This window comes from Xenopus laevis, chromosome 4L (genome assembly GCF_017654675.1).
Source record: "Xenopus laevis strain J_2021 chromosome 4L, Xenopus_laevis_v10.1, whole genome shotgun sequence".
NCBI classification, from domain to species: Eukaryota; Metazoa; Chordata; class Amphibia; order Anura; family Pipidae; genus Xenopus; species Xenopus laevis.
Genome location: NC_054377.1, coordinates 92,229,501 through 92,351,396, shown reverse-complemented (window position 1 = coordinate 92,351,396; position 121,896 = coordinate 92,229,501). Strand labels below are relative to the sequence as shown.

Sequence of the window (121,896 nt, the reverse complement as noted above, 5' to 3'; positions counted from 1 at the left end):
AGAACACCACATTGTGTTGTGTAATAGGGTATAATGTGGTTAGGGATGCCCCGAAACCAGGATTCAGCCTTTTTCAGCAGGATTCGGATTCGTCCGAATCCTTCTGCCCAGCCGAACCGAACCCGAATCCTAATTTGCGAGGGAAATTGCGTGACTTTTTGTCACAAAACAAGGAAGTAAAATGTTTTTTCCCATTCCCACCCCTAATTAGCATATGCAAATTAGGGTTCAGGTTCGGTATTCGGCCGAAACTTTTGTGAAGGATTCGGTGGTTTGGCCAAATCCAAAATAGTGGTTTCGGTGCATCCCTAAATGTGGTGGCAGTAAAATGCGTGTAAAGGCATTAGTAACTGCCTTAGATCATTCCCCCATCTTGCACAAGAAAAAAAGAATGGATCTGAAACAGCTGAAGATGGAAATGAACACATACATGATTTTAACAAATAAATAACAAATAGGAAACAAGTGAAATTAGTTGTGTTTTATTAAATGTTAATAAGCTTAATAACTGTATTGTCACCATGAAACCTGTATGCTATCAGTGCCAAAAAAAAACAAAAACTCTAGGGGTTGAATAAAAGTAAGTCAGTACAACAGGCCCAGGGCAAGTATTCAGGTAGTGCCACAAGTAGTTCTGGCTTTACAGGTCTCATTTCTAGCCACTGGATGCAAAATTAGTCCAATCACTGTAACTCCATCTATTTGTATGACAATTGGTGAGTCGATTAGAAAAAAAGGAAGGAACACTTTCCTTAAGAAGCCTTTCCGTAAGAGTTCACCAAACCTTTTCATTGGAAGACAGACTGTGTGCCAATATACACGGCCAAAGCCGACATGTGTACAAATTCAGGGACACAAAGGTGCCCAATGGGATATACATGTTCAAACAAGAATTTTAGGGCACACTTCATATGCAAAGGCAGAAATAAAAACAGCCTGTCCTATAATGAAAGGGTTGTAGAAAACATTTTTCGGTGCTGGTAAAAACACCAGATGCCATTGATTCACAAGAAGTCATTGCCAGAATGAAGTTGGAGGGAATGACTTCGAAGCTCTATACTGCTCACTTCTGTGGGATGATTTACAGCTTGGCTTTCACTGGTTGCAACTGCAAGCTCTGCAACTTCATGGCCATTCCCATGTTTCCAGCTATCTTCAGCTTGCCCTGAAAGAAGGCCTGAAAGACAGGAACCAGCTCAGTAAAATATTATTATTCTTTACTTATATAATGCTAACATGTTTTGCAGAACTTTATAGAGATTATACATCATTCACATCCATACACAACCATGGTTGTTTCTAAAAAGCAATCCTTCATTGTTTTTCCCCCACAAAAAATGCATTATAAAAAACATGCATTTATGATCAATAGAGGATATACTGAAGATCTGAACTGGTTGTGCCCTTTTAAAACAGTGTATAACCCATTGTTTGGCACTTAGGGGGTTATTTATCAAAGGTCAAATTTAAGAGTAATGTGAATTTTTTTTGAACTGGATTAAATTTGATTTTATTTGCAATTCGAATGGTATGTTATTTATGAAAAAAATAATTTCTAAAATTCGATAGAATAATCCCAACCCGAAAACTCGAATCAAATTCTAATAGTTTTTCTCTCGAAAAAAACCCAAAAACTCGGCTTCTGTGCGTCAATTTTTTTGACAAGAGACAATTTTTTTTAATCCCATTGGAGTCTATATGCGTCATTTTCAAAGTATGTTTTTCTTTAGGCCAAAAAAGCACTTTAAATCTTACAGTGCACTGCTGGTAATTACGCCTCTATTATATACATATACATATACATATACATATATATATATATATATATATATGTCTCATTTGGCAGGAAGGGGTTTCCGGCATAGCACCTGGCACCACAAAATGGTGTTTGTTCATTGGTTTTGTGCTCTCCACTTCTGGGTTTTAACGGAAAAGTTTAAACCAACAAATAAAATCCTCTGCAGGTATGATAACTCACTGTCTGAGGGTTCATTTTCCCAGTCATCAGTGCCAGCAAGTCTGCATCTGCCATGGTGATGGTACAATCTGCCTTCTTATCTGTAATACAAAAAGTGCGAAATAATTAAAAAGATGGCCATGCACAAACATTTTTGCCAGGTTTCTCCAAATCATTATGAACATTATCTTGTAAACATTCGGCCTTCAAGCCATGATCAGATCAGATGGGGCTTCAAGCAGAGCCAATGACTACAGACTGCAGCTCCAGCTGGGATTCTCTGTCAAGCTCAAATGATATATCTTAACAAGCCTTGCTCTGATATTGATTGGGCATGTGATATTTTTTAAATACATATAAAAAGAGAACTAGCCTAATGTATGCGACAACATATATCAAGTGCCACTTCTGCCTATTATCTTTTAACTGAAAAGAAGAGAAATAATTTGTATTATTTGGATTAAAGAAGACTGTAATCTGCAATATTCTCATGGAAATCTATGACAGAAATCCCATGCTTTTATAAAATAGTTTGGCTACAGGCTAGAGCCACAGATGCAATCTTCATCTTGCCCTTTTTTAACCAGTTATTTTCTGTATTAATTCACACACTTACACTGAATTTACAGTGCAGCTGTAGCTACTCTATACTTTCCTTGACTTTGAAGTGTTGCTTCATCTTTAAAGTAAGATGTAAAAGAACTTCATTCAACCCCTATCAATATATTTGGGACATTAAAGGAATAGTTCAGTGTGAAAATAAAAACTGTGTAAATAGATAGGCTGTGCAAAATAAAAAATGTTTCTAATATAGTAAGTTAGCCAAAAATGTAATGTATAAAGGCTGGAGTGACTGGATATGTAACATAATAGCCAGAACACTACTTCCTGCTTTTCAGCTCTATAACTCTGAGTTAGTCAGCGACTTGAAGGGGGGCCACATGGTACATTTCTGTTCAGTGAGTTTGTAATTGATCCTCAGCATTCAGCTCAGATTCAAAAGCAACAGATATGACCCATTTGCCCCCCCCTCTCAAGTCTCTGATTGGTTACTGCCTGGTAACCATGGTAACCAGTGTAAACCAAGAGAGCTGAAAAGTAGTGTTCTGACTGACTTGTTATACATCAAATCACTCCAGCCTTTATACATTACATTTTTGCCTAACTAACCATATTAGATACATTTTTTATTTTGCACAGCCTATCTATTTACCCAGTTTTTATTTTTACACTGAACAATTCCTTTAAGAAACTGCTTGCTGAATAATGCTTTTTGACCAATATGTAGTAATGTCCATGACAGATTTAGTGCTAAGGATTTTTTTGTCATTTAATCATCCTCTGCTTTATAATTCAGAAAGTTTTAGGATGAGCACAACTTTCTCTTTTGCCATTAGTTTGTACAAAAGCGTTTGGCAGCTTCCTGTTGTAGCTCCCATATTCAAAGCTCCTGCCATAAATTCCCCATGGTTACAAATTTTAAAAAAAAAATACTAGAATTCTTAATAAATCAGAAGAAAATGAGTATAAGACAGTCTAGGCAAAGGATGGATATGAAATCTTAAGCATTTTGCAATGTATGGACAAACAATGCCTGCTTTGTTTAAATGGGAGAGTATTTTGCAAAAGTCTTAAATGTCCTTAAAGTATACCACTTGTACAACATGAGTAAATAGTTTGTAAAGTCTTTTGGGCAGGACCCAGTTTATCTTTTGTAATGGTAACTGTATGTAGGTTTACCTGTATGTTTATAAAATGCCAACATATTCCAAATTACATTAAATACATGATAACAATAATATGGTTTATTCAGAAAACTTTTGGTCTATAGTTTAATTCATGAAAAAAAATCTTTTTTGTTAATTCTTGTGTTGAACAGGGCAAACATGGAAACTGGAGCTATTCAGTGTTTGATCCTTGCAAAGTTAGATAAGGGCCAGTACCAGTATACAACCCCATGCTTCACCCCTTTATTTTGTTGTGATTATCTGTTTTATTATGTTGGGTGATTATCTGTTCACTGGGAATCTAATTATTTACCTTGCACAGATTTTTATGTTATTAAAATAGGCAAAAATATGTTCAGCACAAGTCTTACTCATTTAACCCATATTGAACAAGGGGGGGGGGGCATACCGCTCCTTTTAAAATATCATCACATCTCTTTTTTTGTCTAGAAAATCATTGTACTGGCTTCTGATATAGCCCCTAGCAAACACTTACCAGAGTTGACATCAACACTCCCTTTTCCATTTTTAACATCAACTACCCAGGTTGCTTCCTTTCCACCAGGACCATCTTTTACTTTGAAAGCAAAGATCCCTCCAATCTTTTTAACAAGTTGTTCCCCTCCCTGCAGAGTGAATTGAGGAAAAATGATTATTGTACATAAATATATTTTTAAAATACTAATTGATGTAATGTAAACAGGTACATATCAAACAATATACAGCTACTACAGCAGGCAACACTATGGCTATATAGACAGAGGTGCTAGAAGAAAATGAACTATGAACAGCTTTTGACCTAAAACGCTTATCTGGATAGTTCACTGATTAGAAGGTTGATCTTTGTTCTACCTGTATATTTGAAAGGCAGTGGGCACATTACTGCTAACCCTTGCACTGCTGCATTCAGTTTCCAGTGTTGCACTGCCAAAATGGGCACAGGGTTCAGTTACGCATTGCTGTATGTTTGCTAAATTCTCATATCATTCTAAGGATAGAAGGCATTTTACACTGTATAAATGAAGAGGCAGAGCAGACAAAAATATTACTATTCCTCTACTATCCCCATTCTTCATTCCACCCACCCTTTGTTCGTTTTTGTTGCACTGCAACAAAGAAATATATTGTAAACCAAGACGTTACTAGAAAGTGGTTTCTTTATTGAATCTATTATTTGCCTTTTAAAAAAAAAAACAATAACATTTCAAATTAAAAAAAACAAAACAAAAAATAGATTAGAAAAAAATATATAAATAGGAAAAGTGACCTCTGCAAGCTTCTGCTCAATCTCTTTGAACACAAATTGCGCTTTGAATCCATCTGAAGCACTAGTTGCAACCATGCGAATCCCAGAAGATCTGAGGAAATAAATGTAGATTATTACTAGAAAACCGTTTGAGTCCAGTGCTATTTTAATTTTTAAACAGATACATGAAGGTCAAACTCAACTCTTTAATTACAAATTACACATGATTTAACACAAAAGTCACAACTAAACTAAATTGGATGATAAAGTACACTACGGACCCATGTAGCTCTTGTTGAACTAAAACCCCAAATACTTAACAGCCTTTGTGATGAATTGAAGAGAAAGTATGATATAAAGCTTGGAAAGCAGCACATTGGGCACCCCAACACTTGCCTATGGTAGTCATTCATGAATATATCAGAGGAGCACAATATTCTTTTGACAGATCTGCCACCACAAGCAAGCTGCTGTAGCTGACCCAGCTACAGGCAAAATATTCATCTTTAAGGGTGTATGGCATCTGAAAACATAGCTGCTGAAGTGGCAGTTATCTACTTATTTAAGCAGTTCTCCAAATGTTGCTGCATTCAGGCCCGGATTTGTGGAAAGGCCACCAAGGCCCAGGCCTAGGGCGGCAGGATTTTAGGGGGGCGGCATGCTGCCCAACCACATCCACATTGGTTCAAAAACACTGGGGATGCGCTGGAGATACCATCCCCATTGCTTCAGTCCAGATGATGAAAATTTGCACGAATAAAGAGGAGGGGACAGGGCGACGAATGGCAGTGGGCCTAGGGGAGCCTACTATGTAAATCCGGCCCTGGCTGCATTTGACACTACACATTAAACCTTTCATTTTTCAATGTTTTGTGCCTGTACATAACTAACATAAAACACAAAATTAAGTACAACACTTTCACTATTCACATAAGAAAAAATCTACATCTAAAAACAAGTGTATGGATGATTATGTCAACACACACATGCTTAACATTATAAACCTACATGCTCACATATACACTTCAGAGGACAAAAATAACAAAACTGCACACTTTGCATCTGGGAACAGACATAAAAGAAATACATGATTTACTGGTCTAAGGCCTCAGGTATCCCTTACCATACTATTAATACTATAATGTATATAATATAATATACACAAATACATTCATAAAGCTATTTAAAAAAAAATCACCCACACAAAATACATTCATAAAAACACACTTAAAAAAGTAAACACTGTATATCGGAGTACAAATATGAGGAAAGCAGTCACAATAACCAGTCACAGGCCTGTGAAATAGGCAGTAACACTTACTTGTTTGCAGAATCTGGAAAGCCCATCTTATATATAGAGACTACTACTGCTCCCCCAAGGCCAATATTGTGCTGCAGTGCAATGTTGGCCCCCGGAACCTGTCTTCGGCCTGCCTGACCTCTGAGCTGCCAGCAGAGTTCTGCACACTGAGCTAGACCTGGGAAGTGAGAGAGAGGAGATTAAGCACACAATTTCCGGCTCTTCATCACACTCTGCCTTCTAAACAGGAGAACTGCAGCCTTAACAGTTAACCCTTACTGCCTACTAAACAAGAAAGGGAATCCTATGTGGTTCTAAAGCAGGAGATTTATGTTGCACACAGCAATTCTACAGAAAGGATTAACTGCAGCGTAATACCAAGCAGCGCCTCATGCTGTAAAGGGGGGGGGGGTGGAATACAAAAGAGCTAAGCAGGAAGAGATCATGTTTCCACATACTTAACTCCTCGCTGACTACAAGCTGAGAGAACAATGAATGACCAACGGCTTCAAAAAAGGCTTTCAAAACAGATACATTAATAATTGGTAATTTATGTAGATTTAAAGGAACTGTTCGGTGTAAAAATGAAACTGGATAGATGGGCTGTGCAAAATAAAAAAAAAATTCAATATAGCTAGCTAAAATGTATATCTATGCATGTATAAATTTATGTATACATACAGTAACCCCCCCCCACACACAAAAAAGTTATAAAATTTTGCAACAACTGCAGCGACACTAAATATGTAGCCACTACTATGGAGTTATATTTTTAAAAGAGTTCTTATTAAAGTAGTACTTATGAGAGGAATTATTGTCTGGTCACTACAGTTTTTTTATATACTAAATAGGGCCTTTGTTTGTTAGCATTTATTTCTGACTTTTATTTCTGATAGTAAATGCTCACTGTATCTGATGTGTGTCAAAGGACATAAACAGATCTGTGTGAAGTTCAAGGCAGTGGGTGTAAAGTCTCCCTGGCTGTACCAGGAACTCTTTCCTATGCTTGAGTAATAAACAACTGATAAAAGCAAAGCCTGTTACTTGCTTTAACCTGAGGAATTCTCCATGATACATTGCAACTAAACCATGAAGAGCAGCAATATACTTGAAGAGTCAGAAACACAGATAGATTATACATGTTGTAGGGCAGTTTAACAATTCATTAAATTTATATTATATACTGGATGGATGACTGGGAAGCCTAGATGCAAGCCATACAAGGTAATTTAAAGTCTTATATTGTATAAAAAGATACAAACTTATGTTACCATAAAATATAATGCTGTAGTACAAACATCTTTTTAACATCATGGAACAAAAAGCTGACCAAGTGCTATTGCACTGCAGAGACTAGATACAACTTTGCCAAGTAACTGGCATTGCGGAGACAAACACTAACAAAGTGCACTTTAATAAGCGACAAGCAGCTGTCATTGGTTTAAACTTTTACTGAAATAATTGTAATAGCTAACGTAACATTTTTCCACAGCAGTTTAAATGGGGCTACAACACCTTCAACTACATTTTCCTTTGATTAGGGATGCACCGAATCCAGGATTTGGGCTTTCAGCAGGATTCGGCCGAATCCTTCTGCCTGGCAGAACCGAATCCTAATTTGCATATGAAAATTAGGGATGGGGAGGGAAATCGTGTGATTTTCTGTCACAAAACAAGGAAGTAAAAAAGGTTTTCCCACCCCTAATTTGCATATGCAAATTAGGATTTGGTTCAGTTTTCAGCCAAATCTTTAGCTAAGGATTCAGGGGTTCGGGCAAATCGAAAATAGTGGATTCGGTGCATCCCTATTATGGATCCATTAGTTTTGTCATAATATGATCTCATATAACAATGATTTATATTTTAAATCGATGTTTAAAAAGATAGAAAAATGACTGGTTCTTGTTTTTCACCACTGACCTGTTGCTCCCAGTGGGTGCCCTTTAGATATCAAGCCACCACTGGGGTTGATAACCCAGCGGCCTCCATAGGTATTATCTCCTCTGTCAATGAGATCTCCAGCTCCTCCTGCAGGGCAGTTACCAAGATTTAGATGGCAGTTATTCAGAAAACGTAAGTTTAAAAGAGGTAGGCTGTGATGGTATTTTTTTAATAAAGGATAAAGAAGGACAGTATTTTGGGAACATTTATATGTATAGCTCACATCTGAATGAATAGGACAGTTGGCCATACATGCCTGCCTTTTTATAACCCCACCATATTCAAGTACCTGGGGGGCAAAGACTCAATGCCTCATATGTGATAAGCTCATTAGCAGAGAAGCAGTCATGCAGTTCAATCACATCGACGTCTTCTGGCTTCACACCAGCTTTTGCATAGCATTTTTCAGCAGCAGCCTTGGTCATGTCGTATCCAACCTGCAACATGTGAAAGAATTGACCAAATGGGAAGGGCCACAACCACCGTGCAGATGTTTACAACAAGCCAAGAGACTGAAAAGTCTGAATGAATATGATGCTATTGATCCTAGGACTTACTGGTCTAAAAGAAACAAATGGAGAACACAACTTCTTAGAAGTAGTACTACAAGTCTTCTATTTATATAGCTCAGACATGTTACACGGTCTTTTAGAGATGGCTCTATTCACATCAGTCCTTGCTCCAGTGGAGCTAATAAGCTCAACTCCCTCATATGTACATACACCACAGTCAATTGTAGCATGTTCAGTAGACAACCAAGTAAACTGCAAAGCAGTAATGTTAGCCACTTTGCTTCCTGTAGTAAGTGTAAAACGTTTTATAAGTGCGAAATTCTATAATGGACATGATAAGTTGATTTCTAATATTAACAAATATATTGAAATCATTTGTAAAACAAATGTTGATGCATTGCCACTGTTATCGAAAAATGTCCTCACCATCTTAATACAGCTGTTCTCCTGAAATGTACTGACAGTGTCCGTCACCATCTCTTGTGCAAGGATTTGAACTGCTTTGCCTTCTAGCCCATGTCTGTGTACAAAGTCCTCACTTACAATCACAGCTGCAGCTGCTCCATCTGAAGTTGGGCTGTAGATAAGAGTAAAACAATATAGGGTTTTTAATAGTCTGATGGCTTGATAGAAAATGTTAATTCTGTTTATAAATGCATTTGAACCATTCTTCAATGGTATATAGCTAATGACATTACTGGTTGCTAGGTAAGCAAGAGTAACATGTTTATTGCATGTACTAACTAGCGTTTTCTGTGGCAATTATAACATACAATGTTTTATAGTTTCGACAACATGTGCTTTATAGGTAAAAAGAAAAAAAATGGCATCCATGTGCTGGAAAAAGATTAGGTTACAGAGAGACTTAATGATTTAAGCTGGCCATACACAGGTCAATCTATGATGCTGTCTTCACCTTTCACTGAGACAGGTCAGCTCACTGATACATTCTTCTCATAACATGCCTGCATACCCCACATTATAATCTGATTGTTGTCCCAGACACAAGAGCAGATCAGACCTAGGCCCAGCACGAGTGGCTACGTGATCACTCATTTTAGCCTATGTCCAGCTTTTTGTAAGAAAAGAGTGTATTTCAAGTATCACTCTGTACCAGCACTGAAGGATGGTTAGGAACTCATAAATTTTCCTTGACTTCATCACTTCATCTAAGCTGTATTCATCCCGGAACTGTGACAGCCTGCAAGGAGAAGACAGAAAAGTTAAGATTAATATAAAAGAGAAGCTTTGAGTCAGATATTTTGATCCAAATGCCTCGTATATCACAGCTCTTAATCAACTTTCTAAACAGACAGTAAAGTATCAATGTACAGGTACCTGTGTGCACAAGAACATCTGTTCTCTTCATTTATACCTATAAATTCATTTATACCTATAAATTGCAGCCACCATATTGATGCAGACATGTATTTTGAAAAACAATTAAGAAAGCTTGATATATATTAGACCATTAACAGTTATTAGCTAAGACAAGCAATGTGAGAACACATGACTATAAAAGCAAATATGCAGAAAATTGTCAGTTCACGTTTTGTGTCACTGTCTGTCCATTCATGGAAAAATAGTTTCAAATAAAATGGGTCTTATGTAAATTTAATTTCTTTCTGGTAGCAGCCCACCACAAACTAGCAACAGTGGGAAGCAAAGTTTACTGTAGGAGTGAGGCTGAGGAGGGAGGACTACAATACAGCAGACAATGGTCCAGGCCTTCCTGCCCCCCAGGCCCAGGGCCGGACTGGCAATTTGTGAGTTCTGGTAAATGCCAGAGGGACGTAAATAAGTTGCCATAGACAGTCACTATTTATTAGGCTGGTGGGAGGCTGTTTGGGCCCCGGTGTACCTGAAATGCCAAGGTCTATGTTGATTTTCAGTCCAGAACTGCCCAGTTTGTACTTTTGAGTCACATACATATATGCTGTGACTATTTAGCAGTCGAGGCTGTTATGCCACACTACAGTCAGAAGTGATGTACTAGTTGCTGGATTTGCATTATGTAGTTTTTATAACCATATAGGCATTTGAGGACCACCTAAAGTTGGCATAGATTGTAAATACTGCCCTGGCTACCCCTGCTCAAGGAAAGCTCTCTATTTCACCTTACTTCAGTTAACATATCAGGTGATCATGGCCATTGTGATGCTTCAAGATGCATTCCCAGTCCAACCATGTTGCTTTAAGAAGGAATTATTATAAAATACACCCAAATGTAGTTAAAGATATGTGTGCTTCCTCTACCTAACATTTTTCTACTGCAAACAAGTCAACCATGCTGTTTATTAGCAGTGCATTTCAAATTGCTGATTCATACTAACCCGGGAAACTATTGCCTGAGGTAAGGATATTACCTCACCCCAAGACCTAAACACTCCCTCATGTACAGTATGTTTGTGAATCGTGTACAACTTTGTGCCATGAGTATTGTATGCTTTTAATTTAACCTGGATGGCTGTAGGCTGGACATTACAGTTAATCCCTTATACAACAATTTATCTTAATGACAAGACACACTTTAAGTCACCCCCCCCCCATCTCACACTTACGGGTTGTTTACAGAATGCTTGTGATTCTTCCAAGCAATCTTGGCAAAATGTTCTTTTTTTGTACCTGTTTGTAGACCAAAGAATATAAACATAATGAAATCAGACGTACTGTTATTCTTACTGCAACACTATCACCAACATTTCAATTTCATTTTCATACACTTCTAAAATTAGTGCTGGGGAGTATTCTGTTTTGAAATATAATAAGAGCCCCCATTTTATGTTTTTTAGGGGACTAGAAAAAAAAATGATGTAAAATCCAGGGGATATAAAATGGAGGTTTCACTGTATTTGCACTTTTAATAATGTATATATTTTTTAAAACCACAATGGAGTTGTTGTGTTACCATGCTTTGCTTTTTTATCTTTCAGTAGATGATTGGTTATAATTACCATACTTCTCCATGTGTTCTAGCCCTGCTCCTCCAAACATCTGAGGGGCCATAGGAGCTGCCGCCAGTCCATACTTGTTTATCAGCACCTCAACATGCTTGTCCATAGGGTTGACCCGGTCTGTAAACTAAAGCAGCAACAAATTACTTTCTATTCCTCAAAATAAAAGTGGTGTATTAAGTAATAAGCACCCAGAAGAGATGGAAATATCTGTGCCTAACTTCTTTAAGAAGTATCCCTTCAATTAAACTGAAGGGATACTTTACTAAAAAGCATCATTCATTCATCTGTTCTTCTGGAACAAAGCTAATTTATTTCATGCTGGGTGGGTGTAGAAGCATGCAGGCAAAAAGAACAAATGCATAATGTTGCTCTGAGCATTAGCTGGGCAAATAGCGTTAGCTGGGTGATTGGTCTTTCATATTTGGTGTGTGCTATTTTCCCTAAATCAATTTTGTACATCCTGTTCTCTGCATACGGAATCCTGTAATCAGTGGCATAATGAGAGTGCACCGGGACTCCCTACGCCAAAGAAACCTTCAGAAGCACCAGCACACATAGCTGCCCCTGCCAGCAACACCCCCTCTTAAAGAAGAGTGGTGGGGAGGGGGATTTTAATGCTACAGAGGAAGCCAACCCCAAGTACAGGCCCCCCCTGACTACAAGGTCACTTCCTCTATAGTTATGCGACTGCCTTTAGTTACTTCTTTAGTAGGGCAGCTGATTTTTCCAGGGTGTGCAAAGTACAGTTACCTAATCGTACAGAAAACATTTTACTAGACCTCTGCTCATCATCTCTGACAATCATAACCGACCTTTGATTGCAGAGAGCCTCGTTCCATCTTCTCAAATCCAAGAGCAAGGACACAATCTGCCAGCCCTGTATAAAAGGAAAATAGAGTTCAAAACTAGAGTACAGTATACAATATATAAAATAATTGAAAATAGAGGTGTTTTAAGGATAATCATAGCTGAGCAGACATCATTACAGTTATAGAATAACTATCCGTAAACAAATCACTTTGATCTACTTAGAAACACTGCTCTTACCTCCCTGCACCAACTGCCTAGCCATGAAAAGAGCTGTAGACCCAGTGGAGCAGTTGTTGTTGACATTGATGATAGGGATCCCTGTGAGTCCCAGACTATGATAGATTGCCCGTTGCCCACATGTTGAATCACCTGCATTACAAAGCAGATAAAAGGTTTAGATAACAGACAAAAATGGAGATCGACAAAGGAGCTGCAAACATAGAGGTAAAAATTCTCTCACTTCCAAGGCCTCCAGAAAAATATAGTTCTCGAGATCCACACTTGGTCAGTATAAGGATTCCCAAGTAAATAACCTACCATAAACATAACCAACACATGCTTGCTCCACAGATGAATATGGAATTCCTGCATCAGCCAGAGCTTGCTGTCCTGTAAGGGAAGAAAAAAAAAATAAAAAAAGATAATAATAGGTTGTTAATAAGACTAATCCCCATTGGTAAGCATGTTCTTGCATATGTATTATTTATGCCAAAATTAAAGAATGCACGCAATCATTATTTCAATAAACACCGACTTCGCACAAAACAAGATAATTACTAGGGAGTGAACTCTCACAGCATATCCTCTTAATGACTCGTTAGCCATTGCACTTAAGTAGATATTTATTAATTAAAGGAAACTTAAGGAGATTAACAATGGAGTAGGGCAGAATTGCAGCACATCATGTTTTGGAGTTCTGTACCAGCCCAAGGCTAGCACAGTGATTTAGCAGTGAAGATATGTGCCTCAAGTAACTCCAGTATGATGTCCCCATCTTCTTTTGTGCGGATTCACTGCACATGTTCTGTGCTGCTGTCAGTTACGGAGCTTAGGGACCGACTCACAACATACAGTGTATATATAAATAAAACGGTTAGCTCCTGTGACAATTTTGAAGGCTTGGATCAATACTGTGAGAGATGCGAAACCTGTAGGCTGGTGAATTAAACTTAGTACCTGTATATAAAATACAATAGTTTTAGCCATGTTTGTTTTTAGGATTTAATATTCCTTTAAAAGCTAACCGAAGAGAAGCTCTGATGCCTTTTTTAAATAAGGCGATTATTCTTGAACTATCAAGTTAATTTATTTTGAAAATGCATTAAAAACAAAAAAAAATAGAAAGCATTGTAAAGTAAGTATATATGGCAAACGGACAAAACAATTATTTTAGAATGGTGAACTACCCCTTTAAGGTTTCCTCTCCCATTTAACAAGGGAAGGTCTAATGTGACTAGGCAGCTTGCTAAGAACATCACAAAGAGAGGCTGTTGTGTATAAGGCTATAGCCACACAGGGGCCAAATCCATAGCCTCCTCCCTCTTTCGCATTGAATCGGCTTGGTCCAACAGACTCTGTGGGTTTCAGCAAAGAACTGCAAGACTCTGCTATTTGACCAGAAATCAGCCAGCGGATTTCGGCCCCTGTGTGGCCCTAGCGGAGAATCCGCTTCTCTTCCGCTCCTGCTCTGTCTGCATCCAGAAGCATTATTTCTGCTCGGGTGCAGGTAGAAGCCACTGATTTCAGCTCCAAAACAAAAAAAATTGTATTTTGGCTGAAATCTGCCCACAGTTAGAAAGACAAGGGGAGCAGGAGGGCTTTCATATGGATCGTCTGGCCCTAGCTTAAACATTCATGACACTTATCAGTTTCCTATTGAAAACTGGGGAAGAACCACCTTACCTATATACTAACATCTTTTGGCACTACTTGGCCAGACTAGCTAAAAGTATATGTTTTGCTGTGTATGTAGGATTGGTCAAAACACTCCTATCTCCATTCCTACTCTTCAACCACACACTTCTGCTTACTTTCCAGCATGTATAAACCAGGGCCAGAACCAGAAGGTAGAAGACAATCTGAATATCCAGGGACAGTGAGGGCTGGGAGAAGCTCTAGGCTGGGGTAAACTTGGAAAACATTCTGGGCCTAGGAATCATCCTTGCAGTTTTCATGAACCAAGAACAGCAAAGAGATAGAGGGCCTAAGAGTACAAGGAAAAGTAAAAATTGACAATAGTAGGGGAGAGCAGTAAAATAAAAGGGTTTTTATGTTTTTTATTGAAAACTTTACAACAAAATATGAACATAATTTAAAACTAACATTACAATAACACTGTATTACACTCATACAGAACCCCCCAGTCCACTGGCCAAATATCCTGATAGATAGCATGACAGTAGGACAAAGTCAGTCTCAGTCTCCTGCATTCAAACCAAATGCAAGCAAAATAAAGGTGGCAAATGTGTGTTCTGCAATCAAGGTACTGGAATGTGAAGCTTGGTCAGCTCACTTACAATAAAAGGGAAAGGGAGAAATGGAGATCAAGAGATCTTGAAACAGAAAACAAAGACACAATTACTGTTTTATTGTTTTTCTCTCACCTGCTTCCTTGGCCATATCAGGATAATCCAGCTCATCACGAGGCTTCATAAACTACAGAAATATACATGAATTTACACACTGAATACAGTCATTTGCTACATTTTACTCCCTCCTGTGACCCCACAGTGAACAACCTTTTTTTGATGAATTAAAATGCAGCACATATCCATCCATTACCTGGCCACTTACACAAATGATACTTTATTCAAACTATTATACTCATGTGCACATGGGTACCTTTTCTAATTTTACCGTCAGCCTGTCCTTCAGGATGAGTTTTGACCAAGAGAAATGTCTCCAGGTTCATGCTGGCAGCTATACTCAAGTATATGTGTAAAGCTGGCCATAGACGCAAAGATCTGTACGATTTTTGGAACGTGTGTGGAGAGTACCGACAAATTTCTGTCGGCTGCCGATAATATATCTGCATGTATTGCCGATCGTACGATTTTCAGTGGGAGACTGTCACCAGCTTTGTCTATCGTACGATTGCTGTCAGGGGCAGAACATCAGCTGATCTGTTCTTTAACTACTTTATTTGGTCGGCATGGTAAGACTTTGATCGGAATGGCTAGTTGCAGGTTGGGAGATGGGAAAGTCTGATTGTACATTGATTTGTACAATCGGATCTTTGCGTCTGTGGCCAGCTTAATATAGATAAGTGGCTGAAGGACAGCAGAACCTAACAAAGTGGGGAGATGCAGCATGAGCCACTTTAGTACAAACTATACTCCCAGGTACTGTATGTTTTATATACATCAGTGTCTGAGATAGGGAGCCTAACACAGGGGAGAGATCTGTAGTATGACCCAGTAGGTATGTGTTATATAAATCAGTGCCTGAGACAGGGGAGAATAATGAAAAGATGAAGCATAACACAGCCAGTAGTAGACATTCATAGTTATGTGATGTACAGCTCAGTTCCTGGCAGACATAAGAATCCCAGGCAGCAGTAGCTAGGTGGATTTTGCCGGGTAGGTAGGTGAGATGAGGTAGCAGGAGTCAGAACCCACAGTGCAATAGTCGTGCAGGTCTGGCAGGTGCCGGGCACCATTAATGAGGGAGTCAGACCGAGTAAAAGAAGGCGATTTGGAGAAGCAGCAAGAGGCAGAAAAGGAGATAGGACAAGACAGCTTAAAAGAGGGATAGTATGGGTGCATTGACATATGACAAGAGCTGCAGCCTACCTCCATGCCCAGACAGACACCCAAGACCCCCTGATAAGGGAATGTAAATAAAAGGCTTACAACAAAAAGCTCACATATGATACATTAGCGCACTAAACTACACGAACCTTGGTCATCCCAACCCCCACCACATAGACGTTCCTCCCAGCTGGAGCCATGTTCCACAGCAGCAGGTATCTCCCAACACTGGCACCTTCCGACCTCTGCCACTTTCTTATGTGACACGGGGCTCCGCCTGCTCCTCGCTTAAGGCGGCGATAACATGACGCGAATTCAGTAACCTTGAGCCGGAACGAGCGCCGCCTTAAAAGGAGGCGTGGCCAAAAAGGAAAGAATATTTTGCGGTTTCACTGCGGCCTATGTGAACTACGCGCAAATGTGAAGCAACGAGTTACTTTACCGGGCAATTGGCCAATGACATGGATTTCCCCTGACGATGTCCTAAAATGCTTTCCGTAGGCCAAATCTGCCTACAGTCCTTTGTCTAAGTTGCCCGTCCTTCTTCCCATAACTTTACTCAAACAAAACCTACAGTGGCCGCTAGGGGCGCAATCGGGTCTAAAATAAAGTATGGGGAGTCTAGTTAAGCTGCTTGTGAGAGTGCAGAGGTCTGTGCCCGGAGCAGTGTGGGCTGTGAGGAGGCTCAGCTCGGAAGCCGGAGGCAAAGAAGTAAATGCTACCCGACTACATGGAAGCAATGAGGGTGAGTGTATTAGCAACACACGTCATTGGCTCTCATTGTACACTGTGACTTTCATGCATGATACAGTAACAACCCGGCTTCCGTATTTTCTTTAACGAGCTGTGTGTTTCTTGTCAATACACTTTCATCCCACTTGCTACGTGTGGCATGCTGGGATTTCTAACCCTATAACAACATGTTTTCAAGTCCTGCTAGAAATGTATATATTGTGGGGGCGGAGCCAACGCTCGATGCGACAGGAGGCTAACTAAAGAGCTCCGTGCAGGGGAACTTTCATAAAGCAGGTTTGAGAGCCACTAGCTGCCATACAAAGCCGGTGAACTACCGATATCTACCCGCTGATCATGGGGAAACTCCGGAAGAAACCGTCACCGCAAAAAATGACGGCATTCTACCCCAAATCGGGACCGCAGCTGGAAGCTGGCCTGTCCTCCCAAGATGGCGGCGGCTATGGGGACAGCAGCCCCACGCGCACGGATGACGAGGCAAGTACAATAGTACAAACACAGATGAGCGCTAGTTCCCCACAAACCATAACGCTCCCCATTCTTAAAAGCCTACTTACCACGCTCCGCACTGACCTCCAGGCAGACTTGAGAGGGGCGATTGCAGAGCTCCACAGGGAGGTCCAACAAATAGGTGACCGCACTAATCACCTAGAAAACAAAATGGCAGAGCTAGTGAGCTCACACAATGAACTTATAGACTCAAACACAGCATTAGAATCAGAGCTGCACCATATAAGTGACAAAATGGCGGACATAGAGGACAGGCATAGGAGAAATAATATAAGGCTGCGAGGGATCTCTGAACAAGTAAAAATGGAGGAACTACATCAGTATCTTCATGATATGCTCCAAGAAATCTTCCCTGAAGAAAACACTGACCTCCTCCTCATTGACAGAGCCCATAGATTGCCAAAAAACAGAAATGCCCCTCCCGACACTCCCAGGGAGGTGATACTGAGAATGCATTTCTTCCATATTAAAGAACTTACGCTAAAGGCATTCCGGGACAAGCAAGCAATTCCCGAAAAATACTCCATGCTACAATGCTACCCTGACCTCTCGGCACATACTATGAAGAGGCGTAAAGACTTTAATGTCACAACAGCAGCCCTGAGAGAAGCTGGGATCCCATACAGATGGCTGTTCCCAGTTAAGCTCAGAATTTTCTACAAGGACACACCTTATGTCCTGCATACCCCGCAACAGGGTATACAGCTACTGAAGCAGTGGCAACTATTGCCCCAACAAGACCTGCCACAGCGAACAGCCTCTAAACCAGCCAAAATACCGCAAGAATGGCTAGTGAACAAGCCCAGCCACCGCAGGGCCACCAACAGGCACATGTTACAAACCGACTACGATTCGGAGACTAACGCTAATACCTGAAATGTACCTGCAAGTCTCACCCAGTGAGTCTGATAAACAGTCAAGCTAAACTCTTCAAACCTGACTGCAACAACACCAACCGTCAATCAATCCCCCCTGACGAACACTCTTATGGAAAGTACTACCCCCCCACCCATGGCTTCTGATGTGGAGATACCCAACATTATAAACTATACCTTCCCACCGAGTAAAGCCACCCTAGGCAATGCCACATGCTGCATTGCTGTAAATATGTTGATCTGTTCAAATGTTTTGAATTGGATGTTTATAACTCTACCTTTTCTCTCTATCTTTCACACCTCTTCTCTCCCCACCACCGTTCCCCCTCTCCCAAACAAGGTGCCAACTGCTGCTGCTTTGTCCACACCGATGCACTGCAAGGGAACAAGCAACAGATCGCAAAGGAGGACAGCCCTATCACAGCGACCGCCAATCTCTCACGAGTCACGAACTGTAAGTAATACAAAACAGCACCACACCCCCTGCAACTCACAATGGCAGTCTCAATAACAACTGTAAATGTTAATGGGCTTAATAGCCCGAACAAAAGGTCCCAATTACTGACTTGGGCCAAACAGGAGAAAATTACAATCCTCTGCCTGCAGGAAACACATCTTAAAGCAGGACACCCCACTAAACTTGAGTGCAAACAGTACCCACTACAAATATTTGCAAGCAGCAACACAAAAAAAAGGGGAGTTGCTATCTGGTTCCACTCCACAATTTCCCCTCGGATAATAAAACAACAAACTGATCCACAGGGCAGATATGCTATAGCTGTAATAGAAATGCAAGGCCGTACCTACACCATTGCCTCAGTTTATGCACCAACGGCGAAACAATCCTCCTTCTATCGCACCTTTTTTAGAACCTTAAACAAACTCAAACAAGGCAACATTATTGTAACAGGAGACTTTAATGTACCACTGTCGCAAGATTGGGACACCAGAGCAGAGAAAATTCAAAAACCTAGACAAGAGACCCTCACCCACGCAACTAATCTGAAAAACCTTCTAAATTATCACAACCTATTTGATGCCTGGAGAGCTTACCACCCCGCAGAAAGGGATTTCACCCATTATTCACATCCCCATGCAAAATACTCCAGAATAGACTACGTGTTTACGGATAAAGACTCTCTCCAACACATTACGCAGACACAGATTGGAGTAATAACTTGGTCTGACCATGCACCAGTCACCATCAATTACAAGATAAACAACACTGCCTTACCCTCCACATACTGGAGGCTTAACGAATCTTTGCTCCTCAATAATGAAGTCATCCAGCAATGTACCCAAATGTTGCAAGAATACTTCACTCTCAACGCCACTAATGACATCTCAGAAACCACTCTTTGGTGTGCACACAAACCAGTAATTCGGGGATGCCTAATAAAATATGGATCCAGGATCAAAAGACTAAGGGAAAAAAACCGACGAGAACTGCTCCAGCAACTGCTTGACTTGGAAACGCGTAACAAAATTCAACCTAATAAACAAATAACTAAAACGATCAGAGAAACTAGAAATAAACTGCACGAACTGGACCTAATCAAACGTAACTATCAATTGCAACGACTAAAACTATCCCACTACACGAAAGGAAACAAGGCATCCAAGCTACTAGCTAACACCCTAAAAAGGAAACAACAGAACCACACTATAGACCACATACTGGATAGAAACAACAATAAAATAACTAACCCTAAAGATATAGCAGATAAATTTGCAGAATTCTATGCATCCCTGTACAATCTAGCACGAGACAAAGACACCCCGCAACCATCTCAGCAAAGTATCAATGCATTCTTAACAAAAGCAAGGCTTCCACAAATAACTCCAGAACAATTGCATTTACTAAACTCACCCATTATTGCACAAGAAATACAAGAAGCAATAAACACCACCCCATCAGGTAAAGCACCAGGACCAGACGGACTCACAACTGCCTACTACAAACGGTTTCAGGCAATGCTGGTCCCTCAACTAACCCGACTATTTAACCATATCCACAGCCAAGGTACACTGCCAGAAGAAATGCTGACGGCTACCATATCTACCATTCCCAAACCAGGCAAGCCTACAAATCAATGTGCCAACTTCCGACCGATCTCACTACTCAACGGTGACACAAAGTTATATGCAAAGGTGTTCGCAAACCGGCTAAAAGTCATACTACCACACATAATACATAATGATCAGTCGGGCTTCACGTCAGGACGCCAAGGTACAGACAATACCAGGAAAATCCTATCCCTCATAGAAAAAGTCACACACCAAAAGACACCAACCCTGCTATTAGCGTTAGATGCAGAAAAAGCCTTTGACAGGGTACATTGGTTGTATATGGAAAAAACACTTCAAGCATTCGGTTTTCAAGGACATATTCTCCACGCGATACTAGCATTGTACTCAAAACCGTCAGCCCAAGTCAACAATATGGGATTTCTATCGCAACGCTTCTATATCACAAATGGAACGAGACAGGGCTGCCCATTATCCCAACTGATCTTCAACCTGATTTTGGAACCTCTAGCCAAAACAATTAGAGACTTACCAGACATCACAGGAATTGTTATTGGAAAAGTGGAGTACAAACTAGCATTATTTGCAGATGACATCTTGCTAACGCTCACAGACCCAGAAAAATCACTTCGACACTTGACTCAAATCCTATCAATTTACAGCCAAGTCTCTTACTACAAACTAAATATAACCAAAACACAAGCTTTAGCGCTGAATGTCCCTAAACACGTAAAGGAACTACTACGAGAAACTTACCCTTTCCAATGGCGGAAAGACACAATTACCTACTTGGGAACGGAACTAGGCAACTCAATAGCAAAAACCTACACCAACAACTTTCCAAAAACCCTGAGAGAAATTCAAGTACAGTTGGACAAGTGGAAGCCACTATACCTGTCTTGGATGGGTCGCATAGCCGCAGTTAAAATGATGTCACTGCCCAAACTACTATACCTCTTCCGAACCCTCCCGATAGAAATCCCCAAATCTTTCCTCCAACAGGCCCAAAGAACACTAGACACATTTATATGGGGGGGAAAGAGACCGAGAATCAAACGATGCCTAATGCAACTCAGACAACAAGAAGGAGGTTTCGGAGTTCCAAGTATAGAATACTATTATAAGGCGTCAATACTGGAACAACTCACACTTTGGAACCTCCCACCAAACCACAAACAGTGGCTAGAAATTGAACAACAACAACTATACCCGTATACACTTCAGCAATTAGTATGGACCAAAACAATGCCGCAAATCACAAAATCCAACACCCTATACCATACAACAAAAACAGCCCTGAAGATATGGAACCAAGTTAAAACCAATAGTCATATCCATGCATTTCCAGCGAGAAACTCTCCCATCAGGATTTTGGAAACCGAAATTGAAGACCTCTCCTTAAAAAATTGGGAAGCATCAGGAATTACAACACTATCCCATCTTCTCGCCAATGATATTTTAAAATCATTTTCAGATCTGCAGCTGGAATTTAATTTGCCCAAACAAGACTTCTACAAATACCTGCAATTAAGACACTACCTAAATCCATATATAAGTAGCCTATCGAGACCACAAACGCGCTTTGAGCAACTGTGCTTCCTCAGAGCAGGTAAAAAGAAGGCCCTATCCAATGTCTACAAACTGATTCTACCAGACTTAAGTGAAACAAAACCACTGCACATCCAACATTGGGAAAGGAACCTCCATTTCGAACTCACAATGACACAATGGACCAGCTTAACGACTATAGCTTCTAAATACACCAAGTGTACCAACCATATAGAGAACAACAAGAAAATAATCTACAGATGGTACAAAACACCATCGGTACTCTGCAAAATGTTCCCAAACGTATCTGACAGATGTTGGCGCTGTAACACAGCCAAAGGCGATATGCTGCACATCTGGTGGTCATGTCACGTATTAAAACCCTTTTGGCACGAAGTAAATCGGCTACTATCGGAAATCTTCGACACAACAATACACTTACAACCAGAAATGGCATTGCTGAATCATGGACTGGACAACATAGCACAACCAAGCAGAAAACTATTCTTCCACATACTAACAGCAGCTTGACTATTGATACCGCGACATTGGAAATCCACTGAAATTCCAAACAAGACACATCTAATTAATCTTATTGACTCCAATCTTGTATACGAAAGATTCGCTGCGACAACCTCTAAACAAGTGTTAACAGACCAACTTACCCACGAACTATGGAAACAATGGAAACTGAAATCTCACATCTGACATAACTTGGATAACGAAGACCCTCCAAAATAACTCAAAATCAGCATAGAGTAATAATCCTCAGCAGTTGCATATCCCTCCATACAGATGACAATCTACGGTACCCTTCCTTCCTCCCCTCCTCCCCCCCCTTTCTCCTTCCCCCCCATTCACTACTCACCTTCTGAGACTCACCACTCCTCTTTTTCTTTCTTCTTTCTCTCTCTTGATTATTTTCTGCAAAACAATAAAAATTGTCAAATTGAAAAAAAAGAAATGTATATATTGTAGAATTGTATATTTAATGTGTATTTAAATGTGCACTTTACTCTGATTTTATTAAGTGTCTAAAGACAGAAGGGCAGCCACATGCAGGAGCACATTTATTTAGCCCAGAGAGATCACAACACGAGCAAGAATGAAATGTATTTCCATTGTAATACTACTCAGTCATAGTTGCCCTATCACGACTATAAACCTACATGGAAGCACTGTGCACAGCTAAAAACTGAGTTGCAAATTGCCCTGACTGCATCTGTCTGAAGAGTGCAGTTTTTTTTTTAATTCTATTGCAAAAATTATGGGCTGTTTTTTGTTTTTTTTAAAGTTTATTTTTATCAACAGTTTCAATAAACATACGTAAGTATAAGATTGTCTTACATTGATCCACATTGAATATATATAGTTACAATCTAGCACTACACGGCAGACTAAATACTTGCAGGAAACACTTCAGCATGGCCTACAACTATATGCTGTTTCATAGTTATATGTATCAGAAAGTTTGGTTTTTATGACCTCCTTCTTTTTGGTTTATAATTTGTGCCATATGATGTAAGCATTTTTTTTTTTGGAACATCACCTTTGCCCTTTATGTTACATGAGGACTGTTTTATGTTCCATGGATTTAATCATTTTTGTTTTTTAGGAATTGCAGAAATTGTCATGTCCAGACCTCATGCCCGGAACTCACTGGGAAAAGTGTTTGTCAGTGAGGTAAAGTTACCAGCAGTAATCAAGTCTGTGCCCTTAAAAACATTTATGTATGGTTCTGTTGGCTCATTAAATGATCCAGAGTAAAACCAGTAACACAGTAAAGCTGGCCATAGACTCAAAGATCCGATCATAAGAATCATCGTACAATCTGACTTTCCCATCTCCCGACCTGCCACTAACCATTCTAATCAAATAAAGTACAAAAGAAAAGATCAGCCGATGTTCTGCCCCTGACAGCAATCGTAAGAAAGTTATGTCTGACCAAAGCTAGTGACAGTCTCCCTCTGAAAATCGTACGATCGGTAATACACGCAAAGATATTATTGGCAGCCGACAGAAATCTTTTAACCTGTCCAATTGACCAAAAATTTGTCCACCGGACAAAAAATGTTGGGACTCCACACACAGTCCGAAATTCGAGGATTCATACGACCAGATCTTTGCATTTATGGCCAGCTTAACAGTAACACATTTCACCCCATTGGAAACACCTGAAACAATATAACTTTGAAAAAGTTCCTTGAAGTGAACTTTTAGTATGTTACAGAATGGCCCGTTATTCATCTTCTGCCTCTTTCTAGCTTTCAAATGGGGATCAGTGGCCCAAGCAGCCAAAAAACTATGCTTTTCGATGCTATAGTGTTATTACTTATCTTTATATTCAGTCTCTCCTATTCATATTCCAGTCTTGCATGCAAACCTTTGGTTGGCTGCTAGGGTCATTTGACACATTTCCAAACTGGAGAGTTGCTGAACAAAAAGCTGCATCATTTAAAAACCACAACATACCGGTAATAAAAAATGAAGACCAACTGCAAATTGTCTCAGTATAAAAACTGTATACATTATGCTAAAAGTTAATTTAAAGTTGATAAGATCAGCAAATGAGCAGATCTCTGGGTATAAATTTTGCACTTGGGCCCACCATAATGTAGTTACACCTCTGTAGAAACCCTTCTACAATTTCTGTATGCACACACCTTCAATTAGTCCTTAAGATCGATGGCAAGGCCATTTCCCCACCTGCCCAGTAATTTGGGGTTTCAATCTCCTTTAATATTTACTTGGCTGATAGAGCAGATCAGTATAATTTTAAATTAATCTCCCCTTCTGCCTCTGGGCCAATTGATTAAATAACTTAAAATGTAGTCATGAGGATTGCTCAGACAAAACCTTGAATGGTATGCCTTTAACAGTGTAGTGCCTCACAGGAGATTAGGAATTAGATGACGAACATGCTATAACCTCTGTTGTCAGTAATTGAATATGCCTCTATATGCTAAACTTAATTTTTACTTATCTGTATGCCATCTATATCCTTGTGTTATACATATATAGAACATTTATTGTATCCCTAATTTGCGTTTATTCTAGTTCTTTGATACTGTTGACAGTCTTCGCCATGACTCCAGTGTCCGTGTAGTGGTTGTTAAAAGTAGCACACGTGGCATATTCTGTGCTGGTAAGTGACAAAGGAGGGATCTAGCCCCACATGCCCAATTCTTTAGGCATTCTAACCATCATCCTAGAGGACACATCACATGTAGAATAGAACCATTTCCATTCAGTTGCTTGGCTCGTGAGGTGCTAGAGATAGAATGCGTATTCTTTACCCATCTGTTAATCTAGCAGCTCAAGTAAAATGTCCTATTTTATGAGGCGGTCAGGGCCTAGCAGCTCAAATAGGTTTGAGTCAGGACCACGGAGGAAGCTGGGTGCAGACTTGACAGGAAACAGTCCAATTTGTGATACACAAGGGGTTAATCTAAACATGTCGGTATTCAGGCAAGAAGTCAGGGCAGGCAGGGATCAGTGTAGTCAGGAGTCAAAGCAGGAAACAGTCATATAACAATTATAGAAAACAGGAACTCTCAGTGGAAGAATCTATATTTGGGCAATGAACTTGAGTCTCTAGCATCTTTTTATTTAAAACTTTCGCACAAAACCGCAGTGCAATGACATCATGTGTCGGCACAACATTGTGACGTTACAGGAATGGGTCCCGTCATCTTGGATTTGCCGCCAGAGCTCTCACTCTGGCAGCGACTATTTATCAAAGGTGCCCTTTAAATTCATAGAAATACTTTGAATTTTTTGGTGTTACTGATTCTTTGATTTTGCCTTAAATACTTTGTTAATTATTACTTTGGAAAAAAAGTGAATCATTCTTAGAACGTACAAAGTAACATGCAGAATGTTATTTATTGAACAAATAAAGCTAGAGTCCAGCTCAGGAAAGTTATACCTTTATACACAGTATTTCAGGGTTATTTGCTTTGGTTTTTGTGTTGATCAGTTTGTGATTTCTTTACAGTATATCTTTTATAAATAAAAATGCAAGCTTTTTATATGCCAATGTAAGAGTAGCCGATTTTGACTATGGAAACTGGAGATATACAGAAGAACATTCACCAACCAACAACAAAGTTGTAACTTTCATGTTCATCTTCCAAATACTTTTTTTAAGTTAAGTAGTTTTGCAAAAATAACTTTTTCAGTTGGTTTACACACACACACACACACACACACACACACACACACACACACACACACACACACACACACACGCACAAACTGTATGCAAAGACAGAACATCAGAACATATCAGAAACTGCATTATTTTTCAAAACTTGTTATCTTGCGTCTTTGTTCAGATATGATGTAGCAGCCAAGTAGGGGGAAGTTAAATAGACACAAAACCCAGCTTTTACTTCACACATGGTGATTGTCCAGTCAGAGTCTAGTAGCTCCACTGCTTCTCTCTGTTTGTTCTTACCAACAGGAGCTGATTTGAAGGAGAGGGCAGAGATGGACAATGCGGAAGCCTCACTCTTTGTGCAGCAGCTAAGAAAACTTATGAGTGAGATTGGTGAGTGATGTGGGCTAAATTGAGTACATATTGAATTCAGGTCTTATTCATTGTGTACATTAAACATAGTAAGTTAGGTTGAAAAAAGACACATGTCCATTAAGTTCAACCTTTTGACTTTTTTTTTAACCTGCCTAACTGCTAATTGATCCAGAGGAAGGCTGAAAACCCCATCTGAAGCCTCTCCAATTTGGCTTAGAGGTGGAAAAATTCCTTCCTGACTCCAAAATGGCAACCGGACTAGTCCCTGGATCAACTTGTACTATGAGCTATCTTCCATAACTCTGTATTCTCTCACTTGCTAAAAAGCCATCTAACCCATTATAAAGCTATCTAATGTATCAGCCTGTACTACTGATTCAGGGAGAGAATTCCACATCTCACAGCTCTCACTGTAAAAAAACCCTCTGAATATTTAGGCGGAACCTCTTTTCTTCTAATCGGAATGGATGACCTTGTGTCAGCTGAAAAGACCTACTGGTAAAAAAAAAGCAATAGTGAGATTATTATATGATCATAGCACCCCTTAAGTGTCTTATCTCCAGTGGGAACAACCCCAATTTGGCCAGTCTTTCCTCATAGCTAAAATTTTCCATACCTTTTATCAGCTTAGTTGCCCTTCTCTGTACCCTCTTTAATACAATAATGTCCTGTTTGAACACTGGAGACCAAAACTGTACGGCATCTTCTAGATGGGGCCTTACAAGTGCTCTGTACTGTGGAAGAATGGCCCCTTCTTGCTATGAATCAATGCCTTTTAATACAGCTTAAGACCTTATTTGGCTTGATGCTGCTGACTGGCATTGATTGCTACAGCCAAGTTTATTATCTACACGGACACCAAGGTCCTTTTCCATAATGGATTTGCCTAGTGCAGTCCCATTAAGAGTATAAGTGGCTTGGATATTTTTACATCCCAGGTGCATGACTTTACATTTATCAACATTGAATCTCATTTGCCACTTAGTTGCCCAGATTGCCAGTTTGTCAAGGCCCTGTAGCAAGAATGCCACATCCTGGATGGAATTAATTGGGCTGTATATTCTTGTGTCACCTGCAAACACTGATACATTACTTAAAATACCCTTCCCTAAGTCATTAATGAACAAGTTAAACAAGCAAACCCCTAAGGGACCCCACTAAGAACATTACTCCAAGTAGAGAATGTACCATCAAAAACCAGTTAAGTTTCCTATCCATGTGCAAACGACTTAATTAAGCCCAACAGATGTTTTGGCAAAATCCACATAGATCTACTGCCCCCCCCCCCCACTGCCCAGCATCTTACTTACCTCCTCATAAAAAGCAATCAGATTTGTCTGACATGCTGCTCATAATGCCTTTTCGCTAGGAGAAAATTCTGAATGTGATCCCTTAACAAGCCTTCAAATAATTTGCCAACCACAGATGTCAAACTTACTGTCTTATAATTGCCAGGCTGAGATAGTAATCCCTTTTTAAATATTAGAATGACAATCCAATAGGTAAGACACCAGATGAAAGCGAGTCTGAGACAATCAGAAATAGGGGCCGGTCTAAAACTGAACTAAGCTCTCTTAGAACCCAGGGTTGTATGCCAGCTGGCCCTGGTGCCTTGTTTACATTCAATTTTATTAAAGCTTTATGTTCTGTATCTCTCACCAGTGGATGCTTTAGGCTTATTCTGTTATTCGTTTTCCTGAACATAAAGTTTTTAATGAATATGTTATGGCAAATTGGTGTTCTCCTCAGGCTGTTTAAGCTGGGTGCTCTACCTGGTATTTTGTACATCTCTTAGCACCTTAAAACCTGCCCCATTCCTGCATTTTTCCTTATTTGTCTTACTAGAACCAAGAGGTCTTAATTGTTAAAAACTAGATTTCAGTTAGGGGGTGACTTGCTGTTTTTTCTCTCCTGTAGAATATTTTTCTGGGTTTGCTTTCCCTCGATTCAGTGGCCCAAAAAAAGTTTAGAAAAAAGGGATTTGACTGAATGTGCCAATATATCATCTAAGGATCCATTCATGGTTCAATATTCTACTAAATGACCTGCATATCCGCATTGAGAGTTATTGCATTATTAAGTAGCATCCATATACAGTAACATAGTAAATTAGGTTGAAAAAAAGTCACACATCCATCAAGTTCAATTTTGTATGACTATAAAACCTGCCTAACTGCTAATAGATCTAGACTTTCTAGAGGATATAACAGGGATAGCGCTGAAATCTAATTGGTAAATCTCCTAAAGTAGATAACTGTACTCCATAGTAATGTATCCTTCAAGAGATGACAAGAGAAAAATAGAGTTCACTTAATCCCATTTATTTATTATGTGAAAGATAACTCGGCAGATATGAACAAAGAATTGGGCTCATTGATTGCACTTCTCACATTTTATTCAGCGGCACTTCCAATGCCCACTATTGCTGCAGTGGATGGATTTGCTCTGGGTGGTGGACTGGAATTGGCTCTTGCTTGTGATCTGAGGATAGCTGGTAAGTAATAGTCACTTTCCAAATTCAAACCTTACATTAGGGCTAATAAATCGCTAGCCAAAACTTGCTATATATATATATATAGGTCTTGGAATCTTTTGACATCTTATGATGATATCTGACAAATGTTGCTAATTTTTATGTAAAAAAAAAACTGTGGAGAAGACTAATAGATATCATATATATTACTTGCCTTACACAAGATTAGTTGGGTCCAGTCTTGCTGTTTTTGATTGAGGCACCTATATCACATGGTGCTTAATGCCATATGCAGACTGCCTTTATAGTACATGTACTTTAGCCCTTATGGGTCTACTTGTCTAAGAACAAACATAATATCTTAGCCACTAATTTCCTCACCTGCTTCCAGGCAGAGAAACAAAAGTTAATTGTGCTTGTTGTGGGGCATGGCATGAGGGCCATAGTTTACTTCTGATCTAGAGCATTGCTCTTCGGATCTTTCTAATATTTAAAATGAATATAATCAAACATTGCATGCCCATCCTTTTAATTAAATTTAGTGTCTGCTTTAAATAATTTCAGCATCTTCAGCTAAAATGGGACTGATCGAGACCACAAGAGGACTACTTCCAGGAGCAGGTATAAATCCTCCCATTCTAAAAACTTAAACAGCTTTAGAACACAATTTTAGCATGTTTTAGACCTGTTGTTGCTCTGGAGCAATAATAATCTATAATATTCCAAAATGCAATATACAGGTGAACATTATGTTTACGTTTTAAAGGAACCCTGTGATCAATAACCACCTTCCTGCAGTGGTAGAGGGGCTGCTTAGGGCATTATTATTCTTAATTAAAATACTCTGGAATTAAGGGGGACACAGGTCACCCACAATGGTGTCACCATCGTTTCTGGCCTTGTCGAGTTCTACCAGTGAGAAGTCTGCCATTTCTTTTGTTCTATTGAAAAAAAAAAAATGGAAGACCCATGCTAAAAGGGGTGGTTCGCCTTTAAGTTATCTTTTAGTATGTTATAGAATGGACAGTTCTAAGCAACCTTTCAATTGGTCTTTTTATACTTTTTGAATAATTTGCCTTCTTCTGACTTGTTCCAGCTTTCAAATGGTAGTCACTGACCCCATCTAAAAACAAATGCTCTGTACGGCTACAAATTTATTGTTATTGCTACTTTTTATTACTCATCTATTTAGGTCCTCTCCTAGTCATATTCCAGTCTCTTATTCAAATCAATGCGTGGTTGCTAGAATACCAGATTGCAACCAGATTGCTGGAACTGCAAACTGGAGAGCTGCTGAATAAAAAAAACGAAATAACTCAAATCTACAAATAATGAAAAAATTAAAACAAATTGCAAATTGTCTCAGAATATCACGCACTACATCATAATAAAAAGTGAACAACCCGTTTAAAAAGCTGTACGAGCTGCTGTTGATTTCTTTGAGAAAAATAATTTTTGATTAAAGATATTACACCTTTGGAAAATGCACAACAATAGGAGATGATAGTGGTTATTGCAGGTTTGATGATGACTAAGACAAATAATTGACCCTGATTTACTGCTGCTCAATCTGAGATAAATCAGCTCAAAGTGATATCAATATGAAATGCTGGTCAGTTATTTAGTTCACTCATTTTCATACACTGTGTTGGAATACATAGAATTTACCATGAAAGTCCCAACCCAAAACTTTAGAGGACATTGACTGCAAAGCACTGTCTCCCTATCTAAGAGATTCTTGTAACCCCTTGTTATTGATTTACTTCTGTTCTATATAACTCGATCTAAACAGGCAATCCTTTTTACTGTAGGAGGATCACAGAGACTTCCACGCCTGCTTGGAATAGGCCTTGCCAAAGAGCTTATCTTCACTGGTCGTCAGATTGATGGTACAGATGCACAGCGTATAGGGCTGGTGAATGATGCAGTGCCTCAGAACGAGGCAGGAGATGCTGCATATTTGAGAGCTTTGGAGCTGGCTCAGGAAATCCTTCCCCAGGTGAGCACTTCAGCAAGGGTTACAGACTGAGTTTATCGCTCAGTATGTATGTATTTATGTATAACTTTATTTGTAAAATGCTGTTAAGGAGCCTCAGTGCTGTGCAGTGCATAAAAGTACAATATATATCTATATATATCTATATATATATATATATATATATATATATATATCTATATATATATAGAGAGAGAGAGAGAGAGAGAGAGAGAGAGAGAGAGAGAGAGAGAGAGAGAGAGAGAGAGAGAGAGAGAGAGAGAGAGAGAGAGAGAGAGAGAGAGAGAGAGAGAGAGAGAGAGAGAGAGAGAGAGAGAGAGAGAGAGAGAGAGAGATATATAGAGAGATATAGAGAGATATATATATATATATATAGAGAGATATATATATATATATATAGAGAGATATATATATATATATATAGAGAGATATATATACATACAAGTATACACGAGGAAGACTAATCACATACTAAATATACACAGAATTCATATCAGGACAAAGAGCTTAAGTGCTATGTAGTAAGAGACATTGTGGGAAGGAGGTCTCTGTCCTTAGAGCTTACAGTGTAAGTGTCTAACTCTCTGTAAGTTAGATCTGTTGGCAGAATCACATAGCATGCAGTCAAATACACATGCCAATATATTTCTGATTAGCCTCCAGAAATACTGCCTTAATGCACAATTTTAATATATTAGTAATGTCACTTTCTAGCTACATATTCTTCAAATATGTACAGTATTTAGGAAATTAAATGGAATATCACTGATCCATTACCTAGTCCATACTCAAAATATTAGAGCACTCACCTGCTGAAGGACAGTAGATTTTAATGAGTTCCTGACTTTAGTCTCCCCTCAAAAGTAATGTTCAGTCTATGTTCTTGTCTTGAACCGTCCACTATTTCCCAATGCACCAAGAGGTAATGTTAAAAAAAGGTGAAGATGTTTCTAATGTTTTAGTAGCCAATCTTATTTTGTTACTCTGATTTGTAACAACTTGTTGTACTTTGTTAGAAGCATTCATATTATTTGTATTATGTCCTTTTAGTTGACTTTTGCTAGCATGTATATATGTAAACAGCAGTGAGTGAACACAGTAGTAGAAGCACATGACATTCACCCCTTTGTTACTGTAGAGAAAACAAAATGCTACAGAGCTGACTGGTAACCAGTCTTTATCTAATACATACAATTCTTTAACAGTTTGTTCATTAATTAGCTGATTCTATCTCTTCTATCCCTAGGCTCCAGTCGCTGTTAGAATGGCTAAGCTGGCTATGAACAGGGGCATTGAGGTAATACTTTGTTGCGGTTTCAAAAGTGTAATTCTCTTGCATCATGTAACATAATTAATTTGGGTTAAATAAAGACCAACGTTCAACCCCTCCAAATCAACCCTAGTGCACATATACACATATTTATACAGACCTATCTATACTGTTGCATATATAAACTGTATACAGTAATAACTGCAGATCACAATAGCCTGTGATATTATGGGGTAGATTTATTAAGGTCCCAATTGGAAATTCGAATTTGAATTTTCGAGTTGGATTATTAGGCAAAACTCATAAATTCAAGTTAGGAATAATTCGAGTTCGAGATTTATCATACCTGGACCCTGGGAACAATTCAAATTCGACCTTTCGCCACCTAAAACCTGCCAAGTTCATGTAGAAGTCAATGGGAGAGGTCCAGTGACCCATTTGAAGATGTTAATAGACTTCCTGACATCCACGTTTTTTTCAGAGAAAAAATTCGATTTGAATTTAGTCGAATGAGATTCGCGTTTTTGGGTTGGTAATGTACGTTCGAGTTTTAGACGTTCTAAATATACTAGAGTTGTGAGTATATTCAAATTTATTAGAGTAAAAAAAAGAATTTGAGATTCGACCTTTGATAAATGGGCCTCCCCATGTGTTTAAGAAATCATCAATTTATTTGCTTTAGTAGCCAGGGAAGGACTCTGCCTGGAATTACACAGCTTGTTATCCACAAATATCCCCAGAACCTTCTCCAATAAGGATCCCCCCACCCAATACACTACCATTTAGTGTATAACTTTTTAACATTTGTTATGTCTACCAAAATGCATAACCTTGCATTTATCAACATTGAACCTCATTTACCAGTTCACCTCCCAGTTTTCCAAATTCCATGTATTGGAAATGCCAGTAGTTTAAAGACTAAGTTCTGTACAACTAAACATAGCTTACATACAGATAAAAAATTATTGGGATTGTTTACAACTACAGAACTGTTTATTTCTATCTACACATGCTTGAAAAGCTGGTGAATGTATATGATAATGAGATTACTTTCTCTGACAGGTGGATATTGCATCTGGAATGGCCATTGAAGCAATGTGTTATGGGCAGGTATGTCACAAAACAGGTTTTCTATAATCATATAATGATGAAAAAAATTTGAAGAATTCTCCGTGTATTTTTTTTGCTAATTGTATAAGTAAAGGGAAGAAGTAAGTAGACGTTTCAATGACAATATCTATGCTATCATGAATTTTACTTTGAGTTATCTAAAAAGAATAAAAACTGTTGCATTTATGCATCTAGAAAATTAATTTGGATATTAAAATACCCAGTAAGGTGCCCTTTTGCTGGGTTTCTTGACTGAGGCCCCATCTACACTATAGAGATTGTTAAATAGAAGCAATCCAATATACCTCAGGTTGTATCCATCCACCCAGTACTCACTGCAGCCCCACCTTCTGACTTCTAGCTGTGCTTCTTACTAGACGGATTTCATGCCCCTACAGGTCATTCCCACTAAGGATCGACAGGAAGGAATGTCAGCATTTCGGGAGAAACGCCAGCCACATTACACTGGTGAATGATGCCAGGAGATTTCATGAAATCCTTTCTGCACAAAAGAAAACAAACTACAGGAACTTTGCCTTTTATATCCAGAAATCATTTAATATATGTATTGATCAAAAAAGTAAACTGCTTTATTAAAAACAAACTGATATCAGGTCTGTGTTCTGGTTAATGTGCATCAATTGTCTCTTTGCAGACTTGGCTATGCTCTGAATGCTTTACACAGTGACATCTTGTATATTGACAGATGCAAATATAAACTGCCACCAAAGCTAAAAAGTTAGGAATAATGTATTTTATGCACATTTATGCCTCTGGTACAGGTGGCAAAAATAGTAATTACAGTCTATGTTGCAGTTGAGATAAAGATGTCAAACAAGTTACCTTACATTGCACACATTCCTTACGAAGTTTTCTAATGCTGGTAAGGCATTTAAAGATTCATTACTGAATATTGTAGCTAAAGTACTTTTTTAAGATCCGACAACACCTTTATCCCATGACATTTTCAAATGCTTGGTTAAAAAGAAATACACCATGCCAAATAGAGCCCTCCTCCTCCTGTAATTGTTTTCCACAACCCACCTTGGTCACATACAGTAGCTTTTCCTGCACAGGGAAAGTAACGATATAGCATATGTATGTATCCAAAAAAGAGTTTATTCATACACACAGAACATTTATTTTGTGCATATTTTTATGTATTAATGAATGGTAGCTGCTACCTTACATGCCCTTGTTTCAGTAAAGCTGGCCATAGACGCAAAGATCCGATCGTACAAATCATCGTACGATCGGACTTCCCCATCTCCAGACCTGCCACTAACCATTCAGATCAAATAAAGTAGTAAAATAACAGATCAGCGATGTTCTGTCCCTGACAGCAATTGTACGAAAGTTATGTCCAACCAAAGCTGGTGACCGTCTCCCACTGAAAATCGTCCAATCGGCAATACATGCAGAGATATTATCGGCAGCCAACAGAAATCTTTTAACCTGTCCGATCGACCAAACGACTGATCTCCTCCGGACGAAAAATGTCGGGACTCTCCACACACGTTCCGAAAATCATATGAATCCTCGAGTCCTTAAACCAGCTTAAGTTATCAAGTGGCTAATTCTATGCAACTTTTCAGTTGGCCTTCATTTTGTCTTTTTATAGATTTTTTTTATTTAGTTTTCATAACAAAAAATAAAGAAAAACGAACATAAAGGAGTTTGGAGGTACATAAATGTCAATTCCATTTGTCGATACATTTTTAGCATTTACTGGAAATAATCCAAATAGTAATTTTTTTCATTGCAGTCGCCAAATAAAATAAAAGTTAGTACAACAGTATTTCCCACAATCATATTTTAAGAATACTTAACAACTCGTAAGTAGCATCCGATTAATTTGATGACTCCAGGGGGGTGATCAAGGATTCTGCTCTCGTGGTCGGTGAAGATTTTGGATATATTGACCTGTTTCTTGCATAATGATGTTAATAGATAGTAATTCCGTATCATACCATGCTGTGTGTCTAAATGCATAAATAGTGGTAATATGTGTAGGAAGTAAAGCCATATAACTCATCCAGATTGAGAAAAAATGTCTGTGTATTGTTCTTTATTTGTCGTAGATTACAACCAATCCATATGGAACATATGGTGAAATTTTTGTTTAACTAGTGAGAGTGGGGGTGAAGATAAAGGATGGTTTTTCTGGTCTTTTTTTTTTTAATAGTTTTTAAATTACAGTATGTGCCTTCTTCTTCTGACTCTTTAAAGCTTTCAAATGGGGGTCACTGAACCCATCTAAAAAACGAATGCTCTATAAGGCTACACATTTATTGTTACTGATACTTAGTATTATTCATATTTCTATTCAGGCCCTCTCCTATTCATATTCCAGTCTTTTGTTCAAATCAATCAATGGTTTCTAGGCCCTAGCCACCAGATTGCAGAAATTGCAAACTGGAGAGCTGCTGAATAAAAACGTAACTCAATAACCACACATAACAACAATGCAAACTGTCAGAATTAGGGATGCACCAAATCCAGGATTTGGTTCGGGATTCGGCCTTTTTCAGCAGGATTCGGATTCGGCCGAATCCTTCTGCCAAGCTGAACCAAATTTGCATATGCAAATTAGGGGCGGGGAGGGAAATCGTGTGACTTTTTGTCACAAAACAAGGAAGTACATTTTTCCCCTTCACACCCCTAATTAGCATATGCAAATTAGGGTTTGGTTCGGAATTCGGCCGAATCTTTTGCAAAGTAGTGGATTCGGTGCATCCCTACTCAGAATATCACTGCACATTATATAAACATTAAACAACCCCTTTGATATCTCTGAAACAGAAAAAGTATGTAAATTGCAAGTAGCGGTGATTCTGGCTTGAGGCGGCTCCCCCCTTGCCGGCTTACCCATTGGGTGGGTAGGCATCCGAGGCAGGAACAACTGCACTCTTTCGCACTAGTAAAGCTGAATTTCCGGTTTCAAAACCGGAAATTCGTCTCTTAAAAGTACAGGAGCGGCTCTTTGCCGCCCCTGGAAATGTATCTGGCGATGCCGCCTGAGGCGAGCACGCCTGATTGCAAGAGTGCTTTGAAAACACCCTGAGCAATTTTACATCGCTTACATTTTCTTATCCTTTAATATATCAATTTGACAGTTACAGAATGGATTTGTTGAAAAACATAAGGGGGCAATTAATTACTGCCCCTGCCACAAGTGCAAGTTGTGCAAAACCATCATGCAAGTGTATTTGGTAAATTATTTATACAGTAAGTAGAAATACACATTGCAAGCTTACTCTGCTTAATACAGAATTCAAACATATTCCCATTAGAATAGGAAATGTGTTTGAACTAGGGTTTTTAAGAAAATCAGTTTGTTTTAGGATTTAACATCTTTTACATAGAAATGATACCTTAAAGGAACAGTAACATCAAAAAATGAAAGTGTTTTACAGTAATAAAAATATAATGCAGTGTTGCCCTGCACTGGTAAAACTGGTGTGTTATCAGCAGAGAGCAGATAAACTCCGTAGAACATAATGGTGTTATCTGTTAGGGTAGGACTACACGGACAGCGTCTGCATCCAACAGTCGTGTCGCAACAAATCAATGCTGTGACTTCATCCAACAATACATTCACTTACCTTATTTCCGTTGCATGCCGAAAACATCCGTGTAGTCCTACCCTAATCCATGATATAACCTGTGCCATATAGACTTTTTTCAATTTCCACAATTGCTCCACAGCAGCTTGTTTATATAAATAATAGTTGTGTTTCTGAAGCAAACAGATCAGTTTTACCAGTGCAGGGCAACACTGCATTATATTTTCATTACTTTAAAACACTTTAATTTTTTGGTGTTACTGTCCCTTTAAGGAGCAATCTTGCGCTAGTTTTACCTTTAATAGAAGGTTATGCACAATCATTTAGCTTAGACAAAGAGCGCCATATTTTTGCTTTACTGCACATAAACTAAAGGGAGGTTCCTTTTTGCAGATGCATTAACCATAGCTTTTTGCAAAATGGTACCACCTGTTGGCTCAAAAAAGGGCTGCATGCTTCTGTCTAATTCTATGGAAAAGGCAAAGCCAATTTACATGTATTTCTGCATATAGACAGATATCATGTTCAGTAGCGTTATTCACAGATAAAACGATAAATGTGAATAAGCTCAAAGCTAGCAATTTATTTTATCTTCTGAGCTGTGCAAGTCTTAATTCACATATCAATATGGAATCACTGGGATGTGGTACATACCTAGTTAATGAACAGCACACAGGGGGTTAAGTAAGTGCTAAATTTGCTCAGGAGCAGTAACCTATAGCAACCAATCAGCAGGTAGAATTTACCAGTCACCTGTTTAAAAGCAAACATCTTATTGGTTGCTATGGTTTACTGCTCCTGGGCAAATTTAGTGCCTTTTATTACATATGAGGGAAAGTGTTGTTTCGGTATCTTTTTTTGTCTATTAATTTGTAAATAAATACTTGGTTAGTAAGTTCCTATAGAAAATGGATACTGTACATTATTCACATAAATTCAGTAATATGCTAGTAACTCCCTTACCAATTGAACAGAATGAAACAATTCTTACTCTTACAGACATTTTCAACTGTGTTCCCATAAGTTGGCTTTTGTGCATTTCACTGCATGGGGAAATCAGAAGTTCAAGTACCTTAGATTGTACTAATTGGAGGGAACATTAAACTGTGAATGTAGATAAAACTGGACATGCAGAATTGCATATGCATTCATTGAATACGAGCCCTACGTAGTGCAGTCTCCTTAGAGAAGCCAGGGGCCATACCAATGTATGGGAACAGTTACTAACCTCCATAGATAAGGACCCTTAATTGACCAGTAACAAAAAAATTGAAAAAGATTTGTTTGTACCACTGAAACACATTTAACTTTAAAAGTCGCAAAGTCTTTATTAAGAAATAACTTACCGATTCTCAGCTTGAGCTCCTCTTCAGAAGCAGCGACAGGGCGACGACCCATCCTGCGTTGCTCGATTTCTCCTCCCTGGCTATCTCCTATAGAAGGCAGGGAGGAGAAATCAAGTGCCGCACGATGGATCGATGCCCTGTCGCTGCTTCTGAAGAGGAGCTCAAGCGGAGAATCAGTAAGTTATTTCTTAATAAAGACTCTGCGAATTTAAAGTTAAATGTGTCTTGGTGTCTTTTTTTTCGTTATGTAAAAACTAATTTTTTTTAAAAAATTTTTTTATGTTACTGGTCCTTTAAAGTATGTGATTGCATTTTCAGTGACAACTGTGCCATAATGGAAAAGGGAGGCCCATTTATCAAAGTTCGCATTTCAAATTCATGTGATTTCTTTAAAATTTGAATATATTTAAGAAAAAAATTTGAATGGCTAATATTAGATCGAATGATTTCGACCCGAAAATGTGAATCGTATTTGATTCGTGTTCAATTTGTACAAAAAAACTTGATTGTCAGGAAGGCTATTAACATCTTCAAATGGCTCAATGGACCTCTGCCATTGACTTGTACATGAACTTGACAGGTTTTAAGTGGCGAATATTCTAATTAGGACGGTTTCCATAGTCGAGGTGTGATAAATCTCACATTCAAATTTAGATTCAAATTGGGGGATTAAAATTTGAATGTGTGAATTTTGAAACTCGAAATTTCGAAAACATATATACTCCTGGCTGGAAGTGAACCCAGGACCTGTGTTGCAAGGTAGTATTGCTAACAATTGCTTACCAAGGCACAAGGTTACAGGCCTTTTATACAGATCACTTGTTATTTTTATGCAGAGTGGGTAACATAGGGGTCATTAATAATGCCCCTGGTCTCAAGTGTAAGAGCACCAATGGGCGCAAGAGCTCAATTCTAAGCAATTGGTCTTCATTATTTATTTTTTATAGGTTTATAATTATTTGCCTTTTTCTTCTGACTCTTTGCAGCTTTCAAATGGGCGTCGCTGACCCCTTCTAAAAAACAAATGCTCTGTAAGGCTACATATTTATCGTTATTGCTAATTTTTATTAGTCACCTTTCTATTCAGGTCCTCTCCTATTTATATCCCAGTGTCTTATTCAGTTTGATGCATGTTTGCTCGGGTTCATTTGGACCCTAGCCACCAGATGAATAGATGAATAAAACGCTAAATAACTTAAAAACCACAAATAATAAAAAAATGAAAACCAATTGCAAATTGCCTCAGAATATCACTCTCTAAAAGTTATCTCATAGTGAACAACCCCTTTAAAGGGGAAGGAAACCTCGTCGGCGCTAACCCCCCTCCCGTGTATTGCCCCCCCTCCCTCCTCCCCCCCTGGCCTACCCCTCCCGCTGGGCAAATGCCCCTAACTTGTTACTTACCCTTCTGCGCAGGTCCAGTCCAGGGAGTTCACAGGCGACATCTTCTTCCACGTGATCTTCTTCCTCCTTTGACCGGCGTTTTGGCGCATGCGCAGTAGGAGCATTTCGCCGGTAAGGATCTACTGCGCATGCGCCAAAAGTCACGCGCATGCGCAGTAGATCGTACCGGCGAAACGATCCTACTGCGCATGCGCCGGTCAAAGCAGGAAGAAGATCGCGTGGAAGAAGATGTCGCCTGTGAACTCCCTGGACTGGACCTGCGCAGAAGGGTAAGTAACAAGTTAGGGGCATTTGCCCAGCGGGAGGGGTAGGCCAGGGGGGAGGAGGGAGGGGGGGCAATACACGGGAGGGGGGGTGGGGGGTTAGCGCCGAGGAGGTTTCCTTCCCCTTTAAGCAGTAGCACTAGTGGTGCACAGGTCGAGTTTTTCTTGACCCGCCCCTTCCCAACCCGAAGCCAGCCTGCTCCGTCCCCTCTATTTATAGACCCTCACTCGCCCCATGGTGAGAGCGTGAAAAGGGGTGGGGCAGGAGCGAGTCTATAAATTGATGAGCTCAGAAGCTGGCAGTGGTTGCGACCTGAAGATTTTTTGCAGTAGCTGCCCTGAACTCGATAGACACATGGGTACTGCGGGTTTTTGCCCGGCCTGAATAACCACATTACTATAAATCAGCCAGAACAGCCTCTGAAGAAAGGGGATCAGACCATTAACACAAGTTTAATAAAAGACAAAGGAGCAAAAGAACAATTGTACAAGTTACAGGTTAACCATAAATCTTAAAGCATTTTTTTTTAAAGAATATGGCTACAGTATAACGTTTGAATGCAAAAATATGTGCAGTATATAATAAATATAGGAGGAAATCCAATGTGTGCTTATCTATCAATGTATTGCAATGCAGTATATAGTAAATGGAGAATGCATTCTATTTTGTTCATTTAGGGAGTCCCTGCAACAATGCTTTACCTGTGGGGAAAATAACCCCATAACAAATACTCAATTGCTGGGCATTCTCCACAGTATCTACTGCCCTGGTAATGTTCGTTGTTTCCTGCAGTCTTCCCTGAGCTCCCCTTGTGTTATTGCCTTGAATATGGCGTGACCTGCACAACTATCCACTAATACAGCAAACAGGCAGATTGGTCACATACTCCTCTTCTGCTCTAGAGAAAAGTTGTGGTTACAGCGAAATAAGTTAACAATAGCCAGACAACTAGCAGGAAAAATCCTCCCCCCATGTTAGCAGAAAAAACTGCATTCAAAATTTTTTCTTTTTTTTCCCGGAAACTACACTTTATAATTGTTTTTCAATGTTATTGTTTTCAGGCACGAATAGAACAATTTTGATAATATTTCTTTATCATGCCACTAACTTTTACAAAGCATATAGGATTTTGCCATTATACTAAACTTGAGTTAAAGGTCTGATCATGTGCTAGATTTTCCCCTATGACTATTTCTATTATTTATATATACTAAAGGCAGTGTAATAGTCCTTCAGCAGCAGATAAATCCAAACATTCATTATAAACATATTCTACATAGTTACATCAAACATAATAAGCTTTGCGGTTTCATATTCTGCTAAAATTTAAAAATGCCTAAAATCAGATCTTATCTGAAAATCTATATATTTTTCTATATATTACTTTTATCCCATTCAAAAACAAAAAGTAATTGTATTTTTTTTCCTAAAATTTCTTAAAATAACACCTATATACAATATAGAGGGAGGAAATACATAGTAAATTCTGCTATAAATTGTATTCCTCTAGCAACACAGAGAACAATCTCCAGGCAGAGATGTAATTCTAATACTGCACTTAAAATAGTGTCCGACTGATGCCAATTCTCTGCTGGACACGATTGCTTTAAAATTTGTAAGTACTGGAGTAGGAACTGAAATAATATGATTTACTAAGGATCTGGCTTAGGTTATTTGCCTCACAACATCATCTTGCTTGTTAAAACCAACCTCCAACATATCTTTAGGGCCAAAACAAAAAATCCTTCAGGCAGCAGATCCCAAGCTACCATTGGTGGTACTGTAATCAAAAACAGTCGCAATTTTGTATGGTTCCATACAAGAAATGGCTGCATGAAAGCACCAGTACTTATAAACGAAAAAAACAAAATTGCCATTAAAGGGGATCTAAACTCTTGTTAAGAAAGTCTTTACTTAATAGTTACTGAACTATTCATACCACAATGCTTTAGTATATATTCTTTGTTCTAGCAATTGCAGTTGGAAGCATTAACTAGTTTTCATAATAGCAAACAAGTATGCCCTCACTACCCATGTGTGATTGCAGTGTAATTCAATAACAGTGCATTTTTAAGGATATTACTATAATACAGACATTCTTTAAGCGTTGCTCCTCAATGGCAAAATCTAGTGTACGGTTCACTGTAGAAAATCAGTCCTGGTAGTTAGAGGCTTGACACTAAGTTACATCAATATCCATAAAATCTGTATCAACTTGACATAGCCATGATTGAAATCAGAAATGTTTGTATAATAATTTGGAAATATTTCTGGTTTAAGGGACAAAGTCACCAAAGGACAAGATATACCCTCATAATTTTTTTTAAATTTATGTCTGAGCTTTGGCATAACCTAACAAAACATCCTGGGTGCCATCCAGTGTCATATGCATTGGTCATGTGATTATATGGTGGAAATGATCTAGTCCTCCAGGTGTCACAGAACTACAGCTCAAAGCATCCATTTTCTAGATGAGCTGGGAGATAGATATCACAAGTGGTATTTTTGCAACACCTTGCCCAAGTGGTAGCAAAGTCCCATGAAGACCATAACTAACTTTTTGACTAGCTAAACTTCATGAATTTAGGATTCTTTTTTTCAACAGATCGGAGTTCTGCACACACCAGTGCAAACATATTCATATGGGTAGGCTGGGAAGGTGAGTGAATGAATTTAAATAGGTATCTTCCACAGATATTGGAGCAGGGGAAAAAAAACACAAGGGACTGTGTCCAGGGTCCATTAAGTTTCATGCCGAGCAAATGCTCAAGTTCCAGTGAAAATGGTACAGTCTAAAACAAGGAAATTAGCAGCAGTGGGAATCAATTAACAAAAAATGTTGAAGTCCAGCAGAAGCAAATGGAGAGACTGTATCATCCTTATTCCAGCATTAATACGAGTTCAGTGGAAATCACATCAGTGCAAATTGCTGGGTGTACAATTACTGGAATAGTCAATAGGGTGTATTTGGGAATTCTGATCGTGCAATATTGCCCAGTCAAAATACTGCTTACTCAAATGCACATTTGTCCAGTTTTTCCAAGCATTTTCAACTTACTTTCAATTTTGTTCCTATTTTCTCCATTAAATCAGTTCAGGTTTTAAAATACATTTTCAACACAAGGAACACATAAACCACACTTGATCCTATCATTGGAAGTAGAACATCTAGGGTCTGTGTCACTTGGTAAATGGTGGTTTTGGGCAGGGAGGATTGCCATGTTTCTTTAGGTGCCTATCTAGGTTGTCCAAGATGGTAATGGTAATGCGCAGAACATCAGGATCAGCACACATGTGGTCTCTGATACGGTGCAATCTGACTAGACCCCCTTCTTCAATCAGCATACTGCAGTATCTTACAGCTGGAGAGAGAATAAAAAGTATGGGTGAGGTTTACAGTCAAATGGTACAAACATGACCATGATCATGTTTTGCCAATAAATACATCTTCCACAAAAAAAAGATATTATGGACTAAAGAATGGCTTAAACAGGCTAGTGAAATAGATACGAAAGTACGCTTCTCATTTATATCTTACAGATGCCCACATAAAAGACTGAAGTGTTATTGTGAGAACGAGACTTAAACCCAATCCCTTTTGGTCCTCTATCCCCCTGATTAGGTTCTACAGGACCAGCATACCCCTAACCAGAATACCCCTAACGGAAGGGGAGATGGAGGCCTGAAAATGGCAGAACAGGTAATACAACAGGATTTTTTTAAACGACCTTATGATTCTGCCAAAGTTGAATTTAGCACACAGCCTGATAGTAAAAGGTTTAATGTATTTTAATGCATCACAAGTATTTTGGTTAAACTATGCAAGAGGGATTACAGAGAGAAATAGTTACAAAGGGTACATGAATGAAAACAAAATAGTTTCTATTTATATACATTCTCAAACAGATTGAATATTAAAGGGGACCCGTCACCCAAAAAAAGTTTTATCACATTAGTCAAGCAAAATGAACTTTAATTACACAATTTAAATGATTTGAATCTTGTTTGCTTCAGTCTGGGAATTTATAATTATAGCAAGCAGGCAGGAGCCATTTTGTGGACATTGTTATTAAGGCAAGCCTTGCATCATCTCAGAATCTTGTTTATGCACCAGAATGGGGGACCAGATGTCCACCCCCATGCCCTGGTTACACAATTAAATGGTGAAGAGAATGGGGGAATGTGGGGAGAGCAGTGACATCTAGGAAGTGCTGAATGGAAAGTGAAAGTATTGTCAATATTTGATTGACAGCTGAGATTTTTAAATGAGCTTACAACAGCTATGAATGCTTAAATAAAAAATAGAAATTGGATTACATGTTTAATTTGAAAAGGACTTTTATTATACAGCTATTTGTGTCTGGGTGAAAGGTCCACTTTAATTTACTAAAGCCAACAGTAATGAGGAATCTTGCATTAGGTGTTCTGAAGGAGTAGCTTCTGGCCTGCAACTGTCACTGCAGTGTATTTTATAGGCAACAAGCATTTGATCAAGTGCTACCCATTTAATTGTCAATAAAGCTTTGCATATTTATTATAGGAAACAAAAAAAAGTGGAAATTAAAATGAGTACATACGGTTTTTGCTACACACATGCTGCATTGCCCACACTGCCCAGAGCTGCACACCGGGCGTCCTGAAACATGCCAGGAGTGGGAAAAAAGGGTTAAAGGACCTGCAATGAGAGCCATTTGTAGTTATTAGCCACAACTGCACAAATCATTACAATCATTTTACATGATTTCTCACTCTTCTACGGTGGCAATATTTAAAAAAAAAAAAAAACATTTTTAAGAAGCATACACAATAGGGGTCAGTTACCAACAATTGGATTTCAGTTTTTTCCACGAATCCCTAAAAAATTGTGGTTTTCTAATTTTTTTTAAAAAAAAAAAAAAGCTCTAAAATTCAATATTTATTAAGAGTGAAAACCACCAAGACAAAAGTTGTCGAGGTCCTATAGAAGTCAATGGGAGCTTCTCTGATCTATTTGGACTGCTATAAATCAATTCTAACTTGTCAAATTTTTAGATGTTTTTGAGGTATTCGAATTTGTTAGCTCAGAGTTCAGTGAACTTTTCAGTTCTTGATTTTTTTTATTCTGATTTTTTAATAAATCTCATGACATTTGTAGTTTTGGAGTTTGTGAGTTCAGCCATGGTTTTAAAATAGACTAAAACCACAATAATTAGACTGTTGATAAATAGGCCCCCACGTGTATGTTCTTATGTTCATTAAAAACAAATAAAGAAAATTCAAGTTCAGAAATAAAACAACTGGCAGGAACTCACTTGCATTCTCTTCCTTTGCTTTCAATGGCAACAAAACATCAATGAATCATAGATCTGTCATAAATAAGTCTATTGCTTGGTGGTCAACATTCATGATTTGAAATGCTCAATATTCAGTGGATACATAGGACTATAACACTGTGCAGTCATTCTAAGGAAAACATCTATTTAACCACCAAAAATCAGATATAATGGAATCATTTTTTTTTTAATTTCATTTTTGTATGGTGAATTTTCAATTTTAAAACAATATGAAATGCCCTTTGTTTGATAACTACAAGACTGCTAAGCAGTGCAAATATTCTTTCAGTATGGTGATGCCACTGATAACATTCTAAAGGGATACTGTCATGGGAAAACATGTTATTTTCATCAGTTTATAGTGCTGCTCCAGCAGAATTCTGCACTGAAATCCATTTTTCAAAAGAGCAAACAGATTTTTTTATATTTAATTTTGAAATCTGACATGGGGCTAGACATTATCAGTTTCCCAGCCGTCCTCAGTCATGAGACTTGTGTTCTGATAAACTTCAGTCACTCTTTACTGCTGTACTGAAAGTTGGAGTAATATCACCCCCTCCCTTTCTTCCCTAAGAAGCCTAACAAAAGAACAATGGGAAGGTAAACAGATAGCAGCTCCCCAACACAAGATAACAGCCCCCTGGTAGATCTAAAAACAAGACTCAATAGTAAAAGCCAAGTCCCTCTGAGACTGATTCAGTTACATTAATTAGATGAAATAACAGCCGGCCAGAAAGTACTTGCATCCTAAAGTGCAAGCACAAGTCACATGACTGGGGCTACTGGGAAAATGACAATATGTCTAGCCCCATGTCAGATTTCAAAATTGAATATAAAAAAATCTGTTTGCTCTTTTGAGAATTAGATTTCAGTACAGAAGTCTGCTGGAGCAGCACTATTAACTGATGCGTTTTGAAAAAAATGACAGTATCCCTTAAGCATGCCCATTGAGCTGTATGGAAGTCAGTATAGCCAAGCAACAGATATGGATCACAGGACTCTTGTTCAAGACTGTAAACACTAAGCTGAATAGTAAAGCTGTAAGTGTTTCTGCTGGTTCTCAAAGGGAATTGCTAGTATCAACCTTATGAAGTGGATAAAACCACAGCCTTTTGGCACACCATGATGTTCCCATGTCTCTTTAGACATTCTGAACAGCCCTACGCATAAGAAGCTTTGTCAGTATGTAGGGATGCACCGAATCCTTGGTGAAAGATTTGGCGGAATACTGAACCCTAATTTGCATATGCAAATTAGGGTCAGGAAAGGAAAAAGTGGGAAAAAATCTTTTGTGACAAAAAGTCACGTGATTTCCCTACCCAACCCTAATTTACAAATACAAATTAGGATTCAGATTGGCCAAATCCGAATCCTGCTGAAAAAGGCTGAATCCCGAACCGAATCCTGGATTCGGTGCATCCCTATCAGTTTGTGACACAATGTTGCTTTTCTTATACTAGCAGTCAACTTAGCAAGTTAAAGGGGTTGTTCGCCTTCCATCACTTTTTTTCAGTTCAGTTGTTTTCAGATTGTTCACCAGAAATAAAGACTTTTTTCAATGGCTTTCCATTTTTTATTTTTTGCCATTTTTCCAAAATCTAAGTTTAAAGTTTAATGTTACTGTCTTTGGTGTTTCAATCTGACAGCTCAGCAATTCAGGTACAGATTCTGAACTGTTAAAGTTTTCGAACATTTAGTTGATACATTTCTCAGCAGCATCTTTGAAGTATTAGCAACAACTGTATTAATTCTAACAGCTGCCTGTAATGAAACTCAGGGATTCTGCTTAGCAGGGACAAAGATAAGAAATGTATCAACTAAATTTATACATTTTGAACAGCGACCCCCCTCCCCAGACCTGCTTTAAAAAGACAAAAGAAGGGGAAGATTAAACTTTACACTTCAATATTAGAAAAACGGTCACACATAGAAAATAGAAAGTAATTGGAAAAAGTCTATTTCTAGTGAACAATCTGAAACCAAATGAACTGAAAAAATTCAGATTAAATGAATACAGTAAAGCATCATGAAAACATAACTCCTTAAAATACAAAAAATGCAATATTAAACCGATTAATGAATCCAAAATTTAAACTAGTCCATTTTGTATACAAATACAAAAAATAACAACCTTTGTTATTAACCCCATACCTGTAGGCAACCATTTCACACTCTGGTGTTGGCCAGCTGAGAATAGCAGAATGCTGCAAAAGCAAACAGACAGTAGTGAAGACAGTTGGGAATGAAATGCAAGTGGATGCTCAAGTTAGCACACAAACACTATGAATAGGACAGTTTTCTCCATATAATAAAAGCAAAACATACTAACAATAAAAAATAAAGCAAGTGTGCAAACAGAAAACAAAAAAAGGCTATATTGTATATACTGTATAGAACACTGGTAAAGAATTAAGACAGGCACAAAAATTATTTGCCTGTACAGTACCCCTTTTGTTTTCTGATCAATTAAAATAAAGAATAATAAACTAACCAGCTGCTCAAGCAGGGTTTCTCTCATGCTGGAACTTAATGTCCAAGTCTCTTCTCCCCGAGATACAAGATGTGCAATAATTCCAGCTGCAAAATAGCTGACTTCCACTTCTACGCTATGTAGCAGCTTGCTGATCTGATCAATAAAATCCTTACACATGAGCTCGGTATGGAGCTCCTTCACCTCTGCAATGTTATTCTGCAAAAAATAATAATATTAAGCTAGCTTTCTTTACAAAGACACAGATGAATTAAATACACACACAAAGGCACAAGTACATAATAAAGATAAGAGGGCACCACCTCCAGTATTCATTTATTTACAGCTGACCTTCCTGGCAAAAATAACCATTCACACCAAAAGGAACAGCCTTAAAGGAAAACTATACCCCCCAAACAATGTAGGTCTCTTTAAAAAGATATTGCATAAAACATCTCATATGTATAACCGTGATTATGGGTATGCCACATTGTGAGTTCTATCTGATCCTTCATTATCAACAGGCAGTAACCACAATGACCCAGACTATACCACTGGGACAGAATCACAAGAAGTTTAAAAGAGTGTTTTATTCTACAAACTGTTACACTATTTTAAATCCAATTAGGTTTTTTTACTTGCAAAACTTAAGTAAAACACATTTAGCTTATTGTGTGAGCATGCGCTATTTTATCTCTAACCATAAAAATGCACATTCATACTTTTCATGGAAGGTATGTATGATAACCATTCACTTCTAGGAAGCCTCAGTAGATCAGTACTAATTCAGACTGGGCATACTGCTTATTCAGATTGCTTTCCCTAAGCAGAGCAGAAGAATGCCTTGTTTTAAACTAATTTTACAAAATGAATCAATGCCTACTCAGCAGTGTTGTTACTTCATCAGTATGTTAACCATAGGCATGGGTAACTGGTAAGCACAATCAGCTACAATTTGCAATTGGCCATAGTTTATGTTTTTTTATTTGTTTGTTGCAGTTCTCCAGTTTAAAATGTCAAAGGTTATCTGGTTAGCTGTCCTAGCAACCAGGCAATTGTGTGAAAGTCAAAATGGAAGATATATAGAAGAGGCCTGTATAGAACGAAGCAGTACAAAGTAACAATACCAATCAAATTATAGCCATACAAAGGCCATATAGCCAACGTTTTTTTGGTTTCAATAACCAAAACAGCCAGACGGCATTTTAAACTGCATTCTAGGAAAAGTAGTAAAATAATTCAACAAATATAAAAATGAACACCCAACTGAAAAGCTACTAAGAATACACAAACTATAACATAATGGTAATTAATGTAAAGGTGAACTTCCCCTTTAACCATAAACAAATTCCATCCATATGCACACTATTCAATGTTTTATCGTTGTATGTTGTCCGCCCTGCAAAATATGTTGGAGCTATATAAATACATGTTAATAATAATAAAAAGTGCCAAGTGTAGATAATCAATGGCAGTCATCTGCGAACATGGGGAAAAAGCACAATTATCAGTTCTCAAAAAAGCAGGAGGAATAAAATACAAAAAATGTATAAAGATCTTACCAATAAACCTAATACTTTTTGTTGAATGGAGGACTCTGAAGGAAATGTCTGGGTTAAAAAAAGAAACATAGATTAAATCATTTAGTCCAAACAAATCCAGTTTAAATGGGCAAACCTTGAAGGAACACACGGCAGCCAAACATTTGTACCTCAAGAACTTTCATGAAGAGCTCCAGGCCCTGGTTTTCTATAAAGTGTCGGCAGGTTGTTGGGGATTCATCTGTAAGATTCCACAGAGCACTTAGGGTGAACTTTAGTGTGGTGTCCACCATATTTTGACTTGTCTTTTGTCTTACAATTTGGAGCAGTTGCTAATAGGAAAAAAAACCCACACAATTAAAGCAAAACTACAACTTTGCCAAAGAGCAAAAGTTTTAGTCATGTGAAAGTCTACTAAACGATTGTGGCGATGGATACCAAAAGACTAATCTGTTTATATGGTTAGCAAATAAGCCAGTAAAAAAAATAATTGCATTGTCCAAACAAATGAAAAATATTTCAGGAGATTTAAACTGGGCTTACATGTATCAATAATAATTTACAAAACAATGTTCAGTATGTATGTGCACTGGCCACAAGAATGTATTTGTGCCAAGGATATGAGATAGTTTCTTGAGCAGGCGGGCCTGAAAATTTCATCCGCCAATTGACAATTTTGGTCAGTGCAAGCGAAGTGAAACTACAGGCACATCTTTTAAGACAAGGATCTCATAAGGCTACTTTGAACTTTAACAGTTTATAAAGCTGCAGGGTTTAGACCTTAATCACTGTTCATTCTCATTTAATGGTTGACAGGTGTTGTTTACATATGGCTTTGTCACACATTACAAGTGTCTTAATAAAAGCAGCATATTGAAGAATGACATAGCAGATGCTGAACAAAAAAATATATATACATATAGACACAAATTTAAACACAATGTGGTTACTTACCCGGACAATGAATAGCTCTGCTCCAAGCTGGGCAGTCTGTTCAGTGGAGAGCTTTAATAAAGAAAACACAATAGACAAGATTGGACAAGCTTCAATGTCCAGCATGACATTCCAATAACTGTGATAAAATCATATATTTATGTAAAATTCCGATTAGCAAATAAAATAATTTTCAGATATAATCTATTAAACGATTACTACCATTTTTAAAATACCGTCTTTAATTTGTCTTCTTCCCCTTAAAGCACTTTTTTCTCCCCCTGCTCTGCATTGGAGTCTGTTTGATTATCTTCTTATTCATTTCTTATTGACCCGATCAGCATGATGGTGCTACATTTCAGTTTGAATATAGCACAATTGCCGATCATTAATATCCCACTAAAGGGCACCTCTCACTGGAAGATTCTGCAGTTTAGACCATAACATGGGGTGTCATGCATGCACCCTTCACTGCATCCTCAATGGGCAGAACGGATCAAAATGGGTGCATAAGTCTCAGATATACATACTTTGATAACAGAGACCTGACACAGTGGAAACCGCATGTGGAATAATCTTATATTTGCAAACCTAATATGACCACCATAGAAAAAACTCTGAAAAACATCTGAAGAACACCTCATATAGAGTAGTTATTACATATGATTGGACATTGTGTCTGTCAACAAAATCTGACCAGCTAAAATGATCAAAAACCCAAGATGTATAAGTCTGAAGTAATAAACCACTACCAGCTAACCACATTAAGTGGAGTAGGCGCGAACTTACAACATGATACAAAAACTTCTCTATGATCATAAAAATAGTATTCGCATAGGATGCAACCAACCTTTGCTGCCAAAATAGAGATAATTGCAACTGCCATTCTCTGCATATTTTGATCCTCGTGATTACATAGCCACTGCATTACAAGCTTTGCTGCATCAAACCTGGGAAAAAGGAGAAATTAAGATACTTTTTAGACCTTTTATAGGACGTCTACAGGCATTTCCTAAAATGCAGTACTTATACAGATGATTAGGCACTATTTTATTTGACTAACGTATATAAGACATATATGTCTTAAAATATAGCAAGACACAGTACAAAGCTGCTTCTCCAACACTTTCTTAGTACTGCAATTATGGTGCTGACACTTACATATGAAGCAAATCTTCCCACAATACCATGAAAAAAAGAAAAGGAGTTGCACACTGTATACCAAACAAGTGGGAAGCTTATCCCATTTATTGTAACCATTTCGCTCTGCTCCGCAGGGGAATAACCTACATTCATATTCTCTGTTAAAGGGTGGGGCAGTTCTCCTGAAATGTTGATGGTGCACTGGTGGTTACAATAAATGGGGTAAGCTACATGCTGGCATACTACAGAGTGTGCTCACCTACTTAATTCTATTTTCATCCTATATGTGTCATTACAGTTAAAAATGTTACTGACAGAATGAGATGTGCAAGAGACTTTTCCCAGCAGCAGCTTGCCAATAGCAGTGTAACAAGAAAAAAAAATAACAGGTCAGGTAATTTCACTGGATATGCAATATAACTATTTTTGTAAATTGACCTTATTTCTGTACACCATAGTAACAGTAATCAGTTGAATTAAGAAATATTGGGGCTCCAACTCAAAATGCAATTTTGCATGTTAAGATCTCATGTTAGTTTAAAGGGAAACAACTTAGCAAACAGAAATAGCCAACAAATCTCACATACCGGTATACAGTTAGGCCCATAAATATTTGGACAGAGAAACTTTTTTCTAATTTTGGTTCTGTACATTACCACAATAGATTTTAAATGACAACTCAGATGCAGTTGAACGGCAGACTTGCAGCTTTGATTCAGTGGGTTGAACAAAAAGATTGCATAAAAATGTGAGGAACTAAAGCCTTTTTAACACAATCACTTCATTTCAGGGGCTCAAAAGTAATTGGACAATTGACTCAAAGGCTATTTCATGGGCAGATGTGGGCAATTCCTTCGTTATATCATTATCAATGAAGCAGATAAAAGCCCTGGAGTTGATTTGAGGGGGGTGCTTGTATGTGGAAGATTTTGCTGTGAACAAACAACATGTGGTCAAAGGAGCTCTCCATGCAGGTGAAACAAGCCATCCTTAAGCTGCAAAAACAGAACAAAACCATCCGAGAAATTGCTACAATATTAGGAGTGGCAAAATCTACAGTTTGGCACATCCAGAGAAAGAAAGAAAGCACTGGTGAACTCAGCAACGCAAAAAGACCTGGAAGTTCATGGAATACAACAGTAGTGGATAATCACAGAATAATTTTGATGGTGAAGAGAAACCCCTTCACAACAGCCAAACAAGTGAACAACACTCTCCAGGAGGTAGGCGTATCGATATCCACCTACAGTCTACCACAAAGAGAAGACTGCATGAAAGTAAATACAGAGGGTGCACTGCAAGGTTCAAGTCACTTATAAGCATCAACAATAGGCTGGACTTTGCTAAACATCTAAAAAAGCCAGCACAGTTCTGGAAAAGATGGAGAGATGAAACCAAGATCAACTTCTAACAGAATGATGGCAAGAAAAAAGTATGGATAAGGCGTGAAACAGCTCATGATCCAAAGCATATCACATCATCTGTAAATGGCGGAGGAAGTGTGATGGCTTGGGCATGCATGGCTGCCAGTGGCACAGGGACACTAGTGTTTATCCATGATGTGACACAGGACAGAAGCAGCCGAATTAATTCTGAGGTGTTCAGACATACTGTCTGCTCAAATCCAGCTAAATGCAGTCAAATTGATTGGGAGACGTTTCATAATACAGATGGATAATGACCCAAAACATACAGACAAAGTAAGGAGTTTATTAAATCAAAGAAGTGGAATATTTTTGTATGGCCAAGTCAGTTAACTGATCTGAAACCAATTGAGCATGCATTTCACTTGTTGAAGACTAAAATTTCGGAAAGGCCCACAAACAAACGGCAACTGAAAGCTGCTGCAGTAAAGGCCTGGCAGAGCATTAAAAAGGAGGAAACCCAGAATCTGGTGATGTCCATGAGTTCAAGACTTCAGGCTGTCATTGCCAGCAAAGGGTTTTCAACCAAGTGTTTTGAGCCCCTGAAATGTAGTGATTGTGTTTAAAAAAAAAAAAAAAAAAAGGCTTTATTTCATCACATTTTTATGCAATCTTTTTGAATTAAAGCTGAAAGTCTGCAGTTCAACTGCATCCGAGTTGTTTCATTTAAAATTCATTGTGGTGCAGAACCAAAATTAGAAAAAAATTGTCTGTCCAAATATTTATGGACCTAACTGTACATAAATCTAAAACAGATCAAAACATTAAGATAGATTAAAATGGATCTGAAAATGTGCTGATGCAAGATTTCACTTACCTGTTAAATGGAACATCTTGCAGGATTCTGTCACTGCACAGGGACAAGAGACAATTTTTTTGCAACTGAAAATAAAATAAGTGGAAAAGTTAGCTTTGGTGTCTGGATATGCGTGCCATAAACAGTGGAGAAAAATCATAGATTTGTTATAAAACAATGAAAAAACATTAAAATATACCAGAATACTTGAAACTGTCGCTAATTTAGCAATTTCCCTTTTATTAAATATTGGGTTAAAAGTATGTATCGACAGTTAAATACATTTTGAAACAGGTATGAAGCAAGAAACACTAACAATTTAAGCACCAAATCTCTGTATTATATTTTCTTTATAGGATATATATTGCATGGAGTTCGCATTAGTGAACACTACCTGTACATGGTCATATGAATTTTGCTGTTAAGTAGGGAGGATATAAATTACTCACATATCCAATCAACTCCCTCATTTAGCCATGCACAAATGTAGATGCCAAAAGCATGAAAACTTGCAGCACAGCTTAATAACTGCTAGTTTCAAACAATCCTATAAAGTCAGATACGGACTACAGGGGACAAGACAGATATTGGGTAGTCAGTGCCTCTAGACATTGAAACTCTGGACATTCCCTAAACACATTACTGAATAATGACAGGGGTAAGCAAAATGTACTCAGAGGTGTTCTCACCACTGATACTTTACACAGGAAAAAAAATGAGGGAGAGGTCATATTGCCACACTCAGATAGAATAGAATTTAGCTAATCCTGTTGCACATTGAATTGCATTCAACAGGTGCATACCAACCATACTAAGTACATTAAGTGGACTTCTGAAAATACGTAACAGTCAGAGCCCCTGCAGACCCAATAATAAACTGTTTAAAAGTGAATACACCAATCAGATCTTTGCTTTTGTTCTCTAAGTTGTAGGGGACTGTTGAAATTGAATTGCTGATGTTATGGGCAACATCACCAGTGATGTTTTTCTCCAATGTTTTACACAGCATGACAAATAGGCTTCTTGGTGTTGAAGCACGGCACCGTCACAATAATACAAATTATAACCTTGTACTGATTTTCTTGCATACTGTATCTGATTGTCTTCTCTTGACAGAGGATGACAGTTTTAAAACTAGACAGAATGTGGTTAATTATGAATACTGGACAAAACTGCTTCAGTGCAATAACCCATGGCTGCTGCAGGTAGAGGACAAAAACAAATAGCTAGCTTGTTGCAATATACCCCAGATTAAGTCCCAACATGTTAAAGGTTAGTGCTGATCATGTCATATTAGAGCTGTGCTATACCTGTTGGTGGTTGGGAAAGTGTTTCATTGCTTCTAAAAGTAAATGTGTGACGTCAGCCAGAAGCTTAACAGGCATGCCAGCTGCTAGGTCCTGCTTGGTGAGATTAAAAACACAGGCACTGGCTGCAAGTTGCACAGGAAGATTTGTTGGATGGTTCCTCATGCCTATTACAACTAGCTGCAAAGTAAGCAAGAGTAACAAATGTTAAATAGCTTAAACAGTTAGTCGGTTTACAATGTACAAAGTTTACAATTCGCAAAACAAGGAACATTACTTTTAACATCTCAGGGTTGGCTTTATCCATTACATGAGTCAGACTGAAGAGATGGAAGAGAGCTTCACGAACAAAGAATGAGCGTTCGCTGTATCGGCGGAGAGCTTCAGCAATCTGCGTCTGGTTCGCCTCTCCTGACACCTTAAAAGAGAATATTGCATTTCTATAGAATAATTTGGATTTTAAATAGGGAGTGCATGTTGCACTACAGACCCAGTGAAACTCAATTCTTAATGGATATACTACTTTGTTTTTCTGATTGACTATTTCCCTTTCTAAAAGGTGGATTTAAGCAGAGTTTTTCACTGGCAATAAAAAAAAAAAAAAAAAAAAAGGCCAATCTATAGGGATGCACCGAATCCTGGATTCAGTTTACTATACAGCTGAATCTGAGCCTTTATTAGCATGATTCAGCCAAATGCAAAAGCCTTGTGGGGCAGAACCTGAACTCTTAAAGGCATCCTGTCATTGGAAAACATGTTTTTTTTCAAAATGCACCAGTTAATAGTGCTGCTCCAGCAGACTTCTGCACTGAAATCCATTTCTCAAAAGAGCAAACAGATTTTTTATATTCAATTTTGAAATCTGACATGGGGCTAGACATTTTGTCAATTTCCCAGCTGCCCCATGTCATGTGACTTGTGCCTACACTTTAGGAGAGAAATGCTTTCTGGCAGGCTGCTGTTTTTCCTTCTCAATGTAACTGAAGGAGTCTCAGTGGGACATTGGTTTTTACTATTGAGTGTTGTTTTTAGATCTGCCAGGCAGCTGTTATCTTGTGTTAGGGAGCTGTTATCTGATGACCTTCCCATTGTTCTTTTGTTTGGCTGCTGGGGGGGGGGAAGTTGATCACTCCAACTTGCAGTACAGCAGTAAAGAGTGATTGAAGTTTATCAGAGCACAAGTCACATGACTTGGGGCAGCTGGGAAATTGACAATATGTCTAGCCCCATGTCAGAATTCTGCTGGATTAGCACTATTAACTGATTCATTTTGAAAAAAATTTTTTTTTCCCATGACAGTATCTCTTTAAAATCTCATGACTTTAGGTCATGTGATTAAGGGGATCATAATTTTTACCCGCTAATACTTTCTTTCCCCAATCTGCATATGCAAATTAGGGTTCTGATTCAGTTCAGGAGTCGGCTGAATCCCAAAAATAGGGATTCAGTGGATACCTACAAAGTGCTCCACAATAACTACTTAATGTTAATAAAACAAACTGTAAAATTACATAAAATCCATATCTTTCAGATACAGATGCCTTTGAATAATCTAATCCCTAAATTTGAAGTGTATTCATATATAGTTATTGTGAAGCACTTTCTAGGTATTGTTCCCTTGGAGCATATTTATACAGAGTACTCAATCTCTGCCAAGGGGAGGTTGGCTGTATTAAAGGATATGTAAACCCCCCCCCCCCAAACAAATGTAATCAGTGAACAGTGTTTGCATGGTACTCCCTCTGCAGAGAAATTAAAAAGTGGGTTTAAGCGAAGTATACATTTAAAGTTAGGCCCTTCCCACGTGTTCAGATTTAAGCAGGCAAATATTGGAATTGCCATACTTCTGATGGACCATGCTGGCAAGTCTGTTTAGCCGTTGTTTATTTTGGTGCTTATATACAGGATTATTAGAAGAATAAATTAGCTCCTCCATCCAGTTTGGCATTTAGGACTTTAAAAGAAATGATTTAGGGACTCTACAGGCAGAATGAAATACTCTTTATATATTTTGGGAAATATGGGTTTTGTTTATATTTCTCAGTTTAGTGGTATGAAGGTATGAAACGTGCAGCTTTACATTAACAAATGTATAAAGGCTTTGTGCTAAAGACATTATTTAAACACACACACAGACAATACATTTATATAGTTCGTTTTAGTATTTTATAGAACGGCTAATTCTAAGTAACTTTTTTTTAATTGGTCTTCATTTTTTATTTTTTTATAGTTTTTGAATTATTTGCCTTCTCCTTCTGTTTCCAGCTTTCAAATGAGGGTCACTAAGGATCACTAACCCCATATAAAAATACATTATCTAGAAGGCTATACATTTATAGTTATTGCTACTTTGTATTACGCTTCTTTCTATTCAGAAGAATTTTCTATTCTTATTTATATTTTAGTCTCTTATTCATGTCAGTGCATGGTTGCTAGGGTAATTTGGATCCTAGGAACTGCATTACTGAAATTGCAAACTGGGAAGCTGCTGAACAAAAAGCTAAATAACTTAATTACTACAAATAATAACAAATGAAAACCAATTGAAAATTGTTTCAGAATATCAATCTCTAAATCATACTAAAAGTGAAAGGTGGACAACCCATTTAATGGCATAAAAAACAGGGCAGTCCCATTGCCTATTAGCAAACCAAATTGCAGAAAACTGCATTACACACCATCACACACCCTTCCCCAGAAAGGAACTCAGAATATCCAGCTTCTGTGGCTAATAGACCGACAAACTGCATCTGAGGTCGATGCCTGATAAACGCTTCTACTGCTTTATCTGTAACATGCTTCCTTCCAGATATATCCAATGAAACCAAATGAAGAAGAATGTCATTCTGCTCAAGCAAACGGCACGCAATATCAGATGTGAACTGCTTATCATCAGACATATCCAAATGGTTGAGTTTTTTTAGTTCCCTGATAACTTCCAGGATCTGTGTGGTTGTCATCTTCAAACATTTTAGATGGTGCATAGTTAGAGATTTCAGTATGTCTTTACAGGCAACAAGGGCAGTAATGTCAGTAACTGAAGTGTTAGAAATATCTAGGCTTTCCAGTCTAGGGAGGGAAGCAACATCAGCCAAGTCTTCATTGTAAAATAAAACATTGGTAATACTCAGAACACGAAGACCAGACAATTGGCTAAAACATCGCTCATATGGATCCTCTAGGGAAAGAGTCAAAGAATTCAGCACCAGGCACTGAAGGTTCTCTCTGATCCATTTGCTACTGCTGAGGCCACTAATGATGTCAGTAATAGTGATGTCAGCATTAACCCCTGTAGCATCAAGTTCTATTAGTTTATGGTGGCAGAAAGCCTTTCGGAAAGCTACAGCAGAGATCTTTGCCTTACGAATACAAGCACGCTTCAGACGCAACTGGTTCCCACGGAAAATTCCTACAGTTACTTCATTTAGCTGTCCTGGAGAAAACAAAGAAATAAGAAGATAGTCGGTTATCAGCAGACAAAAGGGCACATAGTTGTATAAAATAGAACACTTTTTTTCATGTTTAAACAATAAACATAGTAATACCCTATGCAGTGAGAATGTGCAGCCCTAGCATTTTACATTGTTACTAAATGAAATCATAAATCTTGCAATAACAAAAAAATGATCTTCTGCTACACAAAACAAACAAACCAACACAGTACAAATGCAGGCAACTTACATGCCTCCACATATTTAAAAAAAAAAAAAATACATTTAATAGCTTACTTTGAACAGCCATTGCTTGCAGTAATCGGTCTGCCACCTCTTGAGGAAATATTGCGGCATCTTGTAAGCAGTAGGTTCCATCTTGCCGCTCCCAGCAAAACTTTTCAAGATGAGTGCTTAGATAAAGCAAGGTAATATCAAGCAATGATTTTGGTGAAGATTCCTCCTATAACAAAATGGAGTTAAGGAACTACCAGTTATTACACACATCATGCTGTTATGCCAAACAAGCAAGTAGACTGCAACTTAACCAGCATTTAAAGGGGTCCTTTAAGCAAGTTATTTGCAATTGTTTTGGCCAAGCAGCATTTATCAGACTGAATCAAGTTTTGTTACAAGGTTTCATTTCTATTTTGCACCACCCATTCTGCCTTCAGTTTTACAAAGGTCTACTCAGAGTATGACCCTATTATTTTACCCCCCCCCCCCTCCCCACTGGATGATCTTGAGAATCAATACTATTCTGATAAGAAAATGTCATCGAAGAAGCACCACAAACCACCACGGCTGCTGCCCATTTATTTGAACTGCAGCACACGACAAAAGCTAGAAATGGCCCCAAACATGGACTTGAGAAAACAACAGGCATCATCTACTGACATGTTTCCAATAAAAATAAACAAAGAGCCACTCTGGTAGAGCTGGGCACTTCCCCACTGGCTATAAGAGGCTTAACCATGAGCCCAAAGACAGCCACATTTTTGTCAGGATCTAGGATGTTCTAGTGGGATGATATATGTGTAATAGTCATGGATAGTCCACAATAAGTGAATATAGGTTGGAACAATGACAAATGACTGAAAAAGCCAGACAAGTTTTGCATGCCTTTTTATTGTGGATGTTGGCAAGGATGCGGCATCACCAGAAAATCACATGTTCATTTTTTAACCTAGTACATTGGACTTGCTTCCATAAACAACACCAATGGTGTCAATTAGCCTAAATTTCAAGTAGTCAATGCAATACTAATGATGTAGGGGTAGGATTAAGAGATCCCTAACTGTATAAGCACATACATTAGTTAGCATGGCTGGATTTACATAGTGGGCGCCCCTAGGCCCACCACCGTTCATCAATTTAAAAAAACGATTGTATCTCAAGCGCATCCCCAGTGTTTTTGAACCAATGTGGGTGTTTTTGGGCAGCATGAGTCCCCCTAAAATCCTGCCGCCCTAGGCCCGGGCCTAGGTGGCCTTTCCACAAATCCGGGCCTGTTAGTTAGGGTATACATTAGTTAGATAGCAAGGCAATCTCACAACCTAATATTGAATGACATAGAAACCAACAGCTTATAAAACTTGTTCTACTTTAAGAAGCACACGGACATTTTTTTCATGGATTTGGCAAAACTAAACAACCTGACAATCAACTAATCACAGTGTCGGACTGGTATACCAGGGGCCCACCAGAAAACCTTAGGTTGAGGGCCCACTTACCAAAATTTATACCTCCTCTCCTCACTCAACCTCTATATTCTCCTAGTATCTTTTCTCTACATACTATACTCTATTCTTCCATTATTAAACCTCTTTGTTCCCATAAAGAAATAGGAAATGACCATGAAATAGGCCAAATGGTTAGAAGCAAGAGGCACACTGACACCTGGGCCCACCGGGAGTTTTCTGGGTATCCCTGTGGGCCAGTCCGACACGGACTAAGCAGTGTTCATTTATAGCCTCTAAGTATTCAGTTGCAGGTAAGATACTGTAGCCAGCTCTGACACATTACCCACTGAAGGTAAAGAAGCCAAGTATGTTTTGCACAATGGTTCAGGGGCACCTACTGCACTAAGCTAATGGATATGAAATAATTGGGACAGGATCCTGCCCTACAACTCATCAGTGAACGCTCTAGCTTATGAATAAGTACAGCTCTCTGCACCTTCTGGGAACACAGTTGAATAGTTTAGACATCATGTTATGGAGATATATATATATATATATATATATATATATATATATATATATATATATATATTTTTTTTTTTTTTTTTTTTTTTTTTCATATACACAATATTTAGTGCACGGAAACCAAATCCTGTTATTTAGATAGGTTGTTCACCTTCCAAACACTTTTTTTCACTTCAGCTGTTTTCAGATTGTTCACCAGGAATAAAGACTTACTTTCCATGTTAATTTTTTACCGTTTTTCAAACATCTAAGGTTAACATTCCTGTCTCAGGTGTTTTGAGTCAGACAGCTCAGTAATCCAGGTGCCGATTCTGAACGGTTACAATTTGCTACATTAGTGGATACATTTTTCAGCAGCGTCTGTGGAATATTAGCAACTATTGTGTCAATTCTAACAGCTCAGGGATTCCGCTCAGCAGGGCCAAAGATAAGTAAAGGATCAATTTGTGCATCATATAAAACAGTTTACAGTCAGCGACCCCCTCCCAGAGCTGCTTTAGAAAGATATGAAACTTCAATATTAGAAAACCTGTTAGATATAGAAAATAGGCAGCAATTTAAAATAAAAAGTCTTTATTTCTGATGAACTGTTTAAAACGAACTGAAAAGTGTTTTTGGAAGGAAAACACTTGTTTAACAATCAATTCCAGCTGACACTGCTCCTCAGAACAATTGTTGGAGCCCCGGTTGGACATGTGCAAATTGCTGTATAAATGTGCAGCTGTTGGTGGAACACCAGGCTACTGTTTATATGGTTTGTACAAAACAACAAGTAGGCTGCTCAGAGAGGTGTTTAGGTGGCATATGGGCAGATTATCAGATGGAAAACAACGCAACTAAATGAGAGTGTTTATTGTAGTAAGGGATCCAGCTGCCCTGCCCCTTCCCCAGAATGCAGTCTCGGCCCAGCTCTCTGCACTCACCATGTCCAATCCCAAACGTAAACAGAGTGTGCTGCAGAATCAGTGGAGGGCCGCGACTGTCATCCTTGTATCCAGAGACTGGGGCTGAGTGAGGCCTGAAAGCTGACTGTACGCGTTCCGGGAGCCTCTAGCTGGGAGTGCGCCTCACTAAGGGCTTTGCCGTGCGCATTCCCTCACTGTTCAGGTCGTGTAAGGAAAACAGGCCTCGAGAAACCCAGCTCTCTTCTAGAGGCCACTGTAGGTGCAGCCTCTTGGCCCGTCCGCCAGTCACAGACTTGCCCAAGCAGGCCGGGAAATCAACGCGTTGCTACGCAACCCTTCTTAAAGGAGCAGCGGCTTCGACGAGAAAAACAACCTGTTACATGTCAGTTTTCCTGTACTCCTCTATTACAAGTGCTCTGTTCAGTGCATTCAGTTTTTTTAAATACTGGCAACGCCAACATACTTGGCTCATTACACTGGCCTGGGGTACTTTCCAGTGGAGTGCCATACCACATCTTCTTTCCTTCTCCCAGGTATCCCTTGCTGAATACGTGCAGTAATGTAAAAAAAAGATTACTCGTGGGCCAATGAGAGGTGGCTCAAGGCATACTTGAGAAAAGCAAGGAAGATGGCAACACTCTGTTGGAAAGTGCCATGGGACAGAGCATTTTTTAAAGAAAGAGAGCATCATCCTGGGGAACAAAGCAACCAATTGTAATCACTGATGGGTGCCTAACAAATTGGCACCCTGAGTATTTTAACTTCTTTCCCCATTAAATTCCATAACATAAAGACGCTAATGATCCAGTGCTGTAATTTTAAAGAGATGTTTTACTTTAAATCAAGCGGTATGTGGTTTAAAAATGTCAGAATGGACTCATTTCAGCCAGTATTTGCCTCGTGCTTTCACACTACCTATCTTATCCTCCGTGTTCCTCTATGAGGGGGGTGCCATATTTGTGTGGCAGTAGTCAGTTAGAATTAAAATTGCTGACAGGTTGAGAAGGGACAGTCAGGGCAAAACATTCAGGTTTAGGAACTTCAAGTAAGAGTTACTTAAAAAGCAGACCTATCAACAGAGGGTAACCTTTAATGTACATTAATACATTTAGAAGAGTAGTTTTTTTAGTGTCAGTAGCCTTAAAAGTAATGTAATATAGTGTCTGGGGCAGGAAGTCTTATGCGCCGTTTGAGAGACAGGGACATGTCACCCTCTAAAAGTAAGGCTTATGTTTGTTGTTTATATGTCATTGTTTAGATTGTCTCTTGGGCAGTGTGTCCATATCTTGGGGTGTATAATAGGCCCCAGGGATATCCAGGTCAAGGTAGGGGATCATGATATGGTTAATACTATATTGGAAAATTCAGGATACATCAAGTGCATATTGTAGCTATTTACTGACTGAATCAGTTGTAATCAGTGAAGCACTTCTAACTGGGTTTTGTAAATGTGAGAATTAGCCATTGGCTTGCGATGGGTCATGGGGTTTTTTGGGATTGCTTTGGAGATATGTCTATTGGCCATAGAAAACCCTCTAATTCCCAAGCTTGGACAGCTGACGTTGCTGGGCTTATAGGAACACATAGTAATACAGAACACAGGCAAAGAGCACCACTATGCGTGGTTATACATGTGCATAACGGGGAAAGGAAGGCATTGGACTGAAAAAAACCAATATTGGTAAGAGTCTGGATCTGTCACAAGTTACATACCTCCCAACTGTCCCTTTTTCGGAGGGACAGTCCCTCTTTTGACAGCTTAACCCGCAGTCCCTCATTTGTCCTGGAAAGTCCCTCTTTTCTCTGCACTGAACAACCAGAAAAAGAAACAAACTTTCTAACTTAATTGGCTTTTAGCAGAGAGCCCAGAACACCTAACAGGTGCAAATAAGATACTTTTTAACAATTTTGAGACACAAAAACACAATTTAGATAAGGAGAAATATTTTCAAACTTTCATAACCTGCCGAATTTTGTAAAACAAACATGGTAATTAGGGGGTGTGGCCACAGAAAGGGTGTGGTCAAAAAATTGCTGCGCTACGTGCGGGAAAATTTTTTTTGTCCCTCTTTTTACTTCCAAAATAAAATGTTGGGAGGTTTGATGTTACCCTTACTGTTTCTCCTTGCATGGAGCTTTCTAGTTAAAAGCAGGCCTCTAAAGGCAACCTGATTAGGGAAAATACATTTTGGATAACCAAGGAGGAATTCATGCAGTGGTTACCCATACCTCCCAACTGTCCCTTTTTCGGAGGGACAGTCCCTCTTTTGACAGCTCAACCCGCAGTCCCTCATTTGTACTGGAAAGTCCCTCTTTTCTCTGCACTTAACAGCCAGAAAAAGAAACAAAGTTTCTCACTCAATTGGCTTTCAGCAGAGAGCCCAGAACAGCTAACAGGTGCAAATAAGATACTTTGTAACCATTTTGAGACACAAAAACACAGTTTAGATAAGGAGAAATATTTTAAAACTTTCATAACCTGCCAAATTTTGTAAAACAAACATGGTAATTAGGGGGCGTGGCCACATAAAGGGGTGTGGTCAAAAAATGCTGCGCTACGTCCTGAAAAAAAAATTTTTGTCCCTCTTTTTACTTCCAAAATGTTGGGAGGAATGGTTACCCGCAAACTATCCTAAAAAGGGGGAAAGGAAACTGATGAAAAAAGGCTGTAAATCTTACACCCGACTATTATATTAAGCCTATCTTAAACAGAGGGAATACTATTAACATAATACAATTTTCGTACACACGGCTGAAAATAACAAGCAGCGTCTCTATTATTTATCTTCAATGAATTTCTCACGCCCCGCTTGAGACGCAAAGATTAGATTGACACTTCATGCCTCGTTTTCACATTACTTGCGCGCTATGCCGGAAGAAATGTAGTAAAGTGATTGGTTCCTGAGCGTTACGACATTGAGGCTTGGTGACGTAGGACGAATCAATAGCAGCTGCTGTCACCTTGGAAACATATGTTTCCGGTTTTTTCGGACAGCGTATTCCTGAATGAATCCGGCATGGCTGGACTAGTGGATTTTAAGAACGAGGAAGAGGTGAAAGATTACCTGGATAATCTGGGCACGGAATACTCTTACCAATGTTTTAAAGAGAAGCAGCCAGACGGTGAGGAAAAAGCAGGACGGGGGATTTTTTGAGAAATGATATGCAGCTTCACAGAGGTTGTAGACTATGGTTAAAATCTATAATGGTATTCTTGTGGAATGTATAATTTAAAATGTAAAAACTTTATGTTCTTGTAGTGCTAAATGGCATGTTGTATTTTATGTGTGTTATACATAATGTGTTTTTAAAGATCCACAACTACATGATTCTCTAAGGGTAGGACTACACGGACGTTTTCGGCGGGATCTGACGCGCTGGGACAAAACGCATGCGACAAATCACATGCAACGAAAATAAGGTAAGGGATAGAAATGTCGGATGAAGTTGCAGCGTTGATCCGGCATGACACAACTGTCGGAAGCAGATGCTGCGTCTGCATCCGAATGTCGCGTCGGGTCACCTTATTTCCGTCGCATGCGATTTGTCGCAGCGCGTCGGATCATGCCGAAAACGTCCGTGTAGTCCTACCCTAAGTCTACACCCAAACATATTGTTCACCCACAACTGTGACAACAGAATCACGAGTCTCACAATTTACTAGAACAACAGATGATTTTCAGCTAGTGGAGGTGAACTGATAACCACCTATTTGCCTTTGTCATTTATAGGCTGCAATCGGTTAGCCGAATACTTTGAAAACATCAAAAAGAACTTTGAGTCTGCAGCTGGGATATTGAAGATCAACTGTGACCAAAATGAACATAGCGAGAGTTGCTACAAACTAGGTGCTTATTATGTTACTGGGAAAGGTATGTAAGGAAGCTTTTTATAATAAAATAGATCACATAATAATCATCTCACAATTAGACCTGAAAGCTTGAACTGGAGAACGCTAACATTTTATTAAAAAAATTACATTGTGCATTCAGAATTTGCATAGGATATTATTAGATGGACAATGAAGTGACTACAGAATAACAGATTCCAAATTCATTTCAACAGCAGTTTTTTCTTTAATTAGCAGAAAGTAAAGGAAACATAAATAATGCAGGTTGCCTTACTAGGCAACTACAGCCTGACAAGTGACTAACTTGCGCAAGTGCTTGCAGGTAATTTCAGTCTGTAGTGGGTGGTTTCAGGTGCTTTACAAATTGGCATTCTAAGCTCCTTATGTTCCGTTACTTTAAGGTTATCCTAGGAACCACTGCACTTACAATACCGTGTAAAGGCCACATAATGTAAATTAATGGTTCTTTGACTACTGGATATTTTAGTCAAATTCCAGCAAGTTGTGTAAGATTTAGGGGCAGATTTATTAAGGATCGAGTTGTGTTTTCCATGAAAATTTAAGTTTTTGAGGTTATTTATTTATTTATTTATTTATTTTTTTGTCAAAAATAAATTTTTCAGGTTAAAAAAAAGAACTCGAATTTATAGAGATTTATTATACCCTGTCCCCGGAAATAGCTTGAATCCTAAATTACACCATGTAAAACCTGTTGAGTTAATGTAGGAGTCAATGCAGAGGTCCCTTGAACCATTTGAAGATGTTAGCCTTCATGATGTTTGAATTTTTTTTTTGGAGGGTTTGTCCAAAAACTCGATCAATTCAAGCGATTCAAGGTTTTTTTTAATTTGAGTTTTTGGGTTTTTAACCCCGAACTTGCTGATTCAAGTTTTTCCATTCTAGTTTTTTCTTAAATAAGAAACCATAAGAGTTGTGAGTTCATTCAAGTTATTAAAAAACTCTAAAGTTGACCTTTTATAAATAACCCCCTTAATGTGCCCATAAATGCACAGATAAAATTGTACAAGTTTCGTAAAATTATCTGTGCATGTAAGGTGGCTGCTCTCCAATCCCAGCTAATATCCATGTACTAAGTATATCGGTCAGTTCGAGGTTTGAGAAACTTTGAAAATTTCCTCTGCTGATGTGCCACATTACCCAGTGCATGGTGCAGCAGCAGATGGGGAAGAGCCTGTCTATTGATCAGTGTGTGAGATTGGTGTATATATATATATATATATATATATATATATATACAATATCAAAACAGGGGGGTTGTGGGAGCACTCTAAAGGCTTTAAAGTATATATATATAAGTATAATAAATGCTATTGCATATGTACCCAAAACAGGGGTTATTTTGTTACAAAGTTATGATCATAAAATTGATAAGCCACCATACCACGTCAAGGTAAACCCCGAATGGCGGTCCCTAACTTGTTTTATATTTTATGTGCATTTTAGCTTTACCTGTAATCAATGTCCATTGAACGCTGTTTTTTCAATATATATATATTAATAAATCCTTTGTATCCTGCTTGGAAGCCTTAAGGAACCACAAGCCACCATATTGTGATGTTCTGTGTGCTCACTCACTGAACACCTGACAAGAAAAAATGTTGTGTCCATGATCATCTTTTCCTCCGTTTATTTCCACTTGTTTTTTAAGTAGCTCATCTGTAGACCCTGTGCATAGTAGTATATTTATATACAGTAATTTCTGTACTAAAAACATGTTAATATAACCTAACTGACATTTACGTTTATCTTTTAATTTTGTTCAATATAAATATGCATAGTAAAGTGTGGACTAAATTTGCTGGAATATTTATATTGGACTAACTAATAAAAATTATGAGTTTGCTGAATCCATGCTATAATTTGGCAAATGCATTATTATGATATATTGGTCTTCTTTTCCTCTAGGTGGGTTACCAGTAGATCTGAAGGCCGCATACAGTTGTTTCTTGAAATCATGTAACAAAGGTGGGAAAAAATCCATCGATTCTTGCCATAATGTTGGATTATTAGCTCATGATGGACGAGTGAATGATGAGAAAGCTGATGCTGTAACAGCCAGAGATTATTATAACAAAGCCTGCGATGGCAACTTTGCAGCAAGCTGTTTTAACCTCAGTGCCACATACTTACAAGGAGCCCCTGGTATCCCCAAGGATATGAACAAGGCTTTGCATTTTTCTGAGAAAGCCTGCAGTCTGGGGCATGTATGGGGATGTGCAAATGCTAGCCGTATGTACAAACTTGGCGACGGAGTGGCAAAAAATGATGAAAAGGCAGAGTCCTTAAAGAACAGGGCCAGGGACTTACACAAGATGCAGCAGGAAAGGACACCACAAATATCATTTGGAGAATAATAATAGCAATGATACAGATTTTATTTTCATTCATTGTTGTTCATACATTAATCCTAATTTTTTAAAAACATGCATTGAAAAAAATATTTTATGAATAATCTGCAGTAACTCTGTGCTTTAGCTATAATAATTAGCTGTGTGTTTTTGTGCCCTTTTCTGCATACACTGTTTTTCTTGTATATCAGAATCCTAACTGTCTTGCATAGAGTTTAGAGAATCATACACTATCTACAGTAGACACCCACTTGTTTATGTATCTGAAAAGTGACCTGTTTAATCTGCCAAAGTTCCATTCTACATGCTGAAAACTGGTTTTAGGACTACGATTCCCTAGAAGCGATTAAAAATCATAAACTTTCTTGTGAAATCACTTTCTGTAAGGGGCAGACTTATTAAAGGGGAACCAAAGTCTAAAATAGAATAATGCTAGCAATTCTGTGCTTTGTATACTAAACATAAACATGAACTTACTGCACCACAGGCCTAATAAAACAAATGATTTATGTTTTCAAAGTTGGGCACAGGGTGCTGTCATCTTTGTTAAACATCTTTGCAAGACCATGCACATGCTCAGTGTTATCTGGGCTTTGGTTGGGAGGTTAAAGGGGAACTTTTCGCAAAAATGAAAATGTAATATTCGCTTCATCATACTGAAATAAGAAACTTTCTAAATACAATCAATTAAAAATTATGCACCGTTTCTGAAATAATCAAGTTTATCTTCACTATTTCTCTCTCAGCATCTGTTTCTCCTCATTCTGTCTTCATTCATGAGTTGGGTGTCAGATGAATGATCCTTATGCCTAGAAGATGTATTAGAGCTCACTCTATTAAAATCACCAGACATCATGTCTCTCTACATGCAGAATTTGTGAAAAAGGCCGTTATGTTAGATTTTGCTTGTACTGGAATCAGATGCTGAGAGTGTAATAGTGAATATAAACTTGAATATTTCATAAACAATGCAGAATTTTAAATTGATTGTATTTTGAAAGTTTGTTATTTCAGTATGAAGCTTATATAAAATTTTCATTTTTGCGATAGTTCCCCTTTAGGCTAAGGCCACACTAGGCGATAGCGCCGCGATTTGACTCGCGGCGACTTTTCGCCGCGACTTTTAAGCCGCAATCGCTGGGGAAACTTTTGCGCTGGCGTCTATGGGGAATCCAGCGTAAAAACACACGCGGCGATCTTTTTTCTATTGTCGCTCGAAATCGCCTAGCGAGGCAATTTCGAGCGACAGTAGAGAAAAGATCGCCGCGTGTGTTTATACGCTGGCGATTTTTCGCGATTCCCCATAGACGCCAGCGCAAAAGTTTCCCCAGCGATTGCGGCTTAAAAGTCGCGGCGAAAAGTCGCGGCGAGTCAAATCGCGGCGCTATCGCCTAGTGTGGCCTTAGCCTTAAGCTTAAATAATATCTGCCATAGAAACTGATACAGCAAGACTGATTAATAATCAGAATATGCAGACTGCACTCAGTCAGCGGATACGAATCTCTACACGGTTGCCGGCTCTACAGTTTTCCTGCTCTACAGGGAAAGAAACAAAGCTGCTCGAGTTCTGGGAAGTCCCTACCCCCTGCTGTTTGAAAGTATGATCGTGTGCCTGCAGAGCAGTTAGGGAACATCTGAAGTTTCCTATCGTCGGCAGTCAGAGCAAGTAAATGAAGGGAGAATTTCACTGCATACAATCAGGTTTCTTATAAAAACAGTACACGTTTATTAATTAAAGTATATTGGAGATAGATTTCTTTTTGATTAAAGAAAATAAAAATGGGATTTTATTTTTTTTGCCTTTACATTCCCTTTAAGGGTAGAATAGTAAATTCGAATTTTGGTGTCAAAATTCACACATCGAATTTTAATCCCCCCATTTGAATGTAAATTTGAATGTGAGATTTATCCGACCTCGGCCATGCAAACAGTCCTAATTTGAATATTCGACACCTAAAACCTGCCGAGTTCATGTACAAGTCAATGGCAGGTCTGTTGAGCCATTTGGAGATGAAAAACTCGATCCGTATGAAACAAATACAAATCAAGTAGAATTTGATTACAATTTCGAATTTTTGGGTCAGAACCATTTGATCAAATTTTTTCTTAACCTCCCAGTCGAATTGTGAATATATTTGATATTAACAAAATTCACATGAATTCAAAACTCGACCTTTGATAAATGGGCCTCCCTACGTTGGAATTTTTTCTTTAAATGACCTCCCATTCGAGTTGTAAGTATATTCTAATTTATTAGAGTTAAAAAAAATTCACATAAATTCGAAATTCGACCTTTTATAAATCTGCCCATAAATGTTTTTTTCCATCAAATCTGTAGCTGTATGGAAGTTTCTCTTGGGCTAATTTATAAATGACTGGTATCATTACCAGCTATTTTATATGTAACAATGTTCATTCTAGACAGGAAAATAATTGTCTGCATCGTTAATACTTCACATTCAATTTGCATTGGGGAAATAATGATTCAGATGAGTGTTAGTGCTTAGCGCAGCTTCTGAGCTACACATTTGAAATAAATTGGTTTGACTGCTAAAAGTAGCTGAACACTTTCAGATAAATTGATGGGGCCTTTCACTTTGTGTCAAGTCAAAAACACTTTCCTAATTGTCAAAGATTTTGATAAATGGGGAAAAAGTCCTTCTGGATTCCTCAGTAAAGGTGATACCTTCATTGGCTAACTAATATAATCAAAGCAAGCTTTCAGAACATTTTAGTTCCTTTTTCAAGCTGATTACAATGAAGCTGTGGTGTTCTACATATATAATAGAAATACTAATACCAGAAAACACCACAGCTTCATTGTAATCAGCTTGAAAAAGGATCTAAAATGTTCTGAAAGCTTGCTATGGTTATATTAGTTAGCTTTATTGGCACCTTTATACCAATTTTATTTTTTATTTCAAAAGGGTTGCCCTGTTACACATTAAAAAAAGGGCACTCCAGTTATTAAAGTAGAAAAAAGTAAAGTTCTTGTTAGTCACCCCCAGTGATTATAATGGCTTTCCTGAAACACCAGGCCGGTGCTCCCGTTGGCTGAAAACTGCAGCACAACGACATCTTCTTATGTCTTCCAGGGATCCCTTGTGACGGATCTGCATATGCACCCCTGGGCTGTACAGGGAGCCACAAAGAGGAAAAAGATGGTGACAATACACTCCAACAGTAGTTCACCAGAATGATGCTGTTTCCAGCGAATGTGAGCTCGGAGGTTTATAATCACTGGGGGTGAAAGGCAATTGGCGCCCCTAGTGATTAAACCTTTCATCTCCTTTAAAACTTTAACTTTTGTTTTGCACCAAAAAGTTAACTAAAAGTCATTTTTAAAATCAATTTTCAATTCTGTCCAATATGGGTCAGATATCCAATTGAAATTATTATCAAAAGTGAAGGAAAGGTGTTTTTACTTGGGGGTGCCAAAAGTAAGGCACCCCCAAGTGATTGTATCTACTTTTCTGACACTCCTATCAGGAGAAAACTGCACCGGCCCGGGGTTATTCCAGCGAGCACCACAGAGCGATCGCCTTCCTTCTTCTTTCTTCAAATTTCCCGGGGCAGAACTTAAACTTTGACATTTCACTCTACTGCACATGTGCAGCCGTGAGAAGAAGAGCTTTGGAGAAGCCGCACACCACACAAACCCAAAGATTCTTATCCTGGTGCCCAGTGATAGAGGAATCGGCCACCTCACAATACAGGTAAGAAGAATTTCACTGGCACACAGGAGTTGCGGTAGCAGGACAAGCCCTTGCAATTTTATTATGCAGCTGTGCAACGTTTCGGGACACGCCCCTTTATCAAGCAAATATTTATTATAATTGATAAAGGGTCGTTTTCACGAAACGTTGCACAGCTGCATAATAAAATTGCAAGGGCTTGCCCTGTTACTGCAACTCCTGTGTGCCAGTGAAATTCTTCTCAGCCGTGAGAAGAAAGCAGAAGCCAGAAGACAATCGCTCCATGGTGCTCACTGGCATAACCCCGGGCCAGTGCAGTTTACTGCTGACAGGAGCACTGGCCCGAAGTTTCTACCCCAATAGAAATTGCCTTTCCTTCTCCTTTAATACTAACAATCTGCCAAAAAAACCTTTTAGGCAGCAATAGGTATCAGCCTATAATGCCCAAAATGTGGTCTTCATTTGCCATTGAGATACAGTAATTATCACAGGTATATATTGTTGTGGGTTTCTCTGTAACCATTTTCTTCACATATGCAACTGTTGTTCTTACTCCTATTGCACATAACTTCATGCAAGAAAGTGTGAAAAGATAAAGGCATGGGGTGCTAGCCTTGTAAAAATATTGTTTCTCCTATGTGGGTTGCAGCCCTGTTGACTACACCTTCAGTGGGGAAACATTTTTTTTTTGATTGGTGCCCTATATATTAATGGCCCGTCATCGACTCACATGGGAGTTTCCTTCAGCAAATAAGTTAATAAGGCTGCTTATTTGATATTATAAATGTAAGGGTGATTTACCTTGTGCAGCCTACATAATATACTGAATCTCAACAGGCTAATGTTTATGGACATTAGCCCATAAACTACATTCCCTAACCCTGATAGTGGGCACTCTGCTTTCTTAATGATATTGTATATTTCAGCAATATATGACATCTGGCAATGTTCTGGTGTTCTTGATACTATTATGCTTTCTAATGATTATAAAGACAGCACTGACTGGATATAGAACAGTCACTGTTAAAAAGGTGTTGCTGAACTATACTGAATCCATGACATGACTTTGACCCGCTCAGCAGTGATTGTCCTCACAATGGCAGGCAGTGTGTCTGCTCCTGTACACGTGGAATGGCACTAACTAACTGGAGAACTAATTTGATACCCCATTTATACCATATAATCTGTTATGTTATTTGTCATGTGTTCTCACCAACTATTGTTTGAATAAATATTAATACAGACTCTTTACCAAACTTTTCGGTCAAGTTAATCTACAAAGGTTCAGAAAAAGGAGAAAAGTGAAATGTGATGCAGTGCCCACAATTTCAGTAGTCAACACAGACCCCAAAATTGGCACCAACAACTGTTCTAAAAAAAGATAAAGCTAATGAGTCAAACACGGAAATCTCAGAGACTGTAAATATTCAAGATTACCAAGCAGAACAGTTCTCTTAAAATGTAGGTCTACAGGATAATGTTGGAGAATTATCCATCTTGTTATGCAAAACCTTTGTACAGGTATGGGATCCATTATTCGGAAACCCAATATCCAGAATAGACCATAGACTTAATTTTATCCAAATAATCCACATTTAAAAAATAAATAAATAAAAAAAGTTCTGTAATAAAAAACTGTACATTATACTTGATCAAACTAAGATATAATTAATCCGTATTGGGTTAAAAACCAGCCTATTGGGTTTATTTAATGTTTATTTGATTTTCTAGTATACTTAAGGTATGAAGAGCCAAACTATGGAAATATCTCTTATCCAGAAAACCCCAGGTCCTGAGCATTCTATACCTTTACAAGAAAATAAGAAGTTTGCCTAATATACAATATTTTTAGCCTTAGTATATACTACACTTAGTTTGCAATCTGCATAATCGTGCTTTAAATGGCAAGTCAACCCCAAAATAAAAATGTAATTCTAAGCAACTTTCCAATATAACTTTATTAAAAACATTTTGGTGCTTTGAAAGTTATTTGTAAAAACAATTGTATAATTTGCTAAACTCCTGCGTGTTACTTTTTAAAAAAATTTTGTGGTTTCCCTATCTTTTTTTTAAAGCTCTAAAAATTTGAGATTTATTAAGTGTAAAAACCACAAAAACCTCTTATACAAAACTTCACCAGGTAAAAGTTGTCAAGGTCCTATAGAAGTCAATGGGAGCTGCACTGATCCTATTGGACCATTTAAAATCAATTTAGACTATAGGTTTTTGGATTTTTTTTTCTCTAGGAATCGAAAACCTCTAAAACTACTAAAATTTTACCTTTAATAAATAGGCCTCCATGTTTCCCTTTAAAGACTGGTCTGTTAATCAACTGTCAAAGTTATATTCATCAGTTGCCTATAGGTTAGTTTAGTTCAGCAAAGAAAACTACATTTTTTTTTCAGTGTAATCATTTGGATTTTATTTATTATTTTTTTTAAACTTTGTCTTTATTGAAGTTTTACACATAATTGGCATTATGTATTTCTCTTTTGCATAACAATACATTGAATAAAGATTATTTCTGTTATACATTCTCAATTGTTATTTGTTGTGCAATTTTTGTTTGGTTTTTAACTGGCCTATAGGCCAAACTTATGATTAAAGGGGGAGTAAGAAGAAAATGGTTAGGGTAGGGAAGGTGGTTTTGGTGGTTGATGCTTAATCTAGACATAATTACAGCGTATGTAGTATGCCTTCCCTAAACAACCATATGTTCCATACTAATGCTGATGTTATTGTCTGTTGTTTCTCCATCTCAATAGTCCACCACAGTTTGTTTTGTATCTCTTGCATTGTTGGAGGTGGTCCTTTCCACTTTTTGGCTATCACGCCTCGTGTTGTCAAGCATATTTGTATGCAAAACTTGCGTTCATTTGTTGTTATCTGGTATGGCTTATGTAGTAACAGGGTCAGCCATGGGTCCAGTAGTAAGTCTGTTGCTAAAGTTTCCTTTATTGTTTTGAATACTTCTTGCCAAAGTTGATTTATCATAGGATCTGTCCACCACATATGCATTTCGTCTGCTATCTCACTGCACCCTCTTTGACATGTGTTTGCTGTGTGGAATCATTTGTGAAGTGTTTTGGGAGTGTAATACCAGTCATGGTACACTTTATATGCATTTTCTTTCATGCAGGTGTTTATAGAGTCTCTTGCCATGTTTCTATGTATTTTCTCCCATTCTTCTACCTCTAGAGATTCTCCCATTCTTTGTTCCCATTTAAGCATTGCCTTGGTTTTCTCTCTTGATTTTGTAGAATCTAGAATTTCAGCATATAGAAAGCTGATTTTGTGCTTGCGGTTGGGATTGTTGCATAAGTGTTCAAATAGTGAACTATCTGGGTAAGAATGTCCCAAAGTCCTGATTACATAATGATTGATTTGTTGGAATCAGTGGCGTAACTAGAACCCTAAGGGCCTTGGTATGTAGATTTACAACTGGACCCCCGTACGCAACACCGACCCCCCCCCCCGTGCATTGGACTGGAACACAGTTTCCCATAGACACCATTATAATCAAATAATTCAACTTTTTAAAGATGATTTCCTTTTTCTGTATAATAACAAAACAGTAATTTGTACTTGATCCCAACTAAGATGTAATTAATATTTATTGGAAGCAAAACCAGCATATTGGATTTATTTAACGTTTTCATGATTTTCTAGTAGACATGGGGGCAGATTTATCAAGGGTCGAATTTCGAAGTGCAAAAAACTTCGAAATTCGACCATCGAATAGGTTACTTTGACATTCGAAGTCAAAGTATTTTTGACATTGTACGATCGTACTCCGATTGTACTACAGTCGTACGATCGTACTCCGATCGTACTACAGTCATACGATCGTACTACGATCTTACATCGAATCGAACGATTCGAGCGATTTAATCGTACTATTTCACTTCGACCTCTAAAAACGTAGCCAAATGTTGGCTATATGTTCTAGGAGGTCCCCATAGGCTAACATAGCAATTCAGCAGGTTTAAGGTGGCAAAGTGTCGAAGTCAAAGTTTTTTTAAAGAGACAGTACTTCGATGGTCGAATAGTCAAAGTATTATCACTTTGAATTGAAGTCGAAGTCGAATTTAGGCCTATTCGATGGTCGAAGTACCCAAAAAATTGTTCAAAATTCAAAGTTTTTAATTTCGAAAATTCACTTTGACCCTTAGTAAATCTGCCCCTTAACATATGAAACTCCAAATTACGAAAATATTCATTATCTGGAAACCCCAAGGTCCTGAGCATTCTGGATAACAGGTCCCATACCTGTACTCAAAGGATATAAGCACAGGAGTCTGAAATACATTTTTTACTGTGTTAATGACAAGGATTAATCAGTGCAGCATTAAAGGGGTTGTTCAGCTTTACATTAACTTTAATATTTAACATTAATATAATGTAGAAACTTTGCAATTGGTTTTTTAATGTTTTTTATTTGCGGTTTGCGTTATTTTGCTTTTTATTTAGCAGCTCTCCAGTTTGCAATTACAGCAATCTGGTTGCTAGGGTTCAAATGACCCTAGCAACTATGAATTGATTTGAATGAAATATTGGAATATGAATTGCAGAGAGCCTGAATAAAATAAAAAAAAAAGTACCAATAACAATAAATGTATAGCCTTACAAGTCATTGTTGTTTTGATGGGGTCAGTGAATTTGAAAGCTGGAAAGACTCAGAAGGAGAGCAATAAATAAATATTAAAAGAATTTACCATTCTATAACACATTAAAAGTTAACCTGAAGGTGAACCACCCGTTTAATGGTACACTAATGTTACACTTTGGGGGGCATGTGCAAGGCTCTCTGCCAGTTACATTACATGCACAACCTAGAGCAATAGGTGAATTGGTGCATGACTTTAGGTCAGAGGTCCCCAACCTTTTTTTACCCGTGAGCCACATTCAAATGTAAAAAGAGTTGGAGAGCAACACAAGCATAAAATAGTCCCTTGGGGTGCCAAATAAGGGCTGTGGTGGCTATTTGGTTGCCCCTATGTGGACTAGCAGCCTACAAGAGGCTCTATTTGGTACTATACTTAGTTCTTATGCAATTAAAACTTGCTTCCAAGCTTGGAATTCAAAAATAAGCATCTGCTTTGAGGACACAGAGAGCAACATCCAAGGGGTTGGAGAGCAACATGTTGCTCGCGAGCTACTGGTTGGGGATCACTGCTTTAGGTGAAGACTAATTGGAATGAAATATTTGCAGACAGAACCATGGCAAATATCTTAGACCTTTTAAGTTCACTAACAACATTAACAGAGAACCGGGGAACACCATAACAATAATAATAAATAAATGTGTAAAATTTGGGAAAACAGGATATAAAATCAAGTAAAAGCAATGCATTTTTTTCAGACTGAGGGGACCGTTCCTGCTGAATTGTGCTTAGTACAGGGAATACTTATGCTGCCATAGTTTTATGGTATCTCTCTGTACAGACTATGAGCAAATTTAGGGGACTGTTCCTGCTTAATTGTGCTTAGTACAGGGGAATTCCAATGCTGCCATAGTTTTATGGTATCTCTCTGCATAGACTATGAGCAAACATAGGGAACTGTTCCTGGTGAATTGTGCTTAGTACAGGGGAATACCTATGATGCCATAGTTTTATGGGATCTCCCTGTACAGACTATGAGCAAACTTAGGGGACTGTTCCTGCTGAATTGTGCTTAGTACAGGGGAATTTCAATGCTGCCATAGTTTTATGGTATATCTCTGTATAGACTATGAGCAAACATAGGGGACTGTTCCTGCTGAATTGTGCTTAGTACAGGGGAATACCTATGATGCCATAGTTTTATGGGATCTCTCTGTAAAGGCTATGAGCAAAGCTAGGGGCTGTTACTGCAGCAGTTAGACCATGCCCACTTTGAATATATAGATAGCTAAGCATCTATTTTAGCTCTTTTTAAAGTATCTCAGTGTTCTGAAAAAAAGCCACTGATGCGATTTCATTTATAATGCCCATAAAACAGAATGAATGTAGTGGCAATTTCATGTAAAATGCCCCCAGAATTCATAGCAGGATGGCACAGTGGCCATTCTATGTAAAATTCCCAGAACTCATAGCAAGATAGCATGGTGGCCATTCTATGTATAAACACCCCCAGAACTCATAGCAAGATGGCACGATGGCAATTCCATGTATAAATACCCTAGAACTTAAATCAAGATGGCACGTGGCAATTTCATGTATAAATACCCCAGAACTTATATCAAGATGGCACGTGGCAATTCCATGTATAACTATAACAAACAGGGGAAAGTTGTGCTCACCACTAATTTTTAAAACCATTAGCAGGGGTGCAATGAGGCTGTGACCACAAAGTACATATAGACAAATAGTGGCAATTCCATGTATAAATACCCTAAAACTTATATCAAGATGGCACGTGGCAATTCCATGTATAAAACCCCCAGACCTCATATCAAGATGACGCTGTGGCAGATTCATACAATAGCTAGAAACAAAAACAGTCCAAGTACTTACCAGCACTTGGCTCTTCTGCTGCTCTCTTCTACACCCCTAGAAGTTCCGCCACTGCTTGGAAAGGATACTGCCTGCTTTGCTTTCCCAGAAGATCTTTCCCACTTGTGAATAGTAATCTTAAGAATTGAATTTGAGATATAACAGCTATGACCGAGAGGCGGATTCAGATGGTTTGGTTCGATTTTCAGTGCAGTGAATCAGAGGGATTTGCTCCCCTTTAGTTTTAAGTAAGAAATAAATCACATCCCACCCAAAGTCATCAATATCTGACTGAATGGAACTTTGGCTCTGGGACATTTTCAAAGCAAATTGTAGCATGTTTAGTAAATGTATTGAGATCTAGGCTGATCTGGATAATGAGTCAGAGCCACTGCTAACTATCTCATAAGGACATCTTGGGGCTAATTGATGCCTTTTGTAACTGGCAGATCTCCTGAGCATCACTTGACTTATGAACCTCTGTGGACTAAACACAACTTTGCAACCTTTATTAATCATGGGCCTAAATGTAAACTAGTAAGCCCCTACAGGCAAAAGTCATTTTCACTCCACGGACCTCTGTCTCTGTTTTGTTAAAACCATTTGTCGTCCACCACAAGAATGATGAGGAGTGCATACCTGGGGGGGAAGCAGGATTATTGAATATTGGTGTGAGTGGTGAGGGGAGTGTTCGAGGCTATAAAGAGGATTTCATTTTGTCCCATTCCATCACTAAATACTTAATATACATGTTATTCATACATTTTTCTGTCTCTGTTTGTGTTCCAGCGACAGTAAATCTGCAGCTTTGTGAGGAGCAGTTAGTTGGTTTTCAAGGTTTTCATTGACTGTCTCTCCTGTTTCTGATTTTAGTGCTCTTATCAAGCCTAATATCCTTTTGTCATTAAAAGCTTGGGCTGTATCTGGCTTGTTACTTTTATCATAGAATTTTCTTTGTCTTTTTTTTAGCAAATGTTCTGACTTGTGTACTAGTAATTGGCTTAGTTCCCCTCTACACTGTTTCACTTCACATAGAAGTTTTGCATTCAGGGTCTGTTTATCTCAGAATTCTAGGTCTCTTAGTTCATCTGTAAATTCCGTAATCTGTTGTGTTCTCATCTTCTTGAGATGGGCTCCCTGTTTAATCAGATATCCTCTGACTACCACTTTATGAGTGTCCCATATTATTGCCTGAGTTGGTGTCTCTTTGTTGTTTTCTTTAAAATAGTAGTCTGTTTGTTTATGGAGGTATTTACAAAATGTATTGTCTGCTAATAGGGATTCATTTAGGCGCTATTCGCCTCTTAAGGCTGATATTTGAGGTACAAGCATTGTGCCTGTAATATTAGAATGGTCCGACAATGTTTTAGGTTCTATGGTGGAATTGTAGAGGTATGGAAGATAATTACCTGATAATAATAGTAGGTCTATTCTGCTGTATGATTTGTGTAGTCAGGCGTAGAAGGTGAAGTCTCTTTGTGTTGGGTTTAAACATCTCCATATATCAAATAGATATTGGTCTCTTAGGAACTGAGTTAACGCTGTATTGCTGTACCATGTAAGCCAGTAAAAATGTTACAGGGCAACCCTTTTGAAATAAAAAAAAATAACAAAAGTGGAATAAAGTAGATATCTGTATTGGCTAACTAATATAATCATAGCAAGCTTTCAGAACATTTTAGTTCCTTTTTCAAGCTGATTACAACTATTACATCAGCTTGAAAAAGGAACTAAACTATTCTGAAAGCTTGCTATGATTATATTAGTTAGCCAATAAAGGTATCACCTTTATACCACTTTTGTTTGTTTTTTTATTACAAAAGGGTTACCCTGTAACATTTGTATTAGGGGCATATACTCCTAAAATTGTTAATGGTTTATCGTTTACTGAGCCTGTATTAGAAGAATTCTTCCTTCCTGATCCGTGAAAGTTGTTTGTATAATTATTGGGCATGATTTGTGGATCAACATTTCTACTCCTCTAGTTTTGTTTTTAGCTGAGGAGTAGTAGCATCTCATTAATTGGGGGTGCCAGTACTTGTTTTCCTTTTTTAAAATGTGTTTCTTGCATGATTATAATGGCTGCTCAGAGTGCAAGGTATTCCTTTGACTTGTGAATTTAGGCCTTTGGAATTATGTGAAAGAAAAGTTAATTTATATTCTGTGGTGTTATTCATTTTTATCTATATTGTATCAGCTGATTGGAGACCCAGTGCTCGCATGCGATTGACATTTGCCACTTAGTTATGCTATTTTTCATGTTCAACCACCGAAGGTAAGGGTATTGTAGATTAGGGGTTTGGGGGGTGGAATTAGTTCTTAATATCTAGAACAAAACAACATAACAGTTTGAACTATGCTATGTTTCTTTGTTTTGGGTCCCATCATTTAGGTATGCCTTGTGTTCTCTGTGTCCTAAATGTGTGGTATGGCGTGGTCTGAGTAGACCTATTTCACCACTGAAGCTGTATTGGATATTCTTATAGTGTCCCGGGTATGGCAGGGGTCAAACCTCCCTTATGATAACGTATAACAGGCACAGGCGGTGAGGAAATTGTAACTGTATGAGGGGTGCAATGTGCTTATATTTGCAGCTAAGATGTGTAGCAAGTCAGTCAAATTTGTTTATCTTGTGTGAGGGGGTTACTCTGTGGATGGGTGTCCCTTTTATGGTTGCGCAGCATTATATATACACAGCTCTGTATGTGTTTATGGGGTTTTCGGGCAAAAACTCTAAAACACAAGCCATTCGGGGAAAAAAAAACCAGAAAAATTTGAGTTTTCATTTGGTTTTATCGAGTTTTATGTGATCGTATTAAATCAAGTTTTTTTATTAATAAATTAGCTAAAATCAGCATTGGAGTTGGGTCGTGATTTTTTAAAATAAAATATGAGATCAATTTGTATTTTAGTAAATAACCCCCTTAGTGTTGATGGATGTGTAACTGTTTCCATTAAAAGAAGCTGGTATAGAAAGGTAAGCAGCAGTATTATTCTTACACCATTTTACAAATACTGTATGCAGTGAAGCTATTCAAGTAAAGCATTATTATAAGTTTCCAGTAGATGGCAGTGTATGTTTTGTTTCAACAATTCAAAAAGGATAACTCAAAAAATATATTTGAGAGTCATCAAGGGTTATTTACTAAAACTCTTTTTATTAAATCAAGCTCAACCATACTCCCATCCACGATTTAAACGTAATTACTAATAAAATCACTCGAAAAATTCGGGTTGGGAAAAGATTTGATAAAATCGAATGAAAACTCAAATCGTACACATTTTTTTATTGATTATCACCACAAAACCCAGCGCAGATCACAATATCTTAAAAAAGGGACATCTACATTGACTTCTACATTGACTTCTACATTGAAGGTTTGAGATGGCGGATTTTCGGATTCTGACTTTTAGCAGCTTTGGGGTATAGTAAATCTCAAAAAAATTTAGTTTTTTCCCCTACAAAAATTTGAGTTTTTCCCACAAAAACCCTCGACCAGAAAAACTGATGTTTAGTAATGTTGTACATTTATAGTATGTATATTTTTATTTATAAAGTGCTACTTGTGCTTGCAGTGCTGTACAGTAGAACAATTTGTGGAACAAACAGTTGTCAATACAATACAATAAAAAAAAGGGATAAAAAGCTCTGCCTCGCTTAGCGCTGTAAACATTTTTTGACCATGCCCTTTTTTGGCCAACCCCCTAAATACCACATCCATTTAGCAGGTTAGGGAAAGTTTGAATACATTTCTGGGGATTTTAGGGTCATGTTTCATGTGTTATTACAGTTTTTCTAATAAAGGTGAATTTTCATTTAAACTTTGAGTCTCAGTACTCCCAAGGGACATGCTTATCTTAAAGGGATTCTGTCTTGAATTTTATTTCTAAACTACACTGTTTACACTGCATATAATTCACGCTGCAATATAAAATTCCATTCCTGAACCAAGTGTATTTTTTCACAAGAGTTTATTGTGTCTCACCATCCATATAAAGTAAATAAAGTGTAATGAGAGAAAGAAATCAATGAATATATTTCATGTGTGAAAAATTGTTATGCAACTCTCAAATAAGTTGATTTCTGCATTACATACAATAAAGTTCATTTGTATCAAACATATGTGTGTCAATCATGTGATCAAGATATCATAAACTATAGGCCAGTTAGTCTGTCAGTGGTAGGAAAGCTTTTCGAAGGGTTAATAAAGGAAAAGATACTGGACTTCATAGCAAATCATAATACTATGAGTTTGTGCCAGTATGGTTTTATGCATAATAGATCTTGCCAGACTAACTAAATTTCTTTTTACGAGAATGTAAGTAGCGACCTCGATTCTGGGATGGCAGTGGATGTGATTTACTTAGACTTTGCTAAAGCATTTGATACAGTGCCACACAAAAGGTTACTGGTTAAATTAAGGAATGTTGGCCTGGAACATAGTATTTGTACCTGGATAGAGAACTAAAGGGCTAAAAGATAGACTACAAAGAGTGGTGGTAAATGGAACATTTTCTAATTGGACCAGTGTTGTTAGTGGAGTACCGCAGGGCTCTGTACTAGGTCCCTTGCTTTTCAACTTGTTTATTAATGACCTGGAGGTGGGCATTGAAAGTACTGTTTCTGTTTTTGCAGATGATACTAAATTGTGCAGAACTATAGGTTCCATGCAGGATGTTGCCACTTTGCAGAGTGATTTGTCTAAACTGGAAAACTGGGCAGCAAACTGGAAAATGAGGTTCAATGTTGATAAATGCAAGGTTATGCACTTTGGCTAAAATAATATAAATGCAAGTTATACACTAAATGGCAGTGTGTTGGGAGTTTCCTTAAATGAGAAGGATCTAGGGGTCTTTGTAGATAACAAGTTGTCTAATTCTGGGCAGTGTCATTCTGTGGCTAATAAAGCAAATAAAGTTCTGTCTTGCATAAAAAAGGGCATTAACTCAAGGGATGAAAACATAATTATGCCTCTTTATAGGTCCCTGGTAAGGCCTCATCTGGAGTATGCAGTTCAGTTTTGGACTCCAGTCCTTAAGAGGGATATAAATGAGCTGGAGAGAGTGCAGAGATGTGCAACTAAATTGATTAGAGGGACGGAAGACTTAAATTATGAGGGTAGACTGTCAAGGTTGGGGTTGTTTTCTCTGGAAAAAAGGCGCTTGCGAGGGGACATGATTACACTTTACAAGTACATTAGAGGACATTATAGACAAATGGCAGTGGACCTTTTTACCCATAAAGAGGATCACCGCACCAGAGGCCACCCCTTTAGACTAGAAGAAAAGAACTTTCATTTGAAGCAACGTAGAGGGTTCTTCACAGTCAGGACAGTGAGGTTGTGGAATGCACTGCCGGGTGATGTTGTGATGGCTGATCCAGTTAATGCCTTTAAGAGTGGCTTGGATGATTTTTTGGACAGACATAATATCAAAGGCTATTGTGATACTAAACTCTATAGTGAGTATAGGTATGGGTATATAGAATTTTAATTAAAAGTAGGGAGGGGTGTGTGTATGGATGCTGGGTTTTCATTTGGAGGGGTTGAACTTGATGGACTTTGTCTTTTTTCAACCCAATTTAACTATATGTAACTATGTAACTATATTAGTTAATTAAATATATAAACTAATTAAAATTAATTAAATATAAAGTTCTTCCAGTGAATAAAGTGCATTGTATGAATTTATTTCAATAATCCCCTAGATAGTTCATATTCAACAACGATCATGTACTGGAACATTTCTAAAATTTAGCATTTAATTAATCGGTTAATTAATCCCACCTATATCAGACCACGTAACCCTCTTAAAAAATAAACTTTCTGTCTGAGGATATATACGGCAATAGCGGAAAGGTGTGGATTCAAATCTGAATATTAGCCAGTGGAACAAGTAATCATTATCTCTTATGCCACCACGACTGCCAATTAGGTATATGGGGCTTGACTAATGTGTTTGAGCATTACATAACAATTTTCCACACATGAAATTGTTCATTAATTTCTTTCTTTCTCTCATTATACTTTATTTACTTTATATGGATGGTGCGACACAATAAACTCTTCTTTTTTTTTGTATAATTTAATAATGGAGTTGTCTGCACTTCCTTTTGCTTCAACTTATTTTTGGCAGTGATGATATGTTAGGAAGTGCGGAAAACAGAAAATAATATAGATCTGTATTTATTTTAGTTGTAATATTGGTGTGTAGGCAGCCATACATTTTGCTTCGAGCTGAGCTTCCAAATTCAGGACCTGTGAAAAGGTATGGTTAATGTGTACTCTTAAATATAAAGATGTAGAGTAGAAAAATACACAAAGGGGGTTGTAGGAGCACTCCAAGGTTATGTTAAATATTAATAAAGTGCAATAGAATTTTAGTACAATCTTTGTACAAACATACATAACAGGCCATTCCCCGGTCCCCTGTTTTATTAGTAATTTAGTATCTGTTCAAGTGCATGAACAGGGGTTTTTAGTTGGGAAAACACACAACACTAAGGGGATGATTTATCAATGTTCAAATTAAAATTTTATCCACAATTCAAAAACTCAAAAAACTTGAATGCAAAGTAAAAAAGTTCATGTTGAAGTCACTGGGAGCTGGTCTAGAAAAAAAATTAAGAATTTTTTTCAATTCAGTCATTGAAAATGATGAGAAGAATGAAAATTTTTATTTGATCGCTATTTTTATATTTGAGTTTTTCCATTTATTAATAAAAGTTTATATTTTAGTTTTCCGTTATTTAATAAAATTAATTTATTGGAATGTTTAAAAAAAGCGCAAATTCACATATTCAAATTATACCACACAGAAATTCAGGCGATTGTTCATTTGTAAGTACATTCAGCTTTGATGAGTTGTGGGTGTCTGCAATATAAGAAGCACACATTTAAACAGGTTGAACTGAGAAACTTTTTACGTGTATCACAATGAACATAAAGAAAAATAAGGAAAACTGATAATTGTCTGAGGGAGACTGTTACAAAGCAAGCACAATCTCAAGGCTACGTGTCTATCTTTAGAGATGTTAATGTTCCTGCGTCAATTGTACTTAAGATTGTCAAGAATTCTTAGACTGATGGCAATGAAGTGTCTTCCTGTACGTAGAGAAAAATTCATCAAAGAATGCAGAAAAAATGTCTTCAAATTATGATAAAAGTTGATTAATTGCCAGACAGGTTCAAGACAACCTTCAGACCCAAGGTACAACAGGTTTTGTTTGCACCATCCTTTGCCAACTCAATTTATGGGGGCTGTATGGTAGCATGCCCCGGAAGATCCCTCTGCTTACTGTATTATATAAGCTAAAATCCTTCTAGGAGAATGTCCTTACACAGATTATATCTTTTTGTTGCCCCTGAAACTAGATGCCATGAATCTGAAAAGATTCATTGAAAAAAAATCAAAAGTCCACCAAAGCATTTTGGACCATGATACTGAATACAGTGTCAGAATACTTGATCTCCATTGCAGGTCTCACACTTTAAAAAGCGCAGAGACATAGTTAAATATGAAACACTGGACTCTTCGTAAGTTTTCAGCAATGAGTCAGGATGAAGATATCTATAAGAACAAGAGCAGTTTACAAAAGAAGAGTCATTCAAACATCAAAAGAAATGCAGAAAGATCATTCATGGCTACAGGAAGCAGTTGATTTAATCCTTAACTTTCCAAAGGGAATGTGACCAATTATTGCTTTTGTTCTTTGCTATCCTGCACTTTATAAACCCAAGGCCCTTAGCCTCTTAGCTGTACTTATTAGAAAGTATCTTCAAATTTGCACTCTGTATTTTGTCTATAATTTATTATATTGCATTACAATTATTCTCACAGCCACCTGATTCGATTAGTTAGAACCGCGTACATCAATACAAATTAATTATCTTTAATTTACACATATGCAAAAAAACACATATAATAATAAAGTGCATACATTTGAAGCTTAAAATGGTGTCACAATTAATCAGTGTAAGTAAGGTGCATTAGTTCATATTGAATTTGATTACTGGAACTGTTGATCAGTATTGTTAAAGTTCTTTATTAGTTCATATTTAATTCATCAGTTATAGACCAGTTGTTATGGACATGTTGATTCCTTAATTGATTAGTTTGTTAATGTCCCAAATGAACTTATAAATTGTCCAAGTGATCAGTTAAGAAAAACACTGAGGGAACGCTAACTCGGTTTATTCCTTCCTTCTGCCACTGTTTAATTGTTCGAATTGCCAATTTCTATTATTGCCACTTTTAGCAGTTATCTTTCCAGCTGGAAGTAAAGTGTAAACAATTGTATCAAAGTATAGCAAGAATGTAACTTATCCAACCCCTTACTGCCAGCTAATTAGAGAAACAGCCAAATCGCAACAAAGTACGGTAATGGATATTGTTGCTTAATGGATTTCCTGTATTAAAGTTGTTCCGAGGCCGAAGGTAAATCTAGGAGTACTGCGCTTTCTAGTACTTCTAGTGAGATAGTGCAAGGGCTAATGCCGATATACGTTACCGCTTCATGAATGCTGCAGTAAATTACTCCCGGTTGTGGGCACTATGGACAGCGCCTCGCACTTTGTCCATTTTGCGGAGCATTTGCATAGCCACTTTTAACGTTCATCTGGACGACACTTGTGAATGTTTTTTCGGCTGCAGGTATTTTCTCTTATGCACCAGCTTTAGGGGAAGCAGTGAGCGGAGGGGAATAACGTTCTCCTTCAGTGGCTGCACACCAACGCGTGTCTCACCTCCTTGGCTTCGTCAGGGCGTGATTTTTTTATCTCCTGCACCCAGGGCAGCCATCAGGGGGGGACGGGGGAGAGTTGTAGGGGGCCCTGAGGGTAAGGGGGGCCCCAGCCATGCCACATTTACTTGAATAGCGGGGGCCCCCATCTTTCTGAGAGCTGCTGACTTCGGGAAGGCATGGGCGTTTAAGGGGCCCCGGCCACCAATTTTCTTATAATGTGTGGAGGGGGGCCCTGGCCACCATTTTTTTTTCTCATGTGGGGTCCTAGCCACCAATATTTTTTAATGGGGGGGCCCTGGCCACAAATGTTTTTTTATGGGGGGCCCTGACCACCAATATCTTTTTATTTTTTATTAATATGTGGGAACCCTATCCACCAATATTTTTTTTGTTTTTTTACTGTGTGGTGGGGAGGGCGGACCTGTAGGTGGGGCTTGCGGTGGGCGCAGCCAGGGGGCCCAGGAAATTTTGTCGTATGGGGCCCTGCGATTTCTGATGGCGGGCCTGCCTGCACCACCCAAATAATAGGGTTGAGTAAGTCTGGCTAATATATTAGAGAGTGCTGTACCATCCATTATATTTCTGTTCTTATTAGAGCACCTATTACACTCCTCATTTAGCTTTTCCTTTTTCATCTTCTTCTACATCTATACCCACACATTTACCCATACCTATACTCACACACATACACACATAAGTGTGCACTTATATATACAACTTTACTTTGCCATCATTATAGTTTCTTCACAATCACTTTTTTTTGGTCTGGGCAGTCTCCCCTTCAAAAGCCGCATATGCAGGTGGCGGGGTAGGATCTAGTCCACAGATTGAAACCAAACCTCAGGAGATTTTTACTCCAAGTAATGCTGTTAAGCAGAGCGGTATATGACCTTTTATATTTTGATCACAGGTAAACAAGTTAGGGGTTTACCTTGACGTTTACCTTGACGTGGTATGGTCGGCTTATCAATTTTATGATCATAAATTGTAACAAAAAACCCTGTTTTTCTTTTTTTATACAGGGGATTATTGTATTTAAATATGTTTTTATATGGCCTTAGGAGTGCACCCACAACTCTCCTTTTGTTAAAGGACCAGTAACATAAAAAAATTTATTTTGAAAATTCGTTAATATACAACAAAAAAAAAAACACCAACACAAATTAAATTTTAAAATAGCAAAGCCTTTATTAAAAAATAACTTACAGAAAGTCCACTTCCTGTCCTCTTCAGAAAAGGCTACCATCCATCCTGCAGCATTCGATTTCTCCTCCCTGGCTTTTCTAGTGGCAGCATTTGGCTTCTTCTCCTCCTTGATTCGGGGCCCAGCAGATTCTTGAAGAAAGAAGACACCCTGGCTTCCGTGGGTTCGCTGTTGTGCAGGAGCAAGGAAGGGTCGCTGTTGTGCAGGAGCATGGCTGTCTGCTTAGGGGCAGCCATATGCGTAAACAGAGTCTCTGAAGGCACAAGGGAAAATCCCCAGCCGGCCCCAGCCCTCCCCTCTGTCCTCTTCCCCAGCTCTGACGAGGAGCCGCCGTTTGGGAAGCTGCGCACAATGCTGCCAGTAGAGACACATGCGCTCGTGCCGGCCCCAGCCCTCCCCTCTGTCTTCTTCCCAAGCGCTGACAAGGAGCTGCCGCTGTGGAAGCTGCGCACAATGCTGCCAGTAGAGACACATGCGCTCGTGATCTATAGGCAGCTCTGGAATGCACCCACCAGGGAGATGAAGAGAGCGGAGGAGGGAAGCCGATGCACGGGGAAGGAGAGACGCTGCTGCTGCTGGACGTCAGTGAGGAGCCAGGGAGGAGAAATCGATCGATGCAGTGTGGATGGTTGCCTTTTCGCCGTTTCTGAAGAGGACAGGAAGTGGATTTTCTGTAAGTTATTTCTTAATAAAGGCTTTGCTTTTTAAAAGTTTCATTTGTCTTGGTGTTTTATTTTTTGTTGTGCACTAACGAATTTTTAAACATTTTTTTTTAAGGTTACTGGTCCTTTAAGGTGACTGGCAGTACACTGGCTTCTTCACCACAAAGAGTCCTTCTTTTGAACTGCAGGCTGCAGAGGATACTTAACGCGCTAAGGAATGTTTCCGTATTCAAAAGAAGGACTTGCTGTGGTGAAGAAGCCAGTTTACTGCCAGTCACCTTAATTTAAAACTAAACCTTGCTCCTTTCTTTGCTGCATAATGTACAAAGTATCTTTTATCCGCTGACTGACCCCGAGAGGATCTGACCACGGTTGAACTAGGAAGTAAATGAGAAGACGCCGAGACTGTGGGACATGAGGCAACTAATGCGTCCGTGAGCAGGATCGCAAGGAAAGCAAACACAACATATGCGAAATCGTAAGGAGAGCAGTGACACCACGTGTAAGGAAAAGGTTCAGCTTTACCACACTGCGGGTCTACGCTAACTTGCAGGCATGTCCAGGAAATCCTGTAAGTACCAACCAAGCAGGGCCCTGATACCGGCTTTTACGATATTCCACATTGGTGTGCCTTTTTCTCTTGTGTTTTTAAGATAAGAAACGATCGCTGGCTGCAGGGAATGTGAACATAATATTCGAACAGATCCTTCTGGCTCTGGACCTCTGTATAATAAAGGGACTTTTGAGACATTTGGGGGACGCAAAAGTTGGTGTATTTTATTTGTAAATGGAAGCGCATACAAAACAAATTTTTTGGCAATTTTAAAAAGTTGCACGATTCCAGTGTCAAATTAGAAAAAGTTGCATAATCCAAATTGCCACCCAAAATTTTTTGAGATTCCTGGAAAATGTGAAAGTTTAAACTAAATGTGCCCCATAATGTATAGCTATACATGTATAGATATAATGGATACAAAATGCATGGCTGTGTAAATTTGGGGATTTGCGGTTATTTAAATTCTTCTTAATCTTTGTGTTCTCTGGTTTGAAACTTCAGCTACACAGTAAGTTAACAATTCTGTGAGCTGTTAAAAGAGAACTAAAGTCTAAGTAGGATAGAAATGGTGTACATTATGTTTTGGGCTTCTGTACCAGCCCAGGACAACCACAACCCTTTAGCAGGGAAGATCTGTGTCTCCAAAGATACCCCAGGAGTACTCCAACTTCTTTTCTGCTGATTCACTGCACATGCTCTGTGCTGCTGTCACTTACTGAGCTCAGGGACTGACTCACAATATACAGTACACATAGGGGCATAATTATCAAGGGTCGAGTTTCGAATTGAAAAAATGTTGAAATTCGATTTCAAAAAGACCAACCGAAGTCAAAGTTTTTTTGGGTCAAAGAGGTCCGTATTCAGCTGAATAATCGCACAATCAAAGGTATAGCGCATTTGATCTAATCCGATTCAAAGTTTTTCCCCCAAAAAACTTTGATTTCTCAAAGTCCACATTGATTCCATATAGGTTCTAGGAGGTCCCCCATAGGTTAAAACAGCACTTCGGCAGGTTTTAGATGGTGAATGGTCGAAGTTTTGAAGAGACAGTACATGATAAATTTCGATATTCGAATTTCGAAGTTTTTTTCAAATTCAAATCGAAGTTGGACTATTCCCTAGTCGAAGTACACAAAATAGCTTGAAATTCGAAGTTTTTAACTTCGAAAACTCACTTCGACCCTTGATAAATAAGCCCCATAGAGTATAAATATCACAATATAAGGCTGATTAGTAATGAATACTGATGATTATTACATGGCAGCACAGAAACCAGTGCAACTAGCATCAGAATTTAATAATCAACCTTGTAGCATCAGCTTATATTACAGACAAACCTCCTTTTCTGCTTGATAATTTGTGATGACCCCTAAACCTAGCTCAACAGCTGTTCAGAGCCCACTGAGGATGTGAGTATCGCAGACACTTTCCAAGATGGTGACTCCCTGTAAAAAGTTTGAAATCCTGGATCATTGCTGCTGTTGAGAAGATGAAACTTTAGGCTGGTGCTATATGTTCAATATATAAAATATGGCATTTTTAGACATTTTTAGGGTTTAGTTCTCCTTTAAGCAAATGTTGCATATGGACAAAGTGTTTGGAAGCATTAAAAGCCAAAAGAAGTTTAAAATCAAAAAGGCGCAATGCACGGTTAGTATTTTCAGAAGAGCCTTAATATTAGTGGGTTTATCTATGCCACTCATTGTGTTTCTACAGAATATAAAGGGGCTACTTGTAGCATTGAAAGTAAACTGCAAGTCTGGTGAAGGACAGACTGCTCAGTGAGAAGACACCAGCTGGGCAAAACAATCCAGGTTTAGTAATCAGTACCACCCAATGCAGGGGTGATCCTGGCCCTTACGCCGCCTGAGGCAGCAGCAGTTGCTGCTGCCCCCCCTCCCCTGGGAATTCGCTCTTGAAGTACCAGGAGCAGCATTTTTGCTGCCCCTGGTACCTAGTGGGGCGCTGCTGCCTGAGGCGACAGCCTCAACTCGCCTCATTGGCAAAGCACCCCTGACCCAATGAGATATCTGCTTTCAATACTAACCAGGAAATGCTACCCTCTGATTGCTGCAAAGATTTACTGTGCCTCTGCTTTTATATTACCCTGACACCCGTTGTGCTTGCATGTGAATACATCCTAGCATGATTGAAGAGTCACAGCAGAGTAGATCATGCAACAGCTGCAATATAAAGAAGTGTGGCACTTTTAAATATGCAACAGACAGATAATGCTATAAACAACGTGCTTGCTGGGTGAATTACATTAAAATGTTGATGTTGTGCCATGAAATCTATGACACCAAGTAGGAGACTTGGGAGTGAAATGAACTGTAGTAATGCATCCAGTATGTAGACTAATTGGACAGTCATGTGATATATGATTTTTATGGTTACCTCTTTAAATAAATACTGGGGCTCGTTTCAATTCTGGGCAGTTTTACACCTGGGCAGTAACCCATAACATCTAATCAATATTTAACTTTTGCAGCCAGGCAAAAAAATTGATTGGTTGTCATGGGTTACTGACCATTTAAAATTTCCCCAGTGGTGAAAAAATGAGCCTCACTGTTAACCAAAATACTTGTGATGAAAATATCCTTTAGTAAATGGGAAGAACAGGAATCTGTTTTGTTCTAAAACCCAAATGAAGGAGATTTTAACAAAGCTACTTTGATCAATTTGGTCTACAGCAAAAAAAAAAAAAGCACATTTTTATTTCTTCCCTGCAAAGAACATATAGTTTTATAAACATTTCATTAAAGCTTCCAATTACAGTATTATAATTCAAAGTAATCGATTTTTTTCATGAAGATAATACCCATGCAAATGACTGTGGTCTCTTAACTGTCATGAAACTGAACAATTTACCCGGAAAAAAGCGCTGCTTTTTCATCTGATTATAAAAGCATTCATAAAGCAAAGGCTGATGAAGAACACGTGGAGAACATGGAGATTTTTCAGACATACTTTTTATGCCTAATGTGTTACCTTCATTTAAAGATATTAACTATGCCTTGATAAAGTAGCACAGTAGTTGTTAAAAAGAACAGCAAGCAAACTGAAGCTCTGGTAAAACCTTTAATATAAGTTTAATCAAGTCATGCACAACTTCCTGAAAACAAGGGTAATCTTTTCTTATTTGAGTTACAGAGATGGAATTTCTTATTTGGTATCAGTGAAACCTGGGGTTTTTCAAGTAAAAGGTATTTCCATGGAGCACCATGCTATAAAGCTTGAAACGTGTAAACAGTAAAAGAAATGTAAACTTCCAAAATAAATTAATGTAAAATTGCTCTTCTCCGAACTTTTGCAATTTACATTTCGATTTCAATTAATAGCAGATTTTCTACTTCTAATATAATGAAACTGAAACAACAGCAGCAACTGTAGATAGAAACGATAGAAGCAGACAGGGAACTCTTCTAATGTTGCTCTGTTGAGAAAAATCAGATGATTTCTCCAGTTTTTTCTAAGCAGAGCAAAATCAAAAGAGTTTCCTGCTCTGCTTCTATACGGTTTCTCAAAGCTGTTGGCAGAACTGACCAGCAGGTTGAGTTTTAATTATATAATATTAGTAGTTTAGCAATCACTAATACCTTGAAATTTATTTGAAAATGTATGAAAATTCCAAATATGCTTAGAAGAATACTCTGAACAATTTTACATTCATTTATTTAGTTTGTCCTGCTTTTCTGCCTGCTGCATCTTGCCTTGTCTTGCTTCTTTGCCCAGTCTGTCATGCTTCTCCACCCACTCCATCCAGCTTCAGTCTGTCATGCTTCTTTGTCTGCTCCATCTTCTCCAGTTTGTATTGATTCTCTGCCTGCTACATCTTGCTTCAGCCTGTCATGCTTCTCCACCCACTCCATCTTGCTTCAGTCTATCCTGCTTCTTCACCTGCTCCAGTCTGTGCTGTTCTTCTGCTTGCTCTTTTCTTAGTTCCTTGTTGCTCCCAAATAAGTCTCTGCCCGAAGGACTCGCTACCCTTCTGTCCATCCACTGGGATTTCCCCTTAAATCACTGATAATTAGTTATTATGATTTATTTCACAGGTTTCTGGTTAATACTGTATTTCCTATACCCATTTAATATCCCATGGAAAAGGTGTATGAAGAAGGAGAAAACGTCCAACTCAGAGGTGTATCACCCCTTTTACTGTAGTCAGACAAGGTTTTTGAATACGGAGTAGTAATTTTGATGACTACATATTAGCCATCTGAGGATATCATTTAAATATTACAATCTTTATATTTTTTACAATGGTCAGCAACACCCCAACTATTTGTTATTCATACAGCACTAACGTTTTCTAAAGTGATGCTCAATAAACAACAAAGAGGTACTAGAAGCAAACCATGAACAATAAAGAAGCAGAAATGAGCAGAAACTAATGATCAAAGGGGACTTGTCACTCTAAGAAATAATTCCAAATCCTATTTTATGAAGTCATTCAAGCAAAGTAAATTTAACGTACGCTATATAAATCATTTGAATTTTGTTTCTTTTAGTTTTGGAATTCACAATTACATCAAGCAGGCAGGTGCCATTTTGTGGACACTGTTATTAAGGCAAGCTTTGCATTAATAATCTTGTTTATGCACCAGAAATAGGGGGCCCATGTATTGGCTATATAATTAGACAGTAAGGAGGGAGGGAGTATGTGGACATGTAAGACATATAGGAAGTGCTAAATGGAAAGTAAAAGTACTTGCCAGCCCCAGGCATAGAGGAGGGGCAGGTAATATATGATTGACAGGTGATACAGGTATAATTTATAATAGATGTGGTTTCATGTTTAATTTGAAAAGGACTTTTACAGGGCCTTCCTTACTAAAAAGTTCTTCAAAGTGTACTCAAGATGTCTTTCCACATATTTTTGTACACCAATCCATTACACATTATTTGTAGACCCCAAATGATTTCACTGAGCCAGGACAGGTTGCCTATTAATTTAGCACAGTGTGCAATTTTTAGTTCAGTGCTGTGTCTTCTGAAATATTCTTGTGCTCATAATAAAGGACAGCTTTTTAAATGCATTATAGAAGGGTCTCGTACAGTAGTGAGATTGTTAACAGGTTGTAAATGATGAGAAATGTGGATTTACAACATTTGACATTTTGGCTCCTGGATCCCATCAGTTTGTTTGTACAAGCTCTGTATAGGGTGTAATTAGTAAAATAATTGCTGTGAAATTACTTTTTCCTCATGCTTGCACTTTTGATTTTATAATTAAAGAAAGGATATGTTCTAGCATCTAATTTCTCTTTCATACAGAAAGCAACTCTGCGCAGGAGACATGCTATCAGGTGTTAATTGGTGCATAACTGTAGGAGTTGTGTATGACAAAGAAAACTCTGAGGTATTGGTTAGCTCTCTCAAAAAAAATAATTGGTCTTCTAGAGCTTACAAACATACAGTAGATGGTAATGATTTAAATTAGTGCACCTTGAGATGGTTTCATTTTAAAATGTACGTGCTTGAAATAGTCCATTTAAAAATGTGAATAAAAAAGTTATTAGGGCTAACCAACAAATGCAATTGCTAGTGCAAAGCAAAGAGACTGTATGTGCAATTTGAACCAATATGCCAACCCAGCTTTCTTTTATGAATTGCGTGCAAGGTGCAAAATAAAGAAGCACTGACACTAAGAAGCCCTTCAACTCATTTACCTCCCCTAGTTTGTGCTACCAAATAAGATAAAGGTGGCCATACACTGGCTCATCCACTACGATAACCATGGTAGCCTACGGGCTAAATGTATGGCCACAGTCCCAGTGCTCTGTTCATTCAGGCAGACAGCCTAAATGATTGAAACTGCAGGAAATTAAGTGGAGCTATGGATAATGCAAAATGCATTGAAGTCAATGGCCAATTTTCGTGCATCTTTTTCCGCAAATGCATTGGGGGTCAATGGATGTTTTCTTCTTACACCAAAAAATGCATTGGGGTCAATGAGTGTTTTTTTTGTAGCATTTTGTTTTTGTGCAAATGATTAGGCGTCAATGGCTGTTTTTTTTCTAATGCTCCTTAGAGCTCATTTCCTAAGCACTTGCGCTCCACTCAGTGCAGGAACAGCACCAGGACAGACAGTGCAGACTCAATCTCAGGGCAGGGGGTAAGTACAGGGCCCAGATTCAAACTGCACTTCCTGAAGCACTGCACACTTTATCATTGATGCTGCACCCGCCATCACATATGTGTTCCTTCGCGCACAGCAGTAGAACTATTTGTCTTATTGGAAATTACCCAGCATTCCTTGCCATGGTAGCTTATTTGCATATCACTTATGTTGGTAAATTCCGCAACAAAGAGAGAAATAAGCTCATCTCTACTGTGATTAAGAACTCAAGGAACAAACAGGGATACTATTGAGGACATGCACAACCAGTGGCAGATTAAGGACATGTGAGGCCCCTGGGCTACACTTTCCACAAGGGTCCCCTTCTAGGGCAGTGCTTTATTTCAGTGCGGTACGCACCATGTTTTTTTTTAAAAAAAGTCGACCGCTGTGTAAATACACTAGTGGTTTAAAGCTTAGGCAATGGCACATGATGCTAGCGTATTTACACGGTGGTCAGCTTTTTGGTGCAGACTGCCAAAAACACGGCAAGATCTGCAATTAACTTCAGAATGCAATGCAATGCAAGCCTTCTTTTTTGTATTTAGCTCTGATTGACTTCAGATGTTTGTTTGCTTAAATTGTGCAGTATGCTTCAAGCTAATAAAATAGGCAACTCTTGGGCATGGGTGGCAAGAGTGGCGCGACGACTGAGTTAGTCTGACAGGCAGAGTCAGACTGCGCAAACTGCTCAGGCTGCGTCTGACCGCGTGTGTGAGAGAGCTCTCTTAAGCCTTCGGAGTACACCAGTGCCTTCCAAAGACGATAGTCAGCCTGGGCAGGCTTAGAGAGATAGGTTTGGTTGCACTTGCACGCACAGGCCCACAGCTGCCTGCGGCTGCCTTCAGTGCCACTGCCTTGCTGCCGAAAATTGTCTCCCAGTCCCAGGCAGCAAGCCTGGGGGGTGGCGGGACCCCCCGACCCCAGACCTGGTTCATTTTTTTAAATAAAAAAAAAATTTCAGTAGAAAACCCATGGGCCCCTACCACTAATAGACTAGCTTAGGCATTAATCCGCCCCTGTGCACAACACTCTGCACTGAAATTAGCAATGTTACTAAATGTCTCCACAAGGTTAAATTACTGTACCATTTTGTATAGAGAAGATGCACTTGGGCCCCCCCCTGGGCCCCCCCCCGCTGCCATGAATTGCGTGCCAGTCTGTACTGTCTAAAAATAGGGACAGTGTTAGGGAGATCAATCCCACACACCACCCCAATCCTGATAAAAATATAAATCCCCCAGTCGGTCTGCATGGAGGACCCTACCATCTGTGCACTGGCTTAGGTTAGGAACTGGAATAGGGACAGTGTTAGGGGGCATGGCATCAAATTGGCATGAGTCAAGTGCACTTTAAACTCCCCAAACAATAAAATTCTTTATTTTTCTTCATTAGATTAGATTGTTTAGGATTCTTTAGGCTGCTTACCTGACATTTTCCTATCACCCAGGAAAGCCACCTATCTATCTCCAGGCATTAGAAAAGCAATGTACAGATGGAGCCAGTCTTTTAAACTATCCCAATAAGTCAAGATACACATGCATAAACCATATAATATAGATACATATATATATACATATATATATATATATATATATATATATATATATATATATATATATATATATATATATATATATAGTCATCTAAACATGTATATAACCCATGTAGTAGGTTTTTTGGCCTTTATTAGATCTTTTATTAGATTTATTAGATTTTTTGGCCTGCTTGGATAGCCACATAAATGACTGATTTCCTTAGGTCAAATGTTTTTTAATATAGAATTTGACTTATTATAGTGATATGTATATGGCAGCACATTCTTAATTTCCCTCTGGGCATGCTGACTGGATAATCCTAGTTGATATTGTGGTAATACTGGATGAATAACTCATATTTGATAATTTTATCTGCTGATACACTAAGGTGGAGAGTGTATTTTACAGTACATGAGATTGTGTTGTAAGGCTGCAACATCCACTTAATCCTTCTTCTCCTCTAACCTACATGGCCCTCTCCCTTCGGATTTTCTTTTGAATTTGACTACTGAGCATGCTCAGTTCCAATCTAAGGCAGTGAACCGAACCATATCAGCTTGGTTTTTTTTCCAGTTATTTAGCTTTTTGTTCAGCAGCTCTTTGGTATTTCAGCAGGTATCTGGTTGCTAGGGTCTTATTTAGCCTAGCCACTAGACAGTGGTTTGAATGTGAGACTAGAATATGAACAGATAAATAGAAAGATACGTAATAAAAAGTAACAATAACAATAAACTGCAATTTTATTGTCTGCTATGGTCAGTGACCCCATTTAAAAGCTGTAAAGAGGCAAACTAGGAGGCAAATAAAAAAAACTATTATCAAATATAAATAATGAAGACTAATTGCAAAGTTGCTAGGAATAGGATGTTCTATTACGTACTAAAAATGTAGTACCCCTTAATGTGGTCCTTACCTACTTGCAATAATTATTGATTGGTTTAAAAATAAATTTTGTCATTCTTTGAAGGTTATTAGATGCAACTGAAATACTGAAAGGGTTTTAGCTGCACGCTTTCACATGTTTATTTCATAAGTAGTAAATAATTATATTCCATTGTGTTTGATTAATGGAATTATACTTCATTATACTCTGAGTTTCATATTGTTATGCAAACAATCAACCCTGCAAAACAGACGGCTAAGAAGTGCCAACCAGGTTGGGTGGTGTGAGTGATATTGATCAGTGCCATGCTGGGTTACCAGCTATTTTGTACTGTATATTTCAGTAGAGCCCAAAAGATCATTAATTAATAAATCTCCACACACCAATTTTATGTGAAATAATTTGGAGCCCTATACTTTTTTATTAATTTGCAGCAATAATTAACATTTGGGTATAATGATTTATTCCATTTTAAAATCTGTAGACTAGTTATATTATATACACTCTGATTGCATTTGCCATTTAATACCATATCTCTTTTAATGCCAAATACTCTGGAATACAAATAATGGTAGACTTTGTGACAGGACTGTCATACAGAAAATACGAAACTATAAACTTTTCTGCTATAGCTATGGAAAATGGCATTTCTAGCCTCTCATCCTTGACTGACAATGAAGAGTCTGAAAAAGAGAAAACTGCTGTTATTTTGCTATTTTTGACAACTGTCAACATGCATTTTTCTGTCAGATGACAAATATTTCTTAAAAATAGCATATGTAATCAGAAGTAGAGCAACTTTTGAAAGACAAAACATGTTTATCCTATAAGACACTATAGAATTTTGTGACCAGTAAAACTGGTTAAATTTTTCTAAGGACTTTTAAGGTGGCCATAGACGCAAAGATCTTTCCCCGATATGCCACTAACGAGCATGGCTATATCGGGGGTAATCTGAACCTGAAAGTGCAATGGGCTCCGGCGGGACGGTCGGGACAAAATCAAACCTGTCCGATCGACCAAACGACCGATCTCTGCCGGACAAAAAATGTCATAACTCTCCACACACAGTCCGAAAATCGTACGAATCCTCGATTCGTACGACAGGACCTTTGCGTCTATGGCCACCTTTACAGGAGTGTTTCTTGATAAACGCTGGTGTCTTTTCCTTTTCTCAGAGTGAGCCTGCAAAAGTCCTTAAAAATTTTTTTGGGTAACCGGGTTCCCCCATACATTTTCTAACATAAGGAACTATACTGTAGGCTCATGTTCTATTTTCTTTATTAAAGTTCGCTGGTCTTGTGTAATGTAATGTATTTGCTGCAACATATACATCCATTCAAATTTCCCGCTGTATGCAAATTAACCCAAGCGCAAGACCTCTAGCAAATTTGTGCTAGGCAGAAATGAACGGTAGCGCGTCTTCGCTTTCAATTTCTCGCATTGCCTGCCGAAGAAACACTAGTGAAGCGTCACCAGTGTTCGGCGCCCACGACGAAACTCTGCATTCCAATGAATTTGCGCTGTCTAAGCGAATTTTCGCCTGGCGAAGTGTAGCGATGGCTGCGAGGCAGTCGCTGCCGAATTTTTGCCCTCGACTAAATCTGCCCCCATGCCCAGGATGTTAGAGCATTTCTGACAGAAGTTAAATAGTGTATATTTCAGAATGCAGCCATATCAGGCAGTTCTGTGGCACCAGTTATACAAATCCTTAGAGGATTGTATATTTACTCCTTAGAAAAGGTTTGGTCTGAAAAGGTTAACACATTGGACTTTTCTAGGCACCCAGTTAAATAAACCTTTGACTGTATTGTAGTACTGAGTGAAAGTATTTTTATTTTCATTTCAATCCATTTGCAGATGACATTGAATTTCTTTTTACAGAATAATATTGCAAAGAATCCAGAAAACTTGCAGGCCTTGACTGGCTAGCTACCATAAGCTTTGTGTGGTGCTCTATAATGAATTTTCTCTACATACTTGAACACATTGTGATTCTATTGATTAATTCTATAGCTGTCTCTTTCCATTGTGTACTGTTCTATTTATCTTTAAAATGGCTTATGAAAATAATTTTGCAGACTTGCAAGAATGATGTAATTTTTATATTACACATTTATATAGTGAACCAATCTTATCCCAACTGTACCAGAACCAGTGCAATTCAAGGTAGAGTTTGGAGATATGGATGGGAAGAGAGTGTTTCAAAACAAACTTTTGGCATTTTTGGTTCATGACATAAGACACATTTTGTACTGGTCTTGCTAATGGTTATACATTTCCCTAATGACACTGCAATGACAAAGGCACAGCTTAAAGTGGACCTGTCACCCAGACACAAAAATTTGTATAATAAAAGTCCTTTTCAAATTAAACATGAAATCCAATTTCTATTTTTTATTAAAGCATTCATAGCTGTTGTAAGCTCATTTAAAAATTTCAGCTGTCAATCAAATATTGTCTGCCACTCCTCTATGCCAGTGGCATAGAGGCGGGGCAGACAATTACTTTCACTTTCCATTCAGCATTTCCTAGATGTCACTGCTCTCCCCACATTCCCCCGTTCTCTTCACCATTTAATTGTGTAGCCAGGACATGTGGATGGACATCGGGTCCCCCATTCTGGTGCACAAACAAGATTCTGAGATGATACAAGGCTTGTCTTAATAACAGTGTCCACAAAATGGCTGCTGCCTGCTTGCTATAATTTTGAAATCCCAGACTGAAGGAAGCAAGAATTAAATAATTAATATAGTGTAATTAAAGTTCATTTTGCTTGACTAATGTGATAAAATAGGATTTTGAATAATTTGTTTGGGTGACGGGTCCCCTTTAAGAAAAACAGGCCCTGTTTATTTTATCAGCTTATAAATTATATTTTAAATGAGGAGCATGAACATTAGAATGCTTGACTGAAATGTTCTTCTAATCCTAACCCCTTCTAATGAAAGAGTGTAGAATCTAGGAGTTTTACCACCTCATATTCCAGCTGTTCATCTACTATAACAAGAACTAAAGGATGATCCCAAGTAATTTGCAAAACGATCACATGAATTTGAAAATCAATTGAGACCCTTTATTGGATACAAATGAAATTGGAAATCCATGAAGCTGAAATATATGTTTGATAGCACTGTAATAAGGTAAAATCGGCGATCTTACTGATATATTACAAGTATGTGATCTGTTTTCCAGGAGATCTGTTATCTACAAAGGTTTGAATTATGAAAAGTCTGTCTCCCATACACACTATTTTATCCAAATAATCATTTTTTAAAAAAAAAACCTCTGTAATAATAAAACAATACCTTGTCCATGATCCAAACTAAGATATAATTACTCCACAATGAAGGCAAACCCATCATATTGGGTTTATTTAATGTTTACATGATTTTCTAGTAGACTTAAGGTATGAAGATCCATATCTCAGAAAGATCTTTTATCTGGAAAACCTCAGGTCTGGAACATTCTGGATAACAGGTCTCATACCTATACTGCCCATATAACAGTTTTGTTTGGGAAGGTAGTAGATCAGCTATGATGAATCTGTCCAGTTTCGCTTAGCTGAAAAATTTGCAAAACTGCAGAAAAATCTCTTAAGATGAAAAATTTGCAAAACTTTTTTGTTGTGAATATTTTGTCGCTGAACATTGTTTTAGCAAACTAAATTAGAGTCTATGGGTGTTGTTTTGTCACACATTGTTTCTGGATTGGGAATACCAATAAAACTGTTTCCTCACTTTCAAGTCTTGTTGACTGTAATGAGCAAATCTGCCATGATTTGCTTTGTGTCAAAATTCACAAACTGGCGTTAGAATTTGCTGAATTGCAATGGAGTCAATGGGGAGGCAAAATCCTAGCCACTAGGCTACAACAGATTTTTCTATAGATAAAAAGGCTCCCATGTTGCCAATTTCCTAAAAACATGTTATTTTCGACATTACCTCTGGTCTACTGGTAATGGTAACTACTACTACTACACTATGGGGGTTATTTATTAAAGGTCGAGTTGATTTTTACCCAAAAAATTCAAGTTTTCAAGCGTATTTTTCATTCAAAACTCACATTTTTGGGTTAAAAAAAGCTTGAATTTTTGTTGTTTTGTAAACTCTGGTTTTTCGAGATTTATAATACCCTGAAGCTGGAAATAGCTTGAATTTTAAATGACTCCAGCTAAAGCCTGTCGAGGTCATGTAGAAGTCAATGACAGGGGTCCCTTGAACCATTTTAAGATGTTTGTAGCCTTCAAGATGTTTGAGTTTTTTCAGTGGGTTTCACTTGAAAACTCTAATAATTTGAGCAATTCAAGTTTTTTTTTCGCTTAAAACTTTATCCAAACAAGTATTCAAATTTTCACCCAGAATTCCCTGATTCGAGTTTTGGCCATTCGAGTTTTTTTTATAAATCAGAAAACTTTCAAGTTGTGAGTTTATTCGAGGTATAAAAAAACCCTCACAAACCTCTAAAATTCGACCTTTGATAAATAACCCCCTAAGTAAATATGTTACTGTTTAAGCAAAAAGTACAAGCTATAGTTTTTATATTATTATATATAGTTATATATAGTTTATATATTACTAACAGCTCACAAACACAGGTACAACTAATGATAAATCTGATAACAGATAATATCTGGGTGCTTTTTTTCCCACATTAAAATGAATGAACCATATATTTATGTGTATGTCCTTATATAGACAGTGGGATGGCTCAGATGCCTTTGGTTGATGTGGAAGGAGAGGGGAAGAATAGAATGATGTCTGCGTTTATTATGTAAATAGAAACGAGCCGCGTGGCAATTTTGGTTCACAATTTTGGTTCACAAAAATTCCCGGAAGTTTGCAGTGAATCTGTGCAATGGTGAAATTTTTTGCTCATCACTAATCAACAATGAAGTCCATGATTAAATGGAAGGGCGCAGTTCATGGTTGGAAGAGACTACAAAGAAGGAAGTGACTTGTGGCATTTCGGTTGAACTGAAAGAAGCTTGAAAGAGATGACTCACAACAGTGGGTTACTGTTTCATTTACTGATGAGGGCCAATGCACTACTTTGTGCCAGGGAACTCGGAACCCTTTAGTTAGTAGGGACTCTGTACAATTTAATCCTGTGACTAACTGTCACATAGTTAAGTATATGCAGAATTGTAATTATTGCTTGGTTTGCAGAGCTGTCAACATGTCTGATACAAACTTATATACAGTCTTTGTCTCATACAAACTCATCTGGAATTCTGCATGGAAGATCTTGCTATCTATTGTATCTATTACATTTCATGTAGAAGTGCTTTTCAAAGATTGCAGTTCAAAGAAAGAACTTGAAAAAATAACTGCTAGAACATAATTCATAAACTTTTAAAGAGGATGTAAAAAATAAAATCCCATTTTACTTTCTTTAATGAAAAAGAAACCTATCTCCAATATATTTAATTTAAAAATGTGTATCGTTCTTATAAGAAACCTGTCTGTATGCAGTGAGATTCTCCCTTCATTTACTTGCTCTGGAAACTTCAGATGGTCCCTAACTGCTCTGCATGGAAAGGATCATACTTTTAAACAACAGGGTGAGGGACTTCCCAGAACTCGGGCAGCTTTGTTTGTTTCCCTGTAGCGCAGCCGGTGATCGTTTAGAGATTTGTATATGCAGACCCAGTGCAGTCTGCATATTCTGATTATTAATCAGTCTTGCTGTATCGGCTTCTATGGCAGATATTATTTCACTTGTGCTGGTTTGATAATTTATGATGACCCCTAAGCTTAACCCTTCCAACTGAAGCCCAACTGAGCATATGTGTGGTCTTGCAAAGATGTTTAACTGTTACAAGATGATGACCACCTGTGGCCAACTTTGTAAGCATAAATCATTTGTTTTATCAGGCTTCCGGTGCAGTAAGTTTATGTTTAGTAAACAAAATACAGCATTTCTAGCATTATTCTATTTTGGATTTTTGCTTCCCCTTTAATGACACATTATGCCATTGTCTTGATGTTCATGCAGAATCATTAGAGCTTAATTACGATTGCAGTCACACATGCGGTCACACTAAAATGGATGCATTCTTTCTTTGCATTATTAAAGGTTCTTGCACTTAAACATGATCATTGCACTTTTGTGTATTTGCACCAGTCATAATTGTGTCTGTCCAGTCTGTAGTGAATAGCAGGCACATGCGTCTTTTATGCAGAGGTACCCTGGAGCTACCACCACCCTATAGAATCATGTACAGACGTCATTTAATGACAAGCATCGGAAATGACACAATAGAGAACATTTTAATACATTCAAAACAATTAAGGTGGACCCAATTATGCTGGAATTGTGAGAATACAAGCATTATGGATACAACAATCAAAAATAACACTTTGTATATCGTACAAATGAGCCCTATTGTTAACTAGCATTTGGAAGCACAGGGTTGCAAACAGACATATGAGCAATATTTGTAATTTGGGCATTTCAACTTTCACGTGTATTGACTATGTTTTTATTATTAATACAGTTCTCATTCACTTTTGTCCTAACAAACTTAAACCTTTACGGATTATATTATCAGTAATAATATTGTTTCATGAAAATTCCAAAACTGTGCTCCTGCTGGAGGATATTGATGCTTTTTCTTTAGTAATTCAATCAATATGATTTTAGTCAGTGCCAAGGCTGCTCCTGCCATAAGGCAAACTGAGAACCTGGCCTCAAGTGGCAGTGAGCTGCCAATAACCAGGGGCAGCAAGAAGTACAAATTTGCCTGTCTCTGTTTTTTAGTTGTTTTTGCTCCCATTCTGCCTGCGAAACGCGTTGCAATACTGTTTTGTGAATAAACTATTATTGAAAATTACCACTTTCGTTGGTGTCTGCTTGGAGGAGGTAAGTTCATTACTACCTCCTCTGAATTACCCATTGGGTTTTTAAGTGCTTTTAGCTATTTTTATCCTTTTGGCGCCTCTGTTTTGTCTTACTACTATATCGAGTCCACCCCGAGTGGAGGGGTATCATCCCCTTTTTCTTTTTCTACAGAGAGCGACGTTTTATTCCTGAGTGGGGTCAGGATAATCTCCCCACCTGCCTATACAGTGGTTGCCTATCGGTAACCCTGGTTTGTGAGTATTAACTTGTTTACTCTACCATTACTCCCTGTAAAAACATATTACACTATTGGGGCTCTTGGTGTTCCTTTTTGTCTCCATTTTATACAAGGTGCAGGTGCTGTCTTTACTAGCAGCAAACAGTTGAAAAAGACCACTCCAAGCTCCCCCTTGTTCAATGTAGCCCCTAAAAGCCAGGTGCTCAGTCCACAGCCTCCCACTGTAGCAATATGCACAAATCATACTATTGGATGGCACTCTGGTTAAAAACTGATTTATTGCAGCAGGCTGCAGATGTAACACGCCTAACATGTTTTGGGAATCACTCCCTTAATCATAGGCTTCTGATTAAAGGAGTGATTCCCAATATGCGTTAGGCGTCTTACATTTGCAGCCTGCTGCAATAAATCAGTTTTTAACCAGAGTGCTGTCCAATTGTATGATTCCAGCCCTGTCTTTACTGCCTGCTGTAGGCAGACAGACAAAAAAAGGACTTTACTGCATTTTGCACCCACTGGTGCTCCCTAACTTACTTGTCTGAATGACCTATAAGCCTCTCCCTGACCCTATCTCATGAATACATGGCTTTCTAAAGCAGGCAGTGTTGTATTCATGGGAATCCCAGGTCTTTGTGCTTCATTCTAGTTTGCTTCCTTTTTTCACATTGTCCCCTGCTCTATGCTTTCTTAATAACTCCTCTTATCTAAGGTTAGGGCCACACAAATGCACATCTTCTGGGAATCTGCTCTCCTGCTGATCTTATTCTGCTGATCTGCTGCACCCAGAAGCATATTCTCCTCTTGGTTGCAGGCAGACACCAATATCCGTTGCGTCTGCCAGCAACTGAGCAGAGACTATGCTTCTGGGTGCGGTCAGATCAACCAGAACAGCAACAGCAGACAAGCAAATTTTCGGCCTGCTTTTCTCCGCAGTCCGAGAACCGCCTAGTGTGGCCCTAGCCTAGGCAGTGACTCCTCTTATCTAAGGCAGCTATAAGTATACATTGTGCCTGAACTGTTCAGTAGTTGCTTGGTTAAGAGGGTGATGTGTGCCTTGACAAAGTAAGTTTGGATACTAAGTGCTAGATATAGACTTGTCATGCCTCCCCATGTGTTATACATGTCCTTTCCATTCTCTCCAACCTATAGTAATACATAATAGCACTTATGTTCACCTTCTTTTAAGAGGACTTTTGAAGGTGAGCTCAACATATTGTTTAAACCTTTTCCATGCTTTGAGAGAGTTGTTGCGCTCCCAGTCCATAGTAAATACCTGTCTGGGTATAAACTCCCACCTGAGGATATCCCAACATATATAAAAAAAATCAGCTCACTACCAGACATTAGGGATGTCGCGGACTGTTCGCCGGCGAACTTGTTCGCGCGAACATCGATTGTTCGCGCTCGCCTAATGTTCGCGAACGTCGCGCGACGTTCGCCATTTTGGGTTCGCCTTACCTGGCGCTTTTTTTTTACCTCTCACCCCAGACCAGCAGATACATGGCAGCCAATCAGGAAGCTCTCCCTCCTGGACCACCCCCACACCCCCTGGACCACTCCCCTTCCATATATAAACTGAAGCCCTGCAGCGTTTTTTCATTCTGCCTGTGTGTGCTTGGAAGAGCTAGTGTAGGGAGAGAGCTGTTAGTGATTTCACTGATTTGAGGGACAGTTGATAGTAAGTTTGCTGGCTAGTAATCTACTTGATACTGCTCTGTATTGGAGGGACAGAAGTCTGCAGGGATTTGAGGGACATTTTAGGTTAGGTAGCTTTGCTGGCTAGTAATCTACCTTCTACTGCAGTGCTCTGTATGTAGCTGCCTGCTGTGGGCACTGATCTCTTCTGATCTCATCTGCTGACTGCTGTAATAACCCAATAGTCCTTGTAAGGACTGCTTTTATTTTCTTTTTTGTTTTTTTACTTTGCTAGTTGCTACTATAAGAGCCCAGTGCTATTAGTCTAGCAGTGTTGGGGAGTGGGACTGGTGTGCTACTGTGCTGCTCCTAGTAGTTCAGCAGCACCAACCCGAGAATTTTTTTTTTTTTAATATACATATAATTTTTTTTTATTTTACTTATCTTACTGTTCTTTAACGTGTACAGTGCTGTTTGCTGTTCTTCATAGTAGTGCACCAATAGTAGTGCACTTGCAGGCATTATTTGCCCAGTGTGTTCTTCAAACAACTGCCATCTAGCTGTGTGAGCTTGTTCACATTCTGTCTAAATATCAATAATAATACCGTCTCCAGAACCACCACCTGAGTGACGTTTTTCAAGCAGCAATAATATATTCCGTATCCACTGCTGTAGTAGTGTATACGTTGACCTTGTAGGCATTGTTTGCCCAGTGTGTTCTTCAAACAACTGCCATCTAGCTGTGTGAGCTTGTTCACATTCTGTCTAAATATCAATAATAATACCGTCTCCAGAACCACCACCTGAGTGACGTGTTTCAAGCAGCAATAATATATTCCGTATCCACTGCTGTAGTAGTGTATACGTTGACCTTGTAGGCATTGTTTGCCCAGTGTGTTCTTCAAACAACTGCCATCTAGCTGTGTGAGCTTGTTCACATTCTGTCTAAATATCAATAATAATACCGTCTCCAGAACCACCACCTGAGTGACGTTTTTCAAGCAGCAATAATATATTCCGTATCCACTGCTGTAGTAGTGTATACGTTGACCTTGTAGGCATTGTTTGCCCAGTGTGTTCTTCAAACAACTGCCATCTAGCTGTGTGAGCTTGTTCACATTCTGTCTAAATATCAATAATAATACCGTCTCCAGAACCACCACCTGAGTGACGTTTTTCAAGCAGCAATAATATATTTCGTATCCACTGCTGTAGTAGTGTATACGTTGACCTTGTAGGCATTGTTTGCCCAGTGTGTTCTTCAAACAACTGCCATCTAGCTGTGTGAGCTTGTTCACATTCTGTCTAAATATCAATAATAATACCGTCTCCAGAACCACCACCTGAGTGACGTGTTTCAAGCAGCAATAATATATTCCGTATCCACTGCTGTAGTAGTGTATACGTTGACCTTGTAGGCATTGTTTGCCCAGTGTGTTCTTCAAACAACTGCCATCTAGCTGTGTGAGCTTGTTCACATTCTGTCTAAATATCAATAATAATACCGTCTCCAGAACCACCACCTGAGTGACGTTTTTCAAGCAGCAATAATATATTCCGTATCCACTACTGTAGTAGTGTATACGTTGACCTTGTAGGCATTGTTTGCCCAGTGTGTTCTTCAAACAACTGCCATCTAGCTGTGTGAGCTTGTTCACATTCTGTCTAAATATCAATAATAATACCGTCTCCAGAACCACCACCTGAGTGACGTTTTTCAAGCAGCAATAATATATTTCGTATCCACTGCTGTAGTAGTGTATACGTTGACCTTGTAGGCATTGTTTGCCCAGTGTGTTCTTCAAACAACTGCCATCTAGCAGTGTGAGCTTGTTCACATTCTGTCTAAATATCAATAATAATACCGTCTCCAGAACCACCACCTGAGTGACGTGTTTCAAGCAGCAATAATATATTCCGTATCCACTGCTGTAGTAGTGTATACGTTGACCTTGTAGGCATTGTTTGCCCAGTGTGTTCTTCAAACAACTGCCATCTAGCTGTGTGAGCTTGTTCACATTCTGTCTAAATATTAATAATAATACCGTCTCCCGAACCACCACCTGAGTGACGTTTTTCAAGCAGCAATAATATATTCCGTATCCACTGCTGTAGTAGTGTATACGTTGACCTTGCAGGCATTGTTTCAATTTGTTTGCCCAGTGTGTTCTTCATTTTCAAACAACTGCCACCTAGCTGTGTGAGCTTGTTCACATACTGTCTAAATATCAATAATAATACCGTCTCCAGAAACACCACCTGAGTTGTTGTTGTTGTTTTAAAAATAATGCCAGGCAAAGGCAGGCCGCCACGCAGAGGCACTAGGGGCCGTGCTGCTATGCTATCCTGTGGCCCTAGGAAATTGCCCAGTTTTAAAAAGGCAATGACCCTGAACTCCCAAAATGCTGAAGAGGTAGTTGACTGGCTTACACAGCACACCCCATCCTCTACCGTTTCTAACTTTACCACAACATCCTCATCCTCCACTGCTATGGCCAGCCCACGTAACACTTCCTCCACCACCGGCGCCCCTTCTTCACTGGAGTCAGAGGAGTTATTTTCACATGAGTTTCTTGAACTGAGTGATGTGCAACCATTATTGGCAGAAGAAGATGAAGGAGATGAGGACGTTACACCAGATTTAATTCTGGCAAAGAACACAACAGAGATGGACATAATGAGTGATGAGGAGGTCCCCGCTGCTGCTTCCTTCTGTGAGCTGTCAGAAGAAATTGATGCATCTGAGGAGAATGATGATGAGGAGATTGATGTTTTGTGGGTGCCCAGTAGAAGAGAGCAAGAGGAGGATAGTTCAGATGGAGAGACGGAGAGTCAGAGAGGCAGGAGGAGAATAAGACTTAGAAGAAGCAGGGAGGACAGCTCGCAGGGAACAGTAGGGCAACAACATGTATCGGCACCTGTGGTCAGCCGGCCAACGCACCCGCCATTGCCGCCAACGCCGCCAACTTCTACTGTTACCGCCAGATTGCCAGCTTCAAAAAGGTCAGCAGTGTGGGATTTTTTTAATGTGTGTGCCTCTGACAAAAGTGTTGTAATTTGCAATGAGTGCAGTCAGAAACTGAGTCTTGGGAAGCCCAACAGCCACATAGGTACAACTTCTATGCGAAGGCACATGAACGGCAAGCACAAAGCACTTTGGGAGCAACACCTCAAAGGCAACAGGCAAACTAAAAGCCACCCTCCTTCTGGTCCAGCATCTTACTGCTCTACCTCTGCTGTCCTTGACCCGTCTGAACCACCCTCCACTCCGCCTTCCACCTTGACCACCAGTTCCCATTCCCAGTCATCTGCCCCCAGGCAAGTTTCTGTGAGGGCCATGTTTGAGCGTAAGAAGCCAATGTCTGCGAGTCACCCCCTTGCCCGGCGTCTGACAGCTGGCTTGTCTGCACTCTTAGCCCGCCAGCTTTTACCATACCAGCTGGTGGACTCTGAGGCCTTCCGCAAATTTGTAGCAATTGGGACACCGCAGTGGAAGGTACCCAGCCGCAATTTTTTTTCAAAAAAGGGAATACCACACCTGTACCACCATGTGCAGAGCCAAGTCACCGCATCTCTGTCACTTAGTGTTGGGCCAAAGGTCCATATGACTACTGACGCATGGTCCTCCAAGCATGGTCAGGGCAGGTATGTCACCTACACTGCCCACTGGGTGAACTTGGTAATGGCTGGGAAGCAGGGAATGTGTGGCTCAACAACGACAGTGGAGTTGGTGTCACCGCCACGGATTGCACGCGGTTCTGCCACCACCTCTACTCCTCCTTCGCTCTCTACCTCGTCTTCTTCCTCTTCTTCCTCCTCTGCTGCTGGGTCCTCCTCCTCCACACCTGTGCACCCCCAGCTCCCCCTAGGCTATTCGACGTGCCAGGTACGCCGTTGTCATGCTGTCTTGGGGATGACGTGCCTGGAAAGCAGAAACCATACCGGATCTGTACTCCTGTCATCTCTGCAGTCACAGGCCGATCGGTGGCTGACCCCACACCAACTGAAGATCGGAAAAGTGGTGTGTGACAACGGAAGCAATCTGTTGGCAGCACTGAGACTGGGCAATTTAACACATGTGCCCTGCATGGCACATGTTCTGAATTTAATAGTCCAACGTTTTGTCTCGAAGTACCCAGGATTCCAGGACGTTCTCAGGCAGTCCAGGAAGGTGTCGGCCCATTTCAGACGTTCCTACACAGCCATGGCACGCCTTGCTGACATTCAGCAGCGGTACAACATGCCAGTCAGGCGTTTGATTTGCGACAGCCAGACTCGCTGGAATTCAACGCTCCTCATGTTGGAACGTCTGCTGCAACAACAAAGAGCCGTCAACGAATACCTGTTTGAACTGGGTGGTAGGACTGGATCTGCAGAGCTGGGGATTTTTTTCCCCCGTTACTGGGTGCTTATGCGCGATGCCTGCAGGCTCATGCGCCCTTTTGAAGAGGTTACAAATATGGTCAGTCGCACCGAAGGCACCATCAGCGACCTAATACCCTTTGCTTTCTTCCTGGAGCGTGCCGTGCGACGAGTGACAGATGAGGCTGTAGACCAGCGTGACGAGGAGCAGGAAGCGCACGATTTCTGGTCGGAATCACCAGAACGAACCCAGGCACCTGCTGCAACGCAGGGAGAGGTGTCAGAAGTGGAGTCAGAGGAGGAAGGTGGCTTTGTGGAGGAGGAGGACCAACAGGAGCAGGCTTCCCAGGGGGCTGGTGGTGACCTTTTGGGGACCCCTGGTCTTGTACGTGGCTGGGGGGAGGAGACCGTGGATGATGCAGTCCTTGATAACGAGGAAGCGGAGATGGATACCTCTGCATCCAACCTTGTGAGAATGGGGTCTTTCATGCTGTCATGCCTGTTGAAGGACCCCCGTATCAAGAGGCTTAAGGAGAAGGACCTGTACTGGGTCGCAACGCTACTAGACCCTCGGTACAAGCATAAAGTGGCAGAAATGTTACCAACGTACCACAAGTCCGAAAGGATGCTGCATTTACAAACCAGCCTGCAAAACATGTTGTACAATGCTTTTAAGGGTGATGTCACTTCAGGAACTCATCAACATTCCAGGGGCAGAGGTGCCAGTAATCCTGCCACGAGTGCACCTGCAAGGACAAAGCACTTTGGCCACTCTGTAACGTCAGACATGCAAATGTTTTTCAGTCCAAGGCAGCGCCAGAACCCTTCTGGATCCACCCTCAAAGAACGCCTCGACCGGCAGGTAGCGGACTACCTGGCATTAACTGCAGATATCGACACTCTGAGGAGCGATGAACCCCTGGACTACTGGGTGCGCAGGCTTGATCTGTGGCCAGAGCTGTCACAATTTGCCATGAACCTCTTGTCTTGCCCCGCCTCAAGTGTCCTCTCAGAAAGGACCTTCAGTGCAGCAGGAGGGATTGTAACTGAGAAGAGAACTCGCCTAGGTCACAAAAGTGTGGATTACCTGACCTTTATTAAAATGAATGAGGGGTGGATCTCGGAGGGTTACTGCACGCCGGAAGACTTGTTCTGAGTTTCTGACTCCCCATGCAGCTGTCCTTCTCTGCACGCCTCATGACCACACACAGCTGTCCTTTAGCGTCCTCCTCCCTCCGCCACCGTTACAAACTAGGGTGCAAACCCTACTGGTTTCATTTGAATCCAGGTAAATCCTGAGTTTTTCTGGCCTCTGTGCTTCAGTGGCTGCAACCAAAAAAATGAATATTTTCAGCATTTATATGGCATATTTTTTCTGGCCTCTGTGCTTCAGTGGCTGCGACCAAAAAAAAAGAATATTTTCAGCATTTATATGGCATATTTTTTCTGGCCTCTGTGCTTCAGTGGCTGCGACAAAAAAAAAAGAATATTTTCAGCATTTATATGGCATATTGTTTCTGGCCTCTGTGCTTCAGTGGCTGCGACAAAAAAAATGAATATTTTCAGCATTTATATGGCATATTTTTTCTGGCCTCTGTGCTTCAGTGGCTGTGACAAAAAAAATGAATATTTTCAGCATTTATATGGCATATTGTTTCTGGCCTCTGTGCTTCAGTGGCTGCGACAAAAAAAAAAGAATATTTTCAGCATTTATATGGCATATTTTTTCTGGCCTCTGTGCTGCAGTGGCTGCGACAAAAAAAATGAATATTTTCAGCATTTATATGGCATATTTTTTCTGGCCTCTGTGCTTCAGTGTCTGTGACAAAAAAAAAATGAATATTTTCAGCATTTATATGGCATATTTTTTCTGGCCTCTGTGCTTCAGTGGCTGTGACAAAAAAAAATGAATATTTTCAGCATTTATATGGCATATTGTTTCTGGCCTCTGTGCTTCAGTGGCTGTGACAAAAAAATGAATATTTTCAGCATTTATATGGCATATTTTTTCTGGCCTCTGTGCTTCAGTGGCTGCGACAAAATTTTTTTATATTTTCAGCATTTATATGGCATATTTTTTCTGGCCTCTGTGCTTCAGTGGCTGCGACAAAAAAAAAATGAATATTTTCAGCATTTATGTGGCATATTTTTTCTGGCCTCTGTGCTTCAGTGGCTGCGACAAAAAAAACATAATTTTTCAGGAAAGTACACATGCCTAATTTTTCAGGGTTCTGCAACAGTGGCAAAATCGCATCTTTTATGGTCACCGCAGGTGATCAATAAAGTAGACCAAAACTGGGCCCACACTGCAGAATCAGTGTTTTTTGGTTCACTTCACTGTACATTGAATTACCTCTGCCTGACCGTGCACGTGCGCACAAGCACGGTGACTGCTAAACACACCACTACAGAAATATTGCCACCAACAGGACGAACATCCTGGAGGTGACAAGCTCAACTAGTAATTAACAACTATTATTTGCTCACTTGACGGTATCATTCATTAAAGCTCTTTGCGTTTTTTTGCGTTGCAGTAAGCGCCGCGTTTCGTCTTTGCGTGTGAACAGGCTGTAACCTTTACATGTAGACGCTGGACGTTTTAAAGCAGTTTATTACACAGGTTTAGAAATGTAGTGTGATTTCTGCCCTTTACAGCACAAAACGCAGCGCTGTGTCAACAATGTATTTTTCAGATACATTTTTGCCCTTGATCCCCCTCTGGCATGCCACTGTCCAGGTCGTTGCACCCTTTAAACAACTTTAAAATCATTTTTCTGGCCAGAAATGTCTTTTTTAGCTTTTAAAATTCGCCTTCCCATTGAAGTCTATGGGGTTCGCGACGTTCGCGAACCGTTCGCATTTTTGACGCAAGTTCGCGAATATGTTTGCAAACTTTTTTTCCGACGTTCGCTACATCCCTACCAGACATGTGCATGTAATCTGGAACTGAGGATGAGGTGGAGTTCATCTTCTCTATTGACTGGCATATGCATTGAATTCTATATTCTTTATACAAGCAGAATAAAATTGGACAATTTGCAGTTTCCCAAGTGTAGTCACGGTTTTTCCTTTTTTCTTTCTTTTAGCCTTGAAAACAATATTTTTACCTGACTTCACATTAGCAGCCCTATCAAACCTTGTGCTCTGCTTGCAAGTGTAGCTTAAATCTATGTATCAGTTCACAACAGCTCTGTATATTTCCCTTAAAAGACAAAATTCCTATGGATTCAAAGAACTATATATGCAGTAGAAAAAGACTGTATAAATGTTAGCTGGGTTCTCAGATTTGAATTGATTCATTAACTAGCACTTTAAAATCTTCTTTGTGATATGATCAGTAAGAAGGTCGCAGCTGGCAAATCAGCAACATTGCAGTACTGCTTTCCGTGGCCCTATGAAGTGAGAAAGATCAGAGGACAAACTTGGCATTAAGGTTTTAATTCTTCTCTGATCCAGCACATCATCTGTGCAGCACAGCCCGTGTACAAACATGGCAGATTCGTATAGCAATTTTTATTTGATCTTAATCAGTTTAGAGAGTTAAAGTGTGTGTATCTGCTGAGAAAAAATACATTGAGTAATCTAAAAACTCAGATTCCTGCCAATAGTTGCACATTACATGTAGCTGTTTTTTAATTAGCGTTTTCTTTAAAAAAACAAAAACGAATTAAACATCAGGAATATATATCTGGAGTCAATTCATGGAAGTTTAATATGTATAAAATATAGAAAATTAGGTTGAAATTGGTAAGAGTAAAAGGATGCCTGCAGAGATGTCCTGAACAACTTAATATGTACAGCAGTCAGCCCATAATCAACGCTAATCACTTGTGTTAGAATTGCTTGCTCTTGGGATGACTAAACTTTGCAACTTCTTAGGAACTGCTGAGTCAGCCACACTTGTCATACTGTGAGTACATCATCCATCTTTTTCAGAACTCTAGGCATTATGCAAAAGGTTGATATAGTAATATGTTAGAAAATTGAGCGTGACACAAATCACAGAGAAAGGATTTCCTGCAGAGAGCCAACAACAAATGAATGACCTCTGTTATATCACTTTTAACAGTGTTGGTGGTAATTTTGTATTTTTATTGTATGTGTGTATGTATGTGTATGTGTGTATGTATGTGTATGTGTGTATGTATTAATTTGAACACAAACAGGGGTATAGTTAGAATATGTTATTCAGTAATAAGAATGTAGGGACCCTGAGATTTGGGTTAAATTACTCAGGCAGTTCCCCTTTAGTATTTGGACACCTAAGGGTCCTTTAATTAACTCAGCCAGCTGTGTCCCTTGCTGGGTCCACATTAGTTCACATAGTTTGTCCACTAGGTGGCACTATGTGATAATATAAAGGGGTTTAGCACCATGTGGTCTGGGTCTCTCCTGGGACTTTGCCTCACTGACAGGTACTACAGGTCCAGGTCTGTCGGTGAAGCTAGATAAGTGTGAGTTAGCAATAGTGAATACAGTAATAGACACTCTAGGAGTGAGCGTCAGCACAGGGTAGCTAGTGAGCAGATGTGGCTCCAACAAGGAGAAATTGTGGGGTTAGGACCCCGTGGTATGTGAACCACTAGAGCAGGGACTACAATGGGTTGAGTACCAGATAGGGTGCCAAGACCCAAGACCCCAGGCTGAATACAGTGGGTGAGGTGAGGACCAAGTCCGGTGCCAAGATACAAGACCCCAGGCTGAGAAACCCAGGCCTTAGTGTTCATCCGGAGGGATAGTGCCTAGTGAGAGAGAGTCTATTATTGCTGTTAATTTGATATTTTGGATATTAGTTCACCTGGAGCACCTTGTAAGCCCTGGAGGGAATATTGCTGTTTGAAGCTATTCTATTTTGTCTGTGAACATCTAAGTACCTGTGAACTACACCATTGCAACAGTTTATGTTACTGCAAAGAAACTTGTCTGGCTGATTATCCTGCTGCATTGATCTACACCAGGTACCGGGAGTTGCACAGGTACACTGGGGGTCCGGGGCACACTACAAGCAGTTTTAGCCTGGTCACACACAGCCATAATACGCAGCAAAAATACACTCAATGGTGTGCTACAGCTTCAAAACACAGTTAAGATGAGGCCCCTGTCCCAAAGAGCTTACAATCTATTAGGAAAAGGAAACAAACAAAAAAGGGGATGGGGTATAAGTGCATAGGATAAGGATGTGTTCTTATATTAAACATTCAAAAACTCAAAATCCCCCACATCCCTTATCTTGAACCTCCTTTCAGGACCAGCAATGCCATAAATTGCAAATGTTTCTATTGATCCAATGATCAGAATAAATAGGACTTCCATAATTGAAGATACATTGTTGTTTTTTCTAGACTCACGCAAAAGAGCTCATATTTTTTCATGAGGCAATCTTCTAACCATTCATAGAGTTCTTCATATTATTCTCCATTAGATTTAAACATATTCCATTGTGGTGGCAGATGACGAGCAGAGCACCATCACATATTATTTCCTGCACACAGTTTTTGAAGTGATTTTAAAGTCATTGGGATGAGATTATGTTCTTAGATCCATTAACTTTATTTATAAGCTTCACAAATAAAATGCAAATACCATGCAGAGTCTTGAATAACAATATTCATCTGTGCTCTGTTATTAACCATTCATTCTTCATCATGCCTTCTGGGGTGGGTACACGATTTTGGAAAGAAGAGTTGGGGAGTGTAGCTATAGCAGAGTAAGAAGATCTGTTTTGCCCAACCTGTAGACCATCAAAATGACTTTTACATTAAAAGTGTGTATCCGTTCATCCTGCAGAGATATAACTGGATTCCAATTTAGACATGTTCTTCTGCCTATAACAGTCACCTTTGGCTTAGGCTTGACCCTCATCTATTCAAGACTTAACACAGGAATCCAGGGAGTCAAACAGGGGCATGCACGGGAGCCAAACATAACAATTGTGTAAAAAGCTGTGTAAAATGCATGTTATGTGTAATTTTATACTATAACCAGATTTGGCTGAGTTATTTTACATTGCTTCCGGAGGAAATCACAAAAAAAAACATGTAAAAATGTTACAACGTTTTTTACACCGGAAAGTCTGGTGATGTGTGGTGTAATATCCCACCGTTTTTACACAGCATAATAAATCTGCCCCTAGGTATATTCAAACAGGCCAGGTCAGAACCAGATCTTAGAATCTTAGATGCAAACTCGACTTCAGAACAAGCCGGGGGTCGAAAACAGCACCAACATAAGGGAAGCAAAAATCAGGATTCAAGAAACAGGGCATCCAGGAACTAGCTAATATGAGCGTGCTGAATGTAATCTCAGAGTGCCTGTGGCCAGATCAACAAAAAGTAGTGCCTCCCTGAAACCTCAAGGATAGCAAGACATTGAACCAGGGCCATATCCATCAGGTATTGCCAATATTTGGGCCAAGTTAGAAGGGATTCCCTAGACAAGCAGCCCTTGATCACTCGCTCTGGTTCAGGTAGTAACATACTTTGTTATACTGGTGTTTGTTGCAGTGTAAACTCTACACACATACACATGTAATATTGTGATTTTCTTCTAGAAAGGCATGGTTGTGGATTGAAGATCATCTATTGGGTTTCAAAAAGCTTTGATAAACCAAGACAAAATATTTCATGTCGTTCTGTGTGCTGACCCCATACTGACAAGATAACATCTTTCCTCATCCTGTTCCAACTGTGCTAGGTCACACAGTTGGACTTTATGTTTTCTTCTGATATTCACATTATCTTCTCCCTGCAAGTCCATCTACACTTCTGCTAGTCAAATATGTGTTCACAATGTGTCATAAAATATTATGAACTTGTAGGTTCCTAACAACAGTGTGAATAGTAAAGACATGATTGGCACTAAGGTCTGTATTTATCAAGCAACACATCAGAGTAACACCTCAAAGGAGAGAGCATTGTTCAAATACTATAATCATAGGGCAGAGCTTTCATGCTTTCTAAATGGGATATACTGTCTGAAATCGAATCTACTTCTACGTATATACACGCAACTATTCTGTACTATTACTGTATTCGCAGCAAGATATACAGTAATCATGAGCAATTCATTTGCTTCCATATATCTTTAATAAGTGCAGCTTTCCAAAGGACACTAGGTTGAGAACTGATTTTATTGTAGGGCAGCTATTTTCAGAAAACATATATTATGAGTCATTGAATAATACGTTTCTATGCAGAATTTTATAAAGGAAGTAAAGAATATTAATCTATTGTTCATTCAGCCTATTATGCAGCCACCATGGAAAGCACACCCAAGTGAACCTCCCAAAAAGGGCTGCCCCCATTTTACTTTCTAGAGCTAAGGTTTAGATAATCCCCATGCTGAGATTACTGAAATGAGGGTAACTGTTATATTATTTGTTGCACTGCAAAACATGTTGGCGCTCTAAAAATATATGTTAATGATAATAATAATAAAGAAAATCTGCCCAAATCTAAGTTTCTTCCAGAAAATCAATATATAGGGTAGGAAGTAATTAGTGAACGTTTAAAAAAACTCCCAGTAAGCAAAATACAGCTTTAACCTGTTCTAGAAAAACAAAAAAATCAATCAACCCAATCCTGGTTTCTTGTATATTGCCTGGCTCATGTTATAAGAAGCATGAATAGCTCAAAACTGAAAAAGGTTCCATAGTTATATAAGACAAATTTCTAGCACATCTCTAGGTATAAAAAGACACAGTATATGTTAAACCTTTTGTTCTGTAGACATATGTAAACATTCCTATACTAGGCACATTGTTTAATAGCAACGAATGACTGTGGGAAAGGAAGCAGCAACAAATCACATTGTGTCCTTGAGAATGCTATGGTAGGGTCTCATAACTATCATAGGTTTGGTGATTTTATATCTGAAAGAGGCTTATTTACTATAGAATGCTGTTCTCTCTTCATTTTGCACTCATTACTTGCATCTTATATTTCTATTTTTATTTTCCTTCTAATATTTCTATTCTTTAATTGTTTGATGAACTTCTAATGGACAAACAGTTACACAAAGCTTTTGTATTCATTGACTGTCTTTTTCAAGGACTTCTTTAGTTTAGCAGCTATGTTCCTATACAGCTGCTAAAAGAATGTACTTTGCATTGTTGCTATCATTATTATGATTTACATTTCTTATTCAACAGCCATATACTGCAAAAAAAAATGATTAAAGCCAAAGTGCCTGCCAAAGGCTTTGCCAGTAAACATGGCTAATGTATTTGTTGTTGCCAAAGGCAATTAAACATATAGTTGTTGGAGAAAAACAAATATCTCCATGAAAAAGGAAAGTGAAAATCACTGCTGGGGGAATTCTCGGTGGTAAAATCTCTAGCCTTTAAAGGGCATGTAAAGGCAAAAAAACTAAATCTCATTTTTACTTTCTTTAATGAAAAAGAAACATATTTCCAATATACTTTAATTAAAAAATATGTACTGTTTTTATAAGAAACCTGACTGTATGCAGTGAAATTCTCCCTTCATTTACTGCTGTGGATAGGAATTGTCAGACAGTCCCTAACTGCTCTGCAGGGAAACAATTATACTTATGAACAGCAGGGGGAGCCCCCACCTTACTTCCCAGCCATGCAGAACTCAAGCAGCTTTGTTTTTTTCACTGTAGAGCAGTTGGCGACTGTGTAGAGATTTGTTTTGGATTTTATTTTTTCCTTTACATCCCCTTTACTGTTTCCAACTCCAGCTGCAGGGACAAAGATCATGGAGCCAGATTTAAACAGATAAATGGGGATTCTATTTGGAGGATTATTTTGCTGCAGCCACTGGTTCTGCAGAGTTGGAGAAAGTTTGTATTAAACAATACAAAAACTATAAAATCCACATTAGGTTACATGATAACACAGGACCCAGTGCAGTCTGCATATTCTGATTATTAATCAGTCATGCTGTATCTGCTTCTGGCAGAAATTATTTGACTTGTGCTGTTTTGATAATTTATGATGATCTCTAAGCAGCCCAGACCACACTGAGCATGTGCACAGTCTTGGTCTTGCAGAGATGTTTAACAAAGTTACAAGATGGTGACCCCCTGTGGCCAAATTTAAAAGCATAAATCATTTGTTTGATTAGGCTTGTGGTGCAGTAAGTTCATGTTAATGTTTAGCGTACAAAATACAGCATTTGTAGCACTATTATATTTCAGACTTTACTTCCTCTTTAAAGAAGATGTGGAAAGATTAGAAATCTTAGTCAGTGATTTTAACTTTCCAGAATAATTGTTGAAATAAACTACAATACTCCTGCTCTGCCACCAACCAAATCAAATATTTGGTTGAAGGCAGCTCAAGTTTGATTAGGGGTACTGTTAACAGGGCTTTTTAGGTTGAAGACACACAAAGCTACTAGTAGCAGCTTCTTTTCATGGCTACGAAATAGACAATAGTGAAAATTGGCTTTACTAAGGCACTGCCTGTGTTTTAGCCAGCACTGATTCTTACCTAAGGGCCGCCTGAGGCGGCTCCTGCAATGCCGCCCTCCCTCGCAGACTTGACTTGCCGTCAGGAAGGGAGGCAGGAACACTAATGTGGAGAGCGCAATTGCACTCTCTTGCATTAGTAAAGCCGAATTTCCGGTTTAAAAAACGGAAATTCGACTCTTAAAGGTACCAGGAGTGGCTTTTTGCCGCCCCAGGAAACGTCTCCGGTGTTGCTGTCTGAGGCGAGCCTCATCTCACCTCATTGGCGGTGTGCCCCTGGTTTTAGCAGAGGTAATTTGCGGTATTGTCAATGGCAGGGTAGTGACTAACAATGGTGAAAATTTGCCAGAGTGACGTCATTTCGGTACTTCGCCGATTTACTAATGGTCACCGGCATAACTTCGCTAGCGAAGGAGATAGACTCCAGTGGTACTTTGCTCACTAACAGTTGCCGAATTTGCGCTGGATTTTTGCGAATTTTACTGAACTCTTGAGCCAGACTTGCCATCGCCACCTCAGACCAGGTGAAGTGCAATAGAGTAGATAGGAGTGCCTCAAAAAAATGTTGAAAATTTTTCTAAGTCCCAAAAAATTCTTTCCTTTTTCAGGGTGATAGGCTGAAAAATATCATAATTTTTCTTTGGGGTAACCGGCTTCCCCCTACATTTCCTAACATATGGCACATAAACTATACACTAGGCTCATGTGTAGGGCAATATAACAACTTTATTTTATTTTATTAAGGTTCCCCAGGCTTGTGTAGTGTAATGTATGAGCTGCAACATATATGTCCATTAAATTTTAAATTCCCGCCGTATGCAAATTAGCCAACACTAGCGCAACTTTGCCAGCAACTTCGCTAGTGTTCAGCTCCCTGGACGCAACTTCGGATTTTAGTGAATTAGTGTTGTCCTGGTGAATCTACGCCTGGCGAAGTGTTGTGCTGTAAGCGAAACCGTCGAATTTTCTGAGGTTAGTAAATTTGCCCCAGTTTAAATATTGTATCCAGTGAAACCTCCATTTTATATCGCCTGATTGTAAGTTTTCAGTCATTTTACACTATTTTTTTTGCCCCACTAATATATAACGCATAATGACTTTCCCTGATTTTACATTTTCCCGGGTATGACATTTTTGTGTATTTTACATAATTTTTTTCTGGTTCCCTGAAATACCTAAAATGGGGACCCAAAATCAGGACCTAGTATTTCAAAATGTTAACTGTAGTGCAAGCTATGGCAATACCTCCTATATTCTGTCAGGACCCCCTTTGCCAGTGGGCCCCCAGAATGCAGTAGCCCCTCTACCACCATGATAGCATCTCTGATTGCAAGTGTTTTTCCTGGTAGTTTCCTCTGTCATTGCTTTGTGTCAGACAAGATGCTTTTTATTGAAAATATTCCAAGCAGTGACAAATAGGCATTTTTTTGATGACCACTGACCTCAGCTCATGTGCCATTAGTCTCAGTTATGCTAAAATCCATTATGATCTGGATGCCCTATTGAAACTGTACAATGCCTTTTAAAAAAAAAACATTTTTTTATCTAGAATCATGAGGAATGATGTAATTCAGATACATACAGATAAAATGTCATACAGAATTTAATTCAATAAACAAACATGTATTTATGCTAAATATTTTATGCTTGCTAAACATTGTCATACTTTACCCTTCTCCGTGGTCTCTTGACTCTTGACTGATTTTCATAAATATCTTTTTAGCTTGCAGCTAAATGATCTGTAAAATTTACTGTATTGATTTTTTTCTTTACTATCATAGCGAGATGAATGATATCAAAGATGTTAGCAATAAAATAATGCAATCTTAGTTTGCCTTAGTGCCCATTTAATATCCATATCTGCAATTTCTTCATGACAGTGTCTACTTAAGTTTACCTTATGATGTATATTTCATTTCATTCAGGATGTATATTTTCATT

The 121,896-nt window shown here is 38.7% G+C and overlaps 4 protein-coding genes across 6 annotated transcripts; 2 read left to right on the top strand and 2 right to left on the bottom strand.

Moving 5' to 3' along the window:
- Positions 1-466: 466 nt before the first annotated feature.
- Positions 467-16,422, bottom strand: scp2.L (sterol carrier protein 2 L homeolog; the record flags this gene model as incomplete). The annotated part of the gene is given in 16 exon segments (NM_001094555.1): positions 467-1,177; positions 1,979-2,058; positions 4,181-4,310; positions 4,952-5,042; positions 6,252-6,408; positions 8,151-8,258; positions 8,461-8,608; positions 9,110-9,260; positions 9,798-9,884; positions 11,245-11,308; positions 11,638-11,764; positions 12,453-12,517; positions 12,688-12,819; positions 12,988-13,059; positions 15,054-15,105; positions 16,349-16,422. Coding segments are annotated over 16 exon segments (1,611 nt in total). The 3' UTR covers positions 467-1,081.
- Positions 16,423-16,617: 195 nt separating this feature from the next.
- On the top strand, positions 16,618-33,909 carry LOC108714324 (enoyl-CoA hydratase domain-containing protein 2, mitochondrial). Of its 2 annotated transcripts, XM_041590472.1 has the most exons (11): positions 16,811-16,944; positions 18,678-18,791; positions 23,529-23,596; positions 24,971-25,058; positions 26,379-26,465; positions 28,849-28,941; positions 29,485-29,541; positions 30,732-30,919; positions 32,163-32,213; positions 33,249-33,296; positions 33,695-33,909. In XM_041590472.1, the coding sequence occupies exons 3-11, from the start codon at positions 23,546-23,548 to the stop codon at positions 33,770-33,772; spliced, it is 741 nt and encodes a 246-aa protein (XP_041446406.1). In that variant the 5' UTR covers positions 16,811-16,944; positions 18,678-18,791; positions 23,529-23,545; the 3' UTR covers positions 33,773-33,909. The 2 variants fall into 2 exon arrangements, with proteins under 2 accessions (XP_018113931.1, XP_041446406.1); XM_018258442.2 differs by lacking the exon at positions 18,678-18,791 and having other exon boundaries at positions 16,618-16,944.
- A 6,973-nt stretch (positions 33,910-40,882) lies between these two features.
- Positions 40,883-61,642, bottom strand: zyg11b.L (zyg-11 family member B, cell cycle regulator L homeolog). Its single transcript, NM_001096978.1, is given in 15 exon segments — positions 40,883-42,175; positions 42,216-43,238; positions 44,454-44,551; positions 47,340-47,392; positions 47,680-47,877; positions 49,221-49,268; positions 49,370-49,531; positions 50,154-50,204; positions 50,983-51,082; positions 53,517-53,581; positions 54,806-54,982; positions 55,080-55,220; positions 57,481-58,235; positions 58,531-58,696; positions 61,364-61,642. Coding segments are annotated over 14 exon segments (2,199 nt in total). The 5' UTR covers positions 61,367-61,642; the 3' UTR covers positions 40,883-42,175; positions 42,216-43,056.
- Positions 61,643-64,268: 2,626 nt separating this feature from the next.
- On the top strand, positions 64,269-68,080 carry coa7.L (cytochrome c oxidase assembly factor 7 L homeolog). Of its 2 annotated transcripts, none has more exons than XM_018256810.2 (3): positions 64,269-64,524; positions 65,077-65,217; positions 67,122-67,928. In XM_018256810.2, exons 1-3 carry the CDS (start codon positions 64,509-64,511, stop codon positions 67,568-67,570), a joined length of 606 nt encoding a protein of 201 aa, XP_018112299.1. In that variant the 5' UTR covers positions 64,269-64,508; the 3' UTR covers positions 67,571-67,928.
- The last annotated feature ends 53,816 nt before the right edge of the window (positions 68,081-121,896 follow it).

Coding starts and splice junctions, on each gene's coding strand:
- LOC108714324 (XM_018258442.2), top strand. CDS start 16,812: ATGGGGAGTCTAGTTAAGCTGCTTGTGAGAGTGCAGAGGTCTGTGCCC. Junction 16,945..23,528: donor ACTACATGGAAGCAATGAGG/GTGAGTGTATTA, acceptor TTTGTTTTTTAG/GAATTGCAGAAATTGTCATG. Junction 26,466..28,848: donor AAAACTTATGAGTGAGATTG/GTGAGTGATGTG, acceptor CATTTTATTCAG/CGGCACTTCCAATGCCCACT.
- coa7.L (XM_018256810.2), top strand. Junction 65,218..67,121: donor TTATTATGTTACTGGGAAAG/GTATGTAAGGAA, acceptor CTTTTCCTCTAG/GTGGGTTACCAGTAGATCTG.